At 40.1% G+C, this 144,179-nt stretch overlaps 1 protein-coding gene across 1 annotated transcript; it reads right to left on the reverse strand.

Moving 5' to 3' along the window:
* Positions 1 to 3,332: 3,332 nt before the first annotated feature.
* LOC140466672 (uncharacterized) lies at positions 3,333 to 115,835 on the reverse strand. Its single transcript, XM_072562121.1, has 45 exons — positions 115,775 to 115,835; positions 109,146 to 109,199; positions 108,000 to 108,077; positions 107,649 to 107,877; positions 102,870 to 102,987; positions 100,828 to 100,918; positions 97,642 to 97,733; positions 95,171 to 95,351; positions 89,785 to 89,910; positions 86,517 to 86,637; positions 86,279 to 86,414; positions 86,089 to 86,181; positions 85,341 to 85,413; positions 85,113 to 85,250; positions 81,510 to 81,671; positions 76,483 to 76,577; positions 75,118 to 75,244; positions 74,169 to 74,403; positions 74,030 to 74,088; positions 73,840 to 73,937; positions 70,931 to 71,079; positions 70,702 to 70,840; positions 67,974 to 68,078; positions 67,659 to 67,847; positions 62,442 to 62,687; positions 61,221 to 61,377; positions 58,529 to 58,654; positions 57,491 to 57,629; positions 55,039 to 55,067; positions 52,622 to 52,660; positions 50,514 to 50,546; positions 41,231 to 43,606; positions 36,440 to 37,215; positions 32,457 to 32,616; positions 27,711 to 27,943; positions 25,133 to 25,319; positions 24,785 to 24,995; positions 20,027 to 20,196; positions 15,003 to 15,072; positions 14,087 to 14,187; positions 13,910 to 13,941; positions 12,161 to 12,271; positions 8,927 to 8,978; positions 5,894 to 6,017; positions 3,333 to 3,761 (listed from the first exon to the last, which is right to left on the reverse strand). Exons 1-45 carry the CDS (start codon positions 115,821 to 115,823, stop codon positions 3,575 to 3,577), a joined length of 8,496 nt encoding a protein of 2,831 aa, XP_072418222.1. The 5' UTR covers positions 115,824 to 115,835; the 3' UTR covers positions 3,333 to 3,574.
* Between the last annotated feature and the right edge of the window lie 28,344 nt (positions 115,836 to 144,179).

The raw sequence follows: 144,179 nt of genomic DNA on the forward strand, positions 1-144,179 counted from the left end.
AATGTTGGTGCGACTATATGTTTGATGGTTTGCTGGGTTTCCTCTGCGAGTTGGTTGTCTTTCAGTGTTGTTTCTAATGCTGCTAAGAATCTTTCCTTGTCCACATCCTGCAAGTTGTAATTTAATCCGCTTACTAAGATGGCTTTTCAGTGTCTGTTAAAGGTCAGTCAGATAAGTTTTTTTATCCATGCTTCTGTGTTGTCTGTGTTGTTATTTTGTGTTAGTTTGTTTAGTTTTTTTTCTGCAGGTTTGGATTTTCATTTTCTGTGTTTGTCACTGTCTAATGTCTATGGCTTGATGTACTGTGTCTGTCCATTGGCACAAAATTTCATGTTTGTATTTACTGGGATCTCAGATATCAGTGTTCTTAGCAGAGGCAGTAATGCAAACCATCCAACCAAAATTTGGGTCTGCTACGTGGATGGCACATTTGTCATCACTAAATGAAACAAATTAGACAAAACCTTCAAGACCATCAATAATACCCTCACTGGTATAAAATTCACTAAAGAGGAGGAAAACAACAACAAACTGCGATTCCTAGATGTCACAGTAGAGCGAACAGCCAATGGAAAATGTCAAACCAGCGTCTACAGGAAAACAACACATGCAGAACAAATATTGAACTACAGAAGCAATCATCCTAACATCCACAAATGAACCTGCATTAGAACATTATTTCAATGAGCCACCACACACTGCAGCACAGAGGAACTACACAAAGTAGAGGAAAATTACCGATACAATGTATTCAAAAAGAACGAGTATCTAATGAACAGACTCCACTAATTTCTTAACAACAAACCCAAACAAGCAGACAAAAACCCTAGCCACTCATTCCCTACATCAAAGTGATCTCAGAAATGACTGCCAGACTACTCAGGTCCTTTGATATCATGGTAGCCCACAAACCCATCAACACACTAAAACAGTAGCTAATGAATTTGCAAGACCCTATACAGACAACAAGCAAAACTAATTTCATTTACAAAATACCTTGCAAGAACTGTAAAAAACACTACATTGGACAAACAGGCAGAAGACTAGCCACCAGGATACATGAACATCAACTTGCCACACAACGACATGACCCATCCTTACTAGTATCCTTACATACAGAAGAGGAAGGACACCACTTCGACTGGGACAATGCATCCATCCTAGAACAAGCCAAACAAACACATGTGCGAGAATTCCTAGAAGCATGGTATTCCAACCGGAACTCTATCAACAAGCACATTGACTTGGATCCCATGACCACCCCCTGAGAAAAAGAACAGGAAATGACATCACCAACCCAAGGAAACCCAAACATATAAATTTAAAGAAGCTATACCACCAGTGCTTCATCTGGTAGCTCACTGAAGATGTTATCTAATATCATGATGAAACGTCTGAAAATGAACCTTCCAGCTCAGCGAGCAAACCTACATCCAAAACCTCAACCTGAGCTATAAATCGACTCAAAATCTGCTCTGTATTTATATGGCTAGTGCAGTTCATTTTTGGTTCAATGGTAACTTCTTGATGTTGAGTATGAGTGTGTCCAACTCCTAGACCAAGCTGTCCAGGTAACCATCTCGTTACCTGATGTGGTACAATGTTCACAGTTTAAACTCTAGCTCAACTCAGACCTGAGTTGTTTGAGCTGCATGTTTTTGCTGCAAATTTGTGCACCTTGGAATTCAACCAGGGACATGGTGGAGCAGGCACTAGGTCTGCTGAAGATGCGGCTCAATTACTTGGATTGGTGTGGTGGCATTGCAGTATGATCTGACAGAGTGTGCTGCATAATCCTTGCATATTGTGCACTGCACAACTGGAGCTAGCAAAGGGAGGATGTGATGGACTGTGAAGAGTTAGAGGTGTCGCAGCAGTTTTCAGAGGACAAAAATAAGAACAGTAGCAGCAGGAACTGCATGATAGTGGATTACACATCAAGAGTAATAAGGCATATGCGACTTAATTGATACCTATCCAGTAGGTGAACTGGATGCAATTATTGTTCATTGACTGTAAATGTGCTGGTACTCAAAAAATAGGCAGTCTCTATCTGTTCCAAAAGGCAAATGCAGATTCCATTTGTTTGTATTTTGTCACTTTTACTGTTACTGAATAAAAGCTTTCTATAGGTATGTGAGGAATAAAAGGATGACTAGAGTAGGAATAGGGCCAGTCAAAGATAGAAGCAGGAAGTTGAGTGTGGACAGGTTGTATGAGGGGGCATAACTACAAATTGAGGGGTGATAGATTTAAGACAGATGTCAGAGGCAGGTTCTTTATTCAGAGAGTGGTAAGGGCATGGAATGCCCTACCTGCCAATGTAGTTAAATCAGTAGCATTAGGGAGATTTAAACAATCCTTGGATAAACACATGGATGATGATGGGATAGTGTAGGGGGACGAGCTGAGAATAGTTCACAGGTCAGTGCAACATTGAGGACCGAAGGGCCTGTGCTGCGCTGTATTGTTCTATGTTCTATGAAAAGGAGCTGTATGGCTTGGTTCCTAAACAATGACAGATGTAAGAATGCGCAATTGAATGTCAGCCATGATATCTTTTTCCCTGTGATGTTTGTGGTTGCTCTCTCACAACATGCAAAGTGAACAGAAACTCTGAGCTGCTAATGCTTGATTGGATGCACAGCTAGGCTTGAAAGATAGCACCAGAGATCCAAGGACATCCCAGAGTGGTGAGAATGTCTACCTACTGTGAAAGAAAGAGTAGGACACATGGAATGCCATAAGACTTTGGTGCTAAAGTATCAAGGAGAGTTTGGGATGATATTGTGAAAAAAAAACTAGTTCGGCCTCATGCAGAGAAATCCTCCATGAATCTAGCCAATAGTGACATTTTACTGGATTAGTGGTGCTGGAAGAGCACAGCAGTTCAGGCAGCATCCAACGAGCAGCGATTTCGCTGCTCATTGGATGCTGCTTGAACTGCTGTGCTCTTCCAGCACCACTAATCCAGTATTTGGTTTTCAGCATCTGCAGTCATTGTTTTTACCTCAATGGTGACATTTTGTCAATTTCTGACATTACTTAGCAGGATATCTTTGATATGATGCAAATCGTCAGCTTTGAGGTACTTCAGTCCATTTGCTACCTGAAGTAAACAGTTAAAAATCGCACAAGATCAGGTTATAGTCCAACAGGTTTAATTGGAAGCACTAGCTTTCGGAGCACCGCTCCTTCATCACCTGATGACTTTGTATGCCCCAGTCCAATACTGGCATCTCCAAATCATGAAGTAAACAGGTGATAGTTTGAGACAGCAATTTTACATTTAGTTAGCTTAAATCTTCTGATATAATAATTGATGACAGAGATTTGTTGCTTGAAGTTATTTATTGACAGTTATAGGTAATTTTGAAAACATAGACAAGTTTATAAAATAAAGGCGTTAAAAAGATCACTATATCCTAATTTGAATAGTAGCTAAAATTTACTTGTTTCTCATTACATCTTATTTGGTCTTCTGTAGTGTTTGATGAAAAGAAATGAATTGAAACTTATTTTCAAAACTTAGTTGTAAATTGAATTAAATTTGGAAGTTCAAGATTCAGCTCATTCATCTGAGATTATGGTGTATTTCATTTTGACAGATGTTCCCACTGCAGTCACATGACATGATGTATGTGTACGTGTATGCTTCTGTCTTTTCATTCCCACAGTCAAGGTCCACCGTCTTTTCAACAACCTCTTTTTCTTGGCAACACATACAGACATGCTCAATCTTGTTTGATGTAGTGTTAAAGCTGAAAGACAAGAAGGAAGCATGTTTTACTGATGAAAATGTATGAACAAATGCAACAAAGTTATAATGTTAAGTAACAGTACTCAGGTCTATCTGAAATGTCCAAAGTTGCTTAACAAAAGATTAATTGTGCAACAATTCATGTTACTTTGGAGAATGTGTTATCATATTCAGAACATGATTAGATAGTGCCATTAGAATAATACATAGAGAGAGAAGATATTGAAAGGTTAGAGGATTTCTTTTAATGAGATAGTATAAAAAGTACAAAGTAAGTGCAATGGGAATCTGCTGGAAAGGTTAGTTTTAGCATGCAATTTTAGGTCCAGTCAATGACGACAATGAATAAGCTGGATCTGGCATTTCTAAAACAAACTTCTGCAGCGTTATTATTCTCGACAATTTGAGATAATTTTCCAGGAGTAGTCTATGTAACCACCAATACAGCCATTTCCATGAAAGGGGAGAGTGCATTGGCTGACTCACAACAGAACTTTTGACAATATCTCAGGGATTAGAACTTAGGGCACACAGGTTATTGGATGCAGTACTGAAAGTCCTGGTGGAAGAGATTCAGCAGAGGAGAAATGTCCTATAATTGCTTTCAGGGGGAAAGGAAACACAAAGGCAGATAATATGGTAGATTAGGCAGAATCCACTCTTAACTTAAAATTTTCTCCTGCAGAGAGACTGACCAATTCCAGCTGGTGGCCATTGGAGCCAATGACCTGTACAACTGGTGGCTAGTAGAGTTCCACAGGGGTCAGTGTGGGGACCAAAATTATTCACGTTACACATTAACAATCTGAACAATGGAACTAAGGGCATTGCAGCCATGTTTGCAGATGACACAATGATAGAAAGAGGGACAGGCAGTTTTGAGTAAGGTGGGGAGGCTACAGAAGGACTTGGGCAGGCTTCGAGACCGATCAAAGAAATGGTAGATGGAATACAATGTGGGAAAGCATGAAGTAATGCACTTTTGTAGGAAAAATGGAGGTATGGATTATTTTTTAAATGGGAAAAGGCTTTAAAAACCTGAAGAACAAAGGCACTTAGGAGTCCCAGTTCAGGATTTTCAGGGATTAATTGGTAGTTAGGAAGGCAAATGCAATATTAGCATTCATTTCAAGAGGGTGAGGATACAACAGCAGTGTTGTATTACTGAGGCTGCATAAAGCTCTGGTCAGACTGCAATCGGAATATTGTGAGCAGTTGTGGGTCCTGTATCTAAGGAAGAATGTTCTGGCATTGGAGGTGGTTTACAAGAATGATCTCGATGATGAAGGGCTTGTCATATGAGGAGAGGGTAAGGACTTTGAGTCTATACTCAAAGGAGGTTAAAAAGATGAAGTGGGATTTCATTGAAATTTACAGAATACGGAGACACTTGGATAGATATGGAGAAGTGTTTCCGCTCATAGGAGAGACTAGAGCCCAATGGCACAAACTCAGAATGAAGAGGTGACCCTTCAGAATTAGATGAGGAGGAATTTCTTCAGCATAGGATGGCAAATCTGTAGTATTCATTGGTGCAGAAGGCTATGGAAGTCAAGTCATTGAGTGTATTTAAGACAGAGATTGATAGTTTCTTGATTAGTAACTAGATCAAGGTTTATGGGGAAAAGACAAGAGAATGGAATTGAGAAACTAATCTTCCATGATTAAATGGTGAAGCAAAGCTGATGGGCCAAATGGCCTGATTCTGCTCCTATATGTTTTGGCGTCTTGGTCTGTCAGAAAATATCAATTAAATAAGAAACAATGAATAACTACAAACACTTTGACTTGTAAACTGTATCAGTTTGGTTATGTCAATCACTTGGATGCTGTCAGTATACAACAGACACTGAAACAAAAATATAGGGAGCAAAGTCAGATTTAACTACAATTTTACTCTAACATAGCTACTATAACCCTTAACCTTTGATTGAGATTTCTATTTGGCTATTTCATCATTTCATATTGCTATGTACAAACTAATGTTTGCTCAAAAACAATCAGAAATGATTCCTAAATATCAAAATAATATTTGTAGCTGCAATTTCAGAAAATTATTATTCTTTTTCATTCTGAGTCAATGTTTAATGATTCTATTTAAATTGCAATAAAAACATGAAATAAAATACTTACTGAGATGATGTAGAACAATTGCCTTCACATTTGTTGAGGTCAATTTCTGCTGAGCATTGACTATTATTCACGGTTTTCGTGACATTTGCTTTGTGTTTCCGTGTTTCACAGGTATGCTGTACTTCTGAATTAGAGAAGACACACTTGTAAATTTACATTTGAGAAACCTTGATGGTTCCACCATCAATTAGTCAAACATTTTACAAGATTGATTTCTCTTGAGTTAATTTTAACTCATATTCAAAGTTATTTCCTTTGGACTGTATGTGCCTTCCTACCAACTAATATTTTCAATTACTTCTAGGTGAAACAGAGAGGAAACATATCAAAGGATTTTACAGAGAGATTCGATATAATGCATTACAACCGACCAAACTTTAATATAATCTTTGTGCTCAAAATGAGAGTTAATAGGGTTCGGGAACAGTGAACATAGAGCACATCCAGGTCAGACATAGGATGGATGGTGCAGAAAATGCATTCTCATGCTGTATTCTGAAAAGATCATCAACATCTGCTTACACAATGTCCTCCTACACAAGTGTGATATATTTTATTTTATTCTTTTTACTTTTCAGCACCTTAAATAAGATTGACGAGATAGGGAGCTGAATTAGAATGGTGCTGGACTCTGAGACATGGCACACCCTCAGAAGCTGATCCATGCCACCATTTGTAGAAGAGGAGGAGAGTTCTCTTAATGTCTAGCCCCAAATTTTCTACTATTGGAATGTTTTTCATTGCAGATTATGGCACTTTGCTATCCACATGTTGCCTGTGAAGTTTCCTATAATGCAACAGTAATGAGAGTTCAAATGGTATTTCATTGGTTGCAAATGCTTCAGGACATCCTGAAACTCTGAAGGATATATCAATGCAAAGTTCTTCTTAGTCAGAAAATGGGGAGATTATTATCCTTTTATCCTAGATTAGATAAAAACCAGATGACAAAGGAAACATTTCTAATTAATGGCATCATACTACTTATCATTCACAGCATCACCCAACTTGAAGCTTTTCAAGGAAGAGGTTTAATTATTTAGACCAAACAAAAGGATGATCCCTGAATGACTGCTGATTTGTAAAGTTAGAATTTTAAATGTATCTGAGCACAACAATGCTAGAACATGATCCCCCACACAAGAAGATTGGCTCACATTGCAGAATCTCTATGGGCAACATATTGAGACATCTGTCAATGAGAAGCAAACTAAGTGATTGGCAATGGTATATACAATTTAAAATGATCGAGAATTGGAGCACTGAAAAAACACAAACTAAATTTTAGTGATGAGAAAAAACAAGGAAAGTAATAATGAGCCATTGACAATAGAGTGGTAGCATGAATTGCTCTTGGTATATGTGGCACATCTGAATTATGTTGGAAAAAAATCAATTGTTTTTCTTACTTCTGAAAACTAGTTATGTGATTCCTAATTGATATACAGATGTTAGATTGGAACATAACAAGTATGATTGCAAACCTCAAAATAATGACAATGGCAATAGATTCTTAAAGGTAAATGCTTCTCCAAACCTATCCAAATGTTGGGCGTAGCAGGCAACGTTGCATTTGGATGGTGAGCCATGTAATTCATCTGTGATGTTAAATAAAGTTTAGCCTCTTTACAATTGTTCACATCATTTTTATTGAATGTCAACTTATATAACTTTTTGTGAGTTTTCAAACTCTTTCACTTCCCAGTTTCTGTACAGCTTCAGTCTATTGATGGACAAACTCAACACTTTGCCACTCCAAACAGGGGGGCAGCTCTGTCGAACAGTGGTTAGTACTACTGCCTCACAGCACCAGGTACTGGGTTTGATTCCCACCTCAGGTGATTGTCTATGTGGAGTTTGCACATTCTCCCTGTGTTTGTGTGGGTTTCCTCCCACAATCCAAAGATGTGCAGGTGAGGTGAATTGGCCATGCTAAATTGCCCATAGTGTTCAGGGATGTGTAGAATAGGTGCATGAGTCGGGGTAAATGTAGAGTAGTCAGTGAATGGATCTGGGCGGGTTACTCTTCAGAGGGTTGGTGTGGACTTGTTAGGCTGAACGGCTTGTTTCCACACTGTAGGGATTCTATGGAAACCATGAGTGGCTTATGACAGTAGCTGTCTGATCATCTGCAGTCACATTTCATAATTATATTGTATGTAACTCAGAATGAAAGAACATTACAGCATCCTGAGTCATGACCTGTGGTGCTGAACATGAATGGTTTGCACTTCAAATGTCTGTTAATATTGTGTATCATTATGAATTGCTTGGTGCATTCACTGTGTGAATAAGATATTTTTGTACTTTTATAACTGTGTTAAAACTGTCCTCTCCCAAATCTGAAAATGATGTTTCTTTTGGATCAACCCAGCAGTTGCCACACCAAGCTGGGCAACATGATTTGTACAATGTGAAGAACTGTTTCTGTAAGGAAGAATCAACATCTATTTGTATCAACAGCAGGTACATTACAACATTTCATTTTGAAATAGTTTGTAAAATCTACGTCAATTGAAAAGGTTTATTTGTACAAGTCTCTAAAGTTACCTGTCATACTTGATTCTTCTAGGGGTATGCAGTTTAGATGTATGCTAAAATTTATGGCACCAAATTGCTTTGAAAATGAACTCAACTCATGAACAAAGTTGAAGAAATTGTTGCTAGATCAAAAGTGAAGGCAGTTATTGTGCTTTTTTTTATGAAAGGGCCATCAAAAATTAGAGTTAGTATTCAAATGCTTGAATAATTTGCAACAATCCACTACAACAAAAGTTCTGGAGAATATTTAGAAAATATTAAATGAAAAGTAAAATATCCATTTTGTTTCTTGGAAAGTCAGAGCAACATTCATTCCCTGAAATTCTTTTTAAACAACCAAGCAGACATTTTTTTTCAAATTTCTGATGCACATTTCTGCTCATAGTCTTCTCCATACAAAGTACAACACTTTAGTCACAATAGTCATGTGCGGCAACACAAGAGAACAACAAGAACATGAATAAATTTGAATGTAAATACTGAAATTCTTACTTGGTGGCTCACATATGTAGCAGCATTTATTTTCATCCCACTTCTTATGAGACTAAACAAAGAGAAATAGCAGTAGAATGTTAAAATAATGTAAATATTCTGTGAATCTTTCATGTTAAGACTTTTATTCTTTTATAAAGTTGGTCGTTTGTCATAATTTATGTTTAAAAAATATGAAACCAAGCTCTCCACACAAATATATGTCCCACCTTTTTTTCAGAAATGTCTCAAATCATTTTGCAATATATTCAATTTAAATTACATTTAATGAAACATTATCAGTGAAATTCATAACTAATCTTGGAAGAACCCATTTGGGAGAGGTCACAGCACAGAAACAGAAGAGAATATTTAAGTGTGACCTTACAGTAAGTCTGCAGTAGTGAGTGGAGTGTGTTCTTTCTAGATTATATGTTTTATTGAGATAAGTGGCTTGATTAAACTTAAAATATAAGCCACAACTATTAATTTAACTGGAGCAGTGTTTTGTAGAGGAATAAGACAGTGCTATTTTCTGGGTCTGTAGATTGTGAAGGAGCAAAAAAATGACCTTTAGTAGAGTGATATGTTCTTCTTGTTGGATTTGGGAGTTGAGGGAGAGTTTAAGGGTTATTGAGGATTATGTCAGCAATAAATGCCATTGGTTGAGAATCCTATCAGATCAATTTGTTTGGAGACAGTTAGAGGCAATGAGGAATTTACAAGAGCAAGGGAATGTGATGGATTGCATTATAAGAAGGGGGAAAAGCCACAGATGCAGTCACACAGATGGGTTAACTCCAGGAAATGTAAGAAAGGTAGGCTGTTAGTGCAGGAGTCTTCTGTGGCTATCTCTATTTCATACAAGTATGCTGTTTTGGAAAACATAAGGATGATGGATTCTCAGGGGAACGTAGCACGAACAGCTAAGTTTCTGGTATTGCGACTAGCTCAAATGCAATGAGGGGTATGCCAGGTTTCAAGAGATCAATTGTGTTAGGGGACTCTCTCGACTGAGCTACAGACAGACATTTCTGTGGCCAGCAGTGAAAAATCAAAATGGTGTGTTGCTTCCCGGGTGCCAGGATCAAGGATGTCTCAGACCGGGTACAGAATGCTCTCAAGGAGGAGATGGGCCAGTAGGAGGTCATTGTACACATTGGAACCAATGAAATAGGAAGGGAAAAGGTTGAAATTCTGAAGGGAGATTACACAGGAATTTAAAAATTAGGTCCTCAAAAGTAGTAATATCTGGATTACTCCCAGTGCTACGAGCTAGTGATGGCAGGAATAGGAGGATAGAGCAGATGAATGCATGGTTGAGGAGCTGGTGGATGGGAGAAGGATTCACATTTTTGGATCACTGGAATCTCTTTTGGGGTAGAGGTGACCTGTACAAGAAGGATGGATTGCACCTAAATTGGAAGGGAGATTTGCTATATTTGCTCAGAATGATTTAAACTAGTAAGGTGGGGGGGGGGGGGGGGGTGGCGTTGGGACCCAGGGAAATAGTGAGGAAAGAGATCAATCTGAGACTGGTACAGTTGAGAACAGAAGTGAATCAAACAGTTAGGGCAGGCAGGGACAAAGCAGAGAACAAGGTAAGACTGATAAATTAAACTGCGTTTATTTCAATGTAAGAGGCCGAACAGAGAAGGCAGATGAACTCAGCACATGGTTAGGAACATGTGACTGGGATATCACAGTAATTACAGAAACATGGCTCAGGGATGGTTAGGACTGGCAGATTAATGTTCCAGGATACAAATTCTACATGTAGGATAGAAAAGGAGGAAAGAGAGGAGGGGGAGTGGCATTTTTGATAAGGGATAGCATTACAGCTGTGCTGAGGGACAATATTCCTGGAAATACATCCAGAAAAGCTATTTGGGTGGAATTGAGAAATTAGAAAGGGATGATCACTTTAGTGGGATTCCATTATAGACCCCCTAATAGTCAGAGAGAAATTAAGAAACAAATCTGTAAGGCGATCTTAATTATTTGTAAGAATAGTAGGTGGTTATAGTTTTTAACTTTCCAAACATAGACTGGGGCTGTTAAGAGTTTAGATGGAGAGGTATTTGTTAAGTGTGTACAAGAAACATTTCTGAGTCAGTATGTGGATGTACCTACTCGATAAGGTGTAAAACCTGACCTACTCTTGGGAAATAAGGCAGGGCAGGTGACTGAGGTGTCAGTGAGGGAGCACTTTGGGGCCAGTGATTATAATTCTATTAAATTTAAAATAGTGATGGAAAAGGATAGACCAGATCTAAAAGTTGAGGTTCTAAATTGGAGAAAGGCCAATTTTGAAGGTATGAGGCAAGATGTCCAAATTCAAGGGGAGGAAGTCTTAAAATGCATAAAAATGGATAAATCCCCAGGACATGATCAGGTATACCCTGGAACTTGCTGGGCTTCTTGCTGAGATATTTGTGTCATCGATAGTCACAGGTGAGGTGTAAGAAGACTGGAGATTGGCTAATGTGGTGCCACTGTTTAAGAAGGGTAGCAAGGACAAGCCAGGGAACTATAGAACAGTGGGCAAGTTGTTGGAGGGAATCCTGAAGGACAGGATGTACATGTATTTGGAAAGGCAAAGACTGATTTGGAATAGTCAAAATGGCTTTGTGCATGGGAAATCGTGTCTCACAAACTTGATTGAGTTTTTTGAAGAAGTAACAAAGAGGATTGATGAGGGCAGAGTGAGAGGTGTGATCTATATGGACTTCAGTCAGGCTTTCGACAAGGTTCCCCATGGGAGACTGATTAGCAAGGTTAGATCCCACGGAATACAGGGACAACTAGCCATTTGGATACAAAACTGACTCAAAGGTAGAAGACATAGGGTGGTGGCAGAGGGTTGTTTTTCAGACTAGAAGTCTGTGACCAGTGGAGTGTCACAAGGATCGGTGCTGGGCCCTCTACTTTTTGTCATTTACATAAATGATTTGGATGAAAGCGTAAGAGGTACAGTACGTAAGTTTGCAGATGACACCAAAATTGGAGGTGTAGCGGACAGCGAAGAGGGTTACCTCAGATTACAACAGGATCTTGATCAGATGGGCCAATGGGCTGAGAAGTGGCAGATGGAGTTTAATTCAGATAAATGCAAAAAAACTGAAAACTGAAAAAGAGAGAAGAGAAAGGCGTAAAGAAGTGAAGTCACAGAAGAATAGAGATGGAGAAAAACAAAATGAACAAAAATCAGAATGAAGGAACATCTGATAAACATGAATGATACACTGTACAAACCTCATCACAATCAGGTTGGTTGGAACAAGTTATTACACTTGTTGCAACTCCATACTCAAAACATGTGTAGGAAACACAACCGTCATTGGGATCAACCCACTTTTCACCTTCCTAAGAATGACAAATGCAGCATAATAAGTTAATAAATTCAATGGACACTTTCCAGTCAAATAAATAAAATAATTTTATGTCACCAGTTCTTGATTTAATGTTCATTAATAGGGTTTTCACAAATGTACAGTTTCTACCAGAAATAATCTCAATATACTTGTTAACTACAATAGACCTGAAGGTCTGAAGTCAAACGACCCCAGGATACAGTGGTGAGCTTCTCTTCATATCACTTGATGAAGGAGCAGCACCCTAAAAGCTTGTGATTTCAAATAAACCTGTTGGACTAAAACCTGGTGTCATGTGACTTCTGAACTTGTCCACCCCAGTCCAACACCAGCACCTTCACATCCAAAACATGAAAGTAACAGAGAATGTGCATCTAAGTGAGACTTCTGTTCATTTGTCCAGGGTCCCTAACGTTAGCGATAAGATTCGAACAATTCCTTACCCTTACCAAGAGAGCTGCTTCTTAAGTACCTGCTCACTGAAGAGGCTGGGAAGGTTTTGTAAGGGAACAATGTTGTTTTTCATATTAAAAAGAAAATTCTTTTGAGGTTCCAGACCATGATCCTAGCCAGCCTCTCCATTTGCTGTGCATTCCCTCATCGGATATGTTGGCTGTTACTCTCTCTGAGTGAACTTCTATATCTTCAGTCTCTGTCCCAGCCCTAGCCTTTTCTGATATCAATATGTTCAGGCTACATTCCTTTATAAGGCCTCACCAAAATCTGTGCACTTAACTGGGCTCTGCTATACCGACTCCCCATCGAGTTTTAAAGCCTTGTGAGAGATTTCTGCTGAAATTACAGCAAGAATATATCAGATGTTTTGGATTTCCAGGTGCAATGTTCTGAATTATTATCACACTAAGATTTACAACCAATTAGGAAGAATAGGAATTATAAACCTTAAATTTGTAAAACAGAGTGGCTGTGACTGAATAAAAAAATGCTGTCTGGAATTTCCAAAGGAATTATAAGGTAGGAAAGCAGTGAATCCCTGGAGACGTGACGTATATAAATGACTGGTACACAATCAATCTGAGGTTTGTGTTGAAGTTATGTTCATATTCTTGTTGTTCAGTAGTTAATAGTTACACTTATTGAAAAGAAACTAAGCATAATTGTCTCTTTATTTTGTAGTATTCAAGTCTAGAAACTTGGAAAATGCTATTAGTGTAAAATCTTAAAACAGCAATCCCCAGGTTTATAACCTATGCAATTTCCACCTGCAGCTAATATCCCAGGTCTCTCACAGAAAGATGCATCTTCTCAACAAATCTGTTTGGTAAAATTATTACTGATAATGTGGAATCTTCTAACTTAAAGAAGGAATGCATTGTTTTTGCAAAATACAATTCTCTCACATTCTGGCATTTCTGAGATTCAAGCAATTGTTACATTTGATTTATTAAACATATTAGATGGATCTGGATAAAGCTAATAAAATGCCATCGATTTTCTTTTCAAGTGTATCTTCATAACCACTAAAAATTATTCAATGTTATTTTTCAAAAGTGTGCAATGGAATGAAGAAAACAACTAAATTCTCTTTTATCACACGTGATCACAACTAACAAATAACTGTTACAAAAATGTTCTGAATAGAGGAAATATCAAATTCTGATTCACTTACATTTCTCCTACTTCCATTGGTGTCCAGGCAACCTGGTATTCAACACAAACTTTTGTCAGTTTTATGACTTTATGTCAAACAGTCATCAAAGTTGTTTATGGTAATTACGACTGTGATTTTATCTGACGACAAAATTAGCAAAATAATTGCATATCAAATGAAGGTAAGTAAGCTTACATGTAGAAACACATTCAGTTCTGTTTTCAGATAGCTTCATTCCATCTGGACAAAAGCAGCCTTCTTCATAAGTGACCAACATTAACCCATTCTTCAATGTACTGAAAGTGAGAGCACAACCATTGTTATTTTAAAGAGAGTAACCATATTATTTTGAAGAGAACTAATAATGGCTTTGTTCCTAACTCCAGCTGACAGAGTGGCAGTGCAGAACGTGCTCAGGAGGGCCCGAGAGATGACATCTTACAGATGAAGACCTGTGCCTGCATGGATCTGGTGCTGGGGGTGAGAACTTCCTGCTTACCCATGTCTCAATGTTTGTTGTTATATTCATGCCACATCTCACATGCACGTGTAATGGGCTGAGAAGTGCATGACACGAGAGAACACTTGACCCTGTCCTACGCAGCCCTGAAAATTAAGTTAAGTTTCCCATTGGATATGATTCTCAGGCACTTATATGGGGAGTGTTATAGGGTAGGGAATGTAATATTGCACTCGTTCAGCCGATAATTAATGATTTCAAAATGGCAGGGAGGCTGCTGATCTTGGAGTTGATGGATTTGTGTGATGAAGGCAAATCAAACTTCTGCTCGACTACTGCAGTACCCCTTTCACAACCTGAAATTCAACTTTAAATTTCAAACGAGTCACTGTTTATTTGTTTGAGCTGTAGGAAATACAGGCTGAGGTTGCATAAGGTCTCTTTGAGATGTATTGCTAGGCTGTGCAGGAAACATTTCGAGCACAAAGCCTGTGTGAAATGGTTCATCCCACCGTCCATTTTGTTTTCCTGGTGTACTCAGACTGATGAGCTGTAAAGTAATTTTAATGTTGATCATTTATGATAAGCATTTGATAATATAGAAGTCAGCATCAAACATCAAATATGCAAAAGAGAGCGCACCATACTTACTTCTGCTCACAATAATCGTCTTGTTTCATTTCACAAGGCTTATAAACCAGCGGCGCTCTGCAGGTAAAAGCTACGAGAAACATAAAAGAGATGTGGCCACAAATTACACAAAAACCAGTTGGGTACACCATCAGAAATGGAAAACAAAACCATGGCCTAATTTTAAACAAAATGAAACTAGTAATACTAAGCTAAAACTCACATAGCACCAGATTACAGTCCAACAGGTTCATTTGGAGGCAATAGTTTATTTAGGAATGTGAATTTTTGTACCAGCTATGTCAACAGATTTTATCTCTCAGTATGGAATGAGTGTGAAGTGAATGGAGCAATGATTTATCAGGTGCGGGAAGCAGTGAAAAACCAATAAATGGTAACATGCCTTGATCACCCAATTCTACCCTTCCTGCAGTAGTGAGATAACTAACACTACTACCACCTTGCCATGCTGCAAACAGTACGGAAGTGACTGGCATTGATATCGTCAGGTCAGATAAGACTGACAACAGTGATGAAGGTGAACTTTTAGATCGGGTCTTCTCTCCCTGATCTCTCATTCTCTTTAAGAACACAACCCTGCAGGGCCTAAGGCAACCATTAATCTGACGAGTGTTTGTCTAATTTATTGTCCTTTTCTCAGATTTGATGCGATCTAAGATGTTGTGATCTTGCTTACATATCAGCTGCATACTAAACAACTAGAACATGTTAAGACTCACGTGTGTAGAGGACGTGAGCAACAGAGAGCATGACTTAAACACAGAGATTTCGATCATTCTGATCTCTGCATGTTGGTTCAATTCCTTTTGAGAAAGTGACATCATAGATATGTTGTGGTCCAATTGGCTGGTTGGGGAGAAGCTTTGGGGATTAGCTTTAAATAGTAGTAGATTCAGAAAGAGTATGATCATTTAGGAACTATTCGAGAATAAGGGTTTTTCAACAATAAATTAAACCTAATTAACTATATTAGAAATGACAGTACAGGTGATGTGTTGTTCTTGTATAATGTGAGATCCCATGGCCACATCAGTGACTGTAGGAACTGCAGCTCAAAGTCGATGAGCTGGAAACAGAGCTTCTGACAGTGATGCACAAGTCAGGAGGGAGAGTTACCCTGATCTTATGTTCCAGGTATAGCTTAAACATTTAAAATGTGGCCACAAGTGAGGAACAGGAGAGTGAGACCACAAGTGATGCAGTAGAGGGATCCTGAGTGTAGTATTGAAGGACTCTCAGCGCTTGACCTTGTCCAATAGATATGAGGTACTTCCTCCTTGTGTGGATTAGGAAAGAATTTACAGAGAGAATAACCAAACTGACCACTGCACCATGGACCAGGAAACCATTCCAAAGGGGGGAGCACAAAGATAAGTGTTAATTTTAAGAGATTCTATAATTAGGAGGGAAAATAGCAAGTTTTGTGAGCAAGGTCAAGACTGCCTGAATGGTGTGATGTCTACCTGGAGTCAAGGTGAAGGACACCTCAAGTCAGGTTTCCTGAAAGGAACCTAGAGAGAGAGGGGGAGATTCAGTTGTTGTGGTCCATGCTGGCACCAACAACATAGATAAGGTGGGTATATGATTAGGAAGGGTCGAGGGGCTGGCAGGTGGACTAGATTGGGTAGGGATATCTGGTCGGCATGGACAAGTTGGACCAAAGGGTCTGTACCTGTGCTGTACATCTCTATGACTTTGAGAGGTTCTGTTTGAGGAATATTAGGAATTAAGAATAAAATTAACAAACAGGACCTCGAAGATTGTAATCATAGGATTATTACCTCAGCCACAAGTAAACCGGCAAAGAGTTAAGAAGATTATGGCTAAAGGGGTGCTGTGGGAAAGAGGGGTTCCATTTCATATGGCACTGGCACTGGGAAAGGAGGAAACTGCACAATCTACACCAATCTAGAACCAAAATCCCAATGGAAAGGCTAAATAAGGTGGTCACATAGACTTTAAAGATAATCAAAAGAGGAGAGGAGTCAGGAAAGGTTATTAAACTTTCCAAGGCAAGTAATAGGTCAGAGTGTAGAAAGAATCAAAAATCTAACTTCAGGTACCTTAAAGAGACAACAGAGAGAAGGGGCTCTCAGACAGAATTGAGGGTATTGTGCTTGCATGCGCCCAGTGTACCAAACAAGGTAAGTGAGCTTGTTGGGCAAATTAAAATTGCTGGGTACAATGTTCTGGTTATAACAGAGATGTGACTACAAGGGATTCAGGGCTGGGAACTAAATAACCAAGGATATACATCCTATTGAAGGAACAGGCATGTGGGCAAGAAGAGGTGGGTTTGCCTTGTTAGTAAGAATGAAATTAAATGAATAGTAAGAAAGTGTGAACCTGGGTGGGTAGAGTTGAGGAACCACAAAGGAAAAAGGACTCTAATGGGAGTTGAGTACAGGCCCCTAAGTAATGGTCAGGATGTGGTGAAGGAAATTAATCAGGAGTTAGAAAAAGCATTTAAGAAAGCACGATTATGTTAATCATGGGGAACTTCAATATGCAGACGAATTGGGAAAATCAGAAACCACATGCACAATTCCAGAACTGGAATCCAGAACTAGAGGGCATAGCTTTAGAGTAAGAGAGGAAAGATTTAAAAGGGATCTAAGGGACAACTTTTTCACACAGAGTGTTGCATGTACGGAATGAGCTGTCAGAGGATGTGGTGGAGTCTGGTACAATTACAACATTTAAAAGACATCTGGATGGCTATATCAATAAGAACGGTTTAGAAGGATATGGGATTAGTGGTGCTGGAAGAGCACAGCAGTTCAGGCAGCATCCGAGGAGAAGTAAAATCGACGTTTCAGGCAAAAGCCCTTCATCAGGAATACAGGCAAAGTGCCTGAATGGTGGAGAGATAAATGAGAGGAGGGTGGGGGTGGGGAGAAAGTAGCATAGAGTACATAGGTGAGTGGGGGAGGGATGAAGGTTATAGGTCAGGGAGGAGGGTGGAGTGGATAGGTGGAAAAGAAGTTAGGCAGGTAGGACAGGTCATGGGGACAGTGCTGAGCTGGAAGTTTGGAACTGGAGTGAGGTGGGATAAGGGGAAATGAGGAAACTGTTGAAGTCCACATTGATGCCCTGGGGTTGAAAGTATTCCGAGGCGGAAGATGAGGCGTTCTTCCTCCAGGCGTCAGATGGTGAGGGAGCGGCGGTGAAGGAGGCCCAGGATCTCCATGTCCTTGGTAGAGTAGGAGGGGGAGTTGAAATGTTGGCCCACAGGGCAGTGTGGTTGATTGGTGCGGGTGTCCCAGAGATGTTCCCTAAAGCGTTCTGCTAGGAGGCGCCCAGTCTCCCCAATGTAGAGGAGACCGCATCGGGAGCAACAGATACAGTAAATGATATTGGTGGATGTGCAGGTAAAACTTTATTGGATGTGGACGCAGGTTTTGCAATTCCTGCGGTGGCAGGGGAAGGTGCACGACAGGAGGGTGGGTTGTAGGGGGGTGTAGTCCTGACCAGGTAGTCACGGAGGAAACGGTCTTTGCGGAAGGTGGAAAGGGGTGGGGAGGGAAATATATCCCTGGTGGTGGGGTCCATTTGGAGGTGGCGGAAATGTCAGTGGATGATTTGGTTTATGCGAACGTTGGTAGAGTGGAAGGTGAACACCGGGGGCGTTCTGTCCTTGTTACGGTTGGAGGGGTGGGCTCTGAGGGCAGATGTGCGAGTTGTGGACGAGATGTGTTGGAGGGCATCTTTAACCACTTGGGAAGAGAAATTGTGGTCTGTAAAGAAGGAGGCCATCTGGTGTGTTCTGTGGTGGAACTGGTCCTCCTGGGAGCAGATACGGCAGAGCAGGAGGAATTGGAAATACGGGATGGCATTTTTGCAGGAGGTAGGGTGGGAAGAGGTGTAATCCAGGTAGCTGTGGGAGATGGTTGGTTTGTAAAAAATGTCAGTGTCAAGTCGGTCGTCATTAATGGAGATGGAGTGGTCCAGGAAGGGGAGAGAGGTGTCAGAGATGGTCCTGGTAAATTTAAGGTCAGGGTGGAATGTGTTGGTGAAGTTGATGAATTGCTCAACCTGTTACTCAGGTACTAGCTTTACTGTGGAAAATAAATCCAATTAGTCAAAGCACTGAGCCACCATGGGCAGCATGGTTCAATTCCAGCCTTAGGTGACTGCCTGTGTGGAGTTTGCACATTCTTCCTGAATCTACATGAGTTTCCTCAGGATGCTCCAGTTTCCTTCACAGTTCAAAGATGTGCAGGTTAGGTGAATTGACCATGCTACATTGCCCATAGTGTTCAGGGATATGTAGGTTGGGTGCATTAGTTAGGGGTAAATATGCAGTAGTAGGGTAGGGGAATGGGTCTGGGTGGGTTACTCTTTGGAGGGTTGGTGTGAAATTATTAGGCCAAATGGCCTGTTTTCACACTGTAGGGATTCTATGAAAATAAAGATGTTATATCCAAAGGTTCCAATAAAACATTCCTTTCAACAAACACTTCATGATTGATTACCTGCTCCCTATAAGTACACATATTTTGTGCAATGTATGCCCTATACTGAGGGTGTGACAGATGATTAGGTCATTCTGTTATAACTGTGTGCCAGCACCGAAGGAATGTGCATTTCCTTAACGTACCCTCACTTCCTCCAGTAACTACAAGGAATATAAAACATAGCAACTTAACTGATGCAAACTGCACTCTGATGCCCAACTCTAAGTAGTAAGTTGATCCTTTGTTGATACTTCTCAGCAATAGTATTTTGTAGCAGGTATTTTCTAGGTGTATAATGTTGTTATCTCACCCACTAGTCAATTTTCTCCCCATTTCAGCCAGCATACTGGAAACATACAGGGGTACCCAGGAGTTAACATGCCCAATATAGGCTGGCAGTTTACTCCACTTTTCCCTCCAATAGCTGTGCTCTTAAGACCCGTGCAGAACTAAAATAGTTCCCAATTTATCTATTAAAATAGACTATAGATCATTTCAAAATTGCAATTCAAATTAAAATTCACATGAAACAGATTACCAAGTTTCTTAGATTCTTTAGATACTCACGACATTCAGGTGCTGAAGATCTCCAGTCAACGCAAGCGTTTTCTCTACATGTGTCAGCAGCTGCTTGTACATTCAGACAGTCCATTTCTATCGAATCGGTCAGGCAATGGTCAGAATTACAGCTTTGCCAGAACGGGTCAAGGTCAGCCTTGCTACAGTTTTCAATTAGTCTGTATGGTGGAGAAAACATCAAAGATCTCTAAAGATCTTATGCAAAACTTCATGAAACTTCAAAATATACTTTTTATGTATAAGTATTATGGTCATGATACCTAAATACCTAAATTATTTGTTAGTTCAAACGATAACCAAATTGTCACTGCTATTAATTATTCACAATCAAAGCAGTGGAAGATTGAAAACCACCTCCATATTTTAGGTAACATGCAAGGTTCAAAATTAATGAGGTAACAAATTACCTTGCCCTCAAATCATTTTAAATAGTCCTGGAGAAAACTTTTCTTGATGCGAAAATGATTGTGTTTGATTTTCAGTCCCACCTCAAAATAGTTTTCATAATTACAGATAATTTCACTTATTTAGGTTTGTAATTTCCCAATTTGTTTCTTCAGAAAAAATACAATTTTTCCTTTAGGGCGGCACGGTGGCACAGTGGTTAGCACTGCTGCCTCACAGCGCCAGAGACCTGGGTTCAATTCCCGCCTCAGGTGACTGACTGTGTGGAGTTTGCACATTCTCCCCGTGTCTGCGTGGGTTTCCTCCGGGTGCTCCGGTTTCCTCCCACAGTCCAAAGATGTGCAGGTTAGGTGAATTGGCCATGCTAAATTGCCCGTAGTGTTAGGTAAGGGGTAAATGTAGGGGTATGGGTGGGTTGCGCTTCGGCGGGGCGGTGTGGACTTGTTGGGCCGAAGGGCCTGTTTCCACACTGTAAGTAATCTAATCTAAAAAAACCTCCACTTGAATCTAGATTTTAGGTTTACAAGCTAATGTTGGATCAGCAATAACCAAACAAAGAGAAGCATTCAAAACTAAAATAAAAATGTGGATGCTGTACATTGCTGGAAAAGCTCAGCAAGTCTGGCAGTGTTTATGACGAGAAGTCAGAATTAACATTTCAGGTCCAGTGACTCCACTTAGGAGTTTGTTTAATATTCGTCACTGCAAGAGAACAAGGGATTTAGGAGAGAAGGGAATGGGATAAATAAAGGAAAGCAGTCTAATTGTTGTTGGACTCTTCATCAACTGCCCAACATTGTCTTTCATTTGCTTTAATATGCTTGAATGGAGGCATAGAGCAAGATTAAAACTTAGAGGTTCAAGAACAGTTTGGTTCCTATGTGAAAGCTTTATGCACGGAGTTCTGAAAATCAATATGTAAAATCTCCTGGTAAAATCTCAAAGAATCCTTCAGAATATTTTGACTCCTGGTAGGTCAATCTATCTTTTTGTAAATGTTTTATAGATAAATGTGCAATTGGAACTTACAATATGTAGGAACTCATCACTTAAAATGATGATAATACTCTTGAAATTTGTAACATGAAATGAAGCAACTTTAACTGAAATGTGCAAGCCTTCCCCATTAAAACCTGAGCTAGTATCTGCACACATTTTCTGCTCAGAAAAGCCAATGTACAAGTTGAAACACAGGAAGTGTGCAATATGTGCATTCTTAGCTGAAGTATCTTATAAAGTAAAAATAAATCAGAAAATCTAATAGAATCACTGTACAATTGGGTACTTCAGGATTCTTCTCATCAGAAAAACAGGTTTAAAGCATTGAGGTTGAAATAGTGTACATGCCTAAATGACCACATTCACATAAATAAGATAATTTATTTTGATTTAAAAGTTATATATGAAACAGCATAAATGCTAAAGTACCGGTATTATAAACACAGCACATATCGAAATGACAGTGTCTTGTGAAATTCTATTGACTAGGCTCCATCTAATGACAGTATATCAAATCAAATTTTGAAGTGCTTGGGTTATTATGAAGGTTAATATAGCAGTTTGTTTTTGGCATCATAACTGTGTTTAATAATGAGTAAATGGTGGAAAATGATCTAAACTAAGTATTTTCCCCGCAATGGACATTGTGAGATTGAAAGTAACAGTCTAGGGATTATGTACTACTTGGTTAGCCTAGTATAACTTTATTCTGTTTAATTGTGGTCAATGTAAAAGACTTAAGCACCATGTGACGGACTCAGACTCAGTTTGTACTTACTTCCTCTTTATCCACAGATGTGTTATTTCTTCAATGGGGGCGGCACAGTGGTCAGCATGGTTGCCTCACAGCACCAGGGTCCTGGGTTCAATTCTAGCCTCAGTTTGCACATCCTCCCTGTGTCTGTGTGTTTCCGGTTTCCTCCCACAGTCCAAAGATGTACAGTTACTCTTTGGAGGGTCATTGTGGACTTGTTGGGTTAATGGCCTGTTTCCACACTATAGAGATTCTATTTAGCTCCAATTTATTGATCAAACATGATGTTCCTTTACAAAACCATGCTGATTACAAAACCATACAAATGAATTTTTCTAAGAGACCAGATATAATTTTCTTAACATTGACTTCTATGTTAAACTAACCAGTCTGTAGTTTACGTTTTTCTGTCTCTTTATTTCATGAATAAAGGAGTTGCATTCACTATCTTCCAATTTATGGGATGGTCCTCAAATCAAGGGAATTTTGGAAAATTGAAATTAAAATCAATTCATCAACTCTCATATTTGGTACTTCTTTTAGAACCCTAGGACGAAGTCCATCAGGAATCCAGCACTTATCAGCTCCCAGCGCTGACAATTTGCTCAGGAGCAATTCCCTAACAATTTTTCCCAAGTTCTCCCCTCTCTTCCATTCTCTCATTTTTCTCTGATTTGGGGATATTGCTTATTTTCTCTACAGGGAAGACTAATGCAAAATATCTGTTGTTTCCTTACTTTTCATTGTTAATTCTGCAGTGTCACTTTCTATACTCACAACGCTCAATTTGTTAATTATTTTCATCTTTCGATATTTATGAAGTGCTAACAGTGTGTTTTGATGTTTCTGGTCAGCTTTTTCTCATACTCTGTTTGGGGCAGCTTGACGACACACTGCTTAGCACTGTTGCCTCACAGAAACAAGGCTTGACTCCAGTCTTGGGCGACTGCCCATAAGGAGTTTGTACATTCCATGTGGGGTTACGGGGTCAGGGTAGGTTGCTGCTTGGATCATCAATTCAACCTGATGGGCTGAATGGCCCCTATTTATTCATATCTTCCTTTTGATTATATTTTGCTTTTTTTGTATATTCTGTACAATCACTGAGCTACCAACTGTTTTTGCATAATTACGTCTCTGTTAATTGAATGTTCTCTTTCATGTATTGAGTTAACTACAGATGGAGGATTGGAATTGTTCTTATTCTTGCATTGTATCTATTCTGTGTATTCTGAGATATCCCCATAAATTCTGCCACGGCATCTCTATTGACTTATCATATATGATCCTATTTAATGGTGAAGCAGAATCAAGGGACCGAAGGGTCTACTCCTGTTCCTATTTCTTAAACTCTTAAGGTGCTAGCTAATTTGTCAATTTACCTGCACCAGATTATAGTTTGCCGTATTTAAAATTTTGATGGATAGTCTTGGACCCACTTCTCTCTTTCTCAAATGGATTCTAAAATTCATAATGATATATATAATAATATTATAGTTGGTGAAATCTATGGGTGCCCTTATCATGAGATTATCTATTAATTCTATCTCATTGTATTCTGTCATGTCTAGCATAGCCAGCTCTTTGGCCAACTCCAGGTCATGTTGTTGCAGACTACAGCAGTAAAAGCCTACACAGAAAAAAATGACAGCTCAATGTTGTCTGCTTTTTTTTTTGTTAATCTGTGCTTACTGGAAAGCAAACCCACCTTTGGCCTGTAAAGTTGCTGCCTAGCTTCATCTTTATTACTGAGTAAACATTTCCTGAGTTTTATCACTGTTACAGACCATCTCCTACTGCCTGAATGGGAAATGTCTCAAACGAATAAATAAGCATGGAGAAAGTGAGGACTGCAGTTGCTGGAGATCAGAGTCAAAGAGTATGGTGCTGGAAAAACACAGCTGGTCAGGCAGCATCTGAGGAGCAGAGAGTTGCCACTTTGATCATAAGCTCTTCATCAGCCCTTCCTGAGTCGACTCTCCTGCTCCTTGGATGCTGCCTGACTGGCTGTGATCTTCCAGCACCATATTCTTTGACTTGAATTAACAAGCATCCCGAGTACACACTCACAGAATTTGGGTTTGAAAGAAAAACTTACAGAATGCATGTCAAATTATTGTATGCGCAATCACAGATAGTTTTGTCTCTAAACTTCCTGTTGCTCTTTCTGTGTGCACTGCTCCCTGATCAAAGCACTCAATTACAGAACCAGGTTGTGAGTGTAAATCTTCCTAATGTTCTTTGAACTTAAGGTGCCCACTCTCCTGTTTGCATCAACAACACCCACCTTACACAGTGTAAGCATTGGTCTCTTGGTTTACATCACAACATTCACAATGCAGTGTTGGAGAGTGTCTTATTGCCCCTCATACTTTGTGAGTCCTCATGCCAGCCTTAGTTGGTTGGCAAGCAAAGTCCTTGGCCACAAATTGACCTTAGAAAACAGGTCATTCACTGGCACAAAACAAAATCATCACCTGGATACACATTCACTCTCAGGCTCATGACTCCAGAACGAAAATGCAGCTCATAGACTTTTAAACTTAATTTTGAAAGAAATTAAATAAAAATGTAACACTTTTACATACATCTTTGGAATAACATCACAAATCGACGTGGAAGAGCAAGGTGTAGTGGTTGTAGGTGGTTCACATGATACCCCTTGTGGAGCTGATTGGCAATATGGTTTTCTGGGGTCTTCAAACTTCCAATCAAGTGCTGTTTTATGGCAACAATCAGTTGGCTCAATTACCCCATTTGGTCGCATACAGTCATCCGCTGGACTATTTGAACAAGAGCCTAAAAGAGATCAGGAAAAAAAGCATAAGACTTTTGTTGCAATTGCAATGGCAAATTTAAAATTACCAGAACCTTTAGCTCAGCAATGAAACAAAAACATGGAAAGTAATATAACATGAATAGTTAAAACCACATACCACACTGTCCTTGGGTATTGTTGTAGAAAGCCTTTGCAGACACGATGATTTTAAAGTCATTCTGAGCAGCTATAATAGTTGTTTTAATATCACTGAAATAAAGACGCACAGTCTTTGCATTTCGAAATTCTATCGTGATTTCGTCTGATGCGTAGGGAATTTTTTCTGGCTTTTCATTAACTGTCAGCTGTAGAATTAAAAGTACAATTTTATTGAAATCATCAGTGCTCAAAAGAGCAACCAACCTAATAAGCCTTGGAAGTGAATTTGTTCACTGTTAACTAGAACAAACGCAAAATATTACGGATGCTGGAGATCCACAGCAACATTTGAAAATTCTGGAAATGCTTAGAAGGCCAGGCATCACTTGTGTGGAGAAGCTTAGAGTTAAAGGAAAGTGTTTAAAACAGCCTCAAAAGAAGGCAGCAAGAAGATGGGTTTCCCGGTAAAATTGCAAAGAGCAATGATAAATTGGCCTCTTGACCAAAGCCTGCCATTCAGTGGAAACCACATTAGATAGGCTTCTGCACTCGAGAGAACAATTTAGTAGGTTGTTTGCATTTTGCTGCTAACAGATCGAACATCCCCTCCCCCAACCTCTGACTAAATGGAGGCAGCTGGAAGGGTTTGCTTTTTTAATCAAAGAGGGCACCATCTGGGATGCCAGTCCTCAAGGCTCTAGCATTTTCTTTGGCTGCATCTTCTCCAGCTTTGCAAGTAGAATTATAATTTTATTTGAAGATTTTGTCACCATTCTGGCTGCAGGCTCCTGGGATTCTCCCGTCATCATCGCTGGCCATTTTTTCTGGAGTTGGCATTGTTGAGATTCTGGATTAGGCTGGTAGCTCTCAGAGACATGCAACCATCCTGAACTCTGCGGCAGACCAAGCAGCAACTATGTACTTGTACTAAGCTTCTGACTATAAAATGTGGGGTGGGGGTGGAATGCACAGGGGACATCCTGTGGACTAACCAGCTGAATGTGTTGCTGATGCAGTTCCAGCCAATGCTGGGACTTTACCAGATTTGAGAAAATCTTGCCCAAAGGTTTAGGCCAAAGAATTTTTCATGAGAATAGGATTTTCATTATTTCTGTTTTTTATTGTTAATTATGTGAGATTTATTATCCTTTCACTCCTCTAGTGATCACAAGACAATGATATCCCCATCCCTGTTCCAGAAAAGTTGGGCCGGACTTTCAACAAGGTCTGGAGGCAGTCAGGTCTGGAATTTTCTGCCTTCGACTGATGTGCCAATTTCCTGGCACAATCCCACACCAGTGCGATGTTCAAGCAGACAGGGTCCTAACGGCTAACCGATAAATCAAAAATCAGAATCTATTACGAAAGACATAATAACTTGACAGCATGAAGTGGAATTTTCTCCCATTCAGGATGTCTCCCTGCAATGGTTGAAACTTTGCCAGGGGACAGGGGTGGCATTTCATCGGCAGGTCGGGTGACAGCTCTTTACAGATATTTAAACCATATCCCCACTACCATGCTATCCCAACATGCCCCCACTCCACCCCACCCACCCCACCCCAACACCCCTCCCAATGTCAATATGGAAATACTATCACATCTGCGACCATAAACCAACCTCCTTCCATTCCCTCAGAAGTGATCTCCCTAACATTCTGGTAGTTCTTGATGATTTTATTCTTGACTATTCCAAAAGTGGCCAGAAGCCATATTTATCCTCTGTCTCTCTCTCTCCCCCTCTCTCTCTCTTTCTCTCACATGCCCACATCAGCAAGTTGTAACTATCTTAATGCTTGAGAGGCTCCCTATTGCCCCTGCAGTGTCAGGAGATCATCTGTTATCTTTGATTGGACCCCAGTATACCCTTTGGCTGTTAATTGACCATTTCCTATGAAAAAGACAGTGGATGTTGCAAGAGCAGAACTCTGGTGTTTTCCTGACATGCCAATTGAATGTCAGGCCCATGGGATCCAATTGGAGTGCTCCATCAGTTTAGTTGGTACAACACAGATCAGCAGCTGCACAATTTAATTATCACCGTACAATGTTGAGCAAAGAAGGCTCAGGGGGGACCTGATAGATGTATATAAGAGTCTGAGGGACATGGACAGGGGTGAATAGAAAGTAGCTGTTGTCCTTATTCGAAGAGTCAATAACAAGGGGGCATAATTTTAAGGTGAAAGACTAGAGGTTCAGAAGGGAGTTGAGAAAAACAAGTCACCCAGAGGGTGGTCAGAGCTATATAATAAACTGCCTGAGAGCATAGTTGAGGTGGGTAACTTCAAAATCATTAAAAGGTATGTGGATGAGCAGTTGAAGTGTCATAAGATTCAAAGCTATGGGCCTAGTGCTGGAAAGTGGCACTAATGTAAATTCAATTTAGCTTTAGTGATACCAAATTGATGTGCTGAAGGGGTTATTCTTTTACCTAATGAGTCTGTGGTTTTTATGTATTTGGAGTAAATCTGTTACCACCCTTTGAATGTTACATTGATTTATGGAACTAGTTAATTGACCAATTGAATTGAGAATACCACACGTATTAGTAAGTATTTTAAGTATTAGTAATACTTAAAAAAAGACAGACTACTTACCACAAAGTTGTGATTAGTTGAAATAGTGATCTTCTTCCCTCTGTGAAAAATAATCAGTCCCTTTGGGCAGGAATATGGGATCCATGGAAAGCAGAAGTAATTATCCACTAGAACTGTGAAATTGTATATTGGATTTTGTTCTTCCACTAGAATGTATGTGCAGTTTTCATAGAAATTATAAAACAGCCCATTGAAGGACTGATAGTGTGGATCACCCCATACTCTACATTCACCTGAAATGTAAGCAAAATATTGTTTGCAAGTTTTTTTTGTGAAGGGAAACATAAAGGAGTGAAAAAAGTCAAAACAACAGCAGTTTAAAAGTGAGAAGGGCAGACAAAGGAAGCACATGGTGAGGACAGTGCAGGAGAGAGAGAGAGAGAGAGAGAGAGGGAGAGAGAGAGAGGGGGAGAGGGAGAGAGAGAGAGAAAACCTGCACAGTACCCGCCTTTGCTGTTTGAATTCGTGTATCGCTGGACATCGGAGTGCATCTGGGAAAATTCACAAACAGTGAAATTCACAACTAATCTTGGAGGAACTGTTGGGCGAAGTTCACAGCACAGAATCAGATAAGTTAATTGTTGTTTTAAGTCTGTCCGAGAGAAAGGCTGCAGTAGTGGGTACAGTGGATTCTTTCTTGATTATATGTTTTTGGAGACAAGTCTCTTGATTAAACTTAAAATATAAGCCATAGCTATTAATTTAACCTGGGGCAGTGTTTGTAGAGGAATAAGACGGTGTTATTTTCTGGGTCTGTAGATTGTGAAGGAACAAAAATGGCCTTTGCAGGGATATGTACTTCTTGTCAGATGTGGGACTTTAAAGAGAGTTTAAGGGTTACTGAGGATTATATCTGCCATAAATGCTGTTGGATGCAAATCTTATCAGGTCGAGTGGATCAGTTGGAGAGACAGATAGAAGCGTTGAGGAATTTGCAACAGCTACAGTACGTGATGAATGGCAGTTATAGAAAGGGGGGAATGTCTCAGATACAGTCACATAGATGGGTTAACTCCAGGAAGGGTAAGAGAGGTAGGCAACTAGATCAGGAGTCTTTTGTGGATATACCCATTTCAAACAGGTATGCTGTTTTGGAAAATGTAGGGGGTGATGGATTCTCAGGGGAACATAACACAAACAGCCAAGTTTCTGGTATTGAGACTGACTCTAATGCAACGAGGGGTACGTCGGCTTCCAAGAGATCAATTGTGTCCGGGGATTCTGTAGTCAGAGGTACAGACAAACGTTTCTGTGGCCAGCGGAGAAAAAGCAGAATGGTGTGTTGTTTCCCTGGTGCCAGGATCAAGGATGTCTCAGAGAGGGTGCAGAATGTTCTAACGGGGGAGAGGGGCCAGCAGGAGGTCATTGTCCACATTGGAACCAAAGACATTGGAACGGAAAAGGTTGAGACTCTGAAGGGAGATTACAGAGAGTTAGGTAGAAATTTAAAAAGGAGGTCCTCAAGGTAGTAATATCTGGATTACTCCCAGTGCTACGAGCTTGTGAGGGCAGGAATATAGGATAGAGCAGATGAATGCATGGCTGAGGAGCTGGTGTATGGGAGAAGGATTCACATTTTTGGATCATTGGAATCTCTTTTGGGGTAGAAATGACCTGTACAAGCAGGACGGATTGCACCTAAATTGGAAGGGGAATAATATACTGGCAGGGAAATTTGCTAGAACTGCTTGGGGGGATTTAAACTAATAAGGTGGGACCCAGGGAGATGGTGAGGAAAGAGATCGATCTGAGACAGGTACAGCTGAGAACAGAAGTGAGTCAAACAGTCAGGGCAGGCAGGGACAAGGTAGGACTAATAAATTAAACTGCATTTATTTCAATGCAAGGGGCCTAACAGGGAAGGCAGATGAACTCAGGGCATGGTTAGGAACATGGGACTGGGATATCATAGCAATTACGGAAACATGGTTCACGGATGGGCAGGACTGGCAGCTTAATGTTCCAGGATACAAATGCTACAGGAAGGATAGAAAGGGAGGCAAAAGAGGAGGGGAGTGGCATTTTTGATAAGGGATAGCATTACAGCTGTGCTGAGGGAGGATATTCCCGGAAATACATCCAGGGAAGCTATTTGGGTGGAACTGAGAAATAAGAAAAGGATGATCACCTTGTTGGGATTGTATTATCGACCCCCCCAGTAGTCAGAGGGAAATTGAGAAACAAACTTGTAAGGAGATCTCAGCTATCTGTAAGAATAATAGGATGGCTATGGTAGGGGATTTTAACTTTCCAAACATCAACTGGGACTGCCATAGTATTAAAGGTTTAGATGGAGAGGAATTTCTTAAGTGTGTACAAGACAATTTTCTGATTCAGTATGTGGATGTTCCTACTAGACAAGGTGCAAAACTTGACCTACTCTTGGGAAATAAGGCAGGGCAGGTGACTGAGGTGTCAGTGGGGGAGCACTTTGGGGCCAGTGACCATAATTCTATTTGTTTTAAAATAGTAAAGGAAAAGGATAGACCAGATGTGAAAGTTGAAGTTCTAAATTGGAGAAAGGTCAATTTTGACGGTATTAGGCAAGAACTTTCGAAAGCTGATTGGAGGCAGATGTTCTCAGGTAAAGGGACGGCTGGAAAATGGGGAGCCTTCAGAAATGAGATAACAAGAATCTAGAGAAAGTATATTCCTGTCTGGGTGAAAGGGAAGGCTGGTAGGTATAGGGAATGCTGGATGACTAAAGATATTGAGGGTTTGGTTAAGAAAAAGAAGGAAGCATCTGTCAGGTGTAGACAGGATAGATCGAGTGAATCCTTAGGAGAGTATAAAGAAAGTAGGAATATACTTAAGACGGAAATCAGGAGGGCAAAACGGGGACATGAGATAGCTTTGGCAAATAGAATTAAGGAGAATCCAAAGGGTTTTACAAATACATTAAGGACAAAAGGGTAACTAGGGAGAGAATAGGGCCCCTCAAAGATCAGTAAAGCAGTCTTTGTGTGGAGCCACAGAAAATGGGGGAGATACTAAATGAATATTGTGCATCAGTATTTACTGTGGAAAAAGGTATGGAAGATATAGACTGTAGGGAAATAGATGGTGACATCTTGCAAAATGTCCAGATTACAGAGGAGGAAGTGCTGGATGTCTTGAAACGGTTAAAGGTGGATAAATACCCAGGACCTGATCAGGTGTACCCGAGAATTCTGTGGGAAGCTAAAGAAGTGATTGCTGGGCCTCTTGCTAAGATATTTGTATCATCGATAGTCACAGGTGAGGTGCCGGAAGACTGGAGGTTGGCTAACGTGGTGCCACTGTTTAAGAAGGACGATAAAGACAAGCCAGGGAACTATAGACCAGTGAGCCTGACCTCGGTGGTGGGCAAGTTGTTGGAGAGAATCCTGAGGGACAGGAAGTACATGTATTTGGAAAGGCAACGACTGATTAGGCATAGTCAACATGGCTTTGTGTGTGGGAAATCATGTCTCACAAACTTGATTGAGTTCTTTGATGAAATAACAAAGAAGATTGATGAGGGGAGAGAGTAGATGTGATCTATATGGACTTCAGTAAGGCGTTCGACAAGGTTCCCCATGAGAGACTGATTAGCAAGGTTAGATCTCATGGAATACAGGGAGAACTAGCCATTTGGATGCAGAACTGGCTCAAAGGTAGAAGACAGAGGGTGATGGTGGAGGGTTGTTTTTCAGACTGGAGGCCTGTGACCAGTGGAGTGCCACAAGGATTGGTGCTGGGCCCTCTACTTTTTGTCATTTACATAAATGATTTGGATGCGAGCATAAGAGGTACAGTTAGTAAGTTTGCAGATGACACCAATATTGGAGGTGTAGTGGACAGTGAAAAGGGTTACCTCAGATTACAACAGGATCTTGACCAGATGGGCCAATGGGCTGAGAAGTGGCAGATGGAGTTTAATTCAGATAAATGCGAGGTGCTGCAGTTTGGGAAAGCAAATCTTAGCAGGACTTATACACTTAATGGTAAGGTCCTAGGGAGTGTTGCTGTACAAAGAGACCTTGGAGTGCAGGTTCATAGCTCCTTGAAAGTGGAGTCGCAGGTAGATAGGATAGTGAAGAAGGCGTTTAGTATGCTTTTCTTTATTGGTCAGCGTATTGAGTACAGGAATTGGGAGGTCATGTTGCAGCTATATAGGACATTGGTTAGGCCACTGTTGGAATATTGTGTGCAATTCTGGTCTCCTTCCTATCAAAAGGATGTTGTGAAACTTGAAAATGTTCAGAAAAGATTTACAAGGATGTTGCTACGGTTGGAGGATCTGAGCTACAGGGAGAGGCTGAACAGGCTGGGGCTGTTTTCCCTGGAACGTCGGAGGCTGAGGAGTGACCTTATAGCGGTTTACAAATTCATGAGGGGCATGGATAGGATAAATAGACAAAGTCTTTTCCCTGGGGTTGGGGAGTCCAGAACTAGAGGGCAAAGGTTTAGGGTGAGACATAAGGGGCAACTTTTTCACACAGAGGGTGGTACGTGTATGGAATGAGCTGCCAGAGGATGTGGTGGAGGCTGGTACAATTGCAACATTTAAGAGACATTTGGATGGGCATATGAATAGGAAGGGTTTGTAGGGATATGGGCTGGATGCTGGCAGGTGGGACTAGATTGGGTTGGGATATCTGGTCGGCATAGACGGGTTGGACTGAAGGGTCTGTTTCCATGCTGTACATCTCTATGACTCTATGACATTAATGGCATTCAGAAATTCTAATAACACAGTAACAAGATCAGGCAAGTGATACTAACATCCACATTCCCAAGACATGCAGCCACATTCATTTATTACTTCAATGGGCTTTAAATAATCAGGACATGTCGGCTTCTCCTGTTTGCAGTCTTTTTCAATGACAATTTCTCCTTGATCACATCTTTTAATAGTACAGTTTTCTTTCCATGTTCCAGTGCACTGGTATAAGAAAGAAAAAATATTTGCAATTATTCAAGGCATTTTGTGATCAGCAGAAGTTTCCAACCAATTAAATACTTTTGAAGTCTAGCCCCTATGGGGATTTAGGTATTGCAACGATTAATTTGAACATGCATAACTCTCACAATCACTGAATTCATGACCAGTGAAGTTTTTTAGTGCTGTTAAATGAGGGGTAACTATTGGCCAGTGCACCAGAAATAATGTCTTTAAATTGCACTGCACAATCTTTTACATTCACTTAAGCAGACAGATGGGGTGTCAATTTCATATCTTATCCAAAAGATAACACTTCTAACAATGCAATACTAAACTGCAAGTTGATCTTGATTTTTGTGCTTAGGCCCTGGAGTGCACTGAGCCCAGAACCTTGTCAACTGAATTGACAACATAGGTAAGAGTTCATTTGATTGGTAAGCATGTGGATTGCTTTATTACTGTTCCTGTTGATTCATGTACTCGGTTGTGCTGTCACAGGAAGTGTGACAAAGAAGCTCGATATATTACAGGTTGAAGGAGGCCCTTTACCAAACCAAAGTTCACCTAACACTGTAATGAAACATTCAGTCATGTAAATGCAATAACATGAGCCAAAGGAGGAAGTGAGGACTGCAGATGTTGGAGAGTCAGAGTCAAAAGGTGTGGCGCTAGAAAAGCACAACAGATCAGGCAGCATCCAAGGAGCAGGAAAGTCGATGTTTCAGGCATAAGCCCTTCATCAGGAATGAGGAGTGGGGCTGGTGGGAAAGTAGGTGGGATTGTGATAGGTAGATGCAGGTGGAAGGTAATTGTGATAGGTCAGTGAGGAGGTTGGATCATAGGTGCAGGTGAACAATGTAGCTTACTGGATTAAGGAAGAATATTCATCTAATATTGTCTTAAATTTGTTCGTTAAAAAAAAAAGCCATTGTGGCATTTGCATTAAAAAATAATCAGGCCAGAGAAATTTGAATCAGCCTACAAAATTAAGAATAGAAAACATGGTTCAGGTGCCAATATCAATGTTACCAGTAACTTCTATTACATTGCCTGCAATGTTCAGCTATCCAGCCTCCATGAAGAATTCAGAGACTCATCCCTATAATGTCTTTTGACTTTTAATTTTTTGACCTCACCTCTTATTTCTAATCTGTGTGTATGTGAGATGCATTAATAATTCTTTCATGATAAACACACAGCTTTTGTTAATTCAAAGAGATATGATTAAATTGGCTTCTTTACAAGCTTAAGTTCATTGAGTTTGGCAGAAAAGTACCCACAAGGCACAGATGGTTTTTAAATTAATGTTACCTTGACATCTGAGTGTTTAATATCCCATCTGCAACTGTCATGTATTAGAGTCAAAGAGTCATAGAGATGTACAGCATGGAAACAGACCCTTCGGTCCAACCTGTCCATACCGACCAGATATCCCAACCCAATTTAGTCCCACCTGCCAGCACCTGGCACATATCCCTCCAAACCCTTCCTATTCATATACCCATCCAAATGTCTCTTAAATGTTGCAATTGTACCAGCCTCCACCACATCCTCTTGCAGCTCATTCCATACATGTACCACTCTCTGGGTGAAACAGTTACCCCTTAGGTCTCTTTTATATCTTTCCCCTCTCACCCTAAACCTATGCCCTCTAGTTTTGGACTCCCCGACCCCAGAGAAAAGACTTTGTCTATTTATCCTATCCATGCCCCTCATAATTTTGTAAATCTCTATAAGGTCACCTCTCAGCCTCCAATGTTCCAGGGAAAACAGCCCCAGCCTGTTCAGCCTCTCCCTGTAGCTCAGATCCTCCAACCCTGGCATATTCTTGTAAATCTTTTCTGAACTCTTTCAAGTTTTACAACATACTTTTGATAGGAAGGAGACCAGAATTGCATGCAATATTCCAACAGTGGCCTAACCAATGTCCTGTACAGCCACAACATGACTTCCCAACTCCTGTACTCAATACTCTGACCAATAAAGGAAAGCAGACCAATGCCGCCTTCACTCTCCTATCTACCTGCGACTCCACTTTCAAGGAGCTGTGAACCTGCACTCCAAGGTCTCTTTGTTCAGCAACAGTCCCTATGACCTTACCATTAAGTGTATAAGTCCTGCTAAGATTTGCTTTCCCAAACTGCAGCACCTCACATTTATCTGAATTAAACTCCATCTGCCACTTCTCAGCCCATTGGCCCATCTGGTCAAGATCCTGTTGTAATCTGAGGTAACCCTTTTCACTGTCCACTACACCTCCAATATTGGTGTCATCTGCAAACTTACTAACTGTACCTCTTATGCTCGCATCCAAATCATTTATGTAAATGACAAAAAGTAGAGGGCCCAGCACCAATCCTTGTGGCACTCCACTGGTCACAGGCCTCCAGTCTGAAAAACAACCCTCCACCATCACCCTCTGTCTTCTACCTTTGAGCCAGTTCTGTATCCAAATGGCTAGTTCTCCCTGTATTCCATGAGATCTAACCTTGCTAATCAGTCTCTCATGCAGAACCTTGTCGAACGCCTTACTGAAGTCCATATAGATCACATCAACTGCTCTACCCTAATCAATCTTCTTTGTAACTTCATCAAAGAACTCAATCAAGTTTGTGAGACATGATTTCCCACACACAAAGCCATGTTGACTATCCCTAATCAGTCGTTGCCTTTCCAAATACATGTACATCCTGTTCCTCGGAATTCCCTCCAACAACTTGCCCACCACTGCAGTCAGGCTCAGTGGTCTATAGTTCCCTGGCTTGTCTTTATCGTCCTTCTTAAACAGTGGCACCACGTTAGCCAACCTCCAGTCTTCCGGCACCTCACCTGTATCTCAGCAAGAGGCCCAGCAATCACTTCTCTAGCTTCCCACAGAGTTCTCAGGTCCACCTGATCTAGATCCCATCATAGTAGTATATTGAATACGCAAGCACATGCTGGAACCTTTGTATTGTGCAAGTGGACAGTAAATATTTGGTCTAAACTCAGGTTTATCATTCAAAGGGTGAAGAAAATGTCCTTATGCAGAGAGGTGTAATAGAATGAAGTCAATGTTCCCTCTAATTACTTTTGTCTTGTATGACCCTCTGAAGTCTGTGCATGGCACCAGCTTCTGAAAACAGAAGCAATGAATTAGCAAGTCAACCTGTGTGTGCAGAACATCCCAGTGGCTATGCAGTTCTGTTTTAATTTAATGAGCTACATATCAATAGTCATTTGCAAAGCAGCAGAATGAAAAGAAAAGGGAATGGATATTTGAAGAAGTAGAAGTCTCTCTCTTTCTCTCTCTACCTTTCTCTCTCACTTTCTCCCCTGTTTTTAATAGAGGTCAATAAAATCATGACAAGTATAGATAATGTAGATGGCCAGCAGCTTTTCCCCACAGTAGGGGAATCTAAAACTAGAGGGCATAGGTTTAATGTGACAGAGTGAGCATACAAAAGGGTCAAGAATGGCAATTATGTTCACACAGATCCAAGGGTCTTATCTACTTTAATGTGTTTTAAGACATCAGCAGACCTCTTCTGTAATGTAGACTCTCTCCCCAAGTTCCCTAGCATCCATGCCTTTCTCAATGTAAGTACTGATGAGAAATATTCACTTAGGATCTCACCCATCTCTTATGGTGCCGCATATAGATGACCTTGTTGAGCTTCAAGAGGCCCTATTCTCTCCCTAGTTACTCTTTCATGTACTTACAGAATCTCTTTGGATTCTCTTTTACCCTCTCTACCTATTCATGAATCAAAATTGTAAAGTTCATTTGTGCAGAACATTATGCATTCTAAATTATCACGTGCATTGTCGAGCAAAATCTTACCTGTTTAGTTTTGTTAATGTTGCAAGGACATGTTATGCTATGAACTGGAGTGGTAGTTGTGGAGTTAGTTGTTAAGGTTGTTGTCACTGTAGTTGTAGAGGTGGTTGTAGAGGTGGTCGTTGGAGTAGTCGTCGGGGTGGTTGTTCGTGTTGTCGGGGTGGTTGTTCGTGTTGTCGGGGTGGTCGTCGGGGTGGTTGTTCGTGTTGTCGGGGTGGTTGTTCGTGTTGTCGGGGTGGTTGTTCGTGTTGTCGGGGTGGTCGTCAGGGTGGTTGTCGGGGTGGTTGTTTGTGTTGTCGGGGTGGTCGTCGGGGTGGTTGTTCGTGTTGTCGGGGTGGTTGTTGGGGTGGTTGTTCGTGTTGTTGGGGTGGTTGATCGTGTTGTCGGGGTGGTTGTAGAGGTGGTTGTTGGTGTAGTTGTAGAGGTGGTTGTTGGGGTGGTTGTTGGAGTGGTTGTAAAGGTGATTGTCGAGGTGGTTGTAGAAGTGGTGGGAGTAGTTGTTGAAGAGCTGGTGATTATACAACATACTCGAATTCTGTAGTCATGACACATGAAACCATTTTCAGAAAGTGGTGGGGTGCACTTGAATCCTTGCAGATTACATGTTACATTGTCAGCTGTTGTTGAAGAGCCAGAGGCATTAACACGTTCACACTGAATATTGTAAAATGATTCATTAGAACGACATAGGTTCTCTGGTGATTCTTGGTCTCCTCTGCGGGATATATTTGGTGTATTCATATTTTTCCATTCTGACCAATAACCTTGACAAGGCTCCACTGCGAAATAAAGAGAGAATGCATCAGCATAATAAATGTTTATAAGTAGAGGGAGATGGAATTACATTTTATTGTGTATTTCAGGACTTTAAGTCATCCCACACTGCATTACAAGAAATGAAGTTATTTTTCAAATGTAATCATCCCTGTAGTCTAAGAAAGAAACCATCACAATTGACACCATAAGATCCACAGAGATAAAATAAATAGCTAGTTAGTCTATTTTAATTATTGGGAAATGAATATTGGGGCATTAATGTTGGTCAAGATGTTTAAAATAAAAACTCTCTGCTCTCTTTGAATAGTTCATTAACATCTTTTACGATCCCCTTTGAGGCATTGAGTGGGTTTTGATTTGATACCATGTTTGAAAGATAGCATGTCTGTTTAGTGCAGAGCTCGCTCTTCCTACAAAGAGGTGACAGCCTAGGTTCTATTTTGTGTACAAACTGATCAGTAAGTTACTAATGCAATTTCAATAATAAAACTCTGAATATCTCTCTCCTTTGGAGCAAAGCTTTACACTGTTAAAATTAATTCCTTCACTTGTACTGATCTGACAGCACTATGTTCAAGATAATTCACTTACATAAATGGGTTGGTTATAGTTGTACATCCTGTAAATGATGATCTGTTAATCTTATGATCACATCAACAGTATACCAGGTTATAGTCCAACAGGTTTATTTGGAGGCACTAGCTTTTGAAGTGCTGCTTTTTAATCAGGTGCTTTAAAAGCTAGTGCTTCCAAATAAACCTATTGAACTATAACCTGTTGTTGTGTGATTTTTAACTTTGTAGACCCCAAACCAACACCAGCACCTCCAAATCAACAATAAACTTAATTTTGTGAATCATTGTCAACAACATGTCTCCAAACAGGGGTAGAAATAAGCTGTGCAGGACTGGGGACTATCAGCTGGGAGGTAGTGAGGTGTGAAACGCCAGATGTTTTGGGATCTGTGACTGTAGTTGATACAATGGCCTGATGTCAAATGATGGGATCATGGTTCGGGAGAGATAGGAGGAAGTATCTGAGAGCTGGCACTCAACCTCTGCAATGTACAAGTCTGTTTACCATACGATAAGAGCACCATCCTAATCAGCAAACAGAATAACAAAGTCAGGATTGGATCTAAGCACACGGAGTGCAGTCAGTTTGGAGGGAGATAGGTTGGATTGGGGTGAGGGGGCAGAGAAACTGAGTTGACTAATGTCACGTTGACAATCCTCAATGAACAGATCGAGTGCAGGGAAAAGGCCAGAGGAGGGGTCCAGGTGGAGGGAGAATATTGGAGCTGCATGAAGGCGTCTATTGGGCAGGGAGTGGACACTTGTCCAAAGAAATGCACCTGGAGGTGAAGACAATAGAAGAAGCATTTAATGTCATGTCAGACCTGAAATTTATTAAAGTGAGGATACAGAAGGATAAAGCTGAGATCCTTGCTGAGTACAAAATGTTCAGCATTGAAGAGCGGAAAGTTAGGAGGACTGATGAATACTGACAGGAGGTGGAGTTGGGGGAGGGGATGGTTCTAAGGAAGGGTCATTTGATCCAAAATGTTTACCTTGATTTCTCTTCACAGATGCTGCCAGACCTGCTGAGCTTTTACAGCAACTTCTGTTTTTGTTTCTGATTTACAGCATCTGCAGTTCTTTCAGTCTTTAACATGTCTTCAAAAATGGTTATGAAATTTTAAAGCTAATTACTGAAGTTAATCATTTAGCCTGATTATTATTATTATTATTGTCCAAATGCAGCTCAGATTTTTTTATTTAGAATATAATAATGGAGCTTCTATTGCTCAATATAATAATTCCTTCTTTAAACTTGACATCCAAACACAATAATTTTAATAGTGTACCTGACATAGAGTCATAGAGATGTACAGTACAGAAACAGACCTCTCAGTCTAACTTGTCCATGCTTACCAGATATCCTAACTTAATCTAGTCTCATTTGCCAGCACTTGGCCCATATCCCTCTAAACCCTTCCTATTCATATACACATCCAGATGCCTCTTAAATGTTGTAATTATACCAGCCTCCACCACTTCCTCTGACAGCTCATTCTATATACATACCACCCTCTACATTAAAAAGCACCCCCTAGCTCCCTTTTAAATTTTTCCCCTCTCACCCTAAATCTATGCCCTCTGGCTCTGGACTCCCCCACACCAGGGAAAAGACCTTGTCTACTAAACTTAAACATGTCCCTCATGATTTTATAAACCTCTATCAGATCACCCCTCTGCCTCCGACGCTCCAGGGAAAACAGCTCCAGCTGATTCAGCCTCTCCCTATAACTCAAACTCTTCAACATTGACAACATCATATGATTCTCTAAATGTACCATCATCTGGAAACATGTAAGGTGATGCATTTGGGCAGAGCAAACAAGGAATACATGTTAATCAGTCGGACCCTGGGAAGTAGCTAGGATCACTTGGTGTGCATGTTCACCATTCCCTAAGGTATCAGGACAGTGAATAAAGTGTTCCAAATGCATTTGGTCTAATTATTGGTCAATATACGGAGTGTAAAGGTATGGTGGTTAACCTGGAACTATATTGGTTAGGCCCTAGCTAGCATATTGTGTGCATTTCCGGAATCCATATTACAGGAGGAATGTGATTGCACTGCTTAGGGTGCAGAGGAGATTTACCAGGATGTTGCCTGGGCTGTAAAGTTTTCAGTTATGAAGAAAGGTTGGACAGAAGGGTTGTTTTCTTGAGAACAGAGAAGATTAAGATGTATAAAACTATAATGGCCATAGATAGATTAGACAGGAAAAAGCAATCCTGTTATTGAGGGACAATGACCAGGGGGCTTAGTATTAAGGTCAGGGGTGAAGGTTTAGAAGAGATTTGAGAAAACCCTTTTTCATTCCAACCGTGGCATGATCTGAAACTCACTGCCTGCAAGGGTGGTAGAGGCAGAAATCCTCATAACATTTCAGGAATGTGTAAACGTGCACTAGAATGCCAAGACATACAAGACTATGTTGAGAATGTGGTGCTGGAAAAGCACAGCAGGTCAAGCAGCATCCGAGGAGCAGGAGAATCTTGAAGAAGGGCTTTTGCCTGAAACATCAATTCTCCTGCTCGTTGGATGCTGCCTGATCTGTTGTGCTTTTCCAACACCACATTCTCGACTCTGATCAACAGCATCTGCAGTCCTCCTTACAATACTATGTGCCAAGTGCTGGGAAATGGAACTAGAATAGTTACATGGCTGTTTTGGACTGGCATAGATCCAATGGGCAGAAGAGCCTTTTTTTCTGTGCTGTAGATCTCTATGACTCTCTTCTCATGGGATATCTGGACAGGATCTACAAGTCCTCTATGTAGTGCATTGACTGGCGCTATGCATATTCCTAATGTGGTAAAAACAATGACTGCAGATGCTGAAAATCAAATACTGGATGCTGCCTGAACTGCTGTGCTCTTCCAGCACCACTAATCCATATATTCCTAATGTGCTCCTGTGCACCATTTTCTGGTTCTCTTTCACATATTCTTGGTTGATAAATTACAATCTCCAAATTTTATTTTACCATCATGAGCATGACAAGCAATTCTTTGAAATCGCTATCCCATTATTGCTGGAATAACATTGGCCTTTAATAGGACAATTATGACCTCAAACTAGGGCTTGAAATCTTACTACCCTCTCAAAGCCAACCAAATAGCTAGTACCACTTAACACTGCATGTCTGTTTCAAGTTGTAGGTCTATTCAATATGGAAAAGAGAGCTCAAATATTATTTTAGATTGAAAACTTTGAAGTGATAGCTAGCCATGATTCAATTTCTTCAATTTGTAATGGAGCAGAAGAAAGCCAGTCAAGGTACATTTGATATTATTTTTGCACAGAAAATAGGAGGCAGAAAGTTCATGAAGAAAAGTCTATATTCTTATCAACCCAGGCTCCAACCCTTCACAGATGTACATTCCCTAACCCTATCCACCACTGCCGCCATCACCAATTCACTGCCCATTGCTCAATACTTACATGTTGTTGGAGTTGTTGGCGTGATGGTTGGAGTTGTTGAAGTTGTGGTTGTTGGTGTGGTAGTTGGAGTTGTTGGTGTGGTGATTGGTGTGGTGGTTGAAGTTGTTGGTGTGATAGTTGGTGTGGTGGTTGGAGTTGTTGTCGTTGTTGGTGTGGTGGTTGAAGTTGTTGGTGTGGTGGTTGGTGTGGTGGTTGGCGTGGTGGTTGTGGTTGGTGTGGTGGTTGGTGTGGCTGTTGTAGTGGTTGGAGTTGTTGAAGTTATTGTCGTTGTTGGTGTGGTGGTTGGTGTGGTGGTTGGAGTTGGTGTTGTTGATGGTGTGGTAGTTGGAGTGGTGGTTGGTGTAGTGGTTGAAGTTGTTGGTGTGGTGGTTGGAGTTGTTGTTGGTGTGGTGGTTGTTGTGGTTGTTGTTGTGGTAGTTGGTGTGGTGGTTGGAGTTGTTGTTGGTGTAGTGGTTGGTGTGGTGGTTGGTGTGGTGGTTGTTGTGGTTGTTGTTGTGGTAGTTGGTGTGGTGGTTGGAGTTGTTGGTGAAGTGGTTGGTGTGGTGGTTGGAGTTGTTGGTGTGGTGGTTGGTGTGGTGGTTGCTGTGGTGGTTGGCGTGGTTGTTGTTGTGGTAGTTGGTGTGGTGGTTGGAGTTGTTGTTGGTGTAGTGGTTGGTGTGGTGGTTGGTGTGGTGGTTGGAGTTGTTGTTGGTGTGGTGGTTGTTGTGGTTGTTGTTGTGGTAGTTGGTGTGGTGGTTGGAGTTGTTGGTGAAGTGGTTGGTGTGGTGGTTGGCGTGGTGGTTGTGGTTGGTGTGGTGGTTGGTGTGGCTGTTGTAGTGGTTGGAGTTGTTGAAGTTATTGTCGTTGTTGGTGTGGTGGTTGGTGTGGTGGTTGGAGTTGGTGTTGTTGATGGTGTGGTAGTTGGAGTGGTGGTTGGTGTAGTGGTTGGTGTAGTGGTTGAAGTTGTTGGTGTGGTGGTTGGAGTTATTGTTGGTGTGGTGGTTGTTGTGGTTGTTGTTGTGGTAGTTGGTGTGGTGGTTGGTGTGGCTGTTGTAGTGGTTGGAGTTGTTGAAGTTATTGTCGTTGTTGGTGTGGTGGTTGGTGTGGTGGTTGGAGTTGGTGTTGTTGATGGTGTGGTAGTTGGAGTGGTGGTTGGTGTAGTGGTTGGTGTAGTGGTTGAGGTTGTTGGTGTGGTGGTTGGAGTTGTTGTTGGTGTGGTGGTTGGTGTGGTGGTTGGAGTTGGTGTTGTTGATGGTGTGGTAGTTGGAGTGGTGGTTGGTGTAGTGGTTGGTGTAGTGGTTGAAGTTGTTGGTGTGGTGGTTGGAGTTATTGTTGGTGTGGTGGTTGTTGTGGTTGTTGTTGTGGTAGTTGGTGTGGTGGTTGGTGTGGCTGTTGTAGTGGTTGGAGTTGTTGAAGTTATTGTCGTTGTTGGTGTGGTGGTTGGTGTGGTGGTTGGAGTTGGTGTTGTTGATGGTGTGGTAGTTGGAGTGGTGGTTGGTGTAGTGGTTGGTGTAGTGGTTGAGGTTGTTGGTGTGGTGGTTGGAGTTGTTGTTGGTGTGGTGGTTGTTGTGGTTGTTGTTGTGGTAGTTGGTGTGGTGGTTGGAGTTGTTGTTGGTGTAGTGGTTGGTGTGGTGGTTGGAGTTGTTGTTGGTGTGGTGGTTGTTGTGGTTGTTGTTGTGGTAGTTGGTGTGGTGGTTGGAGTTGTTGGTGAAGTGGTTGGTGTGGTGGTTGGAGTTGTTGGTGTGGTGGTTGGTGTGGTGGTTGGTGTGGTGGTTGGTGTGGTAGTTGGTGTGGTGGTTGGAGTTGTTGTTGGTGTAGTGGTTGGTGTGGTGGTTGGTGTGGTGGTTGGAGTTGTTGTTGGTGTGGTGGTTGTTGTGGTTGTTGTTGTGGTAGTTGGTGTGGTGGTTGGAGTTGTTGTTGGTGTGGTGGTTGGTGTAGTGGTTGGTGTGGTTGTTGTGGTTATTGTTGTGGTTATTGTTGTGGTGGTTGATGCAGTGGTTGGAGTGGTGGTTGGTGTGGTGGTTAGTGTGGTTGTTGTTGTGGTGGTTGGTGTAGAGGTTGGAGTTATTGTTGTGGTGGTTGGTGTGGTGGTTGGAGTTGTTGGTGTGGTGGTTGGTGTGGTGGTTGGTGTGGTGGTTGGTGTAGAGGTTGGAGTTGTTGTTGTGGTGGTTGGTGTGGTTGTTGTAGTTGGTGTGGTGGTTGGAATTGTTGTTGGTGTGGTGGTTGGTGTAGTGGTTGGTGTAGTGGTTGGTGTAGTGGTTGGTGTAGTGGTTGGTGTGGTGGTTGGTGTAGTGGTTGGTGTGGTGGTTGGTGTAGTGGTTAGTGTGGTTGTTGTTGTTGTGGTAGTTGGAGTTGTGGTAGTTGGAGTTGTTGTTAGAGTTGTTAGACTTGTACTTTCTAAAGAAAGAGATCATAATAGGTCATTAAAGCAGCAATAAAATTACAGATTTTGAAAATCAGCAATATTCAGCTACTAGATTACAAAAAAAGCATTAATTGCATTTTCTTTCAAAAATGTAAATTAACTCAGTAACCTGGAAATCCACAACTTTATTGATATTTAAGAAAATGGTCAAGCTATTAAGCTAACGTAAAGCAGATGGAAAAATTGAATAGTTACTGATGCTGTGAGGAAGAAAACTGTTCCTTGTTGTTTAATTTAAAGCAATCAAGTGAGCACGAAAGCCTAAATCTTCACAAAGATGCAAGAGTTCCATAGTTAAAATAGCATGATAGTCCTATTTTGGAGATACCACCTCAAACCCAGCCCCAATCATTTTTACCCAAGGCAAGGGGAGAGAAGAGAAAGGAGCAGTTGTCCTTTGATGTCATGCACTGAATACAAATGTTAAAGTGCAGTTGCCTACAAACAGCTGGAGTTTTTATTTGTGTTATATCCAATACATTTCCTGTGAGCTTTCGGCCTTTCAGAAAAAGGGCATTAGAGTTATTTTGTTGGGTAGGGTTCACCTACACATGACAAAATTTGCCTTTTCGGATTTTCAAAGTAGAAATTAATGTGCATAAAAAGCAGATAAATTCATTGGAATGGTCAAACTGGGAAAAATTAGTGGTTGCTATTTTACTCAATCTGATGACATAAACCTGTTGTCACTAGATTATTAATCCAGAGACCTAGATTTGAATCTCATCATGGAAAATGGAGGAATTTGAATTCAGTAAAGAATGTGGAATCACACGTCTAATGATGACCTTGATGCCATTTTCAATTGTTGGAAAAACCCATATGGTTCACTGATGTCCTTTAGGGAAGAAACTGCCATCCCTACCTAACCTGGCCTCCATCTGACTCCAGACTCACAGCAATGTGATTGAATAAATATTTTATGTCTGTGAGCAAGTTAGGTAATTGCTACTGCCAGAGGAACATGAGTGGTCCTCCATAAGTAAGGGTTGAGTAAGTTGGGCCTATACCATCTGGAAAGTGATCTGATTTAAACATGCAAGATACTGAGGTACTCTGATTGGGTGGTCAGTGAGAGGCTGTTTCTGCTGATTGGGGAATCTGGAACAGGGAGGTACAGTCTCAGATTAGATGGTCAATAACATATGACGGAATGAGGAAATATTTCTTCACTCAGAGTTGTAAATACTTGGATTGGTATAAAATTATAAATCACACAACACCAGGTTATAGTCCAACAGGTTTAATTGGAAGCACACGAGCTTTCGGAGCGACAGTCCTTCATCAGGTGATAGTGGAGGGCTCGATCGTAACAGAATTTACAGCAAAAATTTACAGTGTGATGTAACTGAAATTATACATTGAAAAATTGATTGTCTGTTAAGCCTTTCATCTGTTAGAATACAGTGATAGTTTCACTTCTTTCATGTGTAAATCACAAAACCTTTTTATTAAAGTTGCATTCGCGGGTTAGCTTTTAACAATGGTGATAGCTAGACAATATGTTGAAGGCGTTAGCCCCCTGTGTTCTTTGGCTATGACCTGATGTTTAGATTGATTCTAATCTAAAAAGTGAGATAACAGAGTTTTACATAAATTCATGCATTTTTTGAGCTCAGAGTTCTACATGAATGTATGCAGTTTTTGAGTAAAGTACAATGTAACTCTGCAAGTACAAATTCACCCCACAAAATATATGTATGCACGTGGGTCTTTGTCTGTGTGTCTGTCTGTCTGTCTGGGGTGGGGGTTGTGAGTGTGAGAAAGTGTGTGTGCGCGTGTGTAGTGAGTGCAGAGTGTCTTAAGTCTGTGACAGGGTGCATGTGTGAGTGTGGGAGTATGTGTGTCTATAAGGGTGTGTGTGGATGTCTATGTGCATGTCTGTGTGTACCTGTGTATATGAGAGTGTGTGTGTGTAGGAATATCTGTGTGTGTGTGTGTGTGTGTGTGTGTAGTGCAATGGTGATCACCTGTAATGTGACATGAACCCAAGGTCCCGGTTGAGGCCCTCCCTATGGGTACCGAACTTAGCTATCAGCCTCTGCTCGGCCACTTTTCTCTGCTGCCTGTCCCGAAGTCCACCTTGGAGGATGGTCACCCGAAAGTCCGAGGCTGAATGTCCTGGACCCCTGAAGTGTTCCCCAACTGGGAGGGAACCCTCCTGTCTGTTGATTGTTGTGCAGTGCCCATTCATCCGTTGTCGTAGCAAAGGCTGGGGAACACTTCAGTGGTCCAGGACGTTCAGCCTCAGACCTTCAGGTGACCAAACTCCCAGGTGGACTTCGAGACAGGCAGCAGAGGATAGTGCCCGAGCAGAGGCTGATAGCTAAGTTCGGTACCCATAGGGAGGGCCTCAACCGGGACCTTGAGTTCATGTCACATTACAGGTGATCACCATTGCACTACACACACACAGATATTCCTACACACACACACTCTCACATACACACGGACACAGGTACACACAGACGCGCACACAGACACCCACACACACCCTTATAGACACACAAACTCCCACACTCACACATGCACCCCCTCACAGACTTAAGACACTCTGCACTCACTGCACACACACACACTTTCTCACACTCACAGCCCCCACCACAGACAGACACACACACACACAGACAAATACCCACATGCACACAGATATTTTGTGGGGTGAATTTGTATTTGCAGAGTTACATTGTACTTTACTCAAAAACTGCATGCATTCATGTAGAACTCTGAGCTCAAAAAATGCATGAATTTATGTAAAACTCTGTTATCTCACTTTTTAGATTAGAATCAATCTAAACATCAGGTCATAGACAGAGAACACGGGGGCTAACACCTTCAACATATTGTCTAGCTATCACCATTGATAACAGCTAACGTGGGAATGCAACTTTTAAAAAAAGGTTTTGTGATTTACACATGAAAGAAGTGAAACTATCGCTGTATTCTAACAGATGAAAGGGTTAACAGACATTCAATTTTTCAATGTGTAATTTCAGTTACATCACACTGTAAAATTTTGCTATAAATTCTGTGTTACAATCGAGCCCTCCACTATCACCTGATGAAGGAGCGTCGCTCCGAAAGCGAGTGTGCTTCCAATTAAACCTGTTGGATTATAACCTGGTGTTGTGTGATTTTTAACTTTGTACACCCCAGTCCAACACCAGCATCTCCAAATCATGGATTGGTATAGGCTTTGTCATAGTGTGAATTTAAGGTTGAAATGGACAAATCTTTGCTTTCAGAGAATCAAAGATATGTAAAGCAACTGGAAAAGAGCAGCTGAGGCAGCAGATCAACCACATTAACTAACCAGGGCATTCCTGATTTTTATTTTTGTGTTCTTACATTTAGAAGTTCCAAATTACTATTTCATTTAGAACCACTTCCTGTCAATGTTGGTACTTCTTCAGACAAAAGTGAATTTAATTTAAATTAAAATCTTAATCCTAAATATTGGCTTCTGAGAATATTTGCTCCCAAATCAAGACCTCAGATGTAGGAAAATCCCCAGCTCTATTAACCTTACTCAATGGGAATAAGGTCCCAGGTGGTTGATTTCATATCATTCACAGAGTTCAAAGAAGGTAACACAGTTGGTGATGTAGAGGCTGGATTTGGCAAAGGTCTGCCCAACCAACCCTCAAACCTCACAACCTAATACTAATATTACGTCGACACTCTCTCACCCTTAGTTTTTCTCCTTGTCAACCTGTGCTCCTCTAATCATTATCCATGGTTCCTTATCCCCTTAGTGCTAATCTATGATCCTCAAGCCATCCCAAGCAACCTGCATGACAGCTTAATGCCAACACATGCCAACCTATGGCCCTCACCTCCATCCTCTCTTAGAGCTCCATACCAATTCAATATATTTCCTTCATATAGGCATCAGGACTCATGCTGAGATGCCAGCAGTGGTAATAGAGTCAGATACATTAGGGACATTTAAGTGACTCTTGGACAGGCACATGGATGATAGAGCATGTACGTTACTTTGATCTTAAAGTAAGATAAGAGGTTGGAACAACATCGAGGGCTGAAGGGCCTGTACTATGTTGAACTGTTCTATGTTCTATGAGCATTTGTTTTTGAGGAAGTATATTTTAGCTGAACATTTTTATGATGGAAGATACTTCAAGTGTTCCATTAATGCTCAAGAATACAGGAGAGAAATTAAGTACCATCAGTATCAGTAAAGAAGTAGAATTAGGCAACTAATAGATCTAAAGGCAAATACATTCTCTGGCCCTGGTGGCTTGGATCTAAAAGGAGTTGGCTAAAGAGATAGTGGTAGTAACTGGCTGTGACTTTGCAAAAATTGTTGGATCCTTGAGACGTACCAGAAAATTGGAAAACTGCACTACTTTCAAAGATGGGAAAGAGGCAGAAACTGAGTCACCAATGGAATCAATTGTTAAAGAAGTAATTGCAGATCATTTAGAAAATCATAATCTGATCAAGCAGAGACACCATGGCTTCATAAACAGGAAATCGTGTCTGACTAATTTATTGGAGTTTCTATAGTAAGTCTCAATCCAGGTAGACAGAGAGGGACCAAAATGAACTTACAGAAGGTGTTTGATGAGAAACATTGTAACAGGTTAAGTCATAAGATAAAAATCCATGTTGTTGGAGATAATATATTGACATGGATAGACAATTCCTCATGGGCTGGAAACTATGAGTGGGGATAAGGAGCTCTTTTTCAGGCTGGCAACCTGTGACCAGTGGCATTCCACAGGAATCAGTGCTGGGACTGCAACAGTTTACAATATATATCAATGACTTGCAGGAAGGAAGTGAATATATTGGAGTCAAATTTGCAGAGAACACAAAAATAATTGGAAAGGCAAGTTGTGCGAAGAATAAAAATAGTTTACAGATAGGCATTGCTAAGTAAGTGGGCAAAAAGTTAACAATTAGAGTACAATGTGGAAAAACAATTGAGTTGTTCATTTTGGAAGGGAGAACAAAAGAACAGACTATTATTTAAATACAGAAAAACTGCAGAAAGCTGCAACCCGAAGGGAATTGGAAGCACTTTTGTGTGAAACACAGAAAACTAGCATGCAGGTGCAGCTGTTAAACAGGAAAGCTAATAGAATGTTGGCCCTTATTTCAAGGAGTTTGGAGTATGAGTAGGAGAATCTTACTGCAACTTTACAAGTTGCTGGTGAGACCACATCTGGAGTACTATAAATATTTTTACTCCCTTACTGCAGGCAGTTCAAAGAAGGTTCACTAGGATGATCCCTGGTCTTATGAACTAATGTCAAATAGGTTTGGACTCTACTCACAGGAGTATAGAAAAATGAGAGGCAATCTCATATAAGAGTCTTAAGGGGCTTGATGAGGTAAATGCTGAGAGGAGATTTCCTCTCATGAGACAGTCCAAGGCCAGACAGGATTCTCTCAGAATAGAGGCACCAATTTAAGATTAAGATGAGGAGGAATTTCTTTGGAGGTTTGAGAGTCTTTGGAACTTCTTGCCACAGAAAACTGTGGGGGCAGAGCTCTTGTGTCTAACACGGAGATAGATAGATTATTGATCAGTAGGGGAATCAAGGGGTGTGGGGAAAGGATAGGAACGTGGACATGAGGAATGGGGATCAGCCTTGATCCTACTGAATGATGCAACAGGCTCAAGAGGGTGAATGGCCTACTCCTGTTCCTTTTTCTTGTGGTCTTACAGTTCTTTTTGAATGACTTCTTCAATAATTTTCTATTATTTGTTTACTGTCATACCTTTTAGTCTATTACACAATAGAATTTAGTCAACTGTCTCTTCTTACCAAAGTAATTGGCTTTATTTCACCTTATGAATATTTTTTGACGTTGAATATGTCTCTTTAAACTTAACATGGACCTCAATAATTTATTTTCCCAATAAGATCATTTATCACAACAATAGTAATTAAATCTGCCTCGGTATACAGCATTACATTTAAAAAAGCTTTCTTCCTCCATTCAGTTCCACCATATGTTGTTCCAGGAATTTGTAACAAAAAGCATTCTACAACATCATCTTCCATGATATTGTAGCCAATTCAATTTGTTCAGTCTATGTGAAGATCCAAGTTTGACTTTGAATTTTCTTCAATTTGTAATTGAAAAAGACTCAAAAATGCATTGAAAAAATATACCACATAATTCTGGCTTTGACAAACCACTAAAATCCACTTACGCAGTGACAAAATTTGAAGAAGCAGCAACAAAATCAAGACAAAGAAACAAACAGATGAGTACATTAAAACCCATTAATTATGACTAAACTGGAACACAATTGGGAGCGATTTTCAATTGTCAGCCGTGTTTTATTGAAATCACCGATGAGAGGAACCCATTAACTGTCCACTGATGTTCACATGCAAATTTAAAGTAGGTCACTCAAATCAATAAACAGCACAACTACCTGTTCAGCATAAATCTGTTTAAATATGGGAAATCAAAGGCTATCGGCAAGAGTAACCTTCAAATACAATTGGACGAAGAATAACATCCTGGAAAGCCAAACAGAAACTTCTGGTGGAAAGGGTTTGTATTCAATGTTCTCATCTGCTCTCCGTATTTTTCCAGGGCCATTTGAACAAGTTCAAGAAAATTACCTCTCATATACTTTTAGTTTAATTAGGTTTTGACTAGTTGTGACAGCATTAAAAGCTTTTTATTTTTAAAAAAGTCCATTTGGAAATGTTATGTTCAATATAGTTTCCCATCCCAATGTCTTATCCCCAAATTCATTATGTGTTAATATGGCTAGCCAACCCCTACTGGGAAATTCACGATATACATGTTCACATGAATAGCTACCAGTGAGCGAAATTTGTTTCTGATCATAGCTCTAAATTATTATATCTCTCAATGTAAGCCACACACCTGATGTCGTCGAGATTGTAGAAGTTGTAATTTCTAAAAATGAAAGCAGAGAATAGTTACTTCAAACATTATTTGTAAAATACCCTTTGATTTACCTCAGTTAAAATTTGAAAGAAATGCCAAAATTGATAGTGATGATTCTAGTATCTGCTCTTGATATTGTAAGACATATATTCTCCTCAGTTATTAAATTCAGATATTTTATTCTATCCTGTAATGATGCATATTTCCTTGCAGTGAAAATGTCACAACATGCATAATCCAGAGAATGGGTACATGCACTGGGAACATGGCTACAGTCCCATCACAGCTGAATGGTGGAATTAATTTTAAAAAGGAATTAGAAGTGAATTTATCATTGATTCTGCTAAAAAATGTCCTTTTAAAGAATAAGATCTCCTGTCTTTACATAGTCTGGTTTACATGTGGCTTCAGAATTACAGCAATGTGATTGATTCTTAACTGCTTTAGAAAATAACCAAGCAAGTCACTCGATAGTCTCATTATCATCGTCTCACAGGCAATCAGTAATAGGAAACAAATGTTGATCTTGGAGGAATGTTCACATCACATTTTTTAAAAAATTAAAAACCCTTAATTTTTCTCTACAATGAACTTATCTGCCATCTGTTCCCCCCACCCCCCCAGCCTTCCACATAGTTTCATCAAACTCCTAATTTTGTACTCTGAACAACTATCATTCCTGTTAAGAATGATTTTAAGAATGGTTGCTATTTCTTTCTAAGAAACATCTCCTAGTTTTAGAAGTCTCCATTTTTCTGCATTCTACAATTTTATGAGATGCTTACATTTTTAATCCACACATATCATTTAAAGTAATGGCTTCTATTAAAAAATAAGTTAAATAAGTATTCACTATCACTTGATGGCATGGTGCTGAATTTTACCACAGATTGGTTAAATTTCAATTTCGGCAAGTTTCACAGACAGTTTTCTTCCATAAGCCTGAACAGGTTTCACACACTATCTTCCCAAACTTGTCTCCTTACTTATGAACCACGACCCACCATGACACCCCATTCAACATGTTCTCCAAGTCAGTACAGTAGTAATGGCAACTGCCAGGACCTCTTGGGATTTGTGTGTCAGTGTCATCTTTGAAGCCCAGCCAATTGCCAGGCCAATCACTACCAGCCCATATCTGCTGTTAATTACTACAGCAAAACCAGGCACAGGGAAATTAGCAATCAGCTTTGTTCACAGGGACATAGGAGTCCCAATAGTCTGGGGAGGGAGGGGTATGGTGTATTTGGTCACTGCCAATGGAGTGTGCCCTGAGATTTTGGTAAGTGTTGGACAGAAAGCAGCAATCTGGCGTTACCAGGTTAATGCTGTAACTTTTACATTGGGAATTGCCAGCATCTAGTTTGTCTTCCATACGTTGAGAAGATGGGAAGCTGCGTACCAGTAATACAAGATAATATCATGATGTGAATGTTAATGTATGCAAATGGCCCATGCTACTCACAACTCTCATTTCACTGTTCAACGCTTGGTTGGAAAATGGGGCATTTTGCTTTTGATCTCAGGAAGATCCTCGCTAGCCATCTCATATGATTCTCCCAACTTTCTCACTATTATCCATATATTATCACCATTATCCATCTCATATGATTCTCCCAACTTTCTCACTATTATCCATATATATCACCATTATCCATCTCATATGATTCTCCCAACTTTCTCACCATTATACATATATACACTCAAAGACCGTTCATTATCAAGGTAAGATTAACTAGTTTTCAATTTCATGTGATTTCTTTGACAGTCTCTTATCCTTTGGCTTTTAATAATTTAAAAGCCTCCTCCATCAACTGCTTAACGTAATTTAATATTCTGGGATTCATGCAAGATTCTCCAGAGGCCTTGGTGTGTTTTGTTCCATTCACATCAGGGAATACTTCTTTTTTGAATATTTGCTTCCAGCAGTAACTCTTTCACTTCTGCATTCTTTTAAGTTCCATTTCACTTTGCTTCATAATATGGTAAAAATTTAATTAAAGTTCTTGACATTATATGAAACAAAATTATAACTAGGAACTGTTTTCACATATCCATAGATAATATCAGTGAGAGTTAGTCACCTGTACTGGTGATCATTGTAGTCGGAGATGTGGTTGTCTCTAGAAAAGAAAATAAATTATTTTAGGTCATTGCATGACAATTTGATTTAGAGTTAAAAACAAGATGCTGGGAAAAATAATATCAGTTGGTTAGTCAGTATCTGCAGAGACGAAGTGTTAATATTTCAGGCCTGTGACCTGTCATTTTAAGCAGCAAAAGTTACTAATGTGTAAGATTGAGGAAGGGAATGGATTGAACATGACAAAACGAAGGCTTATTGGTGGAGTTGAAAACAGGAGACATTGACTGTCAGAAATATCAGCTCTCTTGGGCCAAGTGAATGGGAATGAGTAAAGAAAAGAAGGAATAAAAAACAAAATTTGTGCCCAAAGCAAATATGCTGTTGATTGAAAGCAAAAATAAGAGAAACGTTGCAAGATGTAAATAAAATGAAACAAAATGGAGGAACAGAGCTACAATCTGAAATTGTTAGGCTCAACATTGAGGCCAGCATCTAATTGAAAGGTCAGTTTCTGCTTCTCAAATTTATGCTGCTTTTGCCAGCAGTGCCCAGCTGCCAGAAACTGATTTGTTGAAATTGGATAAGAGGTGGAGGCATAATGCTAATGTCATCTGGTAATGACATAATAGCTCTGGTAATCCAAAGTGCCAATAAATGTTCTCGGGAAGTGGGTTTGAATCTTAACCTGGTAGATGGTGAAATTTAAATTTAACATTTCGAATTAAAAACAATTTAATGGTTACCACAAAGTCATTGTCGATTTTTGTACAAAATCACTTGTTTCATTAATTTACTTAAGAGCACGAAATCTGCAGTCCTTACTTGGTCTGGCCTATATGTGACTCTGCACCATGGCAATGTGGTTAACATTAAACTGTCCTTTGAAATGGACGAGAGAGCGAATCAGTTCAAATGCTGGCCTTGCTGACAATTCTTGTATCCCACAAAAAGTAAGCAGCCTTTCTGACAGCACTGCCATGTTTTATTCTGTGACATGCCTAATCTGCCTGGTATAATCAGATCTCACACCATTTCTCAAACTAGCAGATATTACTTTGAGTGGAAAATAAACATTGAGAGATGAAGATTTCATCAAACTCTGTTAGTTTCTTACTTGATTGGTGCTTGCTGCACAAAAGACAATTTACAGTCTCATTTTGGTAGGAAGTTTGGGAGAAAACATTGAACTTTGAATTATGTTATCTTCATTTTTTTTCCTAATTTGGCACTGATTTGCTTAAATTTTTATTTTCATTTTCAGAAAATGACAAGATGTCCTTGCCTCATTGGAACATTGCTCTACACACATGTTTGAAGCAGAAATAACAAAAGCACTAAAGGACAGAAAAGCAATTATCACTACAATTGACTACTACAAGGGCTGATTGCCCAGTTCAGCACTGTGGTCGGTGCTAGTTGGGAAATCACAAACTAGTGGTCCTGATTTGTTTTACAATTAATTAAATATATATAATCTAGGGCCTGGCTGCTGCTGCTCTTAAGCAGAGCACTGTGCTCAGCCCTATATTTTATCCGAAATGAATCTAAGCATTTACAACTCATTTGAAGGTGCAATCATGTGTTTGTGGCCCTTTAGGTTAAGGAAAACCACTTTATACATTACTCATAACCCTAACCTAGTTAGATTGGAGCACATTGTACCTAGAAACATGTTAAAAATTGAAATATGGTTAAACTTGGATTTTTAAAAATCTCTATAAATTTCCAATTTATAATTTTGCTTCTTTATTTCTTGGGCAGTGTTAGTTAGATGTCGGTGATTGGGATATTTTCTTGGATAATGGAATAATTAGTGGAGAATATATTTTACAAGCAACCAGAATTGATTTTTGAGAATATCACATGAAAGCAGAATTTATGTTTGGAGTAAAAGTTGGCCGTATGAGAGTTAAGTTGGGGAATGTTGGGTAAAATCTTCACAGCCCAGTGAAAGCAGGTTTGGACTCGAGATCGGGAGCAGCATTTTCAAACAATTGTTATGAATTATGAGTTCTCAGCTCCGAGTACTTGCCAAAGTCAGGGTCAACATGTTGGCAGCTACCTTCCTGACAATGGTGGGCACCATTTAGACTAAAAAAGGGTCATTGTAAGGTTCCCTCATGCATTCTTTTCTACCTCTGCAGCTCCATCTCTTTAGCATTGTTCTCTTACGACTAGTAAACTAGTGCTGTAGCCCTCCAATTGGATCTACTTTCAGTTAATGTCCTTTATTGTACTTTGAGTGCTGAGATGGACATTGAATTAGCATTTCCCTAGATAAACCAACTGTTCTGCAGTTCTGGGTTGCTCAAAATATAAGTTCCCTCATTGTTTTACCCATAGTGTCTGATAGCAGTAGTTGCCATTGTAATGTTTTACTGTGGTGCATGAATTATTGAAAACAAGTTCACTTACCACAGCTGACAATACCTTCGCTGCATACACTGTAAAATATTAAGTTCAGAAATACTACCTTAGAAAATAGTGCTTAACAAGCCTTATCCAGTATATAGTCCATATTCAATACACTATAGATCCCCATTAAAAACTGGTATATTTACAAAACACGGAGAAGTCATTCAGATTTGTACGACCAACCCTGCATTCTAGTGAGGGAAAAATGCAGCTTTTTGCAGATCTATTACTCACTAAACAAAAATCATTTATGCTTTCACCTGATATTGAAAAAGTGAAAAATAGCTTGCTAAACATTGCACTTCGTAGACAGAGAGCACTGATAGTATTTTGTATTAGCTTTTGAACCAGTTTCTTTTGCATTATAACTAGTACAACAAAAAAGTATATGGAAATACACAAGGATATTGTAATGTTTGCATGACTGTAGAAAGGACTGAGGAAGAAGAGGTAATAACAAACTATTTTCCTCCAGCACTCTCCTTGTGCCTATCAAGCAAAAGCATAAATCACATAAACATTCAAACATGATTTACTCAGCTTCTTTCAAACTTTGCTATTCTCTCATTAAAGGCACAATAAAAATCACTTTATAATTGTAAATTCTTTTTAACTCATCTCTAAATGTTTAGAATGAAGTTGGCTTTCAATGCATAACAGTCTGTGGATGCAACACTTTGGTTCAATGATAATGAATCATTATAAAACCTGCCTGTTTTTATTAGCATTGACCTCAACCAAGAAAATCCTATAAGGCAAGGTATAAAATGGACTGCTGATTTGGTTTCACAAAAGGAATTTTCACATTATCCAACTGTGATTTATACCATTTAGAATATCATCATTTTCATGATAAATTACTTTTTTAAAGCAAATTGAAAACTGAAATTAAACTTCTTTGAATCAAATTTTACTTTGTTCATAAGTTTTGAAGTATAGACAATCTGGTACTTACAATGCTATGAAACACTTAAGAACTTGGCAAGACATTCAAAATAATATGAACAAACTGGGCAACTTATCAATATTTATAATGAAACATGCTGTGGCCAAAATACCAAATTACTCCAGTCATCTAATCTTTGGAATAAACGTTGATAATAAATAGGTAGTTTCTGGATTAGTGGTGCTGGAAGAGCACAGCAGTTCAGGCAGCATCCAAGGCATCATTTGCAGTCATTGTTTTTACCTCCTAATAAATAGGTAGTGTCACTGTTAAATTTGATCAAATCAGGTATGATTTTAACTGGTGGAGGGAGAATTTTCCCACCGATACGTATTGACTTTGGTCTTGCCAAGACACAGAGTCAAATGTGGACTCCCCTATCATCTCCCCTCTAGAATTCAGCTCTTTTGTCCATATTTGATCCAAGGGATAATGAAGTTGGAGCTGAGTGATTCTGGCAGAACCCAAATTGAGCATCAGTGAGCAGGTTGTGGAAACATGTCTGATAGGTAGCATTATTCATGGCAATTTCCATTATTTTAGTGACAATCATGAGCAGACTAATGGAGCAGTAATTGGATGAGTTGGGGTTTTGCCCTGTTTTTGTGTGCGGGAAGTACCGGGTCATTTTCCGCATTGCTGGATAGATGCTGGTGTTAAAGTGTGCTGTTTGAGGTTGCAGCATATTCTGGAACATAAGACTATGCCAAAACATTGTCACAGTATTTGCCGTATCTATCATTTCCAGCCATTTCTTGATATTATGTGAGTGAATTGAATTGACTGGAAACCAACATCTATGATATCTGTGGAGCCGTCTCCTCCATTGAGTTGTTTAGTTGTTCATCGGCATTCAGAACTGCAAGTGGAAGATCTACAGAGCTTAGGTCTGATCCATCAATTGTGAAATCACTTAGTTGTGTCTATCACTTACTGCTTATACCATTTAGCATTATTTATTCATTCAAGGAATGTAGGCTTCTCTGCCTGGAACGGTATTTAGTTGCTCCTGAGAAGGTAGTGCTGAGCTTCCTTTGAAACCTTTATAATTTATTTTATGTAGATGGTCCAGTTTTATTGTCTCACCACTTTGAGATTGCATTTTTAGGTATGCCAGATGCTGTATTTAGCCAGTACTCCTGGACTCTTCATTGAACCAGGGTTGATACCCTGGCTTGATAGCAAGGGTAGAGTGAGGGGATATGCTGAGTCATGAAGTTGCAGATTGTGTTGGAGTACAATTCTGCTGCTGTGATGACACAGTCCCTCATAGAGTGAGCTAGTAAAGGATGTGTAACGGTGATTGAGAGGGAAGACGTTGGGAGTCACAAAGTGTTTCTTGGAAGGATCAGCTTTGGAATTATCCAGATATTAAGCAGTATCATGCTGCTGTTCTTCAGACGTATGCCCAGAGTCTGACAATTTGGAGACTGGAAGACTTGGCCCATAATTGCTTTCATGACACATTACTAACTAACAATAAAACACATTTTCTGGATACTTTACCAGTTTCCACAGCCAGGTACATTTTCAAATGGATGATATATTTTGCCATTGTAATAACAAGTGCACTCATCTAGGCTGACACATTTCATTGTATTTTCATCCAGATAAGGAGTACTGTCTGGGCACTTCGGGTAGCAACCTAATTATTTAAAAAATGTGAAAGTAAGTGTGAGGAACTATGGTGCTATCATATTAGCAATGGTTTTAATTATAGATTTATTATGTATAAACATCATGGCACAGGGAACTATAGCTTGGTTTATTAGTTATTCAGCAAGACTGTAATTTTTGTATTTTGCCTTTCACAAGTTTGTCCTGTTAATGGTTCATTTATAGTACAGTCAACAAAGTGAGTTATCCATGTAATTACAACTGTACAGTTTTAGTTATTTGTTTAATTTACATTACACAAGAACTAATTCATTCATGATGTTAGAGTTGCCCAAATAATTCTATTTGTCTTTCAACTGATTTAATAAAAGCAGAAAACCTGAAATTTAAATATTGCTAATATTCCTTTTGACGTTTTGTTTTGGCTTCTTGATGCCATACTCTGTTAAAAATTGCCTTGAAGCCACAGACAGTAACTCGTTTCAGCTCTGCAAGTCAGCTCTTTTGTCCATATTTGGACCAAAGCTGCGAGGAGGCCTAAAGTCAAATGTCAGAAGTCACATGAACATCAGTGAACAGATTACTGCTGTGTAATGTCCCTGTTTAGCACTGCAACTGAATGAGAGCTGACTGATCAAATGGAACTTGACCTGATTGGACTTGAACTGCTTTTCTCTAGGCAGGACATAGCTGTACAATTTTACACTATATCAGGGAGATACCAGTATTGTAGCTGTACTGGAAAATTAACAAGATGCTTCTGATCGGAATCATTTTAAATAAAGTTTTAGTTTTAGAACATTGATGTGTTTTTTAAATCTTATATGCCAAATTATCTCTAAATAACTCTACTTGTGCTTACATTAAACACGTAAGAAATATGTTGTGGCAGACCTAAACATCAGCAAAATTATGAAATAATACAACCTTCAAGGATGGCAGAGAGCTTTCTTCGAATTGAATGGTCACTGCATGTTTTTACTGTCAAAGATCCACATGGTTGATAATGCCAGCTGCATTCACCAGGGCTATTGTAATAGTCACAATAGACAGCTGCAATATAAAATACAATTAGTTGATCTACAATGCCAGCAATTGATTCAACATCCAAAGGAACAGCTCAGAGCAAGATGCAAACCTTGTTGAAATAGTCAGAAATAATTAGGGGGATGGGAACCGGAGCTACAGATCAGAGGAGAGGGTAGTTATTGAACAGGCAGAGATAGAATGCAGAGAGTCTGTCAGGAAGGATACACAGTTGATAGGGCAAAGGGATGGGTTAAAGTGTGTCTTTTTCAATGCAATGAGTGTCAGGAACAAGAGTGTGAACTCAGAGCATGGATCAGTATTTGGAACTATGATGTTGTGGGCATAATGGATCAATGGATTTCACAGGGGTAGGAATGGTTGCAGGATGTTCTCGGGTTTATATCTTTTAAAAAGAACTGGTAGGGTGGGAAAATAGGAGAGGAGTAGCACTGTTAATTAGAGAGTGCATCACAGCCGCAGAAAAGGACTTTGTTGAGGAGGGTTTGTCTACAGAGTCAGTATGGGTGGATTTCAGTAACAGGAAAGGAGCAGTCACTTTATCGGTGTTTTTTAAAGACCCCCCAGTAGCAACAGAGAGATGGAAGAACAAATTGAACATCAGATCTTCGATAGGTGCAGATGTAACAGAGTTATTGTTATGGGTGACTTCAACTTTCCCAATATTGACTGGAACATCCTGAATGCAGATGGGCTGAGGAGAGCTAGGAGTGGACACAAAAAGCTTTGGCAATAGGGAGTAGGAAAAGCCTAAAGGTGTTCTACACTTATGTGAGGAGTAAGAGAATGATCAGAGAGAGAATAGGGCTGAGCAGGAATAGTGGAAGAAACTTGTGCTTAGACTTTGAAGAGGTAGGGAAGGCCCTAAATGAGATTGTGCTTCAGTATTCACGAGAGAGAGGGACTTTATTGATAGTGAGAACACTAGACCAGGTTAATAGGCTTGAACAGATTGATATTAAGAATGTGGATATGTTGGACATTCTGAGAAGCATCAAGACAGATAAGTACCCAGTGCCAGACCAGATATATCCAAGGTTACTACGGGAAGCAAGAAACGAGATTGCAGCACTTCTGGCAAAGAACTTTGCATCCTCACTCTCCACAGGAGTCGTACCGAATTTTTAGAGGAGGCGAATTTTGTTCATCTGCTCAAGAAAGGGAATGGGGAAATCCCTGGGAATTACAGACTAGTTAGTCTTACATCTGTGGTAAGCAAGGTATTGGAAAGAATTCTGAGACAGGATTTATGACTATTTGGAGAAACATAAAGATATCCAGCATGGCTTTGAGAGGGGTAGCTTTATTGAGTTCTTTGAAGATGTGGCGAGACAAGCTGATAAAGGTTAAGCAGTAGATGTGGTGTATATGGATTTCAGAAAGGCTGAAATGAAATGGAACCAAAGAATAAGGGCTGGATTTCTCTGCTGCTATTTTACAAGGTTCCCCACAATAGGCTTATTCAAAAAGTTAGGAGTTATGGGATATAGGGAAATTTAACTATCTAGATAAAGAATTGGCTGGCCGAAAGATGACAGGGAGTGGTAGCAGATGGAAAGTATTCTGCCTGGAGGTCAGTGACCAGTGGTGTCCCACAGGGATCTGTTCTTTGGACTCTGCTCTTTGTAGATTTTATAAATGACTTGGATGAAGAAGTGAAAGGGCAGGATAATAAGTTTGCCAATGACACAAAGGTCGATGTTGTTGTGAATAGTGTTGAAGGATATTGCAGGCTACAACCAGACATTGACAGGATGCAGAGCTGGGCTGAGAAGTGGCAGACAGAGTTCAACCTGGATAAATGCAAACAGATTAATTATGGAAGGTTGAATTCGAATGCTGAATATAGAGTTAAAGGCAGGATTCTTGGCAATGTAGAGAACAGAGGGATCTTGGGGTCCATGTACATAGATCCCTCAAAGTTGCCACTCAAGTTGACAGGCTTGTTAAAAAGATGTATTGTGTTTTGGTATCCATTAAAGGGGGATTGAATTTAAGATCCCTGAGGTTTTGCTGCAGCGCTTGGAATATTATGTCCAGCTCTGGTCACCTCATTATAGAAGATCCTTTAGAGAGGGTGCAGAGAAGATTTACCAGGATGTTGCCTGGATTGGAGGGCATGTCTTATGAAGAGAGTTGAGTGAGTTAGGGTTTTTCACACTGGAGAGAAGAAGGAAGAGAGGTGACTTGATAGAGGTGTACAAAGTAATGAGAGACATAGATAGAGTAGATAGCCAGAGACCTTTCCCCAAAGCAGAAATGGCTGTCACAAGGGGTCATAATTTTAAGGTGACTGGAGGAAGATTTAGGGGAAATGGCAGAGGTAGATTTGTTATGCAGAGAGTGCTGGATGTGTGGAGTGCACTTCCAGCAGTGGTATTGAATCAGAGATATTAGGGACATTAAGCGGCATGAACAGCAATAAATTGAAGGGTGTGTTGGTTAGATTGATTTTAGATTAAGGTAAATGCTTGTCACAACATCGTGGCCCAAAGGGCCTGTACTGTGCTGTACTATTCTATGTTCCATGTTTTGTGTACTATTTCCAATTCAATCAAAAATTTAGACTTACGACAGCGTTCGGGCGTTCTCCAGCGAATACAAACACCAACTTTGTTACAAGCTTCTGCATACACAGCAACAGCTGTGCAAAAACCCAGATATTTTCCCTGCATATCACAGGCACATGCTTCCTTAATGCAAGCTTCATAATATGGCTCAGAGTTAACCTGATGAAGATGGCATAACAGTGTTAGAAAATATAAGGAAAGACATTTTTAAAATACAGTTAAAAATACACAGAATGCTGACTACAATGTTTATTTTACATCGAAAAGACCCTATATATAAGTATTAATATTCATGTGAGTAAAAAGTTGATTCTTCTTTATAAGTTGAATAGATTCGTAATGTTCCAGTCCACTTGCCCTTCACCAACCTCGGCAGCAAAAGCCCTGGTTGGCCTGGGCCTTCCCCCCAGTGATAAAATACTGATGGCAGTGTGTTCGGGCCCTTAAGTGGCCATTAAGTGTTTTAATAAGGCAAGCAAAGCCCAAACATTTCTCAGTTTAACCTTCATGCCCGGTAAGATTTCAGAATAGTCTGGGGCAGCAGAGTAGGCAATGGGGAAGCTATCTACTGAATTCTGCTTGTCTCTAGACTACAAGCTACCAACTAGGGAGTGTAAAATCCAGCCCTTATTCTTTAGTTCCATTCATGACTTGTTGTGGTGGGATAATATTATTTGGCTCTGATCTGTTTGGAAGTACTACTTAGATCCTTACATATTCTGTTGTTACTTGTAATGTAACTTCACCTTTTTCTTGGTTCTCTGTACCTGAACAACCTTTCACATCCCTCACTGAATCAGGGTCTTATTATTTCATTTAATCCCTTGTTTTTGGCAAAAGAAATAAAATTTATCAAGAAAAGGAAACAGTGGGTAAAACTGTACTTAAAGCATATTGGAAAAATATTTTGAATGATATCAATAGAGAAAATAAAAAATTCAGAAATCTAACTGAAAATCAAACTATTAAATTACATTGGCAACAACTTCCCACTTCTATGACATGTGATTTATGAAATATAATAGAAGTTGGCATCTGCACTGATGATTGAGACCTTCCAGTTTTTATATCTATGCTGGCATTATAAGGAGTGCTCCATTTGAAAATGTGCAAGTGCGCTAATGTAAAGATGGAGTTTCTTCATCATTTATTTTCACAGCTTTAAATCTATCACCAACAACATTCAAATTAATAGTAATACCTTTTCAATAAAAGTATCTTACCTTTTTGTGACATGTTTTAAATGCTCCATTTGGATCTTTAATTATGAAACATTTTCTCTGTGCCCATGGAAAACAGAGTGGGTTTCTCTCACATGGAAATGTCTGATTCACCGAATCAGAGCAGAACTGATTAGATTTCCAGCTGTTCCCTAAGTCAGTGGAGATGCTCGCCAATGAGTTAAATTTGGTTGTTTGATCATCTTCGGTGTCATCATTGAAATTTCCGCAGAGACCACATACTTTGTTCTATTGTACAAGTTACAAATAACCAATTATTAAGGATAATAATCTGACATCTCAAAATTACTCTTCAATATAAATTAATTTAGCTGCTTTGATCTGTAAAGGCAGGAATATGTCCCAACAAAAGGAAGCCACAAGTCTGAGAAATAATTAAATCACACAGAACCTTACATTTTCATTAATCTATGCTTAGGCTGTTTATCTCAGCTTATAGCATCAATTGATCTCCACTCGGCTGGTCTAGGTATGTGGCCAGGGAAGAAAGTCAGCTCAAAATGGTATCAATATCTTTGGTACAGGGAAGTAACAAATGGAGGAAAAATATTTTTGATCTCAGTAAGCAAGTTTGTTATTGAATATACTGTTGCCCAGACATAGGTATTTCAATTGCTATAAATTGGGAGTATTTTATACCATGAAGTTAATTTATTTCTTAAATTGTAGTAGGAATAGAAATGTATGTATTTAATTATTTTGCTTCTTCAGTGCTACACCTGAGAATTGACTTCTCGAACTTAGTCAAGTGAGGATGCAAGTGCAGTACATTGTGCAGTTTTGGTCTCCTTATGCAAGGAAGACTATTCTTGACTAGTGACTGCAGTAAAAATTCAGTGGATTCATTCCTGGAATGAGGGATTGAATGGAATGAATCTATTTTCTGTGCAGTAAGAAGAATGAGAAAAAAATTGCAGTGAAAAGGATAATGACATTCTCTGAGGGCTTGACAATCAGGATTCCTCTGCCTGGAGAGTATAGTCCATTGCAGATTCAATATAAGGATTCAGCCTTTCAAAAATTGGATATATGGAAATTGTTTTGCTCAGTGTTGGAAGGCTCCAGAAATCCCCATCTCTGAGATCTGCAATTGAAGCCATATTGAGCTGAATTTTCCAATTTGTGTTCTAGAGTTTTGTTGAGAAAGATTCAGAACACACTGTCCATCACCTCTGCAGCAACTGCTTTGTGCAAGAGGGCTTTTGGTGCCCTACTGTGGAATTGTATAACAGGAGAGGCAGAAGTGATCACCACGGCCACAACCTTGTAGAGTTCACATTGCTGGCCCCATATTTAAAGCTCAACTGCACACCAGTTCAGAAGATGCAAGCTAGGAACCTATTTTCACACTTTCATACTCCATTATCATTGCAGAAAACAAGGACTCAAGAAAGCAAAGCTCACACCTGGCTTCACAGACTGGGATCTGGAGTTGCTGGTGAACAGGGTGGTGGAATGGGCCATAATTCTTTCTCCTGCTGACCACCGTTAAAGGCCACACCACCAGATAAAGCCAGCCTAGATCTATTTTTGGAATACAGTGAATGCTAAATTGTTGGTTAAAAGGAATGCCAGCAATGAAGGAATAAGGTCAGCGATCATCTGTGCTCAGTGTAAGTGCTACCATCTCTTCAATGTTACCTCACACTCAAAAGGGCATTAGGCATTGTAGCTCTGGCACTGTATCCACCTCTTGTAAGGCTCATGGAATATTCTCGCATTATTGCATGCACAATATCTGCTTAACAGCTCTCAGCCATTTCAGTCTCCTAAGCTACGAACCAGCTTTGCCTACTGTAGTTCCTACTTACTCATGGGGTTCACTTTATCACCTCTCCTGCTCCTGCATCATCAGTAAGTTCTCTCCAATCAATCAAATACTTGATTTGTCTCATTGCAGAAAAATTGGACCAGCCCTTGCACTGATGACTCCACAGAACCCTGACAGTAAGCCCTGGACTGGTTGCGCATAAACTGCAGGGCTGATAATATCCAATGCGTGGAGTGAAATCAGAATAGGCCCTTGATGACTGTGGTAGGACTTCCTAATTGACTGCTGTTCTCCTTGACCCCATTAAAGCCAACTTACCTTTAACTTTCAGATATGGCTAATTGCTTGAAGCTCATGCGGTGTGTTTGCCACATTAGCTGCTGGCACATGTTGCAGGTGTGACATTGTTGCAGCCCCGTGCTATCCTTCACTGTTCAGCACTCCCCACTGTGAAAAGTTGCCTGTCTCTCCCTCTTTGCTAAGAATTAATACAAACTACAGAGGCTGGCAGCATCCAAGTAAGTACGAAGCAAATGAACACCAAGACATTAAGATAAGAAATAGAAGATGCATCTTGTGTAAAATAAGAGATTCACGTGTTCCTGCAGTCAGGGAAACCTGACAGAAGCATGCAAGTTAAAACATAGTACGTAGAACATTACAGCACTCGACAGGCCCTTCGGCCCTCGATATTGTGTTGACCTGTGGAATCAATCTGAAGCTCATCTATCCTACACTGTTCCATTTCCATCCATATGTCTATCCAATGATCATTTACATGCCCTTGAGGTTGGCAGTCTACTACTGTTGTAGGCTGTGTGTTCAAAGCCCCTACAACTCTCTGAGTAAGAAATTACTTCTGACATCTGTCTTATATCTAAGACCCCTCAATTTAAAGCTGTGTCCCCTCGTGCTAGCCATCACCATCTGAGGAAATATTTCTCACTGTCCACCATACCTAACCCTCTGGTTATTACTTACAGTGTGGAAACAGGCCCTTCAGCCCAACAAGTCCACACCGACCTGCCGAAGCGCAACCCACCCAGACCCATTTCCCTATATTTACCCCTTCACCTAACACTACGGGCAATTTAACATGGCCAATTCACCTAACCTGCACATTTTTGGATTGTGGGAGGAAACCGGAGCACCCAGAGGAAACCCACGCAGACACGGGGAGAATGACTGTGTGGAGTTTGCACGTTCTTCCCGTGTCTGCGTGGGTTTCCTCCGGGTGCTCCGGTTTCCTCCCACAGTCCAAAGATGTGCAGGTCAGGTGAATTGGCCATGCTAAATTGCCCGTAGTGTTAGGTGCAGGAGTAAATGTAGGGGAATGGGTCTGGGTGGGTTGCGCTTCGGCGGGTCGGTGTGGACTTGTTGGGCCAAAGGGCCTGTTTCCACATTGTAAATAATCTAATCTAATCTAATGTGCAAACTCCTCACAGAGAGTCGCCAGAGGCGGGAATTGAACCCAGGTCTCTGGCACTATGAGGCAGCAGTGCTAACCACTGTGCCACTGTGCCAATCTTGTATGTAAGATCATTGTGTCCAGGAACTCCAAAACAAAATGTTGATATGATCAAGTGATGTGTAAGCTGGTTTGCGAGCAGGCATGAAGCTGGTGAGACTGGTACTTGACCCATGCGGACATGCATGGATGAGGGTCAAGGAGGATGATGAACTGTAGCTTCTGGGGTATGGTGATGAACCCCAGCTGGAAGAAGGCCAGGACAATCAACTCGTGAGCTGCAACTCACCAGGTTCCTGCTCTGAACTAAGTCAGGAATATGTGCACTGTGTATCTTGGAGAAGGGAAGGAGAATTGGAAGTATTGTAGAAATAAAATATACAGAGGAACCTCTGGTCTCCTTCCTATCGGAAAGATGTTGTGAAACTTGAAAGTGCTCAGAAAAGATTTACAAGGATGTTACCAGGGTTGGAGGATTTGAGCCATACGGAGAGGCTGAACAGGCTATGGCTGTTTTCCCTGAAGTGTCAGAGGCTGAGCGGTGACCTTATAGAGGTTTACAAAATTATGAGGGGCATGGATAGGATAAATAGACAAAGTCTTTTCCCTGGGATCAGGGAGTCCAGAACTAGATGGCATAGGTTTAGGGTGAGAGGGAAACGATATAAGAGAGATCTAAGGGGCAACTTTTTCACACGGTGAGTGGTACAGGTATGGAATGAGCTGCCAGAGGAAGTGGTGGTGGCTGGTACAATTGCAACATTTAAAAGGCATTTGGATGGGTATATGAATAGGAAGGGTTTGGAGGGATATGGACTGGGTGCTGGCAGGTGGGTCTAGACTGGGTTGGGATATCTAGTCGGCATGGACAGGTTGGACCAAAGGGTCTGTTTCCATGCTGGACATCTCTATGACTATCACTCTATGACACAGGCAGAGAGTATTTTGTTTGGTTAATCAAATGTCAGATAATCGATGCTGGATAACATAGTTAGCCACGCATTGGGACCTTGCAATCTTGTTTGAATGATCCGAAGTTCATTATTCGAATGCCGGACAATCGAGGTTCCCATGTTTATCGCTATTAATAATGTGCAAATGCATCGAATTAAATTTGTCACTGCTCAGTAGCAACATTCTGAAGTCACAATATAGAGCTTAAGGGGAAAATTGGAAAAAAAGTTTCTCAATGGCAAGAATCTGAAATTTTAATGTTGCCATATTTTCCCAATCTTCCCAACATCACCCCAGCACACGAGAATGGGAATATTTTGCCTATTGATGATATTCAAGACTAAGCTCAAAAGATATTTAAGCACGAAGGGAATCAATGGAAGAAGTGATATGAAAATGGGAATAGAGAGTAAAAAACAGCCATGAGCATCTTGAACAGTGTAGGAGGCAAGAATCACCAGGCAGAACTCACTTTTGATATCTTATGTGCTTATACACAGCATATATTAACGTTGTTGCATTGCTGGTTTCCCTTCGTAACAAACAAAATACATGCGGTATTTCAAATCCGAGTCAAGTCTTTGGACTGTGAATTTGAATCAGGCAAGTAATTAATAGAAAAAAGATTTGTGTCCCCAATATAGTCCTGTGTTTTTAGGGCTGGCAAAGACTCCACGTGTAGGTTTAGACTAGGTCACTGACTGTTGGAATATTTCAGGGTTGCAAGTACTGTCCATGCAACACCAAACTCTGGAACTCTATCCAGTCACATAGACAGACATTCTGGCTAAACTAAATACAATTTTGACAGATGTATGATCTTCTTTTTGTTGATTTGTATGAGAGTTGTGATGATTTAGGTTGTTGTTTCAAAGCAAATTAATTGACTGGTAACTCCTTGTTTTGGATGAATACAATTTCTGAAACCATTTGTTTGCTTTCAAAAAATGTGAAGAATCAACGAGCACATGTAAGAGGGGATATTTTAACCCAGAACTACACTTACCCTCCATTGTTCATCTAGTGTTACAGAAAGTCTTGTGTGTTTGTCCCAAATTATAACAATCCCATTGGAAAATGTGAGAATTAGATAGAGTCCGACGGTGTGATATGAATAGGAATCTTCTGTGCATGTTGATATGGAATTTGATTCAGAAACTTTTACTTTCCCATCTTCCAAAGTTAGTTCTTTATCCTGTAAGAGACAAATGGTTTAGAAAATAGAATGCCTTTTAAATTACATTTATTAATAATCTCAATTGAAAATTATACTTTAAGGGTCTTATTAAAATGGTACTGAGCCAATATTTGTAAAATAAACCTGAAATATAATTTTGATATTTCTGGAACATGTCACTCCATCTTCACAGCATGCAACATTTTCAAACAGTATCTGGAAAGTACCATGATTTTCTCCGCAGTGGTCCTAAATGAAGAGAGGTTTCATTAAATATATGCAAAAAAAGCATATTCTGTGTAATTGGAAGTAGCTCAGTCAGTTCAGTAATTAGTACTAATGTATCATCTGTATTATGGTAAAGTTACTCATGCAATTTCAACCATAAACTATTATGTTTATCTAGAGTTTTGTGCCATAGTCTTACTGCTGGCCTCATTAAAACAAAATAGAATATTCTTCTATTAAAACTATCATCCACAATTTGAGATAATTGTCAAAAGAATCAGATTCATTGAAGAGGAGAAATGTGAAATAACTCCACAGGGGCCTGTATCCCATCACAAAGTCACCCTTTATTTATAGGTGGAAAGTCCTTGACTCTAATCCAGCTTCCTCAGAGACAGCTCTTAGAATAACAGAACCTCTGAAACTCCTGTTTATATCTTTCATTGAGTCCTAACGTCATAAAGATGTACAGCATGGAAACAGACCCTTCGGTTGAATGGTCTGGCATTCTGACCAGATATCCCAATCTAATCTAGTCCCACCTGCCAGCATCTAGCCCATATCCCTCCAAACCCTTCCTATTCATATACCCATCCAGATGCCTTTTAAATGTTACAATCATACTAGCCTCCACCGCTTCCTCTGGCAGCTCATTCCATACACGTACCATCCTCTGCGTGAAAACATTGCCCCTTAGGTCTCTTTTATATCTTTCTCCTCTCACCCTAAACCTATGCCCTCTAGATCTGGACTCCTCCACCCCAGGGAAAAGACTTTGCCTATTTATCCTATCCATGCCCCTCATGAATTTCTAAACTTCGATCAGATCACCCCTCAGCCTCCGATGCTCCAGGGAAAACAGTCCCAACCCGTTCAGCGTCTCCCTGTAGCTCAAATCCCCCAACCCTGGCAACATCCCTGTAAATCTTTTCTGAACCATTCCAAGTTCCACAATATCTTTCCGATAGGAGGGAGACCAGAATTGCATGCAATATTCCAACAGTGGCCTAACCAATGTCCCATACAGCCACAACATGACCTCCAAACTCCTGTATTAATACTCTGACCAATAATGAAAACCGTACCAAATGTCTTCTTCGCTATCCTATCTACCTATGACTCCACGTTCAAGGAGCTATGAATCTGTACTCCAAGGTCTCTTTGTTCAGTAATACTCCCTAGGACCTTACCATTAAGTGCATAAGTCCTCTTAAGATTTGCTTTCCCAAAATGCAGCACCTCACATTTATCTAAATTAAACTCCATCTGTCAGCCAGGGCTCCGTGATTGGACCAGGTTTACAGTCCCAATCAGGCAACTCATATTCTATAAATAGATAACCTTGTCATAATCATTATGAAATGCACTGTCTGAAAGACTGATGGAAGGAAATTTGATAGCATCTTTCAAAAAGGAATTGGATCCATCTTTTGGAAAGGAAACATTTGTAAGATAAGCAGAAGGAACAAAGGAATGGGACTAATTGCACTAATTTGTTCAGCCAGGCACCTTGATCTGAACAGCTCATTCTCTACCTTATGTTTGGTATGTGCATGTGATTTAAATCCATTCATTAGTTTTTTGTTCATGAATTCTAAATGATTGCAAGTACATAAAAAGTCAAACTTGAATCATGAATGTGTGACCTTCGTCTTCATGATGTTCATTGAAACTTCTAGTTCAATAAAAGGGGTAGACATGCCAGAATAAGTATTTCCTGCGAATTGTCAGAACTCAATATCAGGTCCAGTTCAAGTTCCTGTGTCTGGCATTTTGGGTGCATGCCTGACTGCGTCAGCTTACAGGAGATTAGCCAATTAATTAATACATTACATCTGTACTCGCTGTCCAGTTTCTAACAGTGGACAGATTCTGGAAGAAGTGACAACACAATCTGGTTTGACAACCACTTTTAGAACAAGGAGCACAGATGGCCAAATAGATGCAGAGGCAGTGAGATACTGCAACTATCCTTAGAGCCAGTAAAACAAACAGAAGATAAGATACATACGGCCATCAGATTCACAGCTTCATTACTCAGTTGGAAGGCTGGATGCAGTCCCCTTGCCATTTGCTGCCAGTAAGCTTTTCGACAACTTTAAAAATACAGTGGCTCAGATATCCCATTATGAGCTTGTTCACTCTCACCTTCCAAAAACAAACATGGGACTTGTGGTGTGGTGTATGTGCTGCTTGCAAATATCTCAATGTGCCTGAAAGTAGGGGATGATTAGTCCTTTTATGTATCTTTTTTGGCTGGCAATGCTGCTATGCAGGTCACTGTGCATGAAAACTGACATTGAGAAAAACTGCAAGGACGTGCAAAGGCATCAGGAAGTTGACACAATGTACAATATTACACATTTCCAAATTACAAAAATCCTCTTGGCCACCTCAAAAACTGCCTGTGTGGGACTGGGAAAATTCAGACTACTTTGTGGATCTAGATGTATGATCTGTTAATAACAAGGCTTTTAATTTTACATCTATACCTTATCATTGAAGTTTTGGGCAAAATTACAAAGTAGTGATTTTGAATATTCAGAAATGTTTCATATCATTTTAAAATCTTAACTTATACTTGACCAAATAAATACAACATTTTGATTCACAGGAAATGAAGGTTTAAGTCATTGTTATTTACCTGAACAAATATATATTCACAGTTCCCCTCAAAAGTATATGTGTTCTCATCAAATGTTGTGAAATGACCTTCACCATAAACCTTACAGGTCTTTGAACAATGTTTCTCAGTACAGTTCCATACTCCACCCTGGCACGTGCTACAAAATAAAGAGCAGATATAGTGTTCTACCATACTAAGGTGCTTTTAATATACTAAATGTATAAATTTGTCATTGATTCAATCTCACCATTTATTACAATCCTTCTGGATCACTTTTCCTACACGATGGCTCTGTCCTTCAAACAAGCAAGGACATTCTTTATGCAAAACACAATCTCCATTGTCATCTTCAGCTTTACCTTCAGGACAGATGCAACCAGGAACGCATTGATCTGGCTGTCATAAAAGAAAAGATCTTTAGTAATTCCTCAAAAATTATTAAAACTGATCTCAAATAACATGGAGTAATAGAAATGAATACTCATTATGTAAATATGTTCATCAGTATTACTAATCTCAGGCGATACATAATTTTGAATGAGTGACTAACTTAGACAAGAATAACTTTGTGCGGCTTTCACTCTCCCACTCACTCAAATACACATACTTGCAACTTATTATCTAACAAACATAACAGTAGATAAAATTATGGAAAAAAGACACATTTACTCAAAGTTAGGACAATTCACTAGAATACCAATGTAACAGGAGTAACATTTTGATTCTAAATGAATAGGGTGGGCTAAGTGGTTGACAAATGCTCACTGATTGGTAAAGACTCTTTCATGCAGAATTACCAGTTAGATGAAGACTGACAGTCAACTACCAAGCTTTATTTAAATGGAAGCCAGGCAAGTTTATTGGTCAAGCCATTGCTCTGAAGAATAAAATAGAGAATGGCTCTCAGCTGATTTGTCCAGTTATCATAGATTCAGTACGTTTGCATATTATTTCAGTCTGCAAAGAACATGGTACTGTGTATTAAATAAATATAAAGTTCAAAATGCACAAATGTGCCAAATTATGAGTCCTACAATGTTCACATTCTGGATCTGACTGAAAATTTTGAAAGGGTTGTCAACATATTTTATGGCCCACTTGGGATTATTTAGAAAATGCGATCCAGTCACAGAATTGCAAGTGTGGCACACCTTTTTCTGGTCAAATTCCACTTCTCCCTCCAGATCTATTGATACTCTCATTGTGTAAAGGCCAAATGATCTCAACTTTTTACTGAATATCTGCAGTCCTTGCGATTCAGAATTCTTGAGATTCATAATATTCTGAGTAAAGAGACTTCTTCTCCTCTCATATCTGAATGGCGATCTCCTTATCATGATGCTATGTTCCCTCATTCTAGATCCTCACAGTGTCTAACCTGTCATGATCTCGAAGAATGTGACACACTTCAATAAAATTACATCACATTCTTCTAAACTTCAGACAACATAGGCCCATTAAGAGTCACGAGGTTATGCTGCAGCTCTATAGAGCCTTGGTTGGACCACTCTTGGAATATTGTGTTCAGTTCTGGTTGCCCCATTGGAGGAAGGATGTAGAAGCTTTAGAGATGGTGCGGAAGAGATTTACCAAGATTCTGCCAGGACAGGAGGGAATATCTTATGAAGAGAAGTTAAGGCAGCTAAGAGTTTTCTCATTGGAGCGAAGAAGGGTGAGAGGCTACTTAATAGAGGTGTACAAGATGATGAGAGACATAGATAGAGTGAATAGCCAGAGACTTTTTTCCAGGGCAGAAATGGCTGATCATGAGGGGGCATATTTTAAGGTGATTGCAGGAAGGTTTAGGGGTGGTCAGAGGTCGGTTCTTTACACAGAGAGTAATGAGTGCATGAAACACACTGCCAGCAGGTGTAGTAGAGTCAGATACTTAAGGGACATTTAAGTGACTCTTGGATAGGCATATAGATGATAGTGAAATGAAGGGTATGTAGGTTAGTTTGACCTTAGTTAAAAATCACACAACACCAGATTTTTAGCTTTTTAGCACCTCCAAGTTCGATCTTAGAGTTGGATAAAAGATCAGCACAACATAGAGTTTCAAAGTGCAAGTACTGTGTTGTACTGATCTATGTTTTATGTTCTACATTCATTATGTGCAATCTTTTCTAAAAGAGCAATACTTTTTATCCCAGGAATCAATTGAAGGAGCCTTCATTGCACTCTCCCTAGGAAGCTAATTATTTCAAAACAATGGAGTTCTCCAGGTGTCCTGTCTTAAACTGTAGCTCTTCACAGTTAGGACTAACAAAACAAATATTTTCCCAACAGTATGTTTTATCTGCAAATTGGCTCTATTTGATTTCGCCAACTCATTAAGCTTTCTACAGACCAACATTTAATAATTGTACCATTGAAAAATTGTCTACCTCTTTACTCTTCTTACCAAAGTGTATAATTTCACATCTTCTCACTTTATACTCCATTTGCCATCATTTTTCCCAATCACACAACATGTCTTTTTTTTTACAGCCTCCTTTCTGTTTTGCTCACAGAACATCTTTTTACCCACATTTGTATCATTAGCAAACTTGAATGTATTACACTAAGTCCCTGACTTTGGTCCTCGATACAGACTGCAAATAGCTGAAGCCCAAGCACTAGTCCTTATGGCACTCCACTAGCTACAGCTAAACCAAAATGAAACAGTTATCATTCCTGCTACTAGTTCTCATTCCATATTCAATGTATGACTCCAATTTCATGCATTATCCTTAGCTTGTATGATAATCTTATATACGGTACGTCGGAAAAATTAAATAAGTTTCACCCATTTGTTTTCCCTTTCCTGTAACATTAAAAAGTTTCAACAGATTGACAAAACATCATTTCCACTTTCACAAGGACATAGCAACCCTTTCTAAGATTGATAATTGTGCTCAGTATTTCCCTAATTCTGTCCCAACAAATCAGAAAATGCAGAAGTACATGAATAAATTCGATAAAATATTACCTTACAAGACTTAGCAATGGAGCAAAAGCTTTTTTTTCTATAGTTGCCATCAGATTAAAATATGCTTTTCTGTTGTTTAGAATAGCATATTCAATTATATTTTGTGTTCGCCTTTGCATTATATTCCCTCATTCCACGCAAATATGTACGACACTCACAAGTTTATATTTTCAGATATCACTTACGCATGGTAAATTCAAGTTGCTGCATTTCTTTGCACAATATTTCCAATTTAAGTTTCCAGCTCCTGAACAATTAAAATACCTCTTTTCCCCATGACACACTATTGGACAAAAAAAATGGAGAAAGTTGTTTCAAAGAAATTCCAATTCATGTTTTATGTGTGGATGACTTTAAAAGATACAAATAATTTACCTGGTGTCTGTGGAGTAGTATGAACTTGAGGACACACAATATGGCCATTTATGCAAATGCTGAAAGAAAAGAAAAGTTACAAATCCCTTTTCATATATTCATTATTGCAACTTGCAGCAGATTTGACAATTATACTTACCAATCACCAACACTTGCTCCAGGTGCACTATATATGCCCTCATAGTAACATGAGCATTTTCCTTGCTCAACACAGAGTCCACTTTTATCCATGTACTTTCCTGCAGGACAGCCACATCCATAAACTGGAACATCCTGAACACTACAGGTGAAGTCAGGTTTTGATAGTGATCTGCAAGTCCGGTTACATGTTGTCATGTTGTTGTCAAAAACTTGGCTCTCCTCACAAGTTGTATCTAGAAACAAAAACCACTAACATCAGATTATAGTTAAATAGTGGTGAAAACTAGAGAAATATCAGAAGCCCTGAGTAAATGATCCATCCTGGTCTCCTTCTGAGGTCCCTTCCATTGTAGAAGCCATTCATCAAGCAGCTTAATGTAATTCCCTCATGATATGTGGAAATGACTGAGCGCATTAGCTTCAATAGAAATTCTTGGCCTCAACACCCATCAAAATATTAAAGAATTGTGCTCTAGAACTAATGGAATTTATCATATCATTAGCTATGAGTAAATCTGCAAAATTGCTCAGGTTTTCCTCTTAACAGGTCAAGGGTTGCAGCGCTATATCCAGTTGGCTCCTTCCTACTTCTGCTATCCAACAACCCACTAAAGACCTTTTACTCTGATATCTTCCCAACTATTCTACCACAGAATGCGACTTGCAATATTTTATCGAAATCAAATCTCCAACGGTTTCTTGAGTCTGTCACGGAGGAACTTCCTACCAAAGTAAAATGCACTTGCATAAGCATATAGAAGCAAAATTTTCAGATATTGGATCACAACATCATTCTACAGCAGCATGACCTTGCTACCTCATCATAAATAAACTTAGTGAATGATACACATAATTATTTGTGGATCATATAAACTGCTTTCAAGCAACTAATGCTGCCAACAGTAAATTGTGTGGATATTTTATGGAAGATAAATATCTCAACTTACTGCAAATACTTCCAGTCCATTGTGTCAGGATGACCTCGTTTTCTGCACATTCATGAACATATGAACCAAATACAGCACAAATGCAGTGATCAATATTTTGACAAGTGCAGATGGAATCCTTACACCTCTTTAAAGCAAGCACAATTAAAAACATATTTTTTAAGCTCTTTTTGGTAACAATACATGTTTTACAAATCTGCAGATAATGCCAGAGCACATTAGAAGTCAAATAATCATATATATTTAATTATATTTGGATGCGATTCCTGGGCAACTGAATGACAAAGTTCGCTAATTTTCTTCTTATGCTGCAGGCAAAGAAACTCTCTTGATTGTGAAGTCTTGGCCTCAGCAAAATGTCCAGCACAACTCTTGGGCATCAAACAGGCAGCTTCATGTAACTTGTCAAATTAAAGTTCTGGATCAGGCTGCGATGACTTGGGTGAGCTGTCATGTTTATGGGGTTTGGAGTGCCAGGACAGTAGCAGACCAGGCTATGTTTTGTAAGCATTCCTGTTACTCAGGGACCAACAAAAATAGTGTAACATAGTGGAGACTCAAATGAGTTCTGAATTAAAATGGTAATCTGGATTTATGTCATTGAGCCAACTTATCTTAAAAGAAGGCTAATGCTTCAAAGAAATTGGTACATGAAAGACCTAGCAGTTGATTATTTCATTCTGTAACTGTTATTGTCTAGACTTTCTCGTGACTTTCATTCTTCTCAAACAATACTTCTTGTAATGGATTAGCATGTGACATTTCCAGGCCTAATTAATTTGCAATGGATTCATTTTAAAAATTGACAGATTTATTTTAAATTTCTTTCATTATTAGGAATTTTACAACAAATGCAACTTTATCAGAGGGTAAAAATTGTATAACAATGCCTTCAGCTTTTAAGTAAGTAAGTTACTTATCCTTTATTCTTCCCCAATATAAGTAACATGAGTCCTTGAGATAGTGTTTTGACATGATGTTTACTGCATCAAAAAGGAGATGCCCAGAGTAATATGTTGTTCTCTATCTTTATATGTCTTACTTTATTAAATAACAGGCTCATTGAGTTGTATTATGTATCATCCTTTACTAATCAAATATTTTATCAACCCAAATCTTGATAATCATCCCAAGAAGAATTTTGAACATTTGCATTACTGAATGATCGAGGAGTATTCTTACAATAGATCAATTACTAACTTAATGTAGAAGGGATATTTGTCCTTTTTTCACATCTTTACATAATTTACTGCAACTGGTTTATCACCAAATTGTCAGATTAATGATGTTAATTATAGATTATGCAGCTTCATTTCACATTGATTCTTAAAGATTTGTGTATGCTTGAAGAAGTTTCCCACTTACCTTATAATATGTGCTGTAATCCACTACATGGTGGCAAGGGGCAAAAGCCCCTTTATCGTCTTTCAGCTTAGCACAATGTTCTTTAGCATAATTATCTAGAGCACAATACATAGATGTGATTACTTATATTCTACAATGGATTGCATTGAATTTAGATAATTTTAGCAAATGAATAATACAGAAATAGTGAAAACAAATCAAGTATCAATCAATACCATTTAAGAAGTTCAACTTTAGCCAAAGGAACAGTCGTGGCAGATTTAAGAGTGTGCTGCTTTAACATATGTATTTTGTGAAAAACCAGTTTCAGTTCAGAATGATACAATATAAATTTAAATGTCAAACACAATTAAATAATTCAGTCATCTAGTTTCAGTGCACAACTGTTGGGCAAATATCTTTGAATGTTTGCTGTGCAAAAACTGTCATGTTATTAAGCACATTAAAAGAGAAGCCCTAGGCACCCCTCTTCACCTATACAGTACATTTAAAGTGGTACATCTGCTGCCTGAAGCATTATCATTTGAAGGTTTATCATTTATGCTCCTTGGACACCTTCATTTACTACAGTACAATGAAGCCTTGGATATTTATCAAGTTTCCGATTGTTGTGAAATTAGCTAAGTCTGACATAAAGTAATTCGGTCAAGCATTTTGAGCCATTTTACTTCACTCTACATGTTTTCCAAATTGATTGTTTTCAGGATTTAGAATGCATTGTTATCATAATTATGCACAGCTTCAGACACAATTGCAAACACGTCCAGAGGGTGAGAATGACATGGACATTGTCATGCATTAGATGATTATGAGGAGGTTATATCATTGTCAATGCTGGATTAGTGGTGCTGGAAGAGCACAGCAGTTCAGGCAGCATCCAACAAGCAGTGAAATTGGCATTTCGGGCAAAAGCCCTTCATCAGGAATAAAGGCAAGTGAGCCTGAAGCATGGAGAGATAAGCTAGAGGAGGGTGGGGGTGGAGAGAGAGTAGCATAGAGTACAATGGATGAGTGGGGGAGGGGATGAAGGTGATAGGTCAGGGAGGGGAGGGTGGAGTGGATAGGTGGAAAAGGAGCTAGGCAGGTCGGACAAGTCCGGACAAGCCAAGGGGACAGTGGTCCGGGAACCCCGCACTGCCCGGTTCTACCTCCTTCCCAAGATCCACAAGCCTGACCATCCTGGCCAACCCATTGTCTCAGCATGCTCCTGCCCCACTGAACTCATCTCTACCTACCTCGACACTGTCCTATCCTCCCTAGTCCAGAAACTCCCCACATACGTTCGAGACACCACCCACGCCCTCCACCTCCTCCAAGACTTCCGTTTCCCCGGCCCCCAACGCCTCATCTTCACCATGGATATCCAATCCCTCTACACCTCCATCCGCCATGACCAGGGCCTCCAAGCCCTCCGTTTTTTCCTCTCCAGATGTTCCCAACAGTACCCTTCCACCGACATTCTCATTCGTTTGGCTGAACTGGTCCTCACCCTTAACAATTTCTCCTTTGAATCCTCCCAATTCCTCCAGACCAAAGGGGTAGCCATGGGCACACGTATGGGCCCCAGCTATGCCTGTCTCTTTGTTGGCTACGTAGAGCAATTGATCTTCCGTAATTACACCGGCACCACTCCCCACCTCTTCCTCCGCTACATTGATGACTGCATTGGTGCCACCTCGTGCTCCTGCGAGGAGGTTGAGCAATTCATCAACTTCACCAACACATTCCACCCTGGCCTTAAATTTACCTGGACCATCTCTGACACCTCCCTCCCCATCCTGGACCTCTCCATCTCCATTAGTGATGACCGACTTGACACTGACATTTTTTACAAACCCACCGACTCCCACAGCAACCTGGATTACACCTCTTCCCACCCTATCTCTTGCAAAAATGCCATCCCATATTCCCAATTCCTCCTGCTCTGCCGTATCTGCTCCCAGGAGGACCAGTTCCACCACAGAACACACCAGATGGCCTCCTTCTTTAGAGACCACAATTTCCCTTCGCACGTGGTTAAAGATGCCCTCCAACGCATCTCATCCACATCCCGCACCTCCGCCCTCAGACCCCGCCCCTCCAACCTAACAAGGATAGTACGCCCCTGGTGCTCACCTTCCACTCTACAAACCTTCACATAAACCAAATCATCCGCCGACATTTCCGCCACCTCCAAAAAGATTCCACCACCAGGGATATATTTCCCTCCCCACCCCTTTCCGCCTTCTGCAAAGACCGTTCCCTCCGTGACTACCTGGTCAGGTCCACACACTCCTACTACCCACCCTCCCATTCTGGCACTTTCCCCTGCCACCGCAGGAACTGTAAAACCTGTGCCCACACCTCCTCCCTCACCTCTATCCAAGGCCCTAAAGGAGCCTTCCACATCCATCAAAGTTTTACCTGCACATCCACTAATATCATTTATTGTATCCATTGCTCCCGATGTGGTCTCCTCTACATTGGGGAGACTGGGCGCCTCCTAGCAGAGCGCTTTAGGGAACATCTCCAAGACACCCGCACCAATCAACCAAACTGCCCTGTGGCCAAACATTTCAACTCCCCCTCCCACTCTGCCGAGGACATGGAGGTCCTGGGCCTCCTTCACCGCCGCTCCCTCACCACCAGACGCCTGGAGGAAGAACGCCTCATCTTCCACCTCGGAACACTTCAACCCCAGGGCATCAATGTGGACTTCAACAGCTTCCTCATTTCCCCTTCCCCCACCTCATCCTAGTTTCAAACTTCCAGCTCAGTAACTGTCCCCTTGACTTGTCCGGACTTGTCCGACCTGCCTATCTCCTTTTCCACCTATCCACTCCACCCTCTCCTCCTTGACCTATCACCTTCATCTCCTCCTCCACTCACCCATTGTACTCTATGCTACTCTCTCCCCACCCCCACCCTCCTCTACCTTATCTCTCCACGCTTCAGGCTCACTGTCTTTATTCCTGATGAAGGGCTTTTGCCCGAAACGTCGATTTCGCTGCTCGTTGGATGCTGCCTGAACTGCTGTGCTCTTCCAGCACCACTAATCCAAAATTTGGTTTCCAGCATCTGCAGTTATTGTTTTTACCTCATTGTCAATGCTGGTCTGCTGCATAATATCAGTAGGTCACAAGTATATCAAATGTCAGATTAAAACTAATTTGTGTTACTGGATAAGCCTTCTTTGGCTCATAGCAGAGCTGAACAGATTCTCCAAAAAACAAGCAAAGATTTCTGCCACTATGACATCCTGAAAAGTATTGTGCTTCTGAGAAAACATTAATCAGACACTAACTTATGTTTGTGGTGTCAGAAGCAATTGGTCCGGTTTCCTTTCATTCCAATCAAGGGACACAAAACATCCTTATACACTATTATCTGTCTAGTATATATTAGTTTGTCTGATAATTCTTCCAGATAACTTATACAGGGCAATTCCTACTGAGGACTGCATTGGTGTCATTGGGACAAGGGGAGGTGTGTCTAAAGCTGTCATCTTGTTATTTTTATTTATTTATAATTGTAGACCAAAACTGGAAAAAAAACTAAGTTATTTTAAGGAACTATTGAACTTTTGAGAACAGGTTGCTGGAACACATTGTGTGTTGCATTTACACTGTTACTTTGTAAATAGTGGGGAGGAGAGAGAAGATGGCATGGATTGAGAATGGGTGGAGAGTGGGATTGTGCCGAAACAAACTGTTTAATAGTTTAAGCAGCTGTGACTTGTCTGGAAGTTTGAGGCAATCAATATGACATAATCATATGCTCAGTTCTAGGCAAAATTGAAGAATGTCTCCAAAATTGAAGAAGCACAGCCTGTGTTTATATTTCTATAACAAATTAACGTAAGCCTGAAGATGGCCAATAATTGTCTTCTACCATTTGCTATAAGCTGTTGTTTCCAATCAGTGAAATTCAACAATAAATATGTAAATCCCCTGTGTTCATGGCAAAGAACAGAAAGAACTTGAAAAAGGAAATCAGAAGTGAAGATCTTAGGAAGAAAGACAAACATCTCAACAAAGCTTGTGGACTGGTGTTATTGAACTATATTTCCAGTGCTTATTTTCCCTCTATCTGGCTTGGTGGTTCAGTGGTTAGCACTGCTGCCTCACAGCACCAGGGACCTGGGTATGATTCCAGCCGTGGGAGACTGTCTGTGGAGTTTGCGCATTTTCCCTGTGTCTGCGTAGATTTCCTCCAGGTGTTCCAATTTCCTCCCACAATTCAAAGATGTGCAATTTAGGTAAATTGGCCTTGCCAAATGGTTCATAGTGTTCAGGGATGCGTAGGTTAGGTGCATTAGTGAGGGGTAAATGTAGGGGAATTGGTCTGGCTGGGTTACTCTTCAGAGAGTCAGTGTTGATTTGTTGGGCCAAAGGGCCTGTTTCCATACTGTAGGGATTCTATGGTGATTCTAAATGATTCTTACCATCGATGTTTTCTTTTGTTTTATCTGTGTCTGTCTATATGTGCATGTAGGGTTTTAAAATTGGGTTAGAATTTCAACTAATAGAGTTATATGAAGTTATTAATTCCTGGTTTTGATGTGCCTTTAGCTAGTATTTATTTAAAATCAATACTCTTTCTTGTTATGTACAGAAATTTGGTCAATAATTCCATCATATTGGTAAATGGGGGACTTTGCATGTTTTGATTAAAGCATTAACATTTGTGGCACCTCTGGAAGTTGTGGGGCTTGAAATCAATGCACTTTTCCAAGTGCCATGTAACAATATGACAAACCATGAACAGCCTCAAGATAACTGAGATGGGTGATGGGAAATCATAAAAATTGTTAAGTAACATTAAAGATCAGATTCAACTTAATTTCTATTGGGATCAATTTGAAGAATAAGAGAAATCTACACTGATTCTGCCTCAGTGGAAAGTGCTTGTTAGAACTAAATCCTATAGATCAAATAAACATGGAGTGATAGAAATCAATATAACAACAGTTAGTTTAATTGTCCTTGACACAAGATATTTACTGAGTGTTGTCTGATGAAAGTCTAGTCTGAAACAAAGAATATTACCTTTTTCTGAACTAACGCAAGTAGGTTCTTCTGAATCTGGAGAGTTACAAGTTTCCTCAGAAATGCTCCATGAACGTGCAAAATTGGCAACTAATTCTTCTTCCATACCTTGTGCAGACAAGAAGTCATCACCTGCATTGTCATTGAAGTTGCCACATAAGCCTGAAAAATAAATAATTGAAAAAAACTCAAAAAATAGCATGATCTGATTTGGTTGAACAGAGTTATTAACTGAATCATATCATCTAGTCCAAGTTCAGTTTCTCTAAACAGATTTAGTTAAAGCAACATCTGACATTAAGCATTGTTTTGCACTGTTTTAATATTTTCTAACTGCTCATATCAAAACATCCGGTTATGACCTGACAGACAATTTTCATAATTTAATTTCTATTATTTGCCCTTTTCTGAAACCACCATTGTATTTCCAAATTCCTTTTCTTCTTCAAAGGGCATGAACCATTGTCATCTCCCAAACTCATGCCCATCTTTCTCCTAATCAGGTTTGAATTAGGTTTCAAAAACATCATATCAAAACAGATGTGTTGTGACTTTAACTGTAGTGGATTTAATCTCTTGTCTTTTTCAACCTCTTTGCAACTTTGGCAGGTTTCACTTCACAATCCTCTTCCAAATGCCTGTATCAGCTCTTTCTTGGTTGGTTACCTCTTCAATTAGAGATTGATCATCATCAGCATCTGATTCAATATTAGCCATGATTGAATGGTGGAACAGTCTCAGTGGGCTAAATTGTCTATTCTGCTCCAAACTCTTATGGTCTTATGAGTTATTTCTGACCTCTATATTGTTGCCTATCTACATGTTGTCCCTTTGTGATACCACCCAATGACATGTGGTTAGCTTACAAATGTCTGTCCAATTTTACTTCTTCACTAACTCCCTGTTGCTTTTGTGTTGTCTGGCTGCATGTCCAAAATCCAGGTCAGAATCCCATCTTTTGGAGCTAGTCACAGGTCCTTGACTAATTTACGTACCTGATCCTAACTATCATATCAGTTGTTCGTAGTCTCAAGATCATTTTTGGCACAGCTGATTGTCCAACCCATCTGTCTACACCTCTTAGTTCACTTCTACTTCAACTCATGAATTCACTTCATGAGTTCATAAGATACACAAGCAGAATTAGGCCTTTCGGCCCCTTGAGTCTGTTCTGCCATTCATTCATGGCTGATATGTGCCTCAGACGAAAGTGAAGACTGCAAATGCTGGAGATGAGAGTTAAGAGTGTGTTGCTGGAAAAGCATAGCAGGTCAGGCAGCATCCGAGGAGCAGGAGAATTGACTTTTCAGGCATAAGCACTTCATAGGCTATGTGCCTCACCCCCATTTTTTTGCTTTCTCCCCATAACCCTTCAACCCATTACCAATTAAAAATTTGTCTAACTCTTTCTTAAATTTACTCACTATTCCAGCATCCAACATACTTTGGGGTAATGAATTCCACACTAGGTTATCCTTAACTCTGTTTTAAATTTGCTACTCCTTACCCTAAGACTATGAACTATTGTCCTAGAATTCCCCATGAGAAGAAGCATCCACTTCACATTGATTTTATCTAGACCTTTTTTCATCTTGGATACCTCAATTTGATCTTCCCTCATTCTTCTAAATTCCAGAGAGTATAGGCCTAAGCTGTTCAAGCTCTCTTCAGACAATAAACCCCTCATCTCTGGGATTAATCTAATGAATCTCCTCTAAACTGCCTCCAATGGCACTACGTCTTTCCTCAAATAAGGAGACCAAACCTGTGCACAATACTCTTGGTGCGATCCCACCATGTCTTGTACAGTTGCAACAGTACTTCCTTGCCTTTACATTCTATTCCTTTAGCTATAAATGCCAATATTCCATTTGTTTTTTTTTATTATCTGCTGTACCTGCATGCTAGTTTTTTGTAACACATGAACTAGGACACCAAGATCCCTCTGACAGGAACACCTTAGATAATAAGTCACCTTCCTATGTATGACCTCGCACTTACCTACGTTAAACTCCATCTGTCACATTTTGGTGACACTCCTAACCTATCTATATCCAATTGTAAGGTTCTTATTTCCTCATTGCAATTTACCATCCTACCTATTTTTGTGTCATCCACAAATTTGACGATAGAGCCTTCTATGAGAAAGTAAGGATTGCAGATGTTGGAGATCAGAGTTGAGACAGTGTTGCTGGGAAAGCACAGCAGGTCAGGCAGCATCTGCGGAGCAGGAGAATCAATGTTTTGGGGCATAGGCCTTCATCATTCCTGATAAAGGACTTATGCTCGAAACATCAATTCTCCTGCTCCTTGGATGCTGCCTAACCTATTGTCTTTCCCAGCAACACATTCTCAACTATATAGCCTTCTATCCCTGTATCCAAGTCGTTAATGTAGATTGTAAATAGTTGTGATCCAAGGACTATTGTGTCTTGCCATCCAGAAAAAAACTCATTTATCCCAACTCTCTGCCTTCTGTCCATCAACCAGTCATCTGTCCAAGCTAATAAATTAGCCTCAGTCCCATATGAAACTTGTGAATTAATCTTTTGTACAGCAGCCTATCAAATGCTTTCCGGACGTCCAAATATATTATGCTTACAGGATCCCCATTATCCACTTTACTTGTTACATCTTTGAAGAACTCTAGCAAATTAGTCAAACATGATTTGCCTTTCATAAAACCATGCTGACTATGATAGTTAATGTTTTGACTTTCCAAATGTCCTGATATTGCTTTCTTGGCAATTGATTCTAACACTTTCCCATCAAAGATGTTACATTATGTGGTTTTTAATTTCCTACATTTTGCCTCCTTCCCTTTTTGAATATTAGCATTTTTCCAATATATCGGAACTTTTCCCATGTCCAGGAAATTTTGGAATATTCCCTGGACACGGGAACACAATTCATTTTAAAAACTGTCTCCATGCCATTGTAATCTTCAGACCTGATAATTTCACTCTATGTCCACTTCAGCTCATTCTGAACAGTGTTACCTGTGTCCTTTCCTGAGTGAGTTTACTCCTACTCATCCCTGTCAATAACATTAACAACAGCAAAGATATCTAGACTATATATGTCCTGAATAGAGTGTGACTTTGAGTAATTTCTTGATAACATATATTTCTTGCATATGATTTACTGATTTTCCCCAGATGTTTGGGGCTGAATTATAGTTAATGATGTTAGCGAATTTGAATTCAAGTTAAGTCAAGAATATCTGTTGTCAGATATAAATCTGTCTCAAACTTACACAGTTCCAGCTTTTGCCAAGGCGAGAAATTTAGTGGAAAGCTTATCTATTCCAAAGGAGCAGATTTCCACTTTAATTGTTATAACAAGGCGGTGAAACTCATTGATGTCTGAATTTTAAGTGTGAATTGGTTGATTAGAAAATGGGTTAATAAATAAACATTATATGCCATCAGTCAGGTTAGGAAATTTGACAGCTTCATCAATGTGAACACTTCGTGTGTTTGGGAGGTGATTGTCTTCACAATTTGCATCCTAAATCCAAGTGGCTGCTCACAAAGGCTCTGCAATTGGGTATTCTGCTTTACCTTCACTCCTGGTAGTCAAGAAATAATTAGCTAGTCATACCTTTTACTGTGTTTTTGTGGTTTTCCTGCAGTGAAATGTATAAATGCATGATAGGAGATGTCTGCACTTGCATTTTTAGCCCAAATGATGTTGAAAATTGAATGAATTTTGTTGACTTCTTAAATATGATTATTCCACCTGTGAAATGACATAACTGTAGTTTAACTTAAGACTGAACAATTTTACTGTCATATTTAAATGTTTGATTTTCTTCAATTTTTAGTTTACCATGGTTTAGAGGAAGTTTAATTTCATCTCCATGAGAGTAAACGTCGCCATTATTGTTGAATTCATAATTGACCTATAACAAAAACGATTAAGTTTAGTAGGATCATTTAAATAGAGTCAAAGAATTATACAGCATGGAAACAGACTCTTTGGTCCAACTCATCATCACCAATCAGATATCCTAAACTGACCTAGTCCCATTTACCAGCATTTGGCCCATATCCCTCTAAACACTTCCAACAGATGCCTTTTAGGTGTTGGAATTCCACCTGCCCCTACCAAACATGATTAAAAACAGTTAAAATTGAAGAATAGAACAAGCAAGTGAATAATAAGTTTAATTTGACAGTTTTTCCTTACACATAATATTGATAGAAAGGATAGTTATAATTACAAGCAAGAATGATCTTTGAAAACGTAAGATTATCAACTGACCAATTCTCCTGTTCAAGTACATGTATATGTGGCCACAAATCTGCCTACCAAGATGAGAGGCGAAACTGTCCTCTGGCAAAAACAGCACACGTGTACCATTGTAAAATTGAAATGAACCTTTCATTAAAAGGTTGTCTGGACTTTAGATTCCCTTCCAGAAAATCATAACCAAATAATACCATTTTTACATCCTTTCCCCATCTTCACATTACATGATAAACACTGACATTAATGTTCTGTATCAGATATTTTAAAATAAAACATCAATCACAGTAAATAGAACATGACACTAAAAATAATCACCTATGCTTACCTCAAGCTGGTAATATGAAACACGTCTTACACATATCTCTCCAACTGCTTTTTGACACATTTGCATCTCAATAGTTACTTTCCAGTCATTTCCCTGTGGTATTTAAAAACAAGAACTTTAAAACCCATCCAAACAAGATAAGGCATTGCAGTTTTTTCCTACCACAAATATAACAAAGTAGCTCACATACCACAACTGCATAGTATGCGCAATTGCCTCTCAAATTATAAGTTTTTTTATCAAATGTTGTGATGTATGTTCCTTGTACTTTACATCTGCTGGGACAGCTACGATGAGAGCATTCCCAAAGTCCACCATTGCAGACACTAAATAAGGAAGGAAATAATTGATAGCAGTGAAATCTTTGACAATTGATGAATGTACACATATGAGCTAAATTCTGTACGAGCTAAATTAGTAACCATTACCATGTCTGACAGGAAGTGTTCCTTCTGTCTCCACTATCATAAGTCATACCACTGTATATGCACGGACAACTTGAGCTCTTGATGCATTTGTTGGTGCCTCTTATATCATCAAGAACTGTGCCTGAAATTGAAAAAGGTATAGATGCCCTGAATATCAATTAATGTAGTTTTAATTTTAAATTGTAATGCCAGAAGCCTTGGTGATGCAGGCTCTTATCTAGAACTGGAGTTTTGGTGCTGTGTCAAGACTCACGTTTTCAAATTAACTTGGCAAAAGATAGTTATAGAATGTAATTTGGTAATTGGCTGGGAGGGTAATAAGCCATTGATTTAGTGACACAGAGAGGAATTTCCTCAAAACTTTTCCTAAATTAGCAAAAGGTCACATTTATTGCTCATCTGTAACTGCCCATGAACACATGGCGATGAGCTGTTTTCTTGAGATTTCACGTAGAACAGAATAGAATAGACCAGAATAGAATAGAATAGAATAGCCTTTATTACCATATGCACTCAAGTAAGTGCAATGAAATATTTCTAAAGTCACCTCCCGGTACGATCTTAGGTACAGGACACCTAGGTACAGACACTTTAAGTGTTGCACACAATTGAAATAGTTAAAAAAACGATTAGCAATGGTGATACAGTGTTTAGAAGTCCAGAATGACTATAAAAGGTGTCTATCAGTACTCAGGTTCTCGCCCTTATCCAACATGAGTCCATGCCAACTGGCTTTAAAACATGAGGCCACAATACGTCCATACATTGGCCTCCATCCAGGACTCACTCTCCTGCCGCTCCAGGCTCTGGCTCACAAGGCACACCAACAATGTAAGTGTGTCTGTGTACCTGTGTGCCTTTCCCTCTCAATTGGTCAGATGGTCTGATTATTTCTTTTTAATTTCAGATTTTTTGGCATGAGTAAAATATCCATGATATGAAAACCATGCCTCAGGTAACATTTAAATCATTAATGGTTAGAAAGCTTTTGTGAAAATTTTAAAGTTGGGCAATCAGCTCTGCAATTGACTATCAAGACAATTGACTCTGCAATTTTAAAGGTGGGCAATTGACTATCAAGACAAACATTGCTGTAATGGTTGGGGACAAGCAGGAGGCTGGAAGAACACAACAAGCCCAGTCTCATCAGGAGGTGGAGAAGACGATATTTTGTGCGTAACTCTTCTTCAGGATTAGATGTGGGGGTAGAGGCAGCTAAAGATAAAGAAAGGAGGGGAGGGGTATGGGTGGGGAGAGGGACAGAGTGGTGAAGTGGTGACAGATGAATACAGGTGGTGGGTATTACCAGGCAAGTCGATGGGAGGAATGAATCCGGTTGGTAACTGGAAGGAAACGTCGGTTGGAGGGATGGAGGAGAGGAGGTGGGGCTGGAAAGGGAGTCAGGGGATGGGTGGGAAGGTTATTTGAAATTGAAGAGCTCAATGCTGAATCTTCAGGATAGTAGTCTGCCCAGGTGGAAGCTGAGGTGTTGTTCCTCTAATTTGCAATCTGATTCACTGCAGCAATGGAGGAAGCCAAGGATGGACATGTCGGAGAAGGTATGGAAAGGGGAATTGAGTGGTCAGTAACTGGGAGATCAGGCTTGCCATTACTGGCCTGACTGAGATGCTCGGCAAAATATGCCCTTAGTTTACGTTTGGTCTCCCCTATGTAGAGATGACCACATCAGGATGCAGTAAACTAGGTTGGAAGAGAGGCAGGTGAACCTCTGTCTCACCTAGGAGGACGGTTTGTGGCTCTGGATGGTGGTGAGGGGGTGGTATGCTGGTAGATTTTACAGAGGAAGGTACCAGAGAGTTCGGGGGTGGGGGGCTTGGTGGGGAGGATGGCGTGTACCAAGTATTGGCAAAGACAATGGTCCTTGCAGAAGGCAGAAAGGGGTGGGGAGGTGAAGATGTTCTTGAAGATGGGGTCTAGTTGGAGTTATGGTTAGGGACAGCAATCCTGTTTTTAAGTTTGGTGCAACCATATGCATTTCATTCCTAGAATGGTAACATTTACAAGCAGTATGATAGCTCACAAATGAATTGATTTGCAATGATGCAATTGAATGTTTATCAAACTGAATATCTCTGAGCAAAGATACAATACAAATGCAGGAATAGATCTTTCCTAAGACACACAGGAAAATATAATGGGAATGGATTTAGCCTCTGAAAAGAAAAATAATTGCAGGCTTTCGGAGAAAAGGAAGGAATAGACATTATTTAAATTGGTCTTCCAGAGAACCAGCATGGACATGACAGGCCAAGTGGTCTTCTCCTGTGGTGTATTCATTCTGTGATTATATGATTCCTTGCTAGAATAGACAAACATTTCAAATCCGTTGCTCTGATTGACAGAACAATGTTGTATTAGAGTTTCATTTTCCTGTAAAATGCCACTCCTAAATTTGAATGTGTTGATCTAATAATGTCATTGGACATCCTCTTCGATCACTAAATGACTTAAATGAGCATTTCAAATAATTCACAAAATGGCACAGCAGATAGACTACTGACGTACAAGAGGCAATTACTGCATGCATTTGCATTTTAAACTATTTATTAATAAAAATATGAAGAAGGGAAGTAAGCTTCATATGAATAAATCCAGGGTTTAACTGTTTAGTTCTCAAGCACCCTTAGATCCCCACTTCAATCCTACAGCAAACATGTACTTTATACTTAATCTTTGTGAAGTTTTGATCCTGAATCTAACCACCATTCTAAGCAAGGTTTTAGCATCATCACTTTGCAACCCAATGTACAGCATCAATACAACATTGGTCACACCCTAATAGATAAAAGTTTTGTCTCAAACCCTCCCCTACACTTTTAAGACTTTAGGCACCACAGCCTACCTCCAATGATCAAGATGTTAGCCCACAGTCTCCTCACTCATACCTATCCACAATGACTCCTTTTGCCCCTGATTGGGTAGCACTACCTCAATGCCTTTCGACTTTTACATCAATTCCCTCTCTAACTTCATTTTCCAACTGTAGAATCTCTTACCTTATTGGTTCCATGTTGTCTTAAAAACTAATTGTCACAGGCTCTTTTCCTTTATTCCTCTAGCATTCTATTCTTGCTCTCCTTTCCCTCAGCTGGCACATCATATATCTACTGCCTCAAATCAGTACCTTGGTGTTCAAAAAATTCAAATGCATCTCAACTACAGTACTTATACAATGCCACAGGAGGCTGGCATAACCCATACAATACTATATACATTAATCAGTCTCCGTTTTGAAAAATATTGTTACCTGGTGGGCATTCACAAGTGCTTACACAAGCATCTTTTTTCTGTTGAGGCTTTTGATTAGTACATGTTGGAATAACCTCTGCACCACAATCCCTGTAAATCCGGTTCTCAGGACAAAAGGGTAGATCTGGAAAAGAGAAGGCATGCATTTCACATTCAATGTTAGTGAGTAATGATGTCTAAATATCATTGGAAGGAAGCAGAGTTAACATTTCACATTGAAGACCTGCAGCAAAATTATCAGTAATAAGATTCTCAACAGCTAGAAAAGATAATCCAATTCTGCAACAAGTCAGTAGTAAGAGGCCTATTTGCTTACATTATCATGCTGTGAATACATAACCTAGCCTTATTGTTATGCAGTTTCATATTTTCTTTCATACTGGAGAGAAACTAGATGGTGAAAAATGTGTTGCTGGAAAAGCACAGCAGGTCAGGCAATATCCAAGAAGCAGGAGAATCGACGTTTTGGGCATAAGCCCTTCTTCATTCCTGAAGAAGGCTTATGCCCAAAACGTCGATTCTCCTGCTCTTTGGATGCTGCCTGACCTGCTGCGCTTTTCCAGCAACACATCTTTCAGCTCTGATCTCCAGCATCTGCAATCCTCACTTTCTCCTAGAAACTAGATGGTGACAATTTCCCAACATGAAGGTCAGAGTGAGTACATAGGCACTTGAGCATGAAATTTATGTGTCTAGCCATCCAACCTGGACAACATTCACTTACATATCAGGGCATGTTCCATGGACAGTGACTGTCCCAATACCTCATCGACAGATGTTGGCAATGTGTACATACCATAAGTTATAGAGGGATGAGGGGTCATCAACAGTGACAACCTTTTTCAACATGGGACAGTGGACCCCAATGGTTGGCATGACTAAGCTGTAGGAGAAAGTGAGGACTGCAGATGCTGGAGAGACAGAGTCAAAAAGTGTGGCACTGTAGGATTAAAGCTTGGAGTAAAGTTGAGCTACTCATGATCAAAAGGGATTGTAAAGGTGAACATTCATGAGATGATGTCATAATTCAGAGAATTACATGGGAACATGTAGAAGCTCAATAATAATGGGATTTATAGGAAGTGCAAGGAACTTGGGAGTTTGGGAGGTGGGGATGCAGGGGATGGGGCAGCGCTTGACAATGAGGCTGTATCTGTGACTCACCCTATTAGGTGAAAACTATGTTGCTTTCCGTACTCATACAAATAGTAAACTTACAATGGAAATGGGAACTAGTTGTAACCACATACAGAGTCAAGAGAGAGAAAGTATTTTTTAAGGATGTGGGCTCTACTTGTGAATGATACGAGGCCTTTCAAGAGGCAATTGCATTAATCAGCCACTTGCACAGTACTGGTTTATCACTGTTCCCTGCAACTGAAACACATAGAGTATCTAACTGCATGGTTTACAGACCTGGGTGCAAACAATCTTTGCAGATCGAAAATAGTCATCTCTGTGAAGCAGAGGTTATCACAGGTGACCTTAGAAGTGTTACCTATGGGCTACTATTCACCAAGAAAATCCAGGATTTCAGTGACTTCAGACTGACACAGAGCTAACTTCACCTCACCTTGAACTATAGGTAATTACTAAGATATTGGGGGTAGGAACATTAGGGGACAACGCATTAAGTATCATACAGCACTTATAGTAGCTTATTTGTACACATGGCTTATGCTACATTCAGTGAATAAGGAATCTGTGTCTGAGGTCCATACAGAGGCAATCAATGATCCTTCCTTGTTGGAGACCTCGATGTTCCACTGTGCAAAGGATAATGCTGAATTGTTATTTGTCAGTGATAGAAGTGCTGACTGCTTGCATAACTAAGGACCTATCCTGTTTCTGATATTTCCTCACACAGGTTCATGGAAACTGTTACCATGTATCCAGTCACAACAGTGATTATCATTACAGTGGACACAGTGCTATGAAGATGCAGTAAATGGATGAGGATCAGATGTGTTAGCAAGCCCAGGACTAGGAGCTGCCAGTCAAGACATTTCAGAATTTGCAGTTGACTGTCCCCTCCTGAAGTGGCGGGAGGTACAGGAGGTCCAGAGACTATCATCCTGAAAGCCACTTCTTTCAGATGAGTGAGGTGCTGTGTCATTGAACTCTGCCAACTGCTGGAGTGGTATCTGTGATTTGAAGGTATGGTAGCCATCCTCTACCTGTGACCATCAAGGGGACAACTACAGGAAACAGTCATACAAATAGCTCTTTCCAAGGATCCAGTTGTGTGGAACCTTCTAATCCTCAACCCACAACTTTGTCAAGGCTGTTACAGATGCAGTTTGTGCCAGATCACACTGCTAAATCTTATTCACCCGTGATGAGGTAAATGATGCAGCCCCAGAATTAGGCTTTGTCAACATGACTGTAAATGCATCACATTGACAAGGCCATATCACAAAGCAGCTGAGTTCATCAACAAAATTATTCTATTTCATCAATGTGAAAGCCACCTGTGATGTCAAGAGGTAAACATTCTTGATAAGTCGGGCTCCTGCTTCATTCTAAGAGCTGTGTGTGTCACAAGGATGGTTGCAAACAGACAAGGGCTACACTCAGCAACCAGGACTGAAGGCCCTTTTACACAACCACTGGCTGAGGCTAGGTAGATACAATTCTTCAACAAGGGAATAGATGATAGTCCTGCTGATGATATTATTCCACTGCTTGGACCTGTCTGCAGGGAGCTTCGAGTACAGTCCAGACAGTGAATGCTATTATACTACTTTTTCTTAGTATGCTGTGCTCTGCTGAAGAGCTTAGAAAACAGGAATAATCTTCAGAAAAAGATGATGAGGACTCTAAGTAAAGGGAACAGCAGCATCAGATACAACAAACCAAATAGGACTTAATTGACACTGGGTTCCAATCGACATGAACTGGGAGCACTCATTGACTGTAAATTTGATGGTACTTGAAAGGCAAGCAATTCCTATAAGAAGGGTTTATGCCCGAAATGTTGATTCTCCTGCTCCTCGGATGCTGCCTGGCCTGCTGTGTTTTTCCAGCACCACATTTTTCAACTCTGGTACTCCAGCATCTGCAGTCCTCACTTTCTCCCAATTCCTATATGGTCCCAGAAGCAAATGCAGCTTTGCTTTGATTGGTTTCAACTTAGTTTTCTTAACATTTGTTCACTGGAAGTGAGCATCGCTGGCTAGGCAAACATTTATTGTTGTCCCTAATTGCCCAGAGGGCAGTTAAGAATCAAACATATTGCTGTTGGTCTGCAGTCACTTGTAGACCAGACCAAGTAAGGATGGCATTTCCTTCCCTAAAGGGCATTGGTGAAACAACTCAGTTTTTTTCAACAATTGATAATAGTTTTAAAGATTAGATTAGATTTTTGTTGAATTCAAATTGCACCATCTGCCATGCAGGTTTTAAACCCATGGTCCCCAGAGCATTACCTGGGTCTCTGGATTAACAGTCCAGCAATAATGCCACTAGGCCATCGTCTCAAATATTTCTGTTGCTAAATAAAAGCATACATTGTCAATAATTTAATGGCTTTCTATTATATGATGCAGTCACTTTGTACAATAAGATAATGTTATTCTTCACTGTGGGCTTTAGGACAAAGTACATTTAACAAGATTTTAAGAGGGAGCATACTAAGGACTGGTAACCTGTAAACCTTGGTTCTTGTAGTTGCAGTTACAATGCTTATTGATCAGACAGACAATGATGTATAAATGCAGAGAATTAATTAGTGTGAACTTTTATTTGCAATGAAGAGTCAACCAAGCCACCTATGTGTTCTGAGAAGCATTTTGTTTATTTCCCTCTTACTTCATGCACTGTGAATGACATCTCCTGGTTCTCATTGCTCGAGGTTGTGCTCAGCTACGCTTTAAAAATGTCACTGGCATCAGCTATCCTGGGATACCCTGGTACGAGTGAGTATATCAGCCATTGCTGCGTACTGAATAATGCAGCAGGGTATATAGAACATAGAACATAGTACAGTACAGCACTGGAACAAGCCCTTCAACCCAAAATGTTTTGCCAAACATGATGCTAAATTAAACTAACCCCTTCTGCTGTCCATGGTCCATAAGCCTCCATTCCTTGCTTATTCATTTGCTTTTCTAAAAGCCCTTTAATCACCCCAATGCCTTCACCACTATCCTCAACAATGCATTACCCTCTCTTGTCTCCTTTGTACTTTCACCCTCAACAAATGCATGCCCTCTAGTATTAGATATTTCAACTCTGGGAAAAAAGATTCTGACTGTCAACCCTATCTATACCTCTCACAATCTTAAAACCTTCTTTAAGTCTCCCCTCAACCTCCACTGCTCCAGAAAAGACAACCCTAGTCTGTCCAGACTCTCCTTGTAGCTCATAACCTCAAATGCAGGCAGCATCCTTCCTTTAGTGTGGTGACCAGAATTGAATATAATGCTCTAAATTCATCTAATGGAACTTTTATAAAGCTGCAACATCACTCCCTGACACTTGTACTTAATGCCCCTTCCAACAAAGGCAAACATGCCACATGCCTTTCTTACCACCCTATCTACTTGTGTGGCTACTAAGAGGGAGCTATGGCCTAGGATCCAAGATGGCTCTGTACATCAATGCTGGTAAGGGTCTTGCCAGTAACCGTATGCTTTTCACACTTGTCCAAATTAAACTCCATCTGCCATTTCTTCACCCATATCTGCAACTGATCTCTATTCTGCTGTAGCCTTTGACAACTTTCAACACCATCCACAACTCCCCTGATCTTTTGTGTCGACTGCAAGCTTACCAAACCACCCATCTATATTTACATCCAAGTTATTTATGTAAATCACAAACAGCAGTCATCCCTATGGAACATCACTAATCACAGATCTCCAGCAGAAAAACATCCTTCCACTATTACCCTCTGTCTTCTATGGGCAAATCAATTCTGACTTCAAATGGCCAAGTCACTGTGAATCCCATGTATCTTAATCTTCTTGAAGAGCCTCCCATGAGGGACCTTATCGAAAGCCTTACTAAAATCTAGACAAAAAAAGTCCACTGCTCTACCATCATCAATTGCCCTCGTCACCTCCTCAAAAAAGAGGCACAGTGCATAGAGGCATAATGGAGAGCTAATTTGGCAAGATATGAAGAATAATGTGAGATTGCTCACTGAAGCTCACAATCAGAAACCCTCAACCAATTCTGCAAAATTAAATGTGGCTGATTTCTGTTTCTCTCCACAGATACCTGACTTACTAAGTATTTCCCTTATTTAATGATTTTATTTCAAATATCCACATATGCAGTACTTTGCCTTTACATTAATATCACTGTTCTATCTAAAAATGAAATTAATTTGAGTTTTCACCTTGAACTGTTGTTTTTTATTAATATACAGGAAAACATACCACATTGTATATTATTCCTCCAGTCATGATCTGTCACTGCACTTAGTTGTGCAAATTCTGTTAACGTATCACAGTGGACCTGGTCACTTTTTGAAGAGCAGACATCTCTTGAACAAATTTGAGCATAGATTGCAAAATCTTTGTAACCCGAAAACTTGAATGAGAATGGTTCTAGGCACCTCTGACAAAAAGAAATAGACAAAATTACAAAATGCAGTCTTTAACCCATGAAACCAACAGTTATTACGTTAATTAAACTTATGTGAGCAAATATAGTTTTAGCATTAGGTCTAAAAATAATAACCAAGTGTTGTCCAGTTTTCCAAAGCGAGACATACACATTTAGGATTTGAAAGCATTTATATTCATACTGAGGAGTCTGTGCATGTCAAGAGGAAAGAAATTTTTTTCATAGAATTGATCATTAATAATTTCAGTTCAATTTTCAATGGGTGGCTACAGATCAGGTACAACTACCATGCTGGCAGAATTTGGGATACACTTTTAGCTCACTGCTTTGATGTAAGGTGACATTGTGCATCAATTGCCCAACATTATGCCTTTGATGGAAATGATGATTCGACATACTGTGGTCAAGCTACTATGCCAGTTTATAATTATTGCTTCAGTTATGTAGGTGATGCCACATTTGAAATATTGACTGCCATTTTGCAGTCCTTATCTAAACAAATCAATATCTGCCTATGAAAAATGAAACAGAGTCCATTGGATTAATTCCAGGGATGAGATACTGGATAGTATATTCTCATATTCTCTGGACTTTAGAAGGATGAGCAGTGATCTCGCTGAAATATTTATATTTTTAAAGAGACCTTGAGAAGGTAAGTTCTAAGAAGCCCTGGCACCTGGATGATGATACTGAAACACTACAGATAACAAATTCAGCCATGTAGAAATGAAGTGATGAGAAATTTAATCACTCAGATTTATGAATGTTTGAGCTCAATTCCAGGAAGCTGTGTGATGCTGCTGCCCCTTAAATAAGGTTATTTTGTTTTTTTTTCAAGAAAGGTTGTGAAGACAGAGGTGCTGAATTGTTAACTTTAACAATGGCAGGAGAAAGGCCAGTTCTCCCAGTTCAGGATTTTTCTAGTTTCATTTAGTTTTAATAGGCAGTCAGAAGCTGCTACAGTGGAGAAAGGTTCGATGCTTCAGCAGATGGTTCCTGACCTGCTTTCTCTCTGAAATCTCTTTGGAAGTTGTTTCCTCCTGCCTGTTAGATCCTGGGTTCAAATTTACCTTTTGCCAAGGGTTGTGTTTATGGGATATTATAGGAATTGGAACAACTCTTTCATTAAGTTGCGGTATCGAGTCGGTTGGGTTTTCAAATAAATAAATTTTCTTTTGTCCTTGTTCAACTGTAGAGTTTAAATTAATTCTGTTTGATTAAAGCCGAGTGGTTTGATCATGCACCACTCCTGGAATATCCAGCTCACACATGCATGAAAGAAAAAGTTGGGATCTGAGCTACCTTCTTAAAATATTCTGAGGGGGTCTGGCCTGGTCCATACCAGCTGTAGTCCTCTATCATTAAATATTATCAAGACTTAGATTGATTATTTATTCTTGAAAGCCAAGGAAATGAGAATATGATGAGAAAGTAGATTAGATTCCCTACAGTATGGAAACAGGCTATTTGGCCTAATAAGTCCACACCGACCCTCTAAAGAGTAACCCACCCAGACCCATTCTCCTACATTTACCCCTGACTAATGGAGCTAATACTACAGGCAATTCACCTGATCTGCACACCTCTGGGTTGTGGGAGGACACCAGAGCACCTGGAGAAGATCCACCCAGACACAGGCTGGAACTGAACCCAGGTCCTTGGTGCTATTAGATTAGATTAGATTACTTACAGTGTGGAAACAGGCCCTTTGGCCCAACAAGTCCACACTGACCCGCCGAAGCACAACCCAGACCCATTCCCCTACATTTACTCCTGCACCTAACACTACGGGCAATTTAGCATGGCCAATTCACCGGACCTGCACATTTTTGGACTGTGGGAGGAAACCAGAGCACCCGGAGGAAACCCATGCAGACACGGGGAGAATGTGCAAACTCCACACAGTCAGTTGCCTGAGGCGGGAATTGAACCCGGGTCTCTATAAGGCTGTAATGCTAACCGTTGAGCTACCATGCCACCCATAGTTAATATTCATTTCAGCCGTGTTAACATGGAATAGTGTAGGAGGATCAAGGGGCGAAATGGCTCACTGCTGCTCCTATTTCTTCTATTATTACACTAAAACAAAACATTAATCATAGTTCTTCAACTCTAGGAAGATACTTTATTTGTTATTATTTGTTCAACTTCTTTCCCACAGACCAATATAAAATAAAACATTTATTTATAAATATAGATAAATATAACAGTCGGGATTAAGTTGTAGTGAATTAATTTGTATTTGCAATAATTCACTACTTCATCAAAGCAAATAACTTACTTCAATGGTATTGACACAGTTTTCTGTTTGAGATATTGTGACACTACAGGACTCATCTGATTGAGAGTGGTCACGGATTGTGAATTCACTCACTGGAATAAAAGAAGAAGGTGATATTTCATATTTTTAAAATGTATTAATACATATGTAACAAATCTTTTAGTGAACTTGAATTTAGAATCATAGAGTCATCAAGTCATACAGCACAGAAACAGACCCTTTGGTCCAATTCATCCATGCCAACCAAGTTTCCTAAACTGAACTGGTCCCATTTGTCTGAGTTTGGCCCATATTCCACTAATTTTTTCCCATTCATGCACCTGTCCAACTGTCATTTAAATGTTGTAATTGTACCTGCATCTATCACTTCTTCTGGCAGTTTGTTCTTTATTCGCACCACCCTCTGTATGAAAGAGTTGCCACCAGATACCTTTTAATTCTTTCCCCTCTCAGTTTAAACCTATGCCCTTTAGTTATGGACTCCTTTACCCTGGGGAAAAGACCTTTGTTATTCACCTTATCTATGTCTCTCATGATTTTATAGACCTCCATAAGGTCATCCCTCAACTTATAGTAAATGGTTTGACCAATAAAGGCAAGAGTGCCAAATGCCTTCTTTACCAACTGTATCTGTAACAGGATGTCTGGTCAGCATGGACGGGTTGGACCGAAGGGTCTGTTTCTATGCTGTACATCTCTATGACTCTATAACTATGCATCTGTACCCCAGGCCTGTCTTTTCAATAATACCTCCAGGGCTCTGCCATTAACTGAGTACATCCTGCCCTATTTTTTCCTTACTAAAACAACACCTTACATTTATGTAAATTAAACTCCATCTGCCTCACCTTGGCCCATTGGCCCATCATATCAAAATCTCATTATTCTATAACACCAATTTTTTGGTGTCATCCGTAAACCTATGAACCATGCCTCCGATATTCTCATCTAAATCATTAAAAAGTGGACCCAGCACTGATCCTTGAGGCACCTGAGCTCTCAGGCCTCTAGTCCAAACAACAACCCTGTATCATCACCCTCTATCTCCTATTGTCAAGCCAATACTTTATCATTTAAAGTTCAGATAACAATTTCGATTTGCACACAAAGATTTTAAAAACTGAAAGCCATAAAATGATTTTGTAGCAAAAATTAAATGTTTGTTCATCAGGTCAACATGACGTTTGAAACTGTCTGTAACAAGTCTTGATTCAGTTTTGCTGTTTAAAGCCTTTAATTTTGCTTTTCCTCACATATGGAAAAATTTTAGGGGAATTTAACACAAACAACATGAGTTCCTCTGCCAGACAGGTTCATTGATGGGTTTCCCAAGAGGGTCAGGAAGAGCAATGTGTGACATTTCATTCTTCCACAAGTGTACATGTCAATCAATCAGCCTCATCTGCTTGGTATGGAGTATACCAGCAATTACATTGCCATCTGATTAGAATAAGAGATGAGCAGGGCCTAACTAATTAGATAAGAGAGGTGGGATTTAACATGGGAATACAGCACCAGGTGACAGACACACAGGAACTGTGCTGTTTTTAAATGGCAACAAGCTTTGCCTTCAGACCTCCAATCTCTCGGAAAGAGAACCACTGAGACTAGAAGCTCACAGAGCAGTCTACAGGCATGGACACAAGTGGATACTTAGTAAGGAATCAAGAATTTTGAAGCTCCCAGATCATTGAAGAAAAATCACTGAAAACAGAAGCTACAGAATGCCAAGAGGGGATGATGCAGACCACACAGAGAATAGCATACTGATTCCGCTTAATGATCCTCCTCAGATGACATCCTCCAGAATTTCTGGGAATTTAGATGGTATAATTCCAGACTGATGGAAAGTGGAGACCCTCCCAGAAAATGTACAGCCCTAAGCAAACGTCACAGTAAAGGTGAGCTGCAATGAGACTGGGAAGAGGTTGAAGGACCTATTCTATACTACAATGGTGGTATCTGATCGATATGCATTGCAGAAAGAAGCTGGACCTGAACAAGTGGCTTACACATTGTGAAAGGATCAGTAGACAGCCACATTTTGACTGTGCATCCTCACCAGTGGCCTGGAGGTTACAGGTTGTATGTGAGTCAAAGGTTTCTGCACCATGCTCTTCGCATTGTTCATCATTCACAAGATTATGTTTAGGAGGAATGTATGAACATAGTAAACCATTGTGGGACTGTGAAAATGACGGACTCAAAGAAAGTTTTCTCTTTCTGCATGAAAGGAAACAGAACCGACAATAGTAAAAAGGAAGAAAGATGGCTATCCTAGACATTCGATCCTTGAGCTGACCAAGATAAGGCTCTTGAGCTGGTAAATAGCCTCAACAAGTTTGTCTGTTGTTTTAACACCATTTGCTGGTCTGTCACAACTCTTCTATGTCACATTTAAATACCTGCTTCCTACCCTCAAGGCTCTGATGTGAATCCTTCTACATTATTTTCCAACCCACCCATTATGTTTCTCGCTCCAATGAGCTTCCATAAATACTGCCCATGTTGACCAAATATATACTGCTAAAAGTATCCTTTATCCTGAAAAACCCATCATGCCACCCTTCAGCCTTTTCCTTTCTGGTATAAAGAGTACCAGCCTATTCATGCATTTCAATCCCTTCTTTGTGGTCATATTTTATTGTACTTCTCTGCCACCTCTGTATTCTGTAACACATGGACGAGGAATGTGCATAGTGCTCTGTTATCAAACTAATGTCCCCTATTGGATCAATGGAAACCTCCTCGTGCAATCCTTGCCACCATCCCATAACCACCACTCCAACAATTCTCTGACTATTTCAGGTTAAACCAGGCTGCTGATAACTTCAGCAGTCTATTTAATATCTGGTTCAGTAGATCAACCCATACCTTCTCTATCATTAAGAATGCATACTTCTACTGTGCTATGTTTTTCTTTAATTCACCAAAAACAACATTTTTCCAAAGGTTGCACCCTGACATCAGAAAAGCTGACCGGGAATAAGTCCCTATTGACGTCGGCAGCCCCATGTACATAAACTCTGTTTTATACTGGAAAAGAAGCCCCACCTCAGAAAGTTGGGAACCAATTGGGAGAGGTGATCACAACGTTACATGGAAATGAAAAAGTACGTATCTAGAAAAACCATTTAAAAGAATAGGAAAATGAATGTTAATTTAAAATTAAGTGCTCATTCCTACCACTTTTTAAATGGGCCGAAGTAATTCCTTTCATTTCAAATTGGCCACAAAGTCCACAAACATTTCCACTGTATTCAGGACTGAGTTTTAGCTTTTAAAGAAATAAAGGCAATATTTAAAATAAGCACATAAACATTTTCATTGTTTCATAAGTCTAAACTATTTTTTAAATGTCATTATTTTCAAACTACATCACCACTAATTAATTTAATATTAATTTGGTTTCTCTTAATCATTTTTATAGCTTATCATTTCAGACATAATCCAATTATTGCATTTGAACTATTTCGACTAAAATAATTAAATCATAATAAATTGACACCAAACATTATTGCAAATAAATTTATTAGTGACATCTACAAACAGGAAGAAAATGGGAGAAATAGTAAAATAATTTAGCCTCATTATGTATTGAAATTTTGAATTGTGTGATTGCATCATACCTTGCCAAAGTAAGAAGATCTTTTTTGTTTAACATAATGGAAACTTATCAATGGATGAATTTCTAAATGTACTTTTTACACATGTGCCTGCCACTATAGGGTTAATTGCTTCAATACAGTTCATAGAAATGAATATGTGCCAAAGCCTGGCATGTCTGAATTATGAGGGAGCATAGAGGCGGATGGGGGGGGGGGGGGGGGCAGGGTGGTGGCAGGAGTGTATGAATGGGCATGAGATAGTACAGAGGAAGTCTGGACTAGCAGGATGGAGGACCTTTCTCTTTGCATTCTAACTGGTTTGAAGATCCCCCAGCACCAAACATTAGCCAGCAACTGCATTCTGAAGAAGGGTCATTGGACCCAAAACATTAATTCTGTTTTCTCTCTATAGATGGTGCCAGACCTGCTGAGTTTCTCCAGCAATTTCTGTTTTGGTTTCAGATTTCCAGCATCCACAGTTCATTTTATTTTGTTCAGTGTTTAACTCAGTGACACATTTCTTCCAGGCATGTACACCTTGAAGATACTCTATTCCTCTCTCTGACAGAATTTGTGTTCTATCCTTTTTTCTTGTTCCCTGTCATTATTTTCATTGCTGTTTGACAAGGTATCTTCAGAAATTCACTTCCACAGCCACATCACATTCCTCAGTGACTGCCTCAAGCTCATACTTACCCTTGCGGAGTCCAACTCAAGTTTTATCCTTTATGTTTTGAATCTACCAAGGATCACCAGTATCTTTGTGATGTACAATACTCAACAGGCAGCCACATCCAGAGATCCAGACGACAGTGCTATGTGCCACCATATACACACACTCAATGTCTCTCACCAGTCTCACACTGATTCAAAGCTGTCCTGACCCTCCATTCCATTTCATCCTTAGGTTCATTCAACATTTAAACAAGAATCTTCCTCTTTTTCTTTAGGGCAGTAAGGACTACAAGATGCAAAAGTCAGAGATATCCACATCTCTCTGGAACCTTCATCTCCTCCCCTTTCCTTTGAGTATTTGGAGTATTGTAGAGGAACCTTGATTATCTGGCATTCAATTATCTGAATATCGGATTATCTGGCAAGATCGCAAGGTCCCAATGCTTGCCTAAACTATATTATCCGGCATTAAATTATCCAGAATTCAATTAAGTGAACAAAATACTCTCCGCCTGTGTCCTTCAGACAACCGAGGTTCCTCTGTATGCAGTGCTGAGCCCATATCTCAGGAAGGATGTACTGGCCCTGGAGTGTGTTCAGAGGAGGTTCACAAGAATGATCCAAGGAATGAAAAGCTTAACATAGGAAAAATGTTTGATCTATACTCGGTGGAGTTTAAAAGGATGAGGGAGGAATCTATTTGAAACAACAGAAAATTGAATGGCCTGGACAGACTTGGGAAGATGTTTCCATTGGTAAGAAAGACTAGGAACCAAGGGCACAGCCTTAGAGTAAAGGGAAGACCTTTAAGAATGGAGATAAAGAGAAATGTCTTCAGTCAGATTGGACTGTTAAAAATAGAATCACATGCATCATTACATACATGATTTTCAGCATGAATAAAAATTAAAATAAATACAGATATTACTGTTTCAAAAAACTCACCGATAATGCATTTTTCTTGTTCCAGATTAAGGATATGGAATGTTTTGCGTTTGTAATCCTGATTGTAGCTCCATTGCTATGGATCTTGATCACCTTGTCATGATATGGCAAAGATGGTCTATAATCGTTATATCGGAAATAAATAGTAAAAACATCATTTTGTGTAAGATTGCTTAAATCTATGTTTTGATCCATTATAATTTAATACCTGTATTTGGAGATATGGCAGTTACATCGCTAGATAACTATTTCAGACAGGTACAATTTCAAATCTCACCTGGACAAAAATATGTGAAGGCAGTTTAAGTAAAAATGACACTTTCACCTGTTCTAAACTGATATAAGTCCCTCAAAACTGCATGGCTGAGGCCAAAACTTGAATTTTGAACCCTCTGCATTAACTAGGAATGAAAACAATCACAAGCTGAAAATAGCCTGGTGCACATGGCCAACACAGCTCCCTAAGGAGACTTTGGACCAATAACGCAGACCAATGTGATTTTCCAGTTAACTTCCAGCAGACAAATAGGTGTCTTGTGGCAGCATCCAGGGAGTGGACCAGGTGGCCGGAACTCCAGGTAGGTCCAGAGAAATACTTACGAGAAAGTGAGGACTGCAGATGCTGGAGATCAGAGCTTAAAAATGTGTTGCTGGAAAAGCGCAGCAGGTCAGGCAGCATCAAAGGAGCAGGAGAATCGACGTTTCGGGCATAAGCACTTCTTCAGGAATGAGGAGGGTGTGCAAATCAGGCTAAGATAAAGGGTAGAGAGGATAGACTTGGAGGAGGTGCATTGGGAATGCGATAGGTGGAAGGAGGCTAAGGTGAGGGTGATAGGCCGGAGAGGGGGTGGGGGCGGAGAGGTCAGGAAGACGATTGCAGGTCAAGAAGGCGGTGCTGAGTCCGAGGGTTGGGACTGAGATAAAGTGGGGGGAGGGGAAATGAGGAAGCTGGAGAAACCTCCATTCATCCCTTGTGGTTGTAGGGTTCCTAAGCGGAAGATGAGGCGCTCTTCCTCCAGGCGTCGTGTTGCCTTGGTCTTGCGATGGAGGAGGCCAAGGACCTGCATGTCCTTGGCGAAGTGGGAGGGGGAGTTAAAGTGTTCAGCCACGGGACGGTTGGGTTGGTTGGTGCGGGTGTCCCAGAGGTGTTCTCTGAAACATTCTGCAAGTAGGCGGCCTGTCTCCCAAATGTAGAGGCCACGTCGGGTGCAGAGGATGCAGTAAATGATGTGTGTGAAGGTGCAGGTGAATTTGTGACGGATATGGAAGGATCCCTTGGCGCCTTGGAGGGGAGTGAGGGGAGAGGTGTGGGTGCAAGTTTTGCATTTCTTGCGGTTGCAGGGGAAGGTGCCAGGAGTGGAGGTTGGGTTGGTGGGGGGTGTGGACCTGACGAGGGAGTCGCGGAGGGAGTGGTCTTTCTGGAACGCTGATAGGGGAGGGGAGGGAAATATATCCTTGGTGGTGGAGTCTGTTTGGAGGTGGCGGAAATGATGAAGGATGATACGATGTATCTGGAGGTTGGTGGGGTGGTAGGTGAGGACCAGTGGGGTTCTGTCCTGGTGACGTTTGGAGGCGCAGGTTTCAAGGGCGGAGGAGCAGGAAGTGGACGACATGCGGTGGAGAGCATTGTCAACCACGTCTGAGGGGAAATTACGGTCTTTGAAGAAAGAGGCCATCTGGGTTGTTCGGTATTGGAATTGGTCCTCCTGTGAGCAGATGCGGCGGAGGCGAAGGAATTAGGAATATGAGATGGCGTTTTTAAAGGGGGCAGGGTGGGAGGAGGTGTAGTCTAGGTAGCTGTGGGAGTCAGTCGCACGAGATAGAAATGGAGAGGTCTAGGAAGGGGAGCGAGGAATCTGAGACAGCCCAGGTAAATTTGAAGTTGGGGTGGAAGTGTTAGTTAAGCGGATGAACTGTTCAACATCCTCATGGGAGCACGAGGTAGCGCCGATACAGTCATCGATGTAGCTGAGGAAAAGGGGGGTGGTGCCAGTGTAGTTGAGGAAGATGGACTGTTCCACATATCCATTGAAGAGGCAGGCATAGCTGGGGCCCATGCGAGTACCCATGACTACTCCTTTGGTTTGGAGGAAGTGGGAGGATTGGAAAGAGAAGTGAGGACCAGTTCAGTCAGTCGAAGGAGGGTGTCAGTGGAAGGGTACTGGTTGGGTTGGCAGGAAAGGAAGAAGCGGAGGGCTTTGAGGCCTTTGTGATGGGGGATGGAGGTGTATAGGGACTGGATGTCCATGGTGAAGATAAGGCGTTTGGGGCCAGGGAAGCGAAAATCATGGAGGATGTGGAGGGCATGGGTGGTGTCCCAAACATAGGTGGGGAGTTCTTGGACTAAGGGGGACAGGACCGTGTCGAGGTATACAGAGATGAGTTCAGTGGGGCAGGAGCAGACTGAGACTGACTGCCGGGGCAGTCAGGTTTGTGGATTTTGGGCAGGAGGTAGAAACGGGCGGTGCGGGCTTGTGGGACTATGAGGTTGGAGGCGGTGGATGGGAGATCCCCTGAGGTGATGAGGTTATGGATGGTCTGGGACGTGATGGTTTGGTGGTGGGAGGTGTGGTCATGGTCAAGGCGGCAGTAGGAGGAAGTGTCCGCGAGCTGGCATTTAGTCTCAGCAATGTAAAATTGGTGCGCCAAACTACCACCGCGCCTCCCTTGTCTGCCAGTTTGATAGTGAGGTTGGGCTCGGAGCGGAGGGAGTGGAGGGCTGCACGTTGGGAGCGTGAGAGGTTGAAGTGGGTAAGAGTGATGGACAGGTTGAGGCAGTTAATGTCGCAGCGGCAGTTGGCTATAAAGAGATCGAGGGCAGGTAAGAGGCCAGCACGGGGTGTCCAGGTGGATGGGTGTGTTGGAGGTGGAAGAAGAGGTCGTTAGAGGGTAGGCGGGAGTCCTGGTTGAAGAAGTAGGCGCAGGGGCGAAGGCGGCGGAAGAATTGTTCGATGTCTCGCCACGTGTTGAACTCATTAATCGGGGAGCATAGGGGGATGAAGGTGAGGCCTCTGCTGAGGACTGATCTTTCATCCTCAGAGAGGGGGAGGTCTGGAGGGATTGTGAAAATACAGCAGGGCTAGGAGCTAGGACCTGGGACCTGTGGGCTGGAGCTGGGAGTGGGGCGGAGATCGGCGTGGGGGCGGGGTTAGGCAAGGGGACTGTCTGCCCAGGTGTTGCAGATACGTCCCCTGATACTTACCACTGACACTGGCTGCAAAAACATTTTTGTAATTCAACTTTAAAAATGTTGGAGAGAGGGAACTTCTCCCTTCCCTCACTCGTCTTCTTTGCAGCTTATTGTTCTCTCAAGTTGGATGGCCTTTATTTAGTCCTACAGTTCAAGAGCCCAACCTTAATTGGATAGTAAGGTTATCCTTTTGTCATTAATAGCCCATCCCACAGGTAAAATATTAAGGGGGTCTTTTTCACACACTGCAGATTTTCAATATTCATCTTTGACTCCTGGTGTTGGGTACAGCAACCAACAGGGGAAATTCAATATGAACTGACTGAAGTGGCTTAACCCATTTAGAATTTGTAAAACAAAATGGGGCAATGATATTAAAAAGTGAAGGAACTGTGGATGCTGCAAATCAGAAACAAAAGCAGAAGTTGCTGGAAAAGCTCAGCAGGTCTGGCTGTGCAGAGAAATCACAGTTAATGTTTCAGTCCAGTTCTGAGGAAGGGTCACCAGACCTGAAATGCTAATTTTCTCTTCACAGATGCTGCCAGACCTGCTGAGGTTTACCAGCAACTTCTGTTTTTGTTTGGGGTAATGCTATTGTTGGGAATGTACTATGGAACCCCAAACAGTCAGGAGAGGCAAAAGCGTAGAATCATAGAATCCCTATGTTGTGGAAACAGGCCATTTTCCCAACAAGTTCACACCAACCCACACATTGACCATTCCTTCTACCTTATTACTCTACATTTACCCCTGACGAATGCATCTAAATTACACATTGCTGAACAAGCAGGCACAGGGAGACTGCAAACTCCACACAGACAGTCACCAGTGGACAGAATCAAACTGGGGTCCTAGCGCTGTAAAGCAGCTGTGTTAACCACTGAGCCACTGTGAGGCAAATTTCAGTGAAATAAAAATGATAGGATAATAATAGATGTTATTCTGACCACAGCTGGAGTATTGTGTGTGGCACAATAAGAGACTTGTGATTGTACCCGAGAGAGTTTGCAGAAGAGATTCACCAGGATTTTGTCTGGCTGCAGTAATTTAGTGACGGAGAGAGATTACATAGGCTGGACTATTTTCCTTAGAGCAGAGAAAGCTGAGAGGGGATCTGCTTGAGCTGTATAAAATGACAAGGGTTAGCCTAACATCAATAAAAGGAAAAATGCTGGAATCTATTATAAAGGATGTGATAACAGGACACTTGGGATTACATAAAATCAGAGTGGATTTTTTAAAGAGGTCATGTTTGTCAAACCTACTGAAGTTCTTGAAGTAAGCAACTGTTGCATTGAGCAGTGACTATAGTTACCAATTTTGTAGCAATATGTTTTGATGTTTTTAAAGAATTCACGAACAAGTCGATGGTTTTTTATTCTCAGTGGAAATGGTATGTTATTACCTATTTCAATAACCTTTCTGGTTTCTTTGCAACAGCATTATAGTCATTTTAAAGTTAAAATGCATTAAATATATTAGCAGGTTAGGTGCCAGCAGAATAACAATTGACAATGTACAGCAAGTAATAGTTCTCTTGAAGATTTCTAATTATAACCAAAGAAATTATCCTGCAGAAGTGAACTTACATATGGTCGTTAACCAAAACTGTCCCATTTTTCAGAACAATCGTGGTCATTTCAATTTTGATGAATACATGTTCCAGATTTCCATTTGACCCTCTGTGGAATTTTACCTCATAATAAGCAACTTCACTTTTGCATGATCTGCTCATGAAAATGTCACAGGTGGATGTAAAATGGAAAAGTTCATTGTCAAATGTCCTGAAGACTCCTCCTCCCCATATATTGCAGGTATCTGGAAGAAAAAAACATTTCCCTAAATTACAAAATCTGAGGTTTGTTGCTTTGGCAGGTTCAACATCATTTCGCACTTAAATACATTTGGGCAAAGAAGTATATCCAATAAAATGTACTCACAATGATTGACTGGAGAGTGGAAAGAATTATCCAATGATCGCTTGTGGACGATTTGGGTAAGAACAGACTCATCCAGATCTAGTGCAAAATTATAGATTTAAATCTGATTGAATTATTTGTGAAATTTATTTTCAAAATATTACTTCTAGGTTTGTATAAGCAACTTTCTTTAAAAACAACTAACTGCGATGAAATAACCTGTGACTATCACATACTGTAAGGGAGAGAGGGAGAGAGAGAGAGAGAGAATGAGAGAGAATGGATGTTGGAAGAGAAGCTTTCATACTGTTAGCACAATGCCAAACTTTCTGGGAAAATATGTTCTCAGTTTTTTCTTAATGTTTATCATTGAATGTTTATCATTACTCTGCTTTCCCCTACCTGGGCTTGGTGATATGTTAATTCTGGATCCTGTAACCTTGTGCTGCATTTTCCTGAACTATAGTCAATGTTCACATTCCATCTATGTCACACATCATTCCCTACTTCCAATTGGTTTACAGAAACGCATCTGAGCAAGCCCAAGTTATTTTGACCTTTTTTTTAAATAAATTAAACATATTTCATGATTGCTTTAAATGTTTTATCATTTTTTTATGTCTAAAGTATATGGCTATATTTGATTTACATACTTACAGTTAGACATTCGCATGTTATTTCAGAAAGTTTCACAATTCAAATATACCTTGATCCCAAAACTTCTGGACTTTAGGGAGGTTACAATTTGTTAACAAAAATATTGTATTTAACAGGTTTGTAGTATTGCTATTTCATTTTGTTTTGGCTGCATAAAACCTAAAACATGATGGAAGAACATCATGTTGGAGGGGTTTATAAGAGATAAAGAAGGTTCAGCCATGAAGAAATTTAAACAGAAGAATGTATATTTCCAATTGTAAATTAAACTCAGAAATGAAAGAGTCAAAAACAGAACATTGAATTATCATTATTATGATTTTTATAAAACAGGTAAATTAGGTTCAATTATTCTTTAGAGACAGAAGCCAACAGATAAGTTTCAAAAAAAGTGCTCAGCTTACGATATATTCCAAACATTATTAATAAAATGTTAATCCTAACATTTCACATTACCTGTATATAGAATATCTTTGAAATTTTTGTACATTTTATTTTATGCAAACTTACCAAACTTGGATTCTATATAGTCTGGATTAGTCCATGTGTGGGCAGCAACATAACCTGCGATAGGAAAGAGATAATATTTTTCTTATTGAAACAAACAAGACAAATCTTCTCATTTAGAGTAGAATTCAAGACTTTACTTTTTTTTTCTATTTTGGCATTTAAAAATAAATCTAACAGTAATGATTTTCCAATTGTAGGCCATGTCGAGGAGAATGCATGTTCAATATCATCTAACTCGCCCATCTCCACCACCTCATAAATTGGACAGATTGTTATCCAATCAGCTTGACCAGTGAGCTTATTAATGAATCACAGACCAATCGAATGTTAGAAGGTTTTGAAACCTAATGACTGTTGGTCAAGGCCTATTCTTCAAGAAACTCAACAGAAATAAGTTAAGTGATTTTCTTTAGCTTCTCATAGTGTGAGAATTGCAGGGAGAGAATTTCAGGGGAATTGGAAGCTGGGACAAGGGTTAGTTTTCAGATACCACCCACAGATTTGAGTAAATTGAGACTCTGTCAAGTCAGGCCACCCAAGTTTCCAATTAGCAAGTCAGCCATTTTTCCTTTCTGTTAGTAAGCAGGCAAACTAGCGGTAACAAGTTGAGAGCCTTAATTAACCATTAATTTATTACTCATTGGACTTAATTGCAAGTGCCAAGAAAGTCCCCAATGGATCTTCTTGCCCAGTATTTAATCAAGGCAGTCCTTGGTTCCAGAGGCTGAAAATCTAGTGCTCTACAGAGAACTTTCCAAGGAATGGGGGAGATATTAAACAAGTATTTTGCATCAGTATTTACTTTGGAAAAGAACATATAATATATAGAATGTAGGGAAATAGATGATGACATCTTGAAAAATGGCCATATTATGGAGGAGGAAGTGTTGGATGTCTTGAAACGTATGAAGGTGGATAAATATCCAGGATCTGATCAAGTGTACCCGAGAACTATGTGGAAAGCTAGGGAAGTGATTGCTGGGCCTCTTGCTGAGATATTTGTATCACCAATGGTCACAGGTGAGGTGCCGGAAGACTGGAGATTGGCAAACGTGGTGCTACTGTTTAAGAAGGGTGGTAAGGATACGCCGGGTAACTATAGACCAGTGAGCCTGACCTTGTTGGTGGGCAAGTTGTTGGAAGGAATCCTGAGGGACAGGATGTACTTGCATTTGGAAAGGCAAGGACTGATTAGGGATAAACAACATGGCTTTGTGCATGGAAAATCATGTCTCACAAACTTGATTCAGTTTTTTGAAGAAGTAACAAAGAGAATTGATGAGGGCAGAGTGGTAGATGTGATCTTTATAGACTTCAGTAAGGCGGTTGACAAGGTTCCCCCTGGGAGACTGGTGAGCAAGGTTAAATCTCATGGAATACAGGGAGAACTAGCCATTTGGATACAGAACTGGCTCAAAGGTAGAAGAAAGAGGATGGTGGTGGAGGGTTGTTTTTCAGACTGGAGGCCTGTAACCAGTGGAGTGCCACAAGGATTGGTGCTGGGCCCACTACTTTTCTTTATTTATATAAATGATTTGGATGTGAGCATAAGAAATATAGTGAGTACATTTGCAGATTACACCAAAATTGGAGGTGTAGTGGACAGCGAAGAGGGTTACCTCAGAATACAACAGGATCTTGATCAGATGGGCCAATAGGTTGAGAAATGGCAGATGGAGTTTAATTCAGATAAATGCGAGATAAACGCGAGATTTGGGAAAGCAAATCTTAGCAGGACCTATATACCTTAGTGGTAAGGTCCTAGGGAGTGTTGCTGAGCAAAGTGATCGTGGAGTGCAATTCGTAGCTCCTTGAAAGTGTAGTCGCAGGTATACCTTCCTTTGTCAGTCAGAGTATTGAGTATAGGAGTTGGGAGGTCATGTTGCAGCTGGAAAGGACAGTGGTTTGACAGTGGAATATTGTGTGCAATTCTGGTCTCCTTCCTATCGGAATGATGTTGTGAAATTTGTAAGGGTTCAGAAAAGATTTACAAGGATGTTGCCAAGGTTGGAGGATTTGAGCTACAGGGAGAGGCTGAACAGGCTGGGGCTGTTTTCCCTGGAGCGTCAGAGGCTGAGGGGTGACCTTATAGAGGTTTACAAAATTATGAGGGGCATTGATAGGATAAATAGACAAAATCTTATACTTGGTTTGGGGGATTCCAGAACTGGAGGAGATAGGTTTAGGGTGAGAGGGGAAAGATATAAAAGAGACCTAAGGGGCACCTTTTCACACAAAGGGTGGTACATGTATGGAATGACCTGCCAGAGGAAGTGGTGGAGGCTGGTATAATGCAACATTTAAAAGAATTTGGATGGCTATATGAATAGGAAGGGTTTCAGGGATATGGGCCAGGTGCTGGCAGGTGGAACTAGATTGGGTTGGGATATCTGGTCAGCATGGACAGGTTGGACCGAAGGGTCTGTTTCCATGCTGTACATCTCTATGACTCTATGAGTCTGTGAATCCTGACCTGAAAAAGACAATCAGTTTCAGTCCAGATTTGATGCTGGATGAGTACCACTCTCACAGATGCTGAATACCACCTTGGAACACCAGAGGCAGCTTCCTCAATGCCAACATGTTCTAAGAACTCAATACAATGCCATGCCACTGGAGCCAATAATGACATCGTAAATATTAACTGTCATATTATACGATACAGATTTTCCAACTAGTTAGTGAAGCTAACATGGATACATTGACCAGAGGGCTTCAGATCTTGGCACCAGGTTTCTCAGACCGTAAGAGCTCCCAGGATCTCCTAGATAAAATGCTTTAAAACTTCTATGAGTTTTTTGAATGGGTACTTCCCACCAGTTATCAAAAGATATGTCTTGCCACATCTGCTGGTTACATAATGAATTGAACAATAGACAGTTAATTGCCTGAATCTGCCCTTACAGTTTCCAGCCATCTGCTACTGTTATTTCCACAGTGATTCCAAAATTTTCTTTCATTGTAAGTCCATCCAATAAATTTTTTTTATTGTTCACCACAATGTTAATCTCACAGCTGCACTATAATGGTTACCAAATGTACATTAACATTACAAGGACCTTTGCTAAACTACTCTTAATGCGAACTAGTAACACAGAATTCCTATCTCAAGTGTTTTAGTTCTGGGGCAGGACGTTCCATTAAATAGCAACAGTAGAACTGAACAATATTCACAAACCACAACATGATGCATTTGAAACATCAAATGGGTCAACGGCACCTTCTGCCAATTAAAACTTTACACTTGGTGGAGAAAAGAATGGTTAAAGTAATTATCCAAAATCATTTTCCTGGATCTCAGAATACCATTTCCAAAGTGATAACGATAAAACCGTGAGGCTCGGAAACAAACCCACTCTTGTTTCTCAAAAATAGCATAAAACAATGATAGAAAAGAAGAAATGAAAGAGAAAACAAGAGGAGAGGAAAAAATAACATAACATTAGATATAAAATAAATGCTTTATTTGCATTTGCATTAACATCCTGATACTAAATTGGAGGACAGTGGAATAGTGATAGTTCCATTTGACTAGTAATCCAAAGACCCAGGCAGTTCAAATCCAACCATAATATGTAGCTGAGTATAAATTCAAAACGCATGTTGGAATTCACATTGAATTAGTAAAACTAGAATTATAAGTTTAAAACTATTACTGGTATAAAACCTATTTGGTTCGCCAATGATGTTTATGGAAAGAAATTCACCATCCTGACTGGGACTGGTTTACAGGCCACTGCAGACCCACACAATGTGGTTAACTCTTAACTGCTCTCAGAAATAGCCATGGCAGTCAGTTAAAGAATAATTCAGCATGAGCAACAAATACTGGCCTTGCATGTGATCCCACATTCGATGAGTAAATAAAGAAGAAAACGTTGTAGTACTGGACTGGGTTACCGATGCAACTAACTTATTAAGTAATAACATTATCTTTATTTTTGGGATCATTGACTGCTTACCATAGCTGGTTAAAATTGATTTTAAATTTATTGATATCTGGAAAATAGGAATCGTCCCTTAATTAAATGTAATATTTGGAAACAAATTTGGTCTACTTTCTGCTTCTCGAATCTGGTTTCCCACCAGCTGACTCTAAGAGCTATGGTGTTGTTGTACCTGTTTACTGTTGTGCGGTTTTGCCCGAAACGTCGTTTTCGTTGCTCCTTGGATGCTGCCTGAACTGCTGTGCTCTTCCAGCACCACTAATCCAAACATACCTAATGTTTAAGTTCTGACCCACCCACATTACTCTGTGCTTTCAAAGTTGTCAATTGGTTAGAAGTAAACAAAATTTGTTTTATCAAAAAACACAAAGTTATAAAAACAAAGACAAATTAATTTAAATTTTGTATAATAAGAGGTTTTATTATTCATTTATATAAATGATTATTTAATAAGCTTGTTTTCTTAAAGCTCTGTTTAAACTCAATATATTTCATCTGGTCTTTATTGATTCTGCTCATTGAAAGACTTAGAAGAAAATTCAAGAGTGAATTTCAGCAACTAACATTTTTAAACACCTTTTGGCAATTAACGTTCATTAAATTCTTTGCTAACAAACTGTAAAAACAGCTATGAAATTGAAAAACTTATAATAGTTTAATTGAAACTTTGAATCTTAATGTATTTAGGAAAATGCTATTAAATTTGAAGACTCCGTTACTTTGGAGTACAATGTAAGTATAAGTTTTGTTATCTCAATTAGTTTTTCTTTTCTTGACTAAAATAATAAATTAGTTACTACCACAGAATGCAAAATGAATGTGCATGTTGCTGCCATCATATTTTGTCCTCTATGGGCAGGAGGTAGTGTAATCAGAAAATTTAAGTCTTTGCTTATAATTATGCAAGCCTCCCAAAAGCAAAGTCAGCATAAGAACACTTTAGACAGGTCTTCAGGCACTTGGTGAGATCCTGGACTGAGAGGCAACATAGCAAGGGACAGCAGTCACATATCATTCCCCACCTGTCACAGCCTAAGAAACTGAATGTGGTAGAAAATATGGTTTGTATCAGGTGCCAAAGTTGCAAAGGTTCACAAGATAGAACTAAAGGCAATGGGAGTGTGTGATCTAAGTAGCTGACATCTGTGAAAGAGTTAAGACAGATAGATCAACAAGGTAAATGCATATTATGAGATTTAAACAGCCAATTGAAACTATTGCATCTGTCAAAATGATTCTGCACCTGTAAAGGTTATGTGTTATTTCTGTAAATAGTACCAATATTTAGGGTAGTGATTAACGGCTCCATTTCGAAATGGCAGGCAGTGACCAGTGGGGTACCGCAGGGATCCGTGCTGGGACCGCAGCTTTTTACAATATATGTAAATGATATAGAAGATGGTATCAGCAATAACATTAGCAAATTTGCTGATGACACAAAGCTAGGTGGTAGGGTGAAATGTGATGAGGATGTTAGGGGATTACAGGGTGACCTGGACAAGTTAGGTGAGTGGGCAGATGCATGGCAGATGCAGTTTAATGTGGATAAATGTCTGGTTATCCACTTTGGTGGCAAGAACAGGAAGGCAGATTACTACCTCAATGGTATCAAATTAGGTAAAGGGGCTGTTCAGAGAGATCTGGGTGTTCTTGTCCACCAGTCAATGAAGGCAAGCATGCAGGTACAGCAGGTCGTGAAGAAGGCTAATAGCATGCTGGCCTTCATAACAAGAGGGATTGAGTATAGAAGCAAAGAGGTGCTTCTGCAGCTGTACAGGGCCCTGGTGAGACCACACCTGGAGTACTGTGTACAGTTCTGGTCTCCAAATTTGAGGAAAGACATTCTGGCTATTGAGGGAGTGCAGCATAGGTTCACGAGGTCAATTCCTGGAATGGCAGGATTGCCTTACACGGAAAGACTGAAGCGACTGGGCTTGTATACCCTTGAGTTTAGAAGACTGAGAGGGGATCTGATTGAAACGTATAGGATTATGAAAGGACTGGACACTCTGGCAGGAGGGAACATATTTCCGTTGATGGGGGAGTGCCGAACCAGAGGACACAACTTAAAAATACGGGGTAGACCATTTAGGACAGAGATGAGGAGAAACTACTTCACCCAGAGAGTGGTGGCTGTGTGGAATGCTCTGCCCCAGAGGGCAGTGGAGGCCCAGTCTCTGGATTCTTTTAAGAAAGAATTGGATAGAGCTCTTAAAGATAGTGGAGTCAAGGGGTATGGAGATAAGGCTGGAACAGGATACTGATTAGGAATGATCAGCCATGATCATATTGAATGGCGGTGCAGGCTTGAAGGACAGAATGGCCTACTCCTGCATCTATTGTCTATTGTCTATTGTCTATTAATATCAAAGATAGATGTTAACCACTATTTACCCAATGTAGATAACTGTTCAAAATAAGCATGAAAAGTGTAAGGGGTGTGTCCTGTACCAAAAAAAAAACATTGGTTTTCAATTGCTGTCTGCAAACATGTTTCTACATATTCATGAACAATTTATCAGTATATAATAAAAGAAATTAAAGAAGAAATCAAGAGCCTTGAGTGACATACATGGCCCATATGCACATAAACCCTGAAACAAGCAAAAATTCTACAACGATGAAGTTGTGTTCCTTAGCTGTTGATATGTATGAAAACAAAAATATCTAGTAAAGTCTTACCTTTAAGGAGAGCAAAAACGCAGATTATTGCTAAAACAGTGCGTTGCATTGTATTAGTTAGTCCTGAAACTAGAAAGGCAATGTCATTCTGGTTAACTAGGTGCTGACTACTGAAGCTCCTAATTTTTATATTGCAGATCAGTTCCTGGGTATTCAAATGGAATGAGGAAATGAAAATGAGTAATTGTATTCAGTAATTAAAATTCTGCCAATTGGAATAGACAGGCAGACTCTTGATAACAGGTATAAAACTAATTTTCTTATCAAGTTCTAAAGTAAAATCTTGCAAGTTTCTTTGCATTTATTTACAATTATTTTGGTGTAAAATTTTAATTGCAATTATCTGGAATTAACTACCTGAAAGCAGCGCTTTTTATATTCTGTGATCCAATGTTTTAAAGACAATACTACCTTGTTTTTCTCCACGTTAGTAAGAATAACTTAGTCTAAATCTTTAGAAATGTAAAGTAAGAGCTGAGTTCATCGTCAAACATAAACCTGAATCAATATCAATAGTCAAGGAATACTTTGCTCTTGTTATACTATTTTTTCACGTGAATTGTCAAAAACTCTGACTTAATTACCTGGAGGGAATTAGATAAATCTTTTCTGAACCAACATAATTTTCAAGTTCTGAAGTTATTTAAGGAATTTCCTTCTTTTTGTTGAGAGGTTAAGGTGATGGAAAATTATGTTAAGAACGTTAAAATGAGTAAAACAAAAACAAAGGGCTTTGAATCTCTTTTAAGAATGACACATTATCACTGCCAGGACTTTGTAGAAATATCTAATAGAGGGCAAGAGAGGATGAGAATTAGATCCATTCAAGCCAAAAGATTTACCGTACAATGGAAAATAATCATGGATTCTGGAATATTGCACCGCTGCACCAGAGTATTTTTGAACAGTTAAGTTTCCACTTAATTTCTTGCAGACAACTACAGGCAGTTTGAAGTATTTATATGTCATTGGTAATGGCTGAAATGACAAAACAACAAGCTTGAGAAAAAATAAACAAGTATTTTCAGGATCCAACTAATATTTATATAAGTATAGAAAGTAGGTAGACCACATTATAACATCAACCTATTAAACTTCAACATTAACTGCTATTCATTGTTACAGCAGAAGCACATATACCCATTGCTTTTTCTAGGACACCTCTTGTTTCTTTGCCTGAAAAATGTTTCAGGTATCATCCAGCAGACCTGCCCTTTTCAACAGGTTCCACTTTAATTATTATTGGTTCCAACAGTCTTTCTGACACAATTCAAGTGGTTTCCTTGATCTTTATTCTTCCCCTGAAATAAACATCCATACTGGTGTGTCTGTGTCCCACTCTCTTTCCCTCCTTTCCAATCATACTATTCTTGCCAAATTTGTGAAAAATCTGAATTTAGCTTAATCTTATTATTCATGCACTTAAATAAATTAGAAGTAGTGAGTTCTGATTCAAACAAATGGAGAATAAATGTTTTGTCTGCTCCCAAATTCCTTGATGCCCAGGGATCAAAACTAAAATAGAAGCAAGACTGAAATTCCAAATTACTACTGCAACAGATTGCAACAGGTTCAGAGCCATTTCAGAAATTGACTAAAGGTAGGGATTGCTATCATATTTGGAGGGCTTTTGCCTGAAACGTTGATTTCGCTGCTCGCTGGATGCTGCCTGAACTGCTGTGCTCTTCCAGCACCACTAATCCAGTATCATATTTGGTACCTATCTGAAAGAAGCTGGAATTTTAAGGTATGTTGTACATTCAAACTGATGGATGTTCTGTTGCTTCTTTGTAGCTCTTCAGTTACTAGCTTTTTCAGTGAAAAAAGTCAAGCAAATTGAAAAATCTTGACACAGACAAGAAAGAAGCATGAAATTGTGAACACTAGAGGGCGGTAACGTAGAATTATATTCTGTTTTACACTTGAAATGATCTCACTGAAGGATTTTACATTGCTGTCATGTCTTTGCAATGACAGCCAATTTACATAATTTTCATAAGCTTGTCAACAGCTTTATAAAAACATAGGATCTGTACATTGAGGATGTGTTAATGCATAAATAATCCAAAGCCCAAACAAATGGATTTGAAGACATGAGTTAAAATTCTTCCATGACAGAAGGGCAGTTTAAAGTCTTGCAATTAAATAAATCACGAATACGAAGTTACAAATCACACACCAGGTTATAGTCCAACAGGTTTAATTGGAAGCACTAGCTTTCGGAGCGCTGCTCCTTCATCAGGTGGTTGTGGAGGACACAATGGTAAGACAGAATTTATAGGAAAAGTTTACAGTGTGATGTAACTGAAATTATACATTGAAAAATACCTTGATTGTTTGTTAAATCTCTCATCACTCACAACCCCCCACCTCAGACACAAACACACACACACATACTCACTCGCAGACTTAGACATTTTACACTCACACACACATATACTCTCTCTCACAGAGACACCCAACACCCCCCACCCCCGACACACAGACACATACACCACACACATGCACCCTCTCATAGACTTAGACCAGTTTACACTCACAAAAACACATATATACACTCTCTCACAGACACACACAAATTCCCACTCCAGACACACATGTACACACACACAAACTAATATGCACATGTACACATATATGCTTGTGGGCTGAATTTGTACTTTGCTCAAAAACTGCATGAATCCATGTAAGACTTTGTTAACTCACTTTTTAGATTAGAATCAGTCTAAACATTGTGGCACAGACAGGGAACACAGGGGCTAACACCTTTCACATCTCAACATCTTATTTGGGCTGACACCAATTGTTACAGTTAACCTGAGAATGTAAGTTTTAAAAAAGGTTTTGTGATTTACATATGGAAGAAGTGAAATTATCATGGTCATTCTAACAGATGAGCGATTTAACAAACAATCAAGGTATTTTTCAATGTACAATTTCAGTTACCTCACACTGTAAACTTTTCCTATCAATTCTGTCTTACAATTGTGCACTCCACAACCACCTGATGAAGGAGTGGTACTCTGAAAGTGCTTCCAATTAAACCTGTTGGACTATAACCTGGTGTTGTGTGATTTGTAACTTTGTACACCCCAGTCCAATACTGACATCTCCAAATCATGAATAAGAAGGTGATACTTATAATGGTGAATATGAAACTATCAAATTGTCAAAATAAACCCATCTTATTTCATTGATGTCTGTTACAGAAGGAAACCAGCCATATTTACCTGTTCTTACCTATATCTGAAGCTAGCTCTGAAGTAGCCTGAGTTGTACTAAGCAAGCAGAATATTATAATCTTGGCATGAGTATCTTCACCACACAACTTGATGCTGTTCAAAAGAGTAACTCACCAGCATCCTTTCAAAGGTCATCAGGGATTGGCAATACAACTCATCGTGCCAAGGACTACCCACAACAGTGGATGAATGTAAAAGGTTGCATTTCAAGATTGTGTATGATTTTAGTCCAACGCTTCACAAGAATTAAACTACTGATCAAAAAGACATTCAGACTTAAGATATTTCTATCACGATATTAAACTAAAACAACTTTGACTGAAGTTTTTATATTAATAAAAAGAATAAATTTAAAATACTTCATAATAATATTTGCTCCCAATACAGATAACAACATTAATATGAAATTTGAAAACTAATATTTAGGATTGATGTCATTAAATATCTTATTTCCACTGAGTGTTCTCAATCTTTGGAATGTATTACCAAGCAGGAATTAACTTTAGTCAATCAAATAAATTCTAGGCAATCTATTCCTGCAGGAAAATTGGAAGAATATAGTTAGAGTCTAGGTTAGATTGTTTATAGCATGTCATCTTCTGGAATGTTCTTGATTGTCTTCAAGAGTCAAGAAGATTTTTTTAGTTACTGAATTGACATTAAGATGACTGAACTGTATAGTCCCTTGATTCTAGGGATGACAGTGCAAGACTAACCCATGACCACTCAAAAGTAATGCAGATATCACACAAATTTCATGCTATCTGCAAATTTTGACAATTGTAGTTTGTAGCCCAGTATTGAATGGACTATTAAATGGCTGCATGCCTGAGCAATGAGGCATTTGCTATTACACCACATTCACTAAAACTCTTCTTTTCTCTTGCAGTGCAAGGCAGCACATTGTTGGATGCAGCAACTGCTGACAAGTAGGGCTGAATATAGATTGATATCCCCGCCAGCACATGATGCTAGAAGCCAATAAAGTGATCACTAATGCTCTGACAAGCAGCCAGGCATAGTCAGTGGGCAAGTGTAGACGACAGACAGGGCAGATGGAAAACACTGCGTGTGTCAGTTCCACACAGGGTGGGCTCGATTGCAGTGGACACAAATGAGGACAGTGATGGGGTGGTATGCCAATCAGAAATGTATGGTTTATTAGTAGGCCCAATAAAAAGGCTGCTGTCACTGTCGAAGAGCATGGAAGAGACCAGCTCCAACTTGACTTGTATGGAGGGGTTCAGTTTGTTAGGTGTGTCCAGGATGATTTATTAAAACAATATGTAAACAATGCAACTAGGGGAGGGGCCATATCCAACCTGGCATTTGGGGAATGAGCCCACCCAGGTGGTCAAAGTTTTATTGGGAGAGCATTTCGGAAGCACTGACCATAATGTAAATTTAAGTTGCTTACACATAAGGGCAAGAGTAGTCCCAGTGAAATTATTAAATTGTAGAAAGGCTGACTACTACAATTTTATACAGAAACAGGGAATGTAGATTGGGGATGGCTGTTTGAGGCTGAATCCACATCTGGCATATGGGAACATTTGAGGTGCCAATTGATTAGAGTTCAGGACAAGAATATTCCTGTGAAAATGAAGAATAAGGATGGCAAAATTTGAAAACCTTGGATGACAAGAGAAATTGAGAGTTTAGTCAAAAAGAAAAAGGTAGCATAGGTAAGTTTTAGGAAACTGAAGATGGATGTAGCCCTTGACGAAAATAAAAATGGCAGGAAAGAACTCAAACAAGGAATTAGGAGGGCCAAAGGTTCCATGAGATTTCTTTGGCAGACAAGATTAAGGAAAATCCTAAAATGTTTTATACATATATAAGGAACAACAGGGTGGTTACAGAAAAGGTAGACTCAGGGACAAAGGATGGAATTGATGCATGGAGATAGAAGAAATGGGTGAGGTTCTTAATGAATATTTTGATTCAGTATTTACAAAGGAGAAGAACATGGTGGATGGTGAGTCTTGGGAGGGGTATGTGAGTATTCTGAGGCATGTCAATATAAAAAGTTGGTGCTGGGCATTTTGAAAAGCAGACAAGTCCCCAAGACCAAATGGGATCTATTCTGGAATGCTGATGGAGGCAAGTGAGGAAATTGTTGGGGCCTTGCTCGAAATTTTTGTAATCTCTTTAGTCACAGAAGAGGTCCCAGAGGAATGGAGAATAGCCAAAGTTGTTCCTTTGTTTAGGAAGGACGACAGGGATAATCCAGGAAATTACAAGCCGGTGAACCTTAAGTCAGTGGTGGGGAAATTACTTGAGAAGATTCTTAGGGATAGGATTTACTCCCATTTGGAAAATTATGGACTTATTAGCCATGACAGCATAGCTTTGCATGGGGAGGTTGAATTGAGTTTTTTGAGGAAGTGAAAAAGATGATTGATGAGGGCAGGGCGGTAGATGCTGTCCATATGAAGTTTGATAAAATCCCTTGTGGCACGCTGATACAAAAGGTGAAGTCACGCGGGATCCAGGGTGAGCTAATAAGTTGGATACAGAACTGACTTGGTCATAGAAGACATTGCATAATAGTATAAGGGTGTATTTAAACAAATGGTCTGTGACCAGTGGTGTTCCACAGGGATTAGTGATGGGACCCCTGCAAAATTCCATGTTCCATTTCTTAGCCCATCACTAATCCCTGTGGAACACCACTGGTCACAGACCATTTGTTTAAATACACCCTTGCACCATTATGCAAAGTCTTCAATGACTAAGTCAGTATATGTAAATAATTTGGAGGAGAATGTAGGTGGTCTGATTAGTAAGTTTGCAGATGACACGATGATTGGAGAAGCTCCGGATAGTGAGGAGAGTTGGCAGCAGATAGAACTACATATAAGCAAGCTGGGGATTTGGGCTAAGAAATGGGACATGGAATTTAGTTTGGGCAAATGCAAGGCGATGTATTTTTGGAGATCTAATGAAGGAGGGAAGTATATAGTAAATGTGCATCATTAAAGATGGAAGAACAGATGGAGAGCGCATTAAATAAAGCCAGTACTGTGCCCTCCTATTTATTAATAGGGACATGGAATACAAGAGCAAGGATTTCAGGTTGAACTTGTGCAAGACTCTTGTTAGACCTCAGCTGGAATATTGTGTACAGTTTGGGCACCATATTACAGGAAAAATGTGAATACATCAGAGAGTGTGCAGAAACGTTTCACAAGAATAGGTCTAGGAATTGGAAGCTTCGGTTATGAAGGTAAATTGAAGAAGTTCTCAGAGAGAAAAGGGCTGAGAAGAGATTTGTTAGAAGTTTTCAATGTCATAAGCAGGCTAGAGTGATTTGATAGGAAAAACTGATCCCACTCATAAAAGGAGAAAGAATGAGGGAACAGATTTAAATCGGTATACAAAAGAAGCATGGGGGTTGCTGTGAAACCTTTTCACTCAGCACGTAGTTAGGTATGGAATGCACTACAGTAAAATGTGATGGAGGCAGATTCAACTGAAGCATTTAAGATTGGTACTACTTGATTAGAGATGGTTTTCAAGAATATGAGGGAAAAACAAGAGACTGGTACTTACAAATGATGATCATTTAACAAGCCTGTACAGGTATGATGAAGCATATGGTCTTCTTCTGTGAAGTAGTAATTCTTAGTGTTACAGTGAAAGGTAAAACATTGATCATGAAATTTCAGTCCGTTGCCATTTCTGTTGGTCTGTTCACTTCATGTCTATGGATACGAGTGGTCAGTGGGACGATCAGGATCTTACAACAGTCCAGCAATTTATCTCTAGTATATTACAAAGATTGCTGAGATTTTGCAATAGGGAAATGGTATTGGTTTCATAGAAGATCAAAAACAAGTTGGTCCTCTTTCAAATTTATTGTATCATTAGAGCCATAGAGCATGGAAACAGATTTTTTTGATCCAATCAGTCCATGCCAATCATCATCCCAAACTAAACAGGTCCAACCTGCTTGTGCTTGGCCCATATTCCCCCAAACATTTCTTATTCAGGTATCAATCCGAATACCTTTTAAATATTGTAACTCCAGCATCCCTCTCTGAAAGTTCATTCCATACTGAGCCATCCACTGTGTAAAAAAGATGCACCACATGGCTTTATTAAATCTTGAATCCCCCATCCTAAGGAAATACCCCAGACATTTGCTTTATCTATACCCCTCCTGATTTTATAAACCTCTACAAAGTCACCCCTCAAACTCTTAAGCTCCAGTGAAAAAGGTCTCAGCTTCTCCTTAGAACTCAAACCATCCATTCCTAGCAATATTCCAGGAAATCTCTTCTGAACCCCCTCTGGCTTAATAATATCTTTCCAACCAAAACTGGGCACAGTACTCCAGAAGAGGCTTCAACAAGATCCTGTACAACCTCAAAATGATATTCTAATTCCTATGCACAGTGGTCTGAGCAATGAAGGCAAGCATTCTAAATGCCTTCTTAACCATCCAGAGTATATGTGATAAAAACCAAAAGAACAGTATATGCTAGAAATCAGAAACAAAACAGAAATTGCTGGAAAAGCTCAGTACGTCCAGCAGCATCTGTGGTGATAAATCAGAGTTAATGTTTGGGTCCAGTGACCCTTCTGTACCCTCATGTATCTGAACCTCTAGATCTCTCTGTTCTACAACATTAAACAAGGCCCTACTTTTAATTGTACAGGTCCTGCCCTTGTTTGTTTTGCCAAAATGTATTTTCTCATATTTATCCAAATTAAACTCCACCTGCACTCTTCAGCCCATTGACCAATTGATCAAGATCTCTGTAATCTTAGATAACCTTCTTCGCCACCAATTTAGGTGTCATCCGCAAAATTTCCAAACATGCCTTTTTTATTCTCATCAAAATCACTCATATAAATGACAAATAAAAGTGGACCCAACACCAAGCCTGATTAACACCACTGGTCACAGGCCTCCAGATCAAAAATGAACTCTCCACCACCATTCTCTGTCTCCTGGCATAAAGCCAATTTTGTATCCAATTGGCAAACTCACTCTGAATGCCATATGATTTAACTTTATTAATTAGTCTACCATGCAGAATCTTGTCAAAAGCTTAGTACACAATGTCTACCACTCTGCGCTCATCAGCCTTCTTGGTTACTTCCTCAAAGAACTCAATTAAGTTTGTGAGACACGATTTCCCTCGTACAACACCATGCTGATTTATCCCTTATCATTTCTTGCCTCTCCAATTGCATATAAATCCAATCTTTCAGAATCACCTTCAACAACTTACCCACCACTGAAGTCAGACTCATAGGTCTATAGTTCCCAGGCTTCTCCTTAGTTCCTTTCTTAAACGTCAGCACAGAATTAGCAGCTCTCCAGTTAGCTGGCACCTCACCCATCGTTACAGATGATATTTCTGCAAGGGGCTCTCCAATTTCCTCCCTAGCTTCCCACAATATCCTCGGATATACTAGATCAGGTCCCAGAAATTGATTCACCTTTATATTTTCAAAGACCTCCAACACTTCCTCTTCTGTAACGTGAACTGTTTTCAAACATCAATATTTATTTTCCTGAGTTCTCTAGCCTTACACCACAGTGTCTATGCAAATATTCTTCCTTTTGCTTGATATTCGGCCATCTCACACTACTGTTACCAATTCCAAGGTTATGCAGCTGGCAGTTGGGGCTTCTCAGGTTAATACTGCACAATGTAATCCTATTTCTACAGTCTCCATCATGAAACCAGCAGCATTCTGCAAGTCATCTTGCTGTAGCTGAAGCAACAATGCATGGATATTTAATGAGACAAAAGCACCCCAAGACACCATGATGACAGGGCTTCTGAAAGTGAGGTTCACAAGTTGAAAGTTTGATTCACAGAATTCCCTACAGTGTGGAAACAGGTCATTAGGCCCAACAAGTCCACACTGACTCTTGAAAGAGTAACTCACCCAGACCCATTCCCCTAACCTACTACTCTACATTTACCCCTGATTAATGCACCTAACCCACATCTCCCCAAATGCCATGGGCAATTTAGCATGGCCAATTCACCTGACCTACACATCTTTGGATTGTGGGAGGAAACCAGAGTACCCAAAGGAAACCCATGCCGACATGGGGAAAATGTGCAAATTCCATACAGTCACCCAAGGCTGGAATTGAACCCAGGTCCCTAGTGCTGGGAAGCAGCAATGCTAACCACTGAGCCACCATATCATGGCTTTCCTGGCTAAAGCAGTAAACACAGCTGTTCATGCAGGGGTCACATAAATCTTCAAACCCAAAAAGAGGGTCCTGGTGGGAACAATGTTTGGCAACTGGTACACTAAGGGGCACGCTAAGGTTCTTTAGCTGAGTTTTGTGTGGAATGTCGAATATTTATTGGAGAAACTTGAAAAGGACTGATTGTTTAGTTGTGGCTTTTACAACTGTAATTGTGACCAAAACTACCTGGTACGTAGCAGAAGAATAGTAAGTGTGAGATTGTGGTACAAAGGAGCTCTAGATTCTTTTTTATGTTATTCACTTAGGGAATGTCACCTAAGTAACACTGGGATTCTGGGTAATCAAAGAGGAAGGACATCGGAGTGCATCTGGGAAAATTAACAAACAGTGAAATTCACAACTAATCTTGGAGGAACTGTTGGGCGAAGTTCACAGCACAGAATCAGATAAGTTAGTTGTTGTTTTAAGTCGGTTCAAGAGAAAGGCTACAGTAGTGAGTATAGTGGATTCTTTCTTGATTATATGTTTTTGGAGACAAGTCTCTTGATTAAACTTAAAATATAAGCCATAGCTATTAGTTTAACCTGGGCCTGTGTTTGTAGAGGAATAAGACAGTGTTATTTTCTGGGTCTGTAGATTGTGAAGGAGCAAAAATGGCCTTTGCAGTGATATGTACTTCTTGTCAGATGTGGGACTTTAAAGAGAGTTTAAGGGTTACTGCAGATTATATCTGCCATAAATGCTGTTGGATGCGAATCTTACCAGATCGAGTGGATCGGTTGGATAGACAGATAGAAGCGATGAGGAATTTGCAACAGCAACAGTATGTAATGGATGGCAGTTATAGAAAGGGGGGAAGTCTCAGATACAGTCACATAGATTGGTTAACTCCAGGAAGGGGGAAAGAGGTTGGAACCTAGGGTAGCACGAAAAGCAAGTTTCTTGTATTGAGACTGGCTGTAATGCAACAAGGGGTACGTCGGGTTCCAAGATATCAATTGTGTTAGGGGATTCTGTAGTCAAAGGTACAGACAGACTGTTGGCAGCAGAGAAAAAGTAGAATGGTGTGTTGTTTCCCTGGTGCCAGCATCAAGGATGTCTCAGAGAGGGAGCAGAATGTTCTCACGGGGGAGAGGGGCCAGTAGGAAGTCATTGTCCACATTGGAATCAACGACATTGGAAGGGAAAAAGTTGAGACTCTGAAGGTAGATTAGGCAGAAATTTAAAAAGGAGGTCCTCAAGGGTAGTAATATCTGGATTACTCCCAGTGCTACGAGCTAGTGAGGGCAGGAATAGGAGGATAGAGCAGATGAAGGCATGGCTGAGGAGCTGGTGTATGGGAGAAGGATTCACATTTTTCAATCATTGGAATCTCTTTTGGGGTAGAAGTGACCTGTACAAGAAGGACGGATTGCACCTAAATTGGAAGGGGACTAATATACTGGCAGGGAAATTTGCTAGAACTGCTTGGGAGGATTTAAACGAGTAAGGTCGGGGGGGAGGGGAGGTCAGTGGGACCCAGGGAGATAGTGAGGAAAGAGATCGATCTGAGACGGGTACAGCTGAGAACAGGAGTGAGTCAAACAGTCAGGGCAGGCAGGGACAAGGTAGGATTAATAAATTAAACTGCATTTATTTCAATGCAAGAGGCCTAACAGGGAAGGCAGATGAACTCAGGGCATGGTTAGGAACATGGGACTGGGATATCATAGCAATTACGGAAACATGGCTCAGGGATGGGCAGGACTGGCAGCTGAATGTTCCAGGATACAAATGCTACAGGAAGGATAGAAAGGGAGGCAAAAGAGGAGGGGGAGTGGCATTTTTGATAAGGGATAGCATTACAGCTGTGCTGAGGGAGGATATTCCTGGAAATACATCCAGGGAGGTTATTTGGGTGGAACTGAGAAATAAGAAAGGAATGATCACCTTATTGGGATTGTATTATCGACCCCCCCAGTAGTCAGAGGGAAATTGAGAAACAAACTTGTAAGGAGATCTCAGCTATCTGTAAGAATAATAGGATGGCTATGGTAGGGGATTTTAACTTTCCAAACATCAACTGGGACTGCCATAGTATTAAAGGTTTAGATGGAGAGGAATTTCTTAAGTGTGTACAAGACAATTTTCTGATTCAGTATGTGGGTGTACCTACTAGAGAAGGTGCAAAACTTGACCTACTCTTGGGAAATAAGGCAGGGCAGGTGACTGAGGTGTCAGTGGGGGAGCACTTTGATGCCAGCGACCATAATTCTATTCGTTTTAAAATAGTGGTGGAAAAGGATAGACCAGATCTAAAAGTTGAAGTCCTAAATTGGAGAAAGGTCAATTTTGACGGTATTAGGCAAGAACTTTCGCAAACTGATTGGAGGCAGATGTTCTCAGGTAAAGGGACGGCTGGAAAATGGGAAGCCTTCAGAAATGAGATAACAAGAATCCAGAGAAAGTATATTCCTGTCTGGGTGAAAGGGAAGTGTGGTAGGTATAGGGAATGCTGGATGACTAAAGAAGTTGAGGGTTTGGTTAAGAAAAAGAAGGAAGCATCTGTCAGGTGTAGACAGGATAGATCGAGTGAATCCTGAGAAGAGTATAAAGAAAGTATTAAGAGGGAAATCAGAAGGGCAAAACGGGGACATGAGATAGCTTTGACATATAGAATTAAGGAGAATCCAAAGGGTTTTTACAAATATATTAAAGACAAAAGGGTAACTGGGGAGAGAATAGGGCCCTTCAAAGATCAGCAAGGTGGCCTTTGTGTGGAGCCACAGAAAATGGGGGAGATACTAAATGAATATTTTGCATCAGTATTTACTGTGGAAAAGGATATGGAAGGTATAGACTGTAGGGAAATAGATGGTGACATCTTGCAAAATGTCCAGATTACAGAGGAGGAAGTACTGAATGTCTTGAAACAGTTAAAAGTGGATAAATACCCAGGACCTAATCAGGTGCACCCGAGAATTCTGTGGGAAGCTAGAGAAGTGATTGCTTGGCCTCTTGCTGAGATATTTGTATCATCGATAGTCACAGGTGAGGTGTGAGAAGACCGGACGTTGGTAAACATGGTGCCACTGTTTAAGAAGGGTGATAAAAACACTCCAGGAAACTATAGACTGGTGAGTCTGACCTCGGTGGTGGGCAAGTTGTTGGAGAGAATCCTGAGGGACAGGATGTACATGTATTTGGAAAGGCAAGGACTGCTTTGGGATAGTCAACATGGCTTTGTGCATGGGAAATCATGTCTCACAAACTTGATTGAGTTTTTTGAAGAAATAAAAAAGAGGATTGATGAGGGCAGAGCGGTAGATAAGATCTATATGGATTTCAGTAAGGCGTTCGACAAGGTTCCCCATGGGAGACTGATTAGCAAGGTTAGATCTCATGGAATACAGGGAGAACTAGCCATTTGGATATAGAACTAGCTCAAAGGTAGAAGACAGAGGGTGGTGGTGGAGGGTTGTTTTTCAGACTGGTGGCCTGAGTCCAGTGGAGTGCCACAAGGATCGGTGCTGGGCCCTCTACTTTTTGTCATTTACATAAATGATTTGGATGCGAGCATAAAGAGGCACAGATGAAACCAAAATTGGAGGTGTAGTGGACAGTGAAGAGGGTTACCTCAGATTACAACAGGATCTTGACCAGATGGACCAATGGGCTGAGAAGTGGCAGATGGAGTTTAATTCAGATAAATGCGAGGTCCTGCAGTTTGGGAAAGCAAATCTTTTTCGGACTTATACACTAAATGGTAAGGTCCTAGGGAGTGTTGCTGAACAAAGAGACCTTGGAGTGCAGGTTCATAGCTCCTCGAAAGTGGAGTTGCAGGTAGATAGGATAGTGAAGAAGGCATTTGGTGTGCTTTCCTTTATTGGTCAGAGTATTGAGTACAGGAATTGGGAGGTCATGTTGTGGCTGTACAGGACATTGGGTTAGGCCACTGTTGGAATTTTGCATGCAGTTCTGGTCTCCTTCCTATCGGAAAGATGTTGTGAAACTTGAAAATGTTCAGAAAAGATTTGCAAGAATGTTGCCAGGGTTGTAGGATTTGAGCAACAGGGAGAGGCTGAACAGGCTGGGGCTGTTTTCCCTGGACCGTTGGAGGCTGAGGGTTGACCTTATAGAGGTTTACAAAATTATGAGGGGCATGGATAGGATAAAGAGACAAAATATTTTCCCTGGGATCGGGGAGCCCAGAACTAGAGGGCATAGGTTTAGAGTGAGAGGGGAAAGATATAAAAGAGACCTAAGGGGTAACTGTTTCACCCAGAGAGTGGTACATGTATGGAATGAGCTGCCAGAGGATGTGGTGGAGACTGGTACAATGCAACATTTAAGAGGCATTTGGATGGGTATATGAATAGGAAGGGTTTGGAGGGATATGGACCAGGTGCTTGCAGGTGGGACTAGATTGGGTTGGGATATCTGGTCAGCAGGGACTGGTTGGACCGAAGGGTCTGTTTCCATGCTGTACATCTCTATGACTCTAAGACTTATTTCCCAACTCTACTTGACCTTGAAAAGATGTGGTGAGTTGACTTCTTCAACTACTGAAAAAGTCAGAGGTTTGAGGATACACTTGGAGAGGAAATTGTGGGTGGTAATGTTCCTGCTGCCCTTGTCCTTCAAAGTTCAGAGCTCATGGGTTGAATGTGCTGGCAGAGGATTCTTGGTGGACTACTGTACTAAATCTTGTAAACGGTATTGTATGTTGCTGGTCAAGTGAGTGAGTGTGAAAGATGGTGGATGGAATGCCAATCAAGTGGGCTGTTTTGCCTTGGATGGTGTCAAGATTTTTGAGCTTTGCTAAGCTGCACTCATCCAGGCAAGAAGAGAGTATTTTTCACTCTCCTGATTTGTACCTTGTAGAGATATTTGAAGGCAGGATGTGAGTTACTCACTGCAGAAGTCTGAGTCTCTAATGTGCTGTTATAGCCACAATATTTAAATAGCTAGTCCAATTCAGTATCTTGTTAATTGTAGCTGCCAGAATGTTGATAATGGAGATTCAGATAGGTAATGCTATTGAACGTCAAGGGTTTTGGATAGATTCTTTTGTTTGAGATGGTCATTGTCTGGCCCTTGTTGGCCCAAATATTACTTGTTACTTGCTAGTTGAAGCCTGGACATTGTCAATGATTATGAGCTGCTTCACTATCTGAGGAGTTATAAATGGTGCTGAACATCAGACAAGCATTAAAAAAAATCCCCACTTCTGATCTTATAATAAAAGGGAGGTCATTGATGAAATAGCTAAACATGGTTCAGCTTAGGACATTACCCATGAACTTCTGCAGAGATGGCCTGGGATTGTAATCATTAACTCCCAGTAACCACAATTATTTTTCTTTATGTTAAATATCACTCAACCAGCAGAGAGTTTTCATCCTGACTCACATTGACTAGCTTTGTGGGGTACCTTGATTGAAAAGTGTGGTGCCTGGCCTGCGCGCTTTTCCAGCACCACACTTTTCAACTCTGGTCTCCAGCATCTGCAATCCTCACTTTCTCCTGGGGAACCTTGATGCCGTGCTAGGTCAAATGTTGCCTTGATATCCAGGACAGTCACTCTTACCTCACCTCAGCAGTTCAGCTCCTGAGTGCCAGTAAGCAGGTTATTGTTGAGAAAATACTGCATGACAAGTATAGGCGGCCTTTTTCATCATTTTGTTGATGATCATGATTAAACTGACAGGTTAGTATTTAGCTAGGTTGGATTTGCCCCTTCTTTATGCGCAAGACGTATCTTGACAATTTTCCCACATTCTCATCTAGATATCAGCATTATGGCTATACCGGAACAGCTTAGCTAGGGACATGTTAGTTCTGGAGCACAGGTCTTCAGTATGATTACTAAAATGTTGTCAGGGTCCATAGCATTTTCATTGTCCAGTGTCTTTCGCTATCCTTCAAAATAAATTGGTGTGAATTGGATTGGCTGAAGACTGAAAACAGAAGGTTGAAGGAAGCCACTGAAATGGACCATCCACTTGAAACTTCTGGCAGGCAATCAATGCAAAAGCTTCAGCCTTGAAAACAAAAACTACAAATGGTTAAAGGACTATGTTTTACAATGTTTGGGAAGGACAAATGTTCTAATACGATTCTTATTCATGATGTCAAACCAGTTTGTCTAAACTTCCTTCTCAGAACTCCTTTGAAGAATTAATTATAGTTCTGTACATTTCTGGGTTTCAGCAAAACTTTTTGCAGTATGGTTAGCCTGTTTATAAGCTGCCAAGCAACAGGTGAATATATTTGCAATCTATAATTATTGAATGTGAACTTGCTGCAGTGCCAAATTTGAGCTGAAAGCTGTAATTTAGATTTTCATATTCAAAAATAATTCCATTATTCAGAATGAGGTGTAGCACTGAGGTTTACGTGACCTACAATTTCCAAAGGGACCGCAATTAACTTTTAAAAGTTTTTTTGTAAGTGTCAGCAGCGTTTATGTTTTAGTTTACAATGCAGTGAAAAGAAATTAAGGAAGATCTGCATGTAATCTTTGGCCCAGAAATGCTTCATGAAATCCAAAAGAGAACCCCAGAATTTTAAAGAAGATAAAATTCGGGTTCTCCTGAATGAGACGAAGAGGAGGTGTAAGTGGCTGGGGACTGAACTGTTGTAAGCTTTTATTCCATATTCCCTGGTTTGTCAGATTTACCCTGGGTAACAACACAAGACAGTTCTAAAAAAGAATATTACCATATTCTTCATTCAAATAAAACACACCACAAAAATACTATAAAACATCTAACACAAACAATGCTTACAAATACAAGTGAACTAGTTTACATGGATTTGTCTGCAGGTTAGACCAATCAGGAGATAAGCCCACTCCACCTCAACTTCTCATTGTTGATCAAGTGGCCTCTTCTCCAAGATAATTGATTGCTTACTGTAAGGCATGCTGATTTCTACTCTTTCTATATAAAAAAGCTGTACACTCAAACTTTTTGACTTTACCCAGTCTTCAGAAAATAATCCATTTGACCACTGGTAAGCATCACTTATGTGTCATGTTTCCCACATTGGTCTGATTAATTAACTGTTTAAGATTTTCTTGTGCCTCCTTGAAAACATGTATCTTTTGCCCTCAATGAACTTTGATGGAAAATTAGCTTGTGCTTGGTATTTTCCACTTAGAAATCGTAGAATCCCCAGAGTACCAATCGAGTTTGCACCAACCCTTCAAATAGCATCCTACTTAGACTTCCACTCCTGTACCCCCATATTTATCACGGCTAATGAATTTAACCTGCACACCACAGAGCAATTTAGCATGGCCAATCCACTCAACCTGAAAATCTTTGGAATGTAGGAGAAAACTGAAATTTCTGGTGGAAACTTGTGCAGACATGGGAAGAACATGCAAACTTTACACAGACAGTCACCAAGGCTAGAAGTGAACTCACGTCTCTGGCATTGTGAGGCAGCAGTGCTAACTACTGAGCCACCATGCGACTCAACCAATCAACTATATGATATTTACACAGCACAATTTCTTGTCAATCAAAAATCCAGCTGATAAATAGTCCACATGATCAAACTTGATTCATTATGTTAGCTGTAAACAAAATATCAGTTTTTTCAAAGTTACCATGTCAGTTCAGTCCATTACTGCTGAGTTCAATGTGTTACAAGCCCTCCTGTTTATTTTAACCCAGCAACACAGAAAAAGATTTATCCCATGCAGTAATCTGAAAATTCGATAGGCCAAGAATTAGTTAAAGTAAAAGTAACAACTTTATTTCTTAAAGTATAACAGAAAATAATTAACTTACAACTATTTACAACTCCTTCCTCTAACCTATCTTTTACCTTCCCCTTCTACAATACTAGTCCGATAAAACCCCGATTTAGATTTACAAAGTAAAACTTTTTATCTCAAAACCAGACAGCTTTCAGTTCTTCTCTGTATTTCGGTCTTATTTTCTTCTTCTTGGGGGGTTCTGCTTCACAGGTTATTGATTAATAAAGGTACCTTAAAGAAAGCTATTTTTGGGCATTCTCTACATGCTGGCTTAGCAGTTTTCCTCCCAACTGTTGAATTTTCCTTGGTCTTATACCCCCAAAGCATCAGATTGCATCATTCACTTTTAATATTGTCAATATACTCAATTCAAACTTAATTGGAGTTTGGGGCTTTTTGGGGGTATGACTTAAATTGATTGACCGAATTCAAATCTGTTTCTTTTTTCTCTAGGCAACCAGCTACCCTAGCTGCTGGACCAAAAGGTTACAATATATCTTTTTTTCAGAACACTTGGTGCTGTCACTGCTGGCATTTAACTCTCTTAAAGGTATAGTACACCCACATCTTTATAACATCTCCCCCCTTAAGAAAAAATTAACCATCATAATGGAAAACTTGCTTCATTTTTTTCTCTACTTTCTAAACACATTACCTGAACAAACAGATAACTTTAATACAAGTTCACCTTAACTTCTTCCCATATACCTAAATATATATATAAAATATTAAATAAAGTCAAATCTCATCTAAACTCTATCAGTTAAATCCACGATAATGCATCTGCAATTACATTCTTACGACCTGCAACATGTATGGTTTTTAAATTAAAAGTCTGTAACATCAGACTCCAACAAAATAGTCTCATATTTATCTCTTTAAAGCGTTCTAAGAATGTAACTTGATTGTGATCCATGTGGTAAAAACAATGACTGCAGATGCTGGAAACCAGATTCTGGGTTAGAGTGGTGCTGGAAAAGCACAGCAGTTCAGGCAGCATCCGAGGAGCAGGATGTACACAACCATCTCCGACACATTGCTCGTGACATACTCATTAAAATGTTATAATGCCAGTACCAAACTCGATTTTTGATTGTGGAGTATTTCCTCTGGTGAATGTTGAGCTTCTTTGAAAAGTAACCAATTGGCAGTTCAATCCCATCCTCATCTTCCTGTAGGAGTACAGCTCCAACTCCTACATCACTAGCATCAATAGGAACTTTAAAAGATTTTGAAAAGTTTGATGTAGCTAAAACTGGTTTGGTGGTTAATATTGATTTCAAATGGTTGAATGCTCCCTGGCATGGTTCTGTTCACCAAAACTTTGTGTTCTTCTTCAGCAAGTCGGTTAACAGTGCTGCACTGCTGAAGTCTGGAACAAACTTCCGATAGAATCTGCTGTGTCCTGAGAATCGAAGCACCTCTTTCTTCAAGGTTAATTGTGGAAATTCCTCAATGGCCTTCGTCTTTGCGTTCCGTGGGGTCAACCTTCCATGACTGATATTATGCCCCAAGAATGTCACCTCTGCTTTCATGAATTCCGTATCAAAGAGCTCTGCCAACTGTATCATGTGACCTTTCCCAGATTTACTAAAGATCACTACATCGTCCAAATAGCCTGCGCAGTTTGTTCACCCAGCCACAACTCTGTTCATGAGTCTTTGGAATGTGGCGAGTGCATTCTTCATTCCAAATGCATCACTTTTAGCTAATATAGCCCATTTAGGGTTACAAACACAGAAATTTCTTCCACTGTCTCTGATAAAGGTATCAGTCAGTAACCATGCAGTAAGTCCAACTTGGTGATGTAACAAGCTTGTCTGATTCTCTCAATACAGTCCTCCAATCTAGGAATGGACCTGAGTCCAACTTTGTAATGGCATTTACCTCTTGATAATCTGCGCAGAATTGTCGAGTCCAATCCGGTTTGGGAACTAAGACGATCTACAAACTCACTTGCTCTGGCTTCGTTCAATGACGTCCTCGTCGAGCATGGCTTCCACCTCCGTTTGGACCTGTCTGGCTCTGAAAGGATTAAGCTGACAGAGGTGTTAATTTATCAACGCAGTATTCCCCACATCTACTTCATGTACAATAGCATTAGTCCTCCCCATCTGATTCTTACATATGTCCTTATACTGCAGTAACAAATCTTTCATCTGCATTCCATGCTCCTGAGACAGGTAGCTTACTAACCTATCCCACTCCTTCATTTTTTAATCTATTTTGAGGCACATCAAAATCCACATCATCTGGATTTGATTCCTCTCTCTGTGGGGCAGTAACTTAACAGCTGTTTCTCCAGGTCCTTCTCTCTAATGTAATACGGTTTCAACATGTTCACATGGCATACCCGATACCTTTTTTTCTATCTGGCATGTTTACTACATAATTCACCTGATACAACTTTTTCTCAATTTGAAAGGGACCATTAAACCTGATCTTGAAGGGATCCCCTGATACTGGTGACAGTACTAACATGCCCCCCCCCTTCGGAAAATGTCTGTGTCTCAGAGCTTTTATCTGCCACCTGCTTCTTTCTCTTTAAGTGCTGTTTACCTAACTCACTACTCTATTTAATCTCTCCCTCACCTCCGATACATAATCTAAGTGTGAGATCCTGTCAATTTTTCTTTAATTTCAAAGGGCCTCTCACTTTCTGCCCAAATATTAACTCGAAGGGAGTAAACTGAGCAGATTTGATGAGGCATCTCTAATGGCAAACAATACAAATAGGACACCTTTATCTTCAAGGTCTGATGCCACCTTTCTGAAGGTCCCTGGGATTCAGGATGATTCACACTGGATTTAAAGCACTGTATACTCTAAGCTAACCATAACCTCCTTAAACAGTCTGGCAGTAAAGATTTACCCTTCGTCTAACTGAATCTCTCTGGATACCCCATACTGTGTGTAGAAAGCTACTAACTCCTCTACTACCCTTTTTGCCTTGATACTCCAAAATGGAATTGTCTCTGGAAATCTGGTAGACACATCCATTATGGTTAACAAGTGCTGGTTCCCACTTTTAGTTCTCAGGAAAGGACCAACACAATCAATTATAATCCACATGAAAGGTTCTTCAAATGGGGGAATTGGCAAAAAAGGTGCTAGTTTATTACCGCCTGGGGCTTACCTACCATTTGGCATGTGTGACACATTCAGCAAAAGTTAACCACATCCTTGTGCATTCCAGGCCAATAAAATTGATTTTGTACCTTAGCCTGAGTTTTTCGTACCCCTAGGTGACCTACTCCTAGGGTAGGTCATATGCTACCCGTAACACCTCCTGTCTGCATGCAACTGGCAACACAATTGGTGCATTTCAACCCATTTCTCCTCTGCACTAACCTGCCATGGTCTCCATTTCCACCTTAGGATTCTATCTTTCAGATAAAAACTCTCTGGAATATTCTCTGCCTCCTTTTCGGAGTATGAATCCACATATTTATATATTTTTATCGTCTTGTCTTGCTATTGCAAGTCACTTAGCCTTTCAGGGCTAAACACTTCTGTGTGACCCTATGCCAGTTCAGGATTTTCCTGTAACATTATGTCAAACAGGGTATCTGCTAACTGAACTTCAACTCCTTCATCTTTCTCATTACTTTTCGCTTCATGCTGTGGCTTATGATAGTGGGATCTGGTTACCACACAGTCTGGGAAAATAACAGGATATTTCTGTTTTAACTCCTCAGTTTCTTGGTCTTCCTTGGGTTTCTCCCATACAAGGGGTATCACTCCTACCTTGGATCCTGCCAAATCATTCCCAAGAACAAACTGAATTCCTGGAACTGACACTCTGTCAAACACTCCCACCGTTATTTCCTCAGTCTTGAGTTGAACTCCAATCTGACCTTACATAGGGAGTACTAAATTTCTGTCCATCTATCCCACAAATTACCACACTCTCGGGTAACAGATCAGAAAAAGTGCATATTCGCTCATCTGTTATGATGAGCGACTGGTTAGATCCTGTATCTCTCAAAATTATAACTTCTTGTTCTTCTCCTCCTGTTCTTTCTGTGTAAACATTACCACGGGGTGAATTCTTTGTAGAGATCAGGTACGAACCTCATACCTAGTCCCTGCCTAGGCTGCACACTCTCCTGCAGCTCCTCGGCTCTTCTTGGGGTCTTCCTTACTACCTTCACTAATGCCATTGGCTTAGCTTCTTTTACTACATCTTCTCCCATGGTGCCTTACTTTAATGACCAGCACAATGACTTTACATGTCCCACTTTACCACTCCATTTTTCCCCAATTCTAATTTAAGTTTTTCTACCTCTACTGCTCGTCTGTTTCACTGATACATCAAAGTGTTTGAGTAATTCCCTGACAATTTCAGCTTTACTTTTGCCCTTGGTTATACCCAAATCTAACTTATTTGCTAATTCTAAAAGTATTGCCTTTTTCTTTCATTCTAAACTTGCTTGGCAAATTTGAGAATCATCTTCGAATCCCAGAATCTCTTTAGCAATTTTAAGACCTATTTCTCTCACTTTTATTTTAATCAACTACAAGTCACTGAAATTAAACAAATTGTCTCATCTATGTTTTATTTAAAGATCTAGGACCCTATCCTGCAGGTGTTTTAATCTGGTGGGATTTTCATACTCCCAAATCTATTTAAATATATCTAAACGAGTTCAAATCCTTACGACGAGACCCCAAATTGTAACGGCACAGGGTAAGCCCTCCTGTTTATTTTAACCCAGTAACACAGAATAAGATTAATCCCGTGTAGTAATCTATGAAAATTCGAGTGGCCAAGAATTAGTTAAAGTAAAAGTAATAACTTTATTTTTTAAAGTATAACAGAGAATAATTAACTAACAACTATTGACAACTCCTTCCTCTAACCTATCTTTGACCTTCCCCTCCACAATACTAGTCCGATAAAAGCCCTGATTAAGATTTACAAACCAAAACTTCTTATCTCAAAACCAGACAGCTTCCGGCTCTTCTCTGTATTTCAGTCCTCTTTTCATCTTCTTGGGGATTCTGCTTCACAGGTTATTGATCGATAAAGGCACCTTTAAGAGAGCTATTTTTTGTGCAGTATCTGCAAGCTGGCTTGGCAGTTTTCCTCCCAACTGTTCAATTTTCTTCAGCCTTATACCCCCAAAGCATTGGATTGTATCACTAGCTTTTAAGATATACAATATACTCAATTCAAACTTGATTGGAATTTGTTTTTTGGGAGGGGGAATAATTTAAACTGATTGGCTTAATTTGAATCTGTTATTTTATCTCCAGGCAACCAGCTACTCTAGCTGCTAGACCAAAAGGTTACATTATATATTTTCTCAGAACTTGGTGCTGCCACTGCTAGCTTTAACTCTCTTAAAGGTACAATACACCCACATCTTCATAACAAACACTTGATGTAAATAAACATGCACCATCCTTCAGCCTCAACACAGACACTTTAAAATCATCAGAACGTTTTGTAAGTTTTCTCCTTTTCATTTCATTGTAATATCATCTAATTTCAGTTAACCCAGCAAATTTTGGGTTAATATCTCCAAGATCTCCTCCTAAAATTGGTATGTTGGCCTTTGGTATCAGTGGAGATTTCTGAGCTCCATCCAAAGTACAAACTATAAGGTTAGCTGGTGTTTTGTTTATTTACTTCAGACAGAATTCAAAAACAAGTAAAATGGAAGCCTTTCCACATGATCAATCTGACAACTCTTTCCTTTCTACTGAAGTGAAAATTCCTGTGCCTAAAAAGAAATTTCTGACATTATTCAACCCATATAATGTTCTCTGCTTTCGGCTGACAAGCCATGTTAGTGCATAAAAGCAAGGGAATCCTGAGTCTGGAAGGATGTCACTAACCAAGCTCCTCTGTTATGTTCACTTTGTAAAGGGGTCTCTTTCCATAAAGATCAGGCTCTGGTTTTTACAATGAGATGGCTGTGGATTATGCAGAGATGGGTTCCACATTGGCATGGCAAGGAGAATACAATGCCTTTTGCTTCGTCTTGTGGCCTGAAGCTACCCAAACCAGCTTCGCTCCCTTAAATAAACATTTGAACTCTGAATGGAGAGTTTCCATCACTGCCCTCCAGACTGTAATTTTGCATTTACCCCTGTCTCTGATGGCTTCATCCACCAATGATGTTGCGAATTATAAATGCTCCAGAGGATGCTTATTAACTACCTGTTTTATGGGAAAAGGAAGGCAGGATTGAAGCTGAAATGCTGTCTACAATAGGCATCTGCAACTGATACCTATCCTTTTTGCAACAGTTCTCATTGGGCAGCAAGTTCAAGGCCATGAGGAACATGCTCTCAATCCAGGGCAAAGTGAATTACCCAGGTCTTTGATGAAATCTAGACACCTTGGCATTTCTTCTACTTCATGTAAAGACTACACCATGCACTCTAACCGATATGTGTCACACAGCCACTCAATGCATACACTATTAGTGGGAGATTTACAGTTTATATACCAAGGATGGATTTTCTCAGCAAAAATAATGTGAGTTCTGCTCATTAACCAAAGTCTTGTAGCTAAGGAATGCCAAGGAATTTGTATTTAATAAACTGGGGAAAGATACTTCCTGTTTAAGTTGGTTGATGTGAACTGTTTATCAAATGGAGATGGGATAGAAGCTGTAGGAAGGAGCAGGCACATTAGTTTGCAAAATATAACTGACTCTCAAATGGAAATTCACATCTTAAAATTTCTGCGCATGTGCTTTTAGTAACAATGGAATTTCATTATCGTTGGGACTGACTCCTTTTGCAGAAGTTATCTAGCCTATGTACCATTTGTGAAACTTACCTGGGTATTATTCATGGGGCTAGATTGTGAAAATTGAATGGAATTAGTGGTATCGATGTTAATGTGAGAACTTTCTTATCGTACTTTTGATATGACTAAGGGATGCTTCTGCTTCACATCTGAACTTTTACCAATGCAAATGAAACACATACATGGCATAGAAAATTAATTCAAAGAATTACGACATGGTCTCCAATTTTAATCCAGTAATAATGCTAAGGATTTGGTATCTGTTTAATTTCACAACAGATTCTATGAATTTATTATCTTGCTAAGTTAAGGGCAGACACGGGAAAGTAGAACAGAATGGGAAAGGGACAATGTGCTTCTACATAAAGGTAGGAATTGAGTTTAGGACAATGGACAGATTGTATTGTTGGTGGTAAGGGAATGTAATAATTAATAATATCTTTTCCCCCACCCAAGTCCCCAACTCTATCCTTGATATTCACCTCCCCACAAAGTCCCAATCTTTCTTCATATTTCTCCACATCTCTCTCCCTAACCTCCCCCCCAAAGCCCTGACCTTCTTCCAAATTTCTCTTCAAGTCCCAATCTCTCTTTCCCAAGTCCCAATTGCTCCACAGCTCTTCCCTCTCCCTAAATCCCTGTCTCTTTCCCCGATCAATGGATACAGAAAGCTTGTAGGCCAAATGGCTGCTCTTTAAATGTGCTCAATCATCAATGAACATTCCCATTTTTGCCATTATGATGGACTGAAGGTCATTGATGAATCAGCTGAAGACGACTGGGCCAAGGACTCTATTCAGAGGAAACAACTGACCCTTTCTTATAGTCAGAAGAGCGGATGTTCACTGATATTTGTGCAATGTTCAGTAGCATTCATAAACTGAAGCAATCATAGAGTCATATAGTCATAGAGATGTACAGCACGGAAATAGATGCTTTGGTCCAACTTGTCCACACTGGCCAGATTTCTTAACCTAATCTAATCACAGTTGCCAGCATTTGGCCCATATCCCTCTCAACCCTTGCTATTCATATACCCAAATAGATCTGTAATTGTACCAGCCTCCACCACTTCCTCTGGCAGCTCATTCCATACACGCATTACCCTCTGCATGAAAAAACTGCCCCTTAGGTCCCTTTTAAATCTTTCCCCTCTCACCCTAAACCCTGTAGCTCTGGACTCCCCCACCCCAGGGAAAATACTTTGTTTATTTATCCTATCCATGCCCTTCATGATTTTATGAACCTCTATAAAGTCACTCCTCAACCTCCGATGCTCCAGGGAAAATAGCCCCATCCTATTCAGCCTCTCCCTACAGCTCAAATCCTTCAACCCTGGCAACATCCTTGTAAATCTTTTCTGAAGTCTTTCAAGTTTCACAACATCCTTTCGATAGGATTGCACATAATATTCCAAACTTGGCCTAACCAATGTCCTGTGCATCCACAACATGACCTCCCAATTCCTATACTCAGTGCTCTGTCCAATAAGGGAAAGCATAACAAATGCCTTCTTCACTATCCTCTCTACCTGTGACTCCAGTTTCAAGGAGCTATGAACCTGCACTTCAATGTCTCTTTGTTCAGCAACACTCCCCAGGACCTTATCATGAATTGTATAAGTCCTGACCTGATTTGTATTTGCAAAATGCAGCACCTTGCATGTATCTAAATTAAACTCCATCTGTCACTCCTCAGCACATTGGCCCATTTGATCAAGATCTCATTGTAATCTGAGGTAACCTTCTTCGCTGTCCAGTACACCTCCAATTTTTGTGTCATATGCAAATTTACTAACTATACCTCCTAAGCTTACATCCAAATCACTTATATAAATGACAAAAAGCAGAGGACTCAGCACCGACCCTTATGGCATACCACTGATCACTGGCCTCCAGTCTGAAAAACAACCTTCCACCACCACCTTCTCAGTCTTCTACCTTCAAGCCAGTTCTGTATCCAAATGGCTAGTTCTTCCTGTATTCCGTGAGATCTAATCTTGCTAACCAGTCTCCCATGGGGAACCTTATCAAATGCCTTACTGAAGTCCATATAGATCACATCTACTGCTCTGCCCTCATCAATCCTCTTTGTTACTTCTTCAAAAAACTCAATCAAGTTTGCAAGACATGATTTCCCATACACAAAGCCATGTTGACTATCTCTAATCAGTCCTTGGCTTACCAAATATATGTAAATCCTGCCCCTCAGGATTCCCTCCAACAACTTGCCTGCCACTGATGTCAGCTTTTCGTGGCTTTTCCTTAGCATCTTTCTGAAATAGTGGCACCACATTAGCCAACTTCCAGTCTTCCGGCACCTTACCTCCGACAATCGATTATATAAATATCTCAGCCAGCAGCCCAGCAATCTCTCCATCTAAACCTTTCACACTATGGCAATCCCTGTCTATGTTTGGAAAGTAAAACATCCCCTACCATTACCACCCTATTATTCTTACAGATAACTGAGATCTCCTTACAAATGTGTTTCTCAATTACACACTGGCTATTGTCTGATCTATAATACAATCGCAATAAGATGATAATCCCTTTCCTATTTCTAAATTCCACCCAAATAACTTGCATTGATGTACTTGCAGGAATATCTTCCCTTAGTACAGCTATAATGTTATCCCTTATTGAGAACGCCAGTCCCCCTCCTCTCTTTCACCCTTCCCCCATCCTTCCTATAGCATTTGTATCCTGGAACATTAAGCTGCCAATCCTGCCCATCCCTGAGCCATGTTTCTGTAATTGCTATGATATCTCAGTCCCATGTTCCTAACCATGCCCTGAGTTCATCTGCCTTCCCTGTTAGGCCTCTTGCATTGAAATAATGGAGTTTAATTTATCAGTCTGACCTTGTTCTCTGCTTTGTCCCTGTCTGCCCTGACTGTTTGACTGGTTTATTTTCTCAACTGTACCAGTCTCAGATTGACCTCTTCCTTCACTAATTCCCTGGGTCCGATACCCCACCTTACTAATTTAAATCCTTCTGAGCAGCTCGAGCAAAACTTCCTATTAGTATATTGGACCTCTTCCAATTCAGGAGCAATCCATCCTTCTTGTACAGGTTACTTCTACCCCTGAAGAGATTCCAATGATCCAAAAATGTGGGCCCTTTTCCCCTGCACAAGCTCCTCAGCCACGCATTCATCTGCTCTCTCCTCCTGTTCCTACCCTCACTAGCTCCTACCACCAGGGGTAATCCAGATGTTACGACCCTTGAGGATCTCCTTATTAAATTCCTGCCTTTTTCTATATTCTCCCTTCAGAATCTCATCTTTTTTCCTTCCTATGTCATTAGTTCCAATGTGTATAACAATCTCCTGCTGGTCTCTCTCCCCTTTGAGAACATTCTGCATCCTCGCTGAGACAGGCAGAAAGCGAGGACTGCAGATGCTGGAGATCAAAATCGAGAGTGTGGTGCTGGAAAAGCACAGCAGGCCAGGCAGCATCCAATGAGCAAGAGAATCTATGTTTTGGGTATCAGCCCTGAAGGGCTGATGCCCAAAAAGTCAATTCTCCTGTTCCTCAGACGCTGCCTGGCCTGCTGCGCTTTTCCAACACCACACTCTTGACACCCTCTCTGAGACACCCCTGATCCTCGCACCAGGGAGGCAACACACAATTCTGATTTTTTGCTGCCAGCCACAGAATTGTCTGTCTGTGCCTCTGAGTAGAGAGTTCCCTATTACTGTCAATCACTTGGAAACCAACATACCTGTCATTACATTAGAGCCATTCTCAGTACCAGAAACCTGGCTGTTCATGCTACATTCCCCCGTGGGTCCATCACCTCCGACATTTTCCAAAACAGCATACTTGTTTGAGATGGGGATAGCCACAGGAGATTCCTACACCACCATGCCTAACTTCCTACCTTTCCTGGCAGTAACCCATCTACCTGACTGTATCTATGGCTTTTCTCACTTCCTATAACTGCCATCTATCACACCCCCCTAGCTCTTGTAAATTCCACATTGCTGCTAAATACGATCTGATAGGATTCACAACCAAAGACACTTCCTGCAGATATTATCATCAGTCACTTGGAAACTCTCCTTAAACTCCTACATCCGACAGGAAGAACACATCACTCGACTAAAGGCCATCTGTGCTCCTTCACAATCTACAGACCCAGAAAATAGCACCATTTTATTGGTCCAAGCTAACTTAATATTTATGGCTTATATTTTTAAAATTTAATCAAAAGACAGATCTCAATAAAGCATATAATCAAGAAAGAACCCACGCTACTCACTATTGTAGATCTACAGCAAGACTACATTTAAAAACCATACACCTATCTGTTCCTGTGCTGTGAGCTCTCCCACACAGGTTCCTCCAAGGTCAGCTGTGAACTTCGCTGTTTGTTCATTTTTCCTCGATGCACTCCGATATCCAGAGACACCCGAATTAAAACAGTAAAGGCAGTAACTGTGCAGATTCACTGCT

The sequence above is a fragment of the Chiloscyllium punctatum genome, chromosome 44 (assembly GCF_047496795.1).
Source record: "Chiloscyllium punctatum isolate Juve2018m chromosome 44, sChiPun1.3, whole genome shotgun sequence".
Classification (NCBI taxonomy): Eukaryota; Metazoa; Chordata; class Chondrichthyes; order Orectolobiformes; family Hemiscylliidae; genus Chiloscyllium; species Chiloscyllium punctatum.

Bases quoted from the DNA above. Each gene is read 5' to 3' on its own strand.
- LOC140466672 (XM_072562121.1), bottom strand. From the start codon at position 115,823: ATGCAACGCACTGTTTTAGCAATAATCTGCGTTTTTGCTCTCCTTAAA. The intron at 102,988-107,648 runs GTAAGTTCACTT...TAACGATTATAG, and splicing joins GTTTTGGTTAACGACCATAT to ACCATCTTTGCCATATCATG. The intron at 12,272-13,909 runs GTAAGTGAATCA...TGTCATTCTTAG, and splicing joins CCAATGGAAGTAGGAGAAAT to GAAGGTGAAAAGTGGGTTGA.